The sequence below is a fragment of the Rhodnius prolixus genome, unplaced genomic scaffold, assembly GCF_049639745.1.
Source record: "Rhodnius prolixus isolate KJV_2025 unplaced genomic scaffold, Rpr scaffold_3, whole genome shotgun sequence".
In the NCBI taxonomy this organism is placed as follows: Eukaryota; Metazoa; Arthropoda; class Insecta; order Hemiptera; family Reduviidae; genus Rhodnius; species Rhodnius prolixus.
The window spans coordinates 17,693-139,588 of NW_027411603.1; the positions used below are offsets into that span (position 1 = coordinate 17,693).

Here is a 121,896-nt window from a genome sequence, read left to right on the forward strand (position 1 = left end):
TGTAACACCCCAGTACTAGTTACTGGTGATATTTTTGAAATGTTCGCTGGGTCTTCGGACTCGGCGAACCCCACTCACAAAGCTGTGGTGACACAGCACGCCTTCGAGTTAGGGGCTAGCCCACTTGTGTGGTTTTGCATCAGGGCTTCTGTCTGTTTTATACAGATATGTTGCTTGTTGCTGGTCAAGACAGACAAGTGGGAATAGCAGAGAGCAGTTCCCTGCTGGCCTGTAAGCACGTCTCCCGTTCCTTATGAACTGAGGCGTTGTGTTGTTTGGTGTGGCACAGTGTCTAGAGGCTGTGACAGACCAAATCAACTACAGGCAGTTTGGAACTTCGCCTCAGAGGTGGGGAGAACTCCCCGCTGGCCATTCGCACACTTGTCTTCGGGCCCAAGACTCGTGTGCTAAGTGGCGAGAAGTTCAGGCCAGCTACTAACATTAGCTGCCCAGCGCTTCCGCCTTGGCCACTTGGAGTTTATCACATCTGTGGTTATTTTTTGTCCCCGCGCGCAGCAGGATGCGCCTTTACAGGGCGCGTTGCGCAAATTTTTTTAAATACATAATACAAATATTCTTGGCCGGCGGCTTTGCCGCCGGCCAAGAAAAATTTTTTTGGTACTTTCTGATTGAAACAGTTTTCCCGCGCTTTTTCAAATTCAACCTTTTCCCACGCTTTTTCAAATTCAACCTTTTCCCGCGCTTTTTCAAATTCAAAGTTTTCCCGCGGTTTCTGTTTTTTAAAAGAACTAATAAAGTGCGACTCTGACTTGACAAATTTGGAGAAGTATTGCAAGTAGGAAATCCACAGTTGGCTAATTTGAAGAGAAGTCTTGTAAGTTCGTCTCTGACTTCACTTGCCAAGGATGATGATCCCCCAAACACTTGGCATCAAAGGTTCTTGGCCCTGAAAAGGACTCTTCGTTGTCCTAGCTGGTAGCACTGATCTAATCCGCTGGTGAACACGTAGCTGCTTGCTAGGATGACAATATCTCATCTTCAGCCGCTCAGCTTGCTTCTTCTTCTTCTTCTTGTTTGAGTCTGCTAGCTATCCTTTTTCTATCTGTTCCTGCTTTTCTTCCTTCTTCTTCCTCAGATGTTACTCCTTTGATTGTTCTCGAATGAATGAGCTGCTCCGCACAGTACACCGTCTTATATAGAGGGGATTCGCGCATGCGCACTGCGCAACCCCCACTCCATTCATCCCCACTCTCATCCCCTCCACCAACTCACACTTGTCTACCTTCCAACTCCTACCCACCCCACGCATAACACAACAGCCCAACCAATTAGTCATCGCGTTTGGAGTCGTTGGATTTGAATCAGTTCCAGGGTTCGAATCCATTCCAACAACTCGTTCACTAATTCCAGTCTGAGCTGAGCCTATGTTTTTTTAAAAGAACAACCCCAAAATCAAAGAACAATATTTTTAGCTGTTAATAAAGTGCGACACTGACTTGACAAATTTGGACAAGTATTTTTTTTTTTTTGTTTTTTTTTTTAAACTTTTATTTCTGCATGCTCCATACAATGTATAATACATGCTGGTATACAACATTTACCATCAATAATCAAATAATAATTTAGAGTAGAATATAATAGTTGATAATACTAACAAAATGATATTAAATTAAATGATATAAGAAGATAATACTTAATGATAATAAAATAAAGAATATTAAAATCATAATAATCAAAATAGAGAAAAGAAAGATAAATAATGAAATTAGAAAACGCCACTTAAAATAATCAAATGATAAAAGTAGCTAAATTAAATTGAAATAATGCAAAAATATATAGAAACTTCAAACAATTACAGAATCAACCGAAATAGAATTGAAATTAATATAATTAAATAAAATAATTAAATTAGTCAAATTAATTAAATAATAAAATGAAAATGTTAATTTACTTTTGGGTCGATTCACTTAATTTACAATTTATCAAAATTCATGTTATTTACAAATTTTACAAATAACGGTAGAATTTCGGTATGCAGCAGTGACAAGTGATTCAATTCAAAGTTATTTAACAGCATAGCCCCAACTAAAGGAAGGCGAAAATTTTCAACCAGCCTGCAATCAAAAATAATATGGCTGACCGTCTGACTCGATAAATCTCCACACTGGCAGCTGGCATCACTAATAATGCGCAAGCGATGAAGGTATTGTCGCAACTTGCCATCGCCACTCAGCACCAGCGGAAGCTGGCTCACTGAGGGAAGAAGAGTTTAGTGGTGCTTCCCTTCTCGCTCGCTTGCCACCATTCATTCCACTCACTAATACTTTCACATCTTAAATTCCAGATTATAGTTGAGCGCGGAATTTTTATACATGTACAATCCAAATCCATGTTCCTGGAGGCAGCCTTCGCTAATTTGTCGGCCATCTCATCTCCAACTGTGCCTTTATCTGCAGCAACCCAGCAAAAGTGAATGGACAAGTATTGCAAGTACGAAATCCATCGTTGAATTTCGATTCGTTCAATGGATTGTTTGAGAAAATAATCAAGAGTTTAAAGAAGAATGTCTAAAAAAAGCTTTCCATTCAACCTTTCACTCTCTGTACAAACAACTTAAATTATGTTTGGATAAGCATTATAAATCTGATGACAATAATTTTTATCTAATGAGTAATATTTTTAAAGCAAGAGGGCAGCTTCTTAAATTAAATTACAACAAAACGCGTACAGAGGCACAGCATTACTCTTCCATGTGTAATTTGGGGGCTGTGCAGAATCTTTATCACTGTTGGATCCTCGCAAGGAGGTGCGGCCCCCTTGTGGCAAATTTAGGTTCATGCAGTGCAAGGTTGGCTGCATTGGAGGTCTGGACGGAGGAGACAGGGACTGCGTACGTGACCAAGTGCAGGTGGTTGTGCTTCACTTGACCAAGGAATTCCTTTTTCATGCTGTGGGCTTCAACAACGGAATATACTGTCGGCGTTCTTCCGGTTATGTGAAAAACCTCGTGTTTGTGATCCGCTCACTAAGATAGTTTTTTGTGTTCATTCCATGTTTAATTTCATATTTGGTCATGACCATAGTAATAAGCATGTAATGCCAGTTCATGTAAGTCCTCAACATTTATAATCTCCTTAACAAAAACTTACAGTTTAAAATGTTAAGTATAAGGGTTGATTAAACGCCAAAAGGTACACAAATCAGCTAGTACCCAACATTTCATTGATATTATTTTAAGTAATTTTACTACATTAATTTTCATTAATATTTTTTTGAATTTATTAGATGTTTCACAGACCCTTATGCTGGCCATTTTAATCTACAAAATATTTGTTCAAGTAGAACACCATTTAACTTAGATTGACTGTAATAAGATAAATAAGATATGCATATTTTTATGACAGCTAACATAATTATTCCAGTATTTTACTATAAGTAAAATTAGAGGGACTACATTAAATTACAATTGAGAAATGAATAATTATTGTTGAATAATTTACTTGATATTACCTACGCGTTATTTGTGCTCACAAATACTTCGGAAAGACGAATTCTAGACTGAAATATTGTTTTAAATCCGTGATTCAAATTTAAATAGTAGCCGACTCTGCCTTTGTCTTTTTTTACTTTAACGTGCATGTACATACATACGATATATGTGACTATTCAGAATAAAGAGCATAAATCAGAAGAATAATTTGGAATAAAGCTAAAATAAAGTACCTATTTAATTACGAAAATATAATATACATTTTATCATAATTATAACAAAAAAATAAAATATTATGAATGAACAAAGGGAAGGGATTAGCTATGCGGTTAGCATATTGGATTCTCACGTGGAGGTTCCGGGTTCGAATCCAGCTGCTGACCCTTAGATTTTCTCTTTCTAAGAGCTTCTTACAGCTCACTGTCCGGGTGATGGACAGAGTTGTCTGTAACGAGAGAACACTGTCCGGAGGCCGGCAGTGCACTGAAAAAAGCTCCGGGCGCCAATAACCTTGATGTTGACGCGACTTAAATCATAAAAGAAAATGAATGAACTGGCCAGCATAAGGGTCTGTGAAACATCTAATAAATTCAAAAAAATATTAATGAAAATTAATGTAGTAAAATTACTTAAAATAATATCAATGAAATGTTGGGTACTAGCTGATTTGTGTACCTTTTGGCGTTTAATCAACCCTTATACTTAACATTTTAAACTGTAAGTTTTTGTTAAGGAGATTTTTGTACCTTTTGGATAGATTTTCTTTTTTGTCTATCTTGCAAAGTTACATATCTGCTTTTCAGATTTTATTAAAATTGGGAATAATAAATTTAATTTTATCATTATAACCTGAAAAGGTGTTAAGTCGGAGTTACTACCACTGGACAGATCTTTTTAAAGAATGATTATAGTTGCGGTCCCCAAACCATCCTCAATAACAATTTTTTTGAGAAAGCGTTTTGAATAAAATAGGAAGGTAATTTGTACGTAAATAGCAAAATTAAACTGCGATTTCAGTACTTCCCTTTAAGAGGAGTAAGAAAAATAAACTGCGATTACAGTACTTCTCCCTAAAAGGCAAAGAGGCAAAGATTTTGAATCGAACTACAATTCATTGATGAAAATCGGTTCACTCATTGAAAATTTTAACGATTGCAATACTTCCTCTTAGTAGGTGTAAGAGCATGATGGCACTTCACAGCCACGTAGAGGAGCTTTAACCACTTCTTCTTACTAAATTTTATCAAAATCGGACTAAGCGTTATAGAAATATTGGTAATAATAGTTTTAGAAAGGGCCTTACTTGGGTGGGGCAAACTCCCCTCCTTTTGAGGCACAGCGTCGAGACTTTTAAAGTGCAAATCTGTACAAAATTTCGATTCGAATGACACTTTATTCATGAAAATCGGTTTACGTTTCGATAATTTGAAACGATTGCTATACTTCCCCTTAACAAGTGTAAGAGCAGATCGTCGCTTTAATGTTACGTAGGGGAGCCCTAACCCTGTCATCCTACCAAATTTTATCAAAATCGGGCTAAGATTTACAGAGTAATTAATGATAATAATTTTGGAGGGGGCCTCACATAAAAGGGGCTAACTCCTCTCCCATTCCATGTACAGCGTCGCGACCCCCAAAAGGCACATCTACATAAAATTCCGAATCGAATGACATCTCATTCATGAAAATCGGTTCACGCGTTTAGGCGCTACGTTGTTTACAAAAAAGGTAACAACAACAAGAAGAACAAGAAGAACAAGAACAAGAACATTTTTTGAAAATGCCGTTTTTGCTCATTTTGAGCATCTTTTTTCTCAATATCTATCAAATCTAGGTTGTTGCAAAAAAATTACAGTCATAAAGGAGGATTTGCCCTATATTTTAAAGAAAATTTGGGAATTTTATCTTTTATAGAAAAAGAGAAAAAAATTGTCAAAGTTGGGTGTTTTTAAACCTAACGCTTTTTCGTGCAGTTTTTGATGATCAACCCTTATACAACTGTCCTACCGGACAGTTTTAATACGTTAATTTCCCTTTTATTCTCTGTCTTCAAATTATAGTTTACTCCTTTTGCTCTCCCAAAGATCGTCAGGGTCTTGGAAGGACCAATTAGTCCTTCCGAATCTTCTCCAATCAATCACTTTATAGCGGTTTGCCCAATTATCAGGGAATTTAGAGTCAGGTGTTTTGGCAAAGTAGAATTAAGCATGGCACAACTAATACATCAATTAAATGGAAATGATTGATTGGCTATTGTTAAATAAATTTATTCCTTCAGCTAGTAATTATAGAAAAATGTTAATCCAACAATTCAATTACTAATTGGGTATGTGTATGTAAAAAAGAGTATTTTTATTTTAATTCTCTTTCTTCACTATTTTTCTTCAAACAGAATTTATAATTTCTATTAATTTTACATTTTATTTTTTATTATGTATTTTCTGAAAGTCAATAGATTGTATGACTTATAATTAGTGCAACTCTGCAGATGGACTATTTATGTCCATGCACTTTGTCTCTTTAAGGGTTATTTTTTTTCATTATGTAAATTTTATAATTTAAAGATTAATTGACATTATAATATTATATGGAATTTTCTATTATATTTATAAAAGTTATGTACTTATTCTTTATGTTTATAATTTATACAGTTTTAGTTTATTTCTTTTCTTGGGTCAAATTTCACTGTTATATACAATTGTATTTAAACAGTTATCAATAAATAAATAATTTAAAGATTAATAAACAATTTATTATTATTATTATTATTATTATTATTAATTCCAGTCTGTCAACACATCAAGTAGTTACCTAATTTACAATTCATCTCATAAATATCAAATTAACAACCTAACCAAATATTAACAAAAATAGGCCAGTCAAATATAAAAATTAAACAAACTCCAGTTTTGTCCTTATTGTAACTTGATTTGCAAATGGCTAGCAAATTATTCCCATAAAATAAAATTCAAACAAAATCATAATTACTCATAAACAAAGAAATTTTTATTTACTATCAACCTTTTAAAACATTTTATTACATTTTACATTTATCAGTCGTTACAATCGAATTCTGTTTACAAACAAAAACATAAAATAAAACTACACTTTTAACTTAAACATATAAAGAATAACTAAAAATCCTTCTTTAACAAATAAAATACTTAATATAAAAAACAAAAAAATAAAATAAAAGTAATACATTTTGCAATAACCATATTTATTTATTTATTTATTTTTTAAATTATATTTTTAATAACAAAAAAAACGCACAACTACTAATAATGAATACACTACTAAAATATAAAAAAATATAAGGTTAACAAATAGAAAATAATAATAGAAATTCTCTTAATTTTAGCCAAAAATTCATGTATTTCTACAACAGGAAAACGCTTTCTTTCTTCTCATTCCTAACTACTCTCCATCAAAAGCTTCCCTATAAAAATATCTGTGCCATCTTCCACCTCTTTCTTGCACAGCTTACAAACATTTTCACCACTAATTTTAAAACTTACTTACATTGTCTATAGTAAATTTTTAAAAATGTTCCCCATTTAATCTTAGCTCAGCAAATAGGCCTTTATATTTTACAGCAATATCCAACAGGAGATAAGGTTGCCACAATATTTCTTTACCAATTATTCCATGCAAATCTTTACTATAATTACAATTTCTTGCTCTCGCAACATCTTCATTAAATAAATAAGCCCTATATCTATCAACGATAGAGTCTAGATCAGATTTACTCAAATTATTTCGCCACACAAAGGATGCAATCAATTTATTAATTAAACTTCGCAATTCTGAGTAACAGTTCAATTTATCATTCATCCTTTCACTGTCAACCTTCACCAATGTTCAAAAACACATTTTCACAGTACATTGGTTAACATTTAACCTTCTTTTAATAAATCTACATTCTACAGCATCCAAATCATCCACACGGGAGCACCATCCATACAGCACAGCATTTCTAATTATTCAATTAAAAAGATACATTCTTCATTCCCAACATTTTCAATTATTTTTCGAAAAAATATTAAACAATCAGCCCATTGCAAAGTTCACTCTTCCTAACCGCTTCCTTCATCTTTAGCCTCTATAAAAAGTCAACATCTAGAAAATGTAATGCCCAAATAATTAAAATACCAAACCATCTCCAGCCTGGAACAACCAAAGTAAACATTTTCACAACTTTTAACTTTCCCTGTTTTAACCTGCAATTTCTTTAAGCTTCAATAGCACTCTAATACTTTTCATTTCTTTCTTAAATCGGAGGGGCTATCTCCAAAAACCCAATAGGATAATATCCTTTTTCTCATCAATTCCAATTCTCAAATAACCCTCCAAATCCGATACGAATAGCTTAAAAAAAATGGCACTCAAAATTTCTCCCTCAATTACTCCTTCCTTCAGCTTCACCTTTATACAATATCCATTATTATCTCTAATACTCACAAATCCAGTCAAATGCTCTTTGCAAGTCTACCAAAAGACAATCAAGATTTCTCTTTTTAATACCATAATTTATCTCAGCTATAGAGTTCACAAACTCTAGCGTTTTGAATAACATAGGAAGATATTTGTACGTAAATAACAAAATTAAACTGCGATTTCAGTACTTCCCTTTAAGAGGAGTAAGAAAAATAAACTGCGATTGCAGTACTTCTAGGCAAAGAGACAAAGATTTTTTAATCGAACGACAATTCATTGATTTAAATCGGTTCACTCATTGATAATTTAAACGATTGCAGTACTTCCTCTTAGTAGGTGCAAGAGCATGATAGCACTTCACAGCCACGCAGAGGAGCTTTAACCACTTATTCGAGCTGAATTTTATCAAAATCGGACTAAGCGTTATAGAAATATTGGTAATAATAGTTTTAGAAAGGGCCTTATTTGGGTGGGGCGAACTCCCCTCCTTATGAGGCACAGCGTCCAGGCTTTTAAAGTGTAAATCTGTACAAAATTTCGATTCGAATGACACATCATTCATGAAAATCGGTTCACGTGTGGATAATTTGAAACGATTGCTGTACTTCCCCTTACAAGGGTAAGAGCAGATCGTCGCTTTAATGTTACGTAGGGAAGCCCTCACCCTATCATCCTACCAAATTTTATCAAAATCGGGCTAAGATTTACAGAGTTATTAGTAATAATAATTTTGGAGGGGGTCTCACATACATGGGGCTAACTCCTCTCCCATTCGATGTACAGCGTCGAGACCCCCAAAAGGCACATCTACATAAAATTCCAAATCGAATGACACCTCATTCATGAAAATCGGTTCGCGCGTTTAGGCGCTACGTTGTTTACAAAAAAGGTAACAACAAGAACAACAAGAAGAACAAGAACAAGAACATTTTCTGAAAATGCCGTTTTTGCTCATTTTCAGCAACGTATTTCTCAAAACCTATTAGATATGAGTTGATGCAAAAAAATTACAGTCATAAAGGAGGATTTGCCCTTTAATTTAAAGAAAATATGGGAATTTTATCTTTTATAGAAAAAGAGAAAAAAATTGTCAAAGTTGGGTGTTTTTCAACGTTACGCTTTTTCGTGCAGTTTTTGATGGTCAACCCTTATACAACTGTCCTACCGGACAGTTTTAATAAGTGCAAATTCTACCTCTCATAAATATTGGCACACCATTATAATTCATAGTTTGTCCAAGCTTTTGCCCCAATATTTATACAATTTGGAAATATATATAGCAGCGTTATATATTAAAAGGATTCAAAAAGATCACCGACTTAGTGCTCCCAAACTTCAATGTGAAATTTTTCATTTCTTCACAGAGCAAAAAATGTTCGCAGAGTGCTAAGAAAACTCCACTATCATCGTAGGGTAGCCTGCAAGGATTCTTTTGTCAGTAAAATAAATCCTATTAAGAGAGTGAAATTTGCCGAAAAATATTTTAATGCAAATAGTCACTTTTGCAATCATATACTCTAGCGATGAATCAAAATTTTATCTTTTTCAGTCTCATGGTTTATAGTAATATATTAAAAATTAATTTGAAAAAAAGTGACAAAAAATTGGGTATTTTAGCCTAAAACCACCCCAAATGTTATGTTGGCTTGGGTGATACGTCACTGACCGTTATATAGTTGCCCAAAAGTTTTACAAACCTCTCCGCAGTCTCCACATCTTAATACCATTCAACATTTATGCCAATATTTAGCTAGTGCTTTAAGCAAACGAGTAATATCTAACAAAAATTCATTAAAACCATGTTTCCTGCAACAATGGCAAAAAACACCACCTCAATTAACCAAAAACTTCTTTCATCCATGCCTCATCCTTTCACGGCTGTTGTAAGTCAAAATAGTACGAGATTTTAAATATTCAACATTTAAACTCTACCACTTCTGGTGTCCCAATATTTTTCACAGCCTTATTTTACACTTTTTCAAAAAGTCCTACCCAACAGTTTGCAATTTCATCCATTTATACTTATATATAATTTCTACACATGTTGCTAATGTTATTTAAAAAAAAAAAATACAAACTTTTCTATGTAGTATTAATGGCAGTCACTGTACATTTTACTACAATCATATTTCCTTCATTTCCTCCTCTTCTTGTCTACATTCAATAATGCATTTTCTTTTCCAATCCATCTTACTTCCTTTCCATTTTTTACAACCAATTTTCATCCTCCAAAAGAAATTCTCTTTAAAAAAATAAAAACTATAAAATCTAAACAACAGGTAAATGCCATATACAATTATTCTAAACAGTCTCTTACAATTACAACTTTTCTTTTACTTTATCTTCATTTCTCTCCTCATAACTTTTTTTCTTATTTTCAACTTTATATTTTGTTTCCAACCATCTCTCTTTTACAAATCTTATTTCAACTTATAATTATTATTATTATTTCTTTTCATTTTATTTCATTTTTTTTTTTAAACTTTTATTACTCTTATTTTATTTTACTTTTGTATTTCTATTTTATTCTTATTTTTATATTTTCTCCTTAATATTATTATTATTACTTATCTACTTTTATGCGTCACTCACTTCCTCAAAAGCGTATGTAACCCTAATAGCAATAAATTAACCTCTACACATAAATTGTCTATATCAAATTCTATTCAATTCTATTTTTCATTCTTAACAATAAATCAAGTGATAATCCTCACTAGCGCCACCAGCAGGACAGTAGTTGCTCCAGTCACTGCCTTCATCTTATTTCCAAACAAAACATCTCTTTTCAAGTGTCCCTACCTACGTAGCTAGCTACCATTTCCGCTATTACTATTCCAATACTTACCTATCTCCTTCATACAAAAAACACTTCTTTTCCCAATTAAATAAATAATAATCATAAAATTCAACAAAATCAAACTCCAACAAAACTACCTTGAATACCTATGCTAGTATGCTGCTCTGTCTGCCTTATTCTCCATTTCTCTTCCTTTCTTTAAATCTATTATATTTTATTTCCATTTTCCCAAAATTTCATTACAAGTACCCTTTAATTTACACATAACCTTTACCTATGCATTTCTTCATTTTTTTAATCAAGCAATTTTCAAACTTATACTGCTCTTACATAAAAACCATTATTTCATTTATCTCAACCTTCAAGCACAATCCTCCTAGCCAATCACATAGCTAGTCTCCCTACCTCACTCTCCCTCTCACTCTACTGGCTGGCTGGTGTGCCTCGCTTTACAACTAGCTAGCTACATATACATATGCCTGCCCGCACCGGCTAACTGCCTGTTCTGCCTACTTCACTGCTCTCACTGCCTCGTACGCTTCTTCGCTGCTCCGCCAATACATCTCCCCACACATTCCCATATTTCTGTCCGTCACTACGCCTGCCTCCCTTCATTCATTGCCTTCCCTTCTACATACCTACATCAACTCACCCAACACTAATACCCATGTAAATCCTACAATCTTACAAGTAAATTAACCCTATTCCTTTCACTAAACAAAACTTTCAACATATAAAACTCTTATCTCTCTTAACTAACCCAAACAAAATTATAAAACATTATTTCCAAAACTAACTTCCAAAACCTTTCACTACTTCCTTCATTTCCCAACCACACACAGCCACACTTCCTCTTATTTCTTTCTACACCTAAACTTTCTTATAAACAATGTCATTATTTTTACACAATCAAAAAAATTAATATTTTCCTTTAATATATTCATTTAATTTTTCAAAAATTTACATAGTATCATCCACAAAAATATACATTTCTTTTTTTTTTATATCAATCAAATAACAAACATAGTATATTCTCAATATTCATAATCAATACAAACAACTAATCATAACAGTACTATTCTTTAAACACTAATATTAATCAAAATACCCAATTTCACTACATTCAAAAACATTAAACAACCAAAACACACTCACTCAAACCTTCCATCTGGTTACAATTTCACCAAACTCGCGCCATAATCACGCATCAAATAAACTACTCCAACCAACAAACAAACAAACAAACTTTCCTCAAATTATACACACATTAATCAACAACCAAATCCATTTTTTTCAAACAATATTTCAATCAAACTTCACACACTACACAACCACTTCTACTTCCCTCACAAAACATACCACTTTAATTCTTTCTTCATCATATTTCATCAATGTACAATCAATTTTATACATTCATACAAATTCTCAACTATATTTCTATATTCACAAATTTCTATAATATACATACAGTCTCTACATACCCCACAATATTTCACAAATTTTCAAAATAAACACTTATTACAGTCAAAATCTCAAACTATTCTTACTAAATATATGTATCTCCTCAACAAAAACTTACACTTTCAAAACTCAACTATAAGGGTTGATTAAACGCCAAAAGATACACAAAATTAAACTCCAATTACACTACTGCTCCCTAAAAGGCAATCATTTTCAATCCAACCACAATTCATTCATGTAAATCCCTTCACTCATTCACTACTTCCTCTTAGTACCTGTAACAGCATCATCGCACTTCACAGCCACCTACAGCACCTTTAATCACTACTTCCTGCTAAATTTTATCAAAATCCCACAAACCCTTTTACAAATATTCCTAATCATAGTTTTACAAACGGTCGGCCAAACTCCCCTCCTCCACACTTTAAAAGTGCAAATCTCCACAATATTTACATTCCAATTCATTCAAATCTCTTCACTTGTCCATAATTTAAAACCATTCCTATACTTCCCCTTAAAAACTGTATCAGCACAACGTCGCTCTCATCTTACGTAGGGGAGCCCTAACCCTACCAAATTTTATCATAATCGGCCCAACATTTACACACTAATTTCATCACTAAGTAATCATCATTTTCCATCGGGCCTTACATAAACGGGGCTAACTCCTCTACCATTCCATGTGTCACAACGCACATTAATACTTAAATTAAATAATCAACCATTTTCATATCCTAACATTCCAAACATTAATCAAACAAGCCACTTCACATATCCTTTCCCACCGAGATAAAACACAAATATGTAAACTTTTCTTACGCACTCTATCTACATATATCAAAATTCAATTCATTCATTTACTTTTTTCATAATAAAAACATTCATCAAACAATCCCATCGACTTTAACTAAATTATTAAACAAAAAAAAAATTATCACAAATTTATTTCTATTCAAAAATTACAATTAAATCTACGGTCCGCTTGTATTCTCCCTTACTAGTCAAATGCCTCTTCACCGGGCTGGGGTCGGGCTTTATACTCGCTCCTTCTTACTTCACCACCCTTCTTTCCTAAAACAATTCAACATTATTTATTTCTTCAAATACTCACTTAATCATTTATTCTCATATTCAAAAATCATACTTAAAACAAAATTCATAACAACTATTTCTCTTACAATAATAATAACAACATTTCCATTATATTCAATCTACATAAATACAATATCAACTTTCTTCTTTAACTACATCAACTCAATTATCTTTTATTCTCCAACAAAAATCATCACAATACAACAAAACACAAATTATGGTGAATATAAATAAATAAAAAATACATTCAAAAAACACATCAAATGCATGCAGAGTAAACTAAATCAGGCAATGTACCGAGTTAGATTTACTCGCTGGTGTTCCATCATTGTCCTTACGTCTCGGCTTAATTCACATAATATGTGCAAAATCTTTTCAATATATTAGTAACTTTGCCAAAATTATCTTTTTCATGAGGTGTCATTGGTAAAAAGGCTTGTCTGCAAATGTGGAAACAGTCAAAAATGGACAGAGTTATTCCTTCATTTTAAACACAATAATATTCCTTATCAAAATATTTTGAAAATTCTAGAATTCCTGCTCTCCCTTCCACCAACAAATGCAGCAAGAGAACATCTTTTTTTCTAGTATCAATAAAATATGGACAACTGAAAAAATGCAGTTCAACATTAAAACTTTTAAATCTATATTAAGTGTAAAATATAATTTCACCAATTCATGTCAAATATTTCAACACATTTTAATAAATGATCCCAATCTATTGCAAAGTATTCACTCCAATCAAAAATATCACCGTCAAAGAAAATCACAATTTTTTTTAAATCAAAAATTTTATTTCATTAAAAATCATCATGTTCAAATATTATTTTTTACAAATATTTTTATACGTAGTTACTGTTGGAACCCCAACTTTACTTTCCTATATAATTGAACAGCTACATAATTTTTTTAAATATAAGCAATGTATTTTTATATGTATATATGTTTTTTTTAATAAATAAAAATAAAATAGATAAAGAGGCAAATAGCCCATTTTAAAAGTCTTTCTCAACACTCTGGAATGGCAGTTTGCTTCTTTCGACGGTACATATATATTGAAGAAAGAAGAAAGTGCAGTAGAAAGAGCCGCATTAGTACACCAGCTACAGAGGCAAGCAGAATCACCAGCGCTACCACAGAGTGAGATACGAGCGAGGACCAGGCCAATTGGTACCGGGGTTTATCGGGGTGCTGGCCACACTGCCGGGGCTCCCAAAGCCGGTTCACTGGTATTACCTTACGGCCCTTTTCAGGGCCTCTCACTTCACTTCAGGGCCACTCAACTATGTGGTTTCCCCGCTGGGGAGCGCCATAAGCGATTCGTGGGCCGATATATTTTTGTAACTGGTCCTTGTCAGGACCACCAAGTTACGTGTACCTTCGAGCGGTGAAAAAAAATACCTTCTATACTGGACTACATCCCTCGGCCACATAAGTATACAACAGTTACCAACAATTAATAATAAATACATTTTTCTGCAGGTATACAATAAAATATATATAACTAAATTCTAATTCTCATTTGTCCCGCTTTGTCTCAATGAAAATATGCTCACTTCATTCTTCACCATAAATTATTCATTTCTCAATTCTAATTTCATCTACTCACTCCCTCTCTATAATTCACTCCTACTTCAACAAAACTACTTCCTTCCATAAAACTTATTACAAATGTATACTTTACTTTACTATACATCATATCCTTCTCCTTATTATTATTACATATTTTTAATGCTTCACTAACACATCCAACAACCAATTTAACTTCCAACTAACGAGAAAAACATCAAATTTCAATAAACAAACTCATTAACATTTCCTTTTTCCTACTTTTCACAATTTTCACCTTCCATCATCACTTTTTTGTAATGTGGTGAAACAAACAAGGAAATAACACACAGCTCGATAAAACACTATATTTTTGTAATAATAATACAAATAAACTTATATTGCTCACCCCAGCTAGGTTACTCTATAACCTTTTTTTGCACGTTGCTATGTTCATATCGACCCGTCATTACATATCGATCATTTGTCACTACAACTTCTTCTCTTCCACTTTCTTCTAAATTATTACATCCATTTCCTACATACTTTTTTCACTTCAACAAAATACATAAAATAACCATCTAATACAAATATAACAAATTATCAACAATTTACCATCCAACATTTCCCATCAATCGCTCAAATAAAACAACTCCTCTTTTTCCCAACCTTTCCACAAATATATTGTCCTCTTCAGTGCCTCCATATTACAAATACAAAACAATTTTCAGTCACTAACATAGAAAAAAAAAACAGTAATACAAAAATAAACAGTAAAATACAATAAATTCTTTATAATTATTCAAACTTACGTCGCTAGGCGGCTTGCTTGAGTTACACAAACTAACAGCCACAAATATTAGTGCTAATATGCCATTTTACAAACACATTACTCTCCAATTTGCTCTTGAATCTTATTGAAATCGTGGGCCAGTCATGTACACAAATTTACGCAATCTATCATTAAGTCCACACACAACTTTCAAAAAAGCTTCTTAAATATTCAAATTAAAATCTGCTATTGCAACCTTCAACAAATCAACAAACCGATTCACTTACACAAATCTCCTGCACATCAACTTATTCCAGCCAATATCATAAAACATTTTCAACCAACACAACTATCACCCCACAATCAAATTTTTAATCACAACAAAACAAATCTCATCAAAAAGTTAAGTCTGCTATAGCAAAAGAAACAATCTCTGCTAACAAAAGAAAATTCCTTAGTCAATTTAACTCACACAGCAATTCCTCAAAATCTTAGTCAATTTCTGTCCTAAATTTGCCATGGATCACAATGTCAAAAACGTTACAACTTTTCATTTCATTAGTAGCCTTCAATATACCTTATTATTTATTCATAATACACAGTGATAGGCATCTTATCCCATCGCAATCAATTAACGCCATTACTAACTGTGTACATGCACCACAAACAACAACATACACAAACACACCACTTACTTCACAAACTATCCAACCAAACACACACTTACTTAACCAATAACCCGGACATATTAATCCTACCCTCTCACAAAACTAATCAAACGGTAGCAATTAAAAAAACTTATTATCAAAGTAAAATCCTACAACTCATTTCCCACAAACATACATAATATGTACAAAACTCAAAAACCATCCTACCAATACAATCAATAAAATCACTATCCAACTTATTAACTGCATTTTCAATCACTGCTTTATTAACACATTAGAACCAAAATCCTTAATCAACAACTCCCCATTAGCTCCAATAATCTATCGCTTGCTTAAAACACATAAACATAACTTCCCTCTTAGGCCCATCATCTCTTTCATATGTTCACCCACCTATCAACTTACCAAATATTTACCCAACATTCTACAGCCCTTATCCAACAACCAGTATAATCTTCAAAATTCCTTACGACTTAAAGGCAAATTCATAATACCACACAAACATTTACTCATCTCCTTCCATCTTTCATCCCTCTGCAACCAACATAGATTAAAACTGTCCGGTAGGACAGTTGTATAAGGGTTGATCGTCAAAAACTGCACAAAAAAGCGTAACGTTGAAAAACACCCAACTTTGACAATTTTTTTCTCTTTTTCTATTAAAGATAAAATTCTCAAATTTCTTTTAAAATTTAGGGCAATTCCTCCTTTATAACTGTAATTTTTTTGGCAAAACCCAGATTTAATATATTACGAGAAAAAAGTTGCTGAAAATGAGCAAAAACGGCATTTTCAAAAATTGCTCTTGTTTCTTGTTGTTGATGTTGTTGTTACCTTTTTTCTAAACAACGTAGCGCCTAAACGCGCGAACCGATTTTCATGAATCAGGTCATTCGATTCGGAATTTTATGTACATTTGCCTTTTGGGGGTCTCGACGCTGTACATCGAATGGGAGAGGAGTTAGCCCCATTTATGTAAGGCCCCCTCCAAAATGATTATTACTAATTACTCTGTAAATCTTGGCCCGATTATGATAAAATTTGGTAGGATGATAGGGTTAGGGCTACCCTACGTAACATCAGAGCGACTTTCAGCTCTTACACTTTTTAAGGGGGAGTATAGCAATCGTTTAAAATTATCGACTTTCATGACCGATTTTCAACAATCAAGTGTCATTCCAATCGAAATATTCTACAGATTTGCACTTTTAAAGTCTCGACGCTATGCCTCATAAGGAGGGGAGTTTCCCCCTCACAAGTAAGGCCCTTTCTAAAACGATTATTACCAATATTTCTGAAACGCTTAGTCCGATTTTGATAAAATTTAGCACGAAGAAGTGGTTAAAGCTCCTCTACGTGGCTGTTAAGTGCCATCATGCTCTTACACCTACTAAGAGAAAGTATTGCAATCGTTAATATTATCAATGAGTGAACCGATTTTCATCAATAAATTGTCGTTCGATTCAAAATCTTTAATGAGTAATTAGTAATAATAATTTTGGAGGGGGCCTTACATAAAGAGGGCTAACTCCTCTCCCATTCGATGTACAGGGTCGAGACCCCCAAAAGGCACATCTACATAAATTCCGAATCGAATGACACCTCATTCATGAAAATCGGTTCACGCGATTAGGCGCTACGTTGTTTACAAAAAAGGTAACAACAACAACAACAACAAGAAGAACAACAACTATTTCTATAAATGTCATTTTTGCTCATTTTCGGCAACTTTTTTCTCGAAACCTATTAGATCTGGATTGTTGCAAAAAATTACAGTCATAAAGGAGGGTTTGCCCTTTATTTTAAAGAAAATTTGGGAATTTTATCTTTTATAGAAAAAGAGAAAAAAATTGTCAAATTTGGGTGTTTTTCAACGTTACGCTTTTTCGTGCAGTTTTTGACGATCGGACAGTTTTAATACAATTAACAAAAGTAAAATTGTAGAAATAAATGCATTCATAAATTATAATTTAATCTTAAATAAATGAAAGAAGTAATAGAAATATGTACATTATTGACCATAATTTAAAATAAAAATCTATTCATTGCTCCCATACACATCTCACAATTGCAGCAGTGCAGTACCACCAAAATCCGATAGAAAGCATGACCTGGCCCTATGCCCGTACATTTACAAGTGAAGTTATAATTGATCATTTTTACTTTTTCTTTCAATTATTAATACTTTTTTTAAAATAAAGAATAATAATGCAACAAATAATAAATAATAATAAGTTCCGTAAATCAAAATCAAGTAAAAAGTGAAATAGTTGAATAATTTTTACCATTGAAAACAACACTTACATTCATTATCAATGAGTGGTATTAAGTTAAAGAGAATGAATAGACCCAAAAATGAACAATTAAAAACTATAAAATTCATAAAATACAATAATGAAATACGTTTGATTCTCGTATGGTCCGGTGTAAGAATGGCTTACTTAACCATGACAGCTATGTGGGCAGGGGGTGGGGTTTCCCTTAGCTGTTAATGTAAACTTCTTCATACTAACAGCAAAAATGAAATAAATAGAAAATTTCAAAAATGAGATGTACAAGTTTAAGAAAATACATTTCATAAAAATGTTCTACTGAAGCAAAATGATACAAATTATAACAATTACTATTAAATTCTCTTATTTTAGAAAACTTGAATAATAATCCAAAAATGCATCATAACGAGTCTTTGATGAAGGCAGCAAGCTAGTAAAAAATGAATAACTTATTTATTTTATATTACGTATGTACAACATTGTGGGAAGAAAACCTAGATTGAAAATGTAATTGAAGAAAACTATATTATTTATGATAAAGTCAGATTAATTATTATCTATAATTATCAACGTTTGACTACTACATAAAGTAACAATTAGTTTAATCGAAGAATGAACTTAAACCTACGATTTTTATTTAAAAATAAAAATAAAAATAAATAAATAAAATAAACAAAATCATTGATGTATATTGGTGTAAGCATTTTTTGAATAAAGTTTTTGAATTTTTTAGCCTAATAATTTTTTTTATTTTTTATCACGTTTTTCTTTTTAACCTGTTATTATTAGTTTGATTATTATAGATAAATAGATATTACAATCAATCTACAGTGCTACTTGGAACAAATATTTTGTAGATGAAAATGGCCAGCATAAGCGTCTGTGACATCTAATAAATTCTAAAAAATAATGAAAATTAATGCAGTAAAATTACTTAAATAATATCAATGAAGTGTTAATGAAATGTTGGGTACTTGCTGATTTGTGTACCTTTTGGCGTTCAATCAACCCTTATGCTTAACATTTTAAACAGTAAGTTTTTGTTAAAGAGTACACAATTAGTACTCAACATAATTCCCAAAAAATGCAACACCATAAAACAATACACACAACTTTCTACAACTTTTCTACAAACAAAATTTCCGCGTAGCCATCGCAACTTGTCTCAGCCCAATATTAACGGACATCATAATCACACAATACTTCACACTTGCCTTAAACAACTTTCCTTTCAAATACCATTTATGTACAAATATGTCCATCATCTCTTAACTGCAGTCCCTAACGAAAACATTAACCAAATAATCACTGTTGGAACCCCAACTTTACTTTGCTATATAATTGATCAGCTACATAATTTTTGTAAATATAAGCAATGTATTTTTATATGTATATATGTTTTTTTTAATAAATAAAAATAAAATAGAAAAAGAGGCAAATAGCCCATTTTAAAAGTCTTTCGCAACACTCTGGAATGGCAGTTTGGTTCTTTGGACGGTTCAGAGATAGCGACACAGTCGCGTCGCCAGCGCACGGCACGGTCGGCTTTGCTATATAAAGGGCAGAATCGGCCGTGTCTGCATCAGTCAAAGAAAATTTTTCAACATGGAAACATCAACAATAGCTACACTAGCTGGAAGGTTGCTGACTGGGCCTTACTTTAAAAACCACCTGGATCTCTGTACCGGACCAGAAAAAAAAATATCCATCACTTATTGCATATATATTGAAGAAAGAAGAAAGTGCAGTATTCAGAGGCAAGCAGAATCACCAGCGCTACCACAGAGTGAGATACGAGCGAGGACCAGGCCAATTGGTACCGGGGTTTATCGGGGTGCTGGCCACACTGCCGGGGCTCCCAAAGCCGGTTGACTGGTATTAGCTTACGGCCCTTTTCAGGGCCTCTCACTTCACTTATTCTGTGGGCTCGCGCTGTCTTCAAGCTATTCTCGGAGCGGCCTTACCCAACAGCGAGATCGCCCTTTTTCAGGGCCACTCAACTGTGTGGTTTCCCCGCTGGGGAGCGCCATAAGCGATTCGTGGGCCGATATATTTTTGTAACTGGTCCTTGTCAGGACCACCAAGTTACGTGTTCTGTTGGATCCTCGGAAGGAGTTGCGGCCCCCCTTGACCAGAATTTTCTTTGAGCGTCAATTGTCCGTTGGCAGCATTGGTAGTATGGACATAGTGGGGATGGTGGCCAGTGCAAGGAAGTTCAGTTGCCCTTGGGCACCTCAACAGAGATGGAACTGCAGACTGACTTTGAGTTGATGGCGTCCTTCCGCCGGAGGAACATGTGCCAGTGCTAATGAGGAGAGATTGTCTGTTAAGAATTGGACTTTAATGGCCATATTGTTATCATTTATTGTACCTTCTGTATCTGATATGTATGTAAGTCTTGTACATTCATTATTAAGAGAAAATTACTTGCCACCCCTGTATGGGGATCTGATGATTCCAATAATAATTTATGCCAGGATACCTGTATGGTATTTGTAACTAGAGAATTCCCTGTGCACAGCCCTGTACATTTAATACATTGTCAAAACTATCCTTTCCAATACCGTGCCTGGTATTAGCGCTAAAAGAGAGTCAGAACTCTCGTTATATTAATTGTTCCTTGAATAATTATCTCCAATACCGTGTCTAGTAATTAAGAAAGAATTAAATATAGAATTTAATCATTTTGTTAAGTGCATTGTAAGTTGTCATTTATTCTTTAATTGTAATATAGACTTTATTCCTTTTGTTAAGTGCATTGTAAACGTTGTCATTTATACCTTAATTGTTAAATAAACATAAATTATATTTTTTCTAAGGGTATTTCAAGTGTTGGTGGTGTCCCCCACCCCTGATCCTTCTTCAACTAAATTAAAATTGGAATGGTCGAACACTTTGTTTTATATTAATTGACCCCCCCCCCATTACACTCCTTTTCACCATCCCTCCCACACTTCATCTATTTCACAAACATTCATCGATTGGAAATATTTTTTACTTAAATATTCCTTTCATTTCAATACAAAAAACATTATAACGCTTTCTTAACATCATTTTAATTTTTCAAATTTCTTTCTTTTTCTCCATTACTCTTATAAAATACCAACAATTTCAAATAAAATATAAACGCAGAATGATCTGTGTTCATTGCAGGAGGAGTCAGTCCTCGTTACCTCGTTATTTTATGAACAGTTACAATTTCTATGCAATAATTTCCAACCCATTTCCCTTTCTCTATCTTCAATCCACTTCAATTCAAGCAAGTTAACTCCAGTCAAGCTAGATAATCACAAAACTGCATTGCTTTAATTTATATTTCAGTAGCCTATTTTTCTCTTACCTTCTTCATTTTATATTTATCACAGCAATTGCAAATTAGGGATAATAATTAATGTGTCTTCAACAAATATACTTTTCTTATTAAATGGCAAACCTAACTTTTAATCATATATTTTACTAAATTCCGTCACATTTTGATTAATCGACGTAGAGGGAGGAAGGACAATTAGACATAATATTTTAAATTAACAGTTAAATAGGGGATGGAACTAGGTGGGGGACACCACCACTCAAAATACCTTTTATAAAGAAACAAATATTTATTAATTTTGACAATCGGGAAATCTTAAAGCTAGAATTCAAAATAATAAAAACCTTTCTTGACAAACGGGAAATCTTAAAGCTAGAATTCAAAATAATAAAAACATTTCTTGACAAACGGGAAATCTTAAAGCTAGAATTCAAAATAATAAAAACATTTCTTGACGAAATAGGAACACATTAGTCTATGGCGTATTATAAAGTTTGAGACTTACATGAGTAGGCATTACATTATTTTCTAGAATGGTCATGACCAATTATAAAAACTAAAACATCCAATGGATCCAATAGATTACTATAGTGATCTGATCACGGCACAAAAATTCACACCTAACCAGAAGAAGCCCGAAAATCTTTTCTGATGCTAAGCACAGAGACACCGGCAAAACACACATTGAAAAACGACCCAACAACTTTTTTTATGAAGTCCAAGGACAACTGCCTGAGCCAGGTCACGTACGCAGTTCCTTTCTCCCTACAGACCTCCAATGCAGCCAACCCTCCACTGCATCATTCTAAATTTCCCACAAGGGGGGCCGCATATCCTTGCGAGGATCCAACATCCTCCCCCGCAGTGGACTCGCCAGAGTTCCACTTACTGATTTGGGAGAGGGCACAGCTTCCTGACAGGGCGGCTGATAACTCCGGACGCCGTCTTCACCTCGGCCACCCTGGCCACGTCATCTCGGCCATAATGCAATTTGGTGATCCGGCCTAAGGACCATTGCAGTGGAGGGAGGTTGTCGTCCATAATCGTGACTATTTGTCCTTCTGCCGCTGGGAAAGAGGGCGAATGCCATTTGATCATTGCCTGCTGATCAAGGAGGTACTCCCGATGCCATCGTTTCCAAAACTGGCTAACAGTGAATTGGGCCATTGCCCACTTAGACTTGAGGGCGGTGCGTTGGTTCAGGGAGTCACTAGTCGGAAGAGCAGTCATTGGACGCATAATTAGGAAATGTCCTGGCGTTAAGACTTGTAGATCGTCTGGCGACGACGAAAGGGCTGTCAGAGGTCGTGAATTTAAAATAGCCTCGACCTGGCAGATAATGGTGAGAAGACACTCCATTGTGGGCTCTTGCAGGCCCAAGGTAACTTTCAGCAAACGTTTCGTGGACTTGACCGCTGCCTCCCATAGACCACCGAAGTGGGGTGCTCTTGGTGGGATGAAGTGCCACTCGACTCCTCTTCTTCCGGACTCTCGTAGGATCGACTCTTGACATTGGGAATCATTCAACAAGGCAGATACTTCCTTAAGTCTCCTGGTAGCGCCGACAAAATTAGTACCATTGTCAGACCATATGTGACTAGGCATGCCTCGCCTGGCTATGAATCGGTTTAAGGCGGCTAGAAAGGCCTGAGTCGTGAGGTCAGTGACCAATTCTAAGTGAATGGCCTTTGTCGAAAAGCAGATGAAGATAGCGAGGTAGCATTGGAGGACCTTGGCGGACCGAAGTGACGCAATTTTTACGTTGAAGGGGCCTGCGTAGTCAATACCAGTAGTCGTGAAGGGTGGTGAGGCGCTGGCTCTTCCCTCTGGCAGTTGACCCATAATGGGGTTGAAAGGGGATGGTTTAATGCTGAAACATTTATTACATGATGACAATTGACGTCGAACTACATTTTTTCCATTAGTGATCCAATATCTGTTTCGGAGAAAGGCATGAGTGGCGGTAGGGCCTACATGGAGATTGGATACGTGAGCGTCTTGAATTACCAGGGCCGTAAGGGGATGTTGCTGAGGCAACAGGGCCGGGTGTTTATTGGACTCAGGGATATTGGCTTGTCTTAATCTTCCTCCAACTCGCAATACTCCGTCGGTATGTATGAATAAGCCTAAAATTCTGACCAGGCGTAATTTAGGTCTGGAGGACTGGGCATCTTCAATTTCTTCTAAAAATGAATGTCGCTGAGCTCGAACAATCAGGGCACGCAGGGCTTCACCGCGTTCTTTGACCTTTAATGGGCCTGAGATGTGGTGGGCTGAATTTCTGGCATTGTGGGCGAATCTTAGACACCAGGCAACCACGTTGATAAGCGTATGCAAATTGGAGAACTTGGATTCCAAATCCTCAGGGGAGGAGACTGCGATCGATACATTAAGAGCCTGGGAGCGAATTTCTGCCCCCACCATTGGGTCCGACAAATCTGCATTTACTTGTCTTAGGGGCCATGACTCAGGGTTCAATTTTAGCCAAGGAGGGCCTTCCCACCACAAGGGGTGGTTTACCAACTCCTGTGGCTTTAGCCCACGTGAGGCACAGTCCGCAGGGTTCTGCGATGAAGGGACATGAAACCATTGGGAAGCGGGTACCTTTTCTAAAATGGCAGCCACTCTATTGCCTACAAACACCTTCCAATGTGGAGGTGGGGTAGCGGTTATCCAGGCAAGAGCTATGGTAGAATCGGAAAAGGCGAAAATGTTTGGAGAGGGTATCTGAGGGAAGAGAAGACTGACTTTATGGAGTGTGAGAGCCAGGAGATGAGCGGCACAAAGCTCGAGGCGTGGGAGCGTAACAGGTTTCATTGGAGCCATTCTGGCTTTAGACATGATCAGGCTGATGACTGTTTCCTCAGAAAGTGACACAAGGTACACTACGGCTGCATATGCCCGTTCCGATGCATCAGCAAAACCGGTTAAATAAAATTTAGGAGTAGACAAGGACAAGAATCTAGGGATACGAATATTTGAGAGTTCCGGAAGGGTGACAGCAAACTGAGACCATTCTTGGATAATGGATGAAGGTAAAGGATCGTCCCAGCTAAAGGAGGCTTGACAAACGACTCGAAATATTGCACGAGCAAAAACTGTTATTGGGATTAACCATCCCAATGGATCAAAAACTTTTGCGATCTGACTGGCTAATTGTCTTTTAGTTTGAATATTGGGGACTGAACGAATCAAAAAATGGAAATAGTCTTGTGAGGGGTTCCAACAGAGGCCAAGGATTTTTAATTGTGACTCCTCGTCATTCTCTAGACATACGGAAGACATTGCTGGGAGAAGGTGGTCGAGAGGAATTTTTTCTAACAGTCGAGGGTGATTGGCTGCCCATTTTCTGAGCTCGATTTGAGCTTGACTTAGTAACCTTATGAGTTGGTCTCTCGATTCCAGGGCCGCTTCAAAAGTAGGGCCGCCTCCGGAGACGTCATCGACATAAGTACGATCCCTAAGGATCTCTGCTGCTTGGGGAAAGGAATTCTGCGAAGTGAGGGCTAACTCTTGTAACACGCGACATGCTAAGTAGGGCGCTGACGTGGTTCCATACGTGACAGTACACAGTCTGTACTCCTGAACCGGTTGACTGGTATCAAAGCGCCAAAGGATACGTAATAGGTCTCTGTCTTCAGGGGGGTGCAATATTTGACGAAACATTTGACGAATATCGGCTGTAAATACCCACCTGTCAACTCTGAATCTGGTAACAACCTTCCAGATGTCAAGCTGTAATCTAGGGCCAGGGAGTAAGAGCTCATTGAGGGAAACGCCTGATGAGGACTTCTGAGAGGCATTGAAGACAACTCTGATCTTCTCCGGGGGGTCATCTGGGCGATGTACCGCGTGATGGGGTATGTAATAGGTAACTTGACCCGACTTTAGGGGAGGAGCTAGCTCCATGTGTTTCGACTCTAGGTAGTCTCGCATGAATTCGACATAGGGAGGGCGAAGATGTGGAGACTTCGCATGGCGAGACTCAGTCTGAAGAAGGCGCTTTAGAGCAACCTTTCTAGACTCGCCGAGACAACAAGGACTGGTTTTGAGCGGCAGTGCTACTGAAAAGCGACCATCAGGGAGTCGAGAGTGAGACTTAGAGAAGCACTCTTCGGCCTTCAACTCCTCTGGCGTAAGGGGAGAGACTTCAGATACTTCCTCCAGGGCAAACATTTTTTCCATGAGGCGGGACAGGACCTGATCGGGGGGATGCTGACTTGGTTGGGAGGATTTTACTGAGCTGAAGCGGAGTACAGTAGGTTGGATAGAGACAACCGACACAGGATTGCATAAGGAAGACTTAACAGGCAAGGAAGAATTTTCAGAAGAAGAAGCTTCCGCTGAAATTGTGGTAGGAGGAAAAGACTCAGAATCCGGGCTGGTAAGAATTTGTAGCGGACGCCGCGTTCTATTTAAACGTTGTGGTTTTGGAGGAGGGAGCGGAATGTCTAAGGTTGGGCGAGCACAAGGCTGAGGAGTGACTTCCTCTTCGAGGGTTGACAAAATTTGAGCAGAGGACGAAGACCGGCTAGGAGTAACTGACTGTTCTGGTTCCATGATAAGTTCAGGGTTATTACGATGAGCAACTGGCTCAGACTCATACTCACCAGGAGGGGTGCTGGTTGGAGTCTTGTCTTCAGGATTAGACTCATTATTAGGTACCTTAGAGGGGATTAAATGACCATACTTATGTTTAAATAATATTTTATAATAGGTCCGATAAAGTTTGGAGTTAGACATGTGGTTTTGGACAGAAGGGTGAAAACGAACCCTTTTAACAGGTAGCCTTTTCAGGGGACCAGACATGACCCAGCCAAGGGTTGTCAATCGTGCGTTAGGGGAGCCATTTTGTGAGCGAATCATCTGACTGAGATCGAGGGCATCAAAGACCGAAGCTGAAAATACCACGTCTACTGGGCTTGGTTCATTGAAAGTCGGGTCGGCTAAATATTTATTTGCTAGGTGTACCCAATCACCGACAGGAAAATACGAGGATGGAGCATCCGGAACTGTCTTAGTGACTACGCGAAAGGGAACTTTAAGTTGGGAAAATGGCGGGCATTGTTTTAAATTAGTTGACACAAAACCCACGACCTGGGTGGCAATATTTCCTCCTATTCCTCGGATAGCACCTGACATGGGAGAATAACTCAGTTTACATTCTTTGGCGAAGGTTGCTGACATTAGATTAATCTCACTGCCTGAATCCAGCAGGGCACGAGCACGATACCACTGGCTATCTCCTCCAAGGAGATACACCATGGCAGTGGGGGAAACTGACATGTCGGATGGGAAAGACTTGAATATTGATTTTCGGGAGGCTTTCGTAGCATGACATAAACGACAATGTCTACGACGACAGAAGACGACACTGGATAAGGGAGGGGTATCGTGCCTGCCAAGAACCTATAAATCTGACTGGGGGGTTGGTGCTGGATGTCGGCCAAAATAGGTTATGGGAAGGACAGGGGATATGCTGCCCGAGGATGATGACGTAGGTCTGGAATCAGAGTCCCTGACTGACAGTAGAGGCTCAAAGGAACTGGGGGGAAGGAGTGGGCGTTTGGGAAAAGGAGGTGAAGATCTGGATTGAGAGGGTGAAGAGGCTTGTTTGGAAGAGGACTTAGATTCTGGAGGCGGACATGTCCTCAAGGACATTAAGGACGGCAGGTGGGAGGCACTTCGTGCTTCTTGGCATACGCTGGAAGACTGAGGAGGGGGGTGCAAGGTGGTGTGGTGCTCGCCATGACATTTGCCACACCCCACCTGGCAGGGACAGCGGGATACTTGATGATATTTAGACAGGCAATTAACACACAGGCGTTCCTCCGCGACAAAACTCCACCTATCCTTGCCAGACAATTGCAAATATCTGTCGCAGCGGGACAACCGATGTGGTCCCCCACAAAAGTAGCATCGGATTGAAGAGACTGAGGAGGCGGGGGCGCAGGACGTAGAAGGCGTGGAGCGCCGAACTGGAGCCGGGGAAGGGGTAGGTGAAGGCCTCCTCGGTGTGCGGGGGACAAAACTGACTGACTTGGGGCGATACGGTCTAAACTGGTTTGGCGAAGGGACCTCCACCACCTGTGGTTCGTCGACCGGAGGGGCAGGACCGGATGAAGGAGTAAAGGGGGCGGAAGCCTGGCTAGGACCAGACTGAGCAGATGAATGCGACATTTTCTGTAAGGGGACCAGTTTAGGGGAAAACCTGTCTTCCTGCTGCTTTAGAAAGTCCAATACTTGACCACTGCGGGGCAATTCGTCAAAGGAACCAAGGCATTTCTTCCGGAACTCCTCCTGAAGGCCAGGGGACAGGACAGACAGGGAGACATGACACAACAAGAAGTCCAGGGGTTCAGGGATGTCGCAGTGGTCGAGGAGAATCTGTCGCCCAGACAGCCAAGCGATGATATCTTCCATGCTGGAGCCAGCGGCCGGGAATTGAAGGAAGGCTTCCAGCATGGCACTAGCAATTCTTAGCCTCCCCTCATACCGGCCGTCTAATGTCTCCCAAGCGTAGAGGTACCCGGCCTCCGTCAGGGTGGCATTCTGAATGATCGACAAGGGTGGACCCCTCAGGCAAGACCGCAACGCCTGAAGTCGCTTGGCAGGTGAGAGAGCCAATTTATGGACCTCCGACTGGAAGGTCCGTTTGAACTCTCTATATGATAATACTTCCCCTCCAAACACGGGAATTCTAGGGATGACCAGTTCCTGAAGCTGTCTCCGCGCCAACTCTGACACAGAATCATCGGGAACGGGACTGGGCGGTGAGGAAGTCGGCACATTTTCCATCATGAGGGGTGTAGCCAAGGCAGGGAGGACGATAGACAAATGGGCGAGCTCTGCCTGAGCATGACTGGCAGACAGTGCCAGGGCTAAGGGACCACTATCCTCTGGCGCCAACAGTCGAAGCCACTCCCAGGCTTCCCTGTCCACAGTCTGGGACAAGGATTGAAAGAGAGCGGAGAACTGTTGGCACCTTGCAACTCTGTCTGGGGAATCCAGGTCCAACAACTGAACACTCCGAGCCCACTGGTCCAACCTGGCAACGAGGTGCCGACATCTGATAGCATTGAGACTCTCGCTGGCCTCAGGTTGGGTGGAAGCTCGGGGAGTTTCCTCCAACGAGGGGGAAACCGACGGGACTGGCGAAACAGGGGGGGTGACTTTCTCCAGGGACTCCTCCATGATCCTAAAATTGGACACAACTAATAACTCTTGTCGACAAAAAAAATACAAAATACAAAATATAAATACACAATACAAAAGATAGTATAAATTTGTAAAACAGTATAAATTTAAAATAGTATAAATTTAACAAAAAACAAATTAGTATAATTATAAAACAAGTTGAACAAGAACTTGACAGAACAACACGGACAAAAAAAATTATATATATAAATAATTGTTGAATAGTAAATACAGAATACGAGAATAAACAAGGTTTATAGTGCAAACGAAATATTTAATTTGACATTATAATTAACACAAAAAATACGGAGCCACAAGGCAAAGGCAAGACGTAACCTATGAGTGACTAAAACAATACATTTGTAAATTCCAAGAATAACTTGACTTCAGGCTAGATCACAATGAAAAAATATGAACAATATAAAATATGAACGATGTTCCAAAAAATAATTTTAAAGCGAAATTAAAATATGACTGTGTATATCTAAGCTACAAGTATATTCATATATATATATAAACAAATGAAAATTACTATAAGTCTAAACAGAACACAAAAAATTATGTAATTATTTATTTATTTACTTATTTATTTAATAGGTATCTTGAGTGTTCCCGGGTTTCGGCACCATGATTAATCGACGTAGAGGGAGGAAGGACAATTAGACATAATATTTTAAATTAACAGTTAAATAGGGGATGGAACTAGGTGGGGGACACCACCACTCAAAATACCTTTTATAAAGAAACAAATATTTATTAATTTTGACAATCGGGAAATCTTAAAGCTAGAATTCAAAATAATAAAAACCTTTCTTGACAAACGGGAAATCTTAAAGCTAGAATTCAAAATAATAAAAACATTTCTTGACAAACGGGAAATCTTAAAGCTAGAATTCAAAATAATAAAAACATTTCTTGACGAAATAGGAACACATTAGTCTATGGCGTATTATAAAGTTTGAGACTTACATGAGTAGGCATTACATTATTTTCTAGAATGGTCATGACCAATTATAAAAACTAAAACATCCAATGGATCCAATAGATTACTATAGTGATCTGATCACGGCACAAAAATTCACACCTAACCAGAAGAAGCCCGAAAATCTTTTCTGATGCTAAGCACAGAGACACCGGCAAAACACACATTGAAAAACGACCCAACAACTTTTTTTATGAAGTCCAAGGACAACTGCCTGAGCCAGGTCACGTACGCAGTTCCTTTCTCCCTACAGACCTCCAATGCAGCCAACCCTCCACTGCATCATTCTAAATTTCCCACAAGGGGGGCCGCATATCCTTGCGAGGATCCAACACATTTCTTCTTATGTTTAATCCTTCCTGCCTCATTTTCATTTTAATTTACCTCAATTTTTTGCAGCGGGGCGGAATCACTTTTTTTTTAAATAGGCATTTGAATCAACTCGTACCACTGCAACGAGTCCGCTCAAATAGCCCATCACTACTGGCCAACACCCAAACTGCTCTCAAATCATTTCATTAATATTAATACTCTTCCCAATTCTTTCAAATAATCCTTTGATTTATCTAATACAAACTCTAAATCAAAACTTATTTCTATCTCCTCTTCCCTTTAATCTATTTACTTCCGATATGATACAATTTTACAAGTCTAAACACGCTACCTCTCTTCAATATACCGCAACAATCAGATCATCTTAATACCTTACGCACATCACATACTTCTTTTTCCAAATTCTCTTATTCACTTGCTCATACTCCAACAGTACTCGTAAAAAGAAATTCCCTAATATTACCTTTTCACCAAAGCCTATTCAAATTCTTCATCTCTTTCATTACCTAGGTGTGCCTATTACTTCTAATGGTAAATATTTACACGCCTCAAAGTACTCGTACTTCGCCAACGCAGAGAAACTGCCATTCAATAAAGTAAAGTCTATTTTGTTCAATTCTGCGGCAACACTTCACCAAACTAGAAAGAAACTACATACTCAATTCTATCCTCAAACCAACAATGCTCTATTGTAAAGTGACCACATTTTCATTCAGAAAAAGCCGCACAAATAGAATGAAATGACAATTACAATTTAGTTATATATATTTTATTCTATACATTCATATATTTTAACAAAAATCTATTTATTATTAATTATTGGTAACTATAAAAATATTTGTAAAAAATCATAATTTCAACATCATGATTTTTAATCAAATTAAATTTTTTATTTAAAAAAAATTACCATTTTCTTTCACCGTCATATTTTTCATCCGTGTCAATATTTTCCAATAGATTCGCATCATTTATTAAAATGTCTTCAAATATTTCACATGAATTGGTCAAATTATATTTTACACTTAATATACATTTTAAAGTTTTAATGTTCAACTGCGTTTTTTCACTTGTCCATATTTTATTGATACTAGAAAAAACACCTTCTCTTACTGCATTTGTTCCTGGAAGGGAGAGCGCGAATTCCTCAATTTTCAAAATATTTTCATAAGCAATATTATTCTGTTTAAAATCAAGGAATAACTCCGTCCATTTTTTCTCTCTTTCCACATTTGCAGACAGCAACATTTCATTTTTTCATCTGTAGCATATCTTTTTACCAATCACACCTCACCATAAACATCATTTTCACAAATATTATTTTTCGCAAAATGGTTACTAATATATTCAAAACATTTTTACACATATTCCCATAAAATCTCCTTTTTTAATGTCACCCAATTAGACGATCACAATGTACGAGACGTAACGACAATCATCGAACACCACCGAGTAAATCTAACTCGGTACATTGCCTAATTTAGTTTACTCTGTATGCATTTTATGTGCTTTTTTTTATGTATTTTTTATTTCTTTATATTCACCATAATACTTAATAAATTTCTACACTACATTTAAAATAAGAAATCCAAATATTTTCTAAAAAGCGGGACATGTTTAAAAATCGGCGGGACGCGGGACAGTCCACCAAAAAGCGGGACTGTCCCGCCAAAATCAGGACGTTTGCTCACTTTACTCTATTACTCACAAATCTGGGCTCACAGTTATCTCCACTTGCTTCAAACTGTACAATTCCAATCTCTAAACAGACTCTACTACCTTCCAAAAACTACTCCCAATTCCTTTCTTCCATTACAATTTCCATTTTCGCCCATTATAATTTCCCTTTAAAAGTCAATTTATAATTTCTTCATTAAAATACTCACAATGAATAGTACACGTCTGCCTTATGTTTCTTATAATATTTTATATTCAATAAATCCTCACAAAATAAATAATAATAAAACTTGCATATCTTTCATTCAGAGCACAATGTCGTCTATTGGCGCATTCCATCTTTTACTTACCCACCATCCTTTCATTTTACCAAAAGAAAAGAAAAACATCATCAGCAAACTCATAAATAACTTCCTATCAGAGGTTTTCAATAGCAGATATAATCTATTTTACACACATGTCTCTAATTTAGCTATCAATCAAATGTATTTCCATTTAGGTTGCAATCTTATAAAACTCACCTTCATTACTCAAATACGTCTTTGCACAATAAAATGCACAAAACTTTATTTTAACCGATCCACATATACATTTGACTGTAATGATATTTCCTTAATTTCCACCTCTTCTTGTCAACATTCAATCATGTTTTTTCTTTTCCAATCTAAAACTCTCCATCACCTTAGATCTTACTTCCTTTCCAATTTTTTACAAACAAATTTTCATCCTCCAAAAGAAATTCTCTTTGAAAAATTAAAAACTGTAAAATCTAAACATCAGGTAAATGCCATATACAATTATTGTAAACAGTCTCTTAGAATTACAACTTTTCTTTTGGGAGAATACTTTCTTTTAGTTTATCTTCATTTCTCTCCTCATAACTTTTTATCTTATTTTCAACTTTATATTTTATTTCCAACAATGTCTCTTTTACTTATCCTATTTCAACTTATAATAATAATAATTATTATTATTTTTTATTTTTTTAACAACTTTTATTACTCTTATTTTATTTTACTTATGTACTTTTATGCTTCACTCACTTCCTCAAAAGCGTATGTAACTTTAATAGCAATAAATAAATCAATCAAAAGTCATTTCAACTTTCATTTACATTTCTTTTCCTCCTCTATCAAATAAACTTAACACAAAAATTGTGTACGTATATCAAATTCTATTAAATTGTATGTATTTTCATTCTTAACAATAAATCAAGTGATAATCCACACTAGCGCTCTTCATGTTATTTCCAAAGAAAACATCTCTTTTCAAGTGACGCTACCTACGTAGCTAGCTACCATTTCCGCTAGGCCAAAATCACTACTATTCCAATACTTACCTATCTCCTTAATACAAAAAACACTTCTTTTCCCCAATTAAATAAATAATAATCATAAAATTCAACAAAATCAAACTCTAACAAAACTACCTTGAATACCTATGCTAGTATGCTGCTCTGTCTGCCTTATTCTCCATTTCTCTTCCTTTCTTTAAATCTATTATATTTTATTTTATTTCCATTTTCCCAAAATTTCATTACAAGTACCCTTTAATTTACACATAACCTTTACCTATGCAATTCTTCATTTTTTTAATCAATCAATTTTCAAACTTATACTGCTCTTACATAAAAACCATTATTTCATTTATCTCAAACTTCCAGGCAATCCTCCTAGCCAACCACACAGCTAGTCTCCCTACCTCACTCTCAATGTACTGGCTGGCTGGTGTGCCTCGCTTTACAACTAGCTAGCTACATATATGCCTGCCCGCGCCGGCTAACTGCCTGTTCTGCCTACTTCACTGCTCTCACTGCCTCACACGCTTCTTCGCTGCTCCGCCAATACATCTCCCCACACATTCCCATATTTCAGTCTATCACTACGCCTGCCTGCCTTCATTCATTGCCTTCCCTTCTACATACCTACACCAACTCACCCAACACTAATACCCATGTAAATGCTACAATCTTCTAAATAAATTAACCCTATTCCTTCCACTAAACAAAACTTTCAACATATAAAACTCTTATCTCTCTTAACTAACCCAAACAAAATTATAAAACATTATTTCCCACCTACCGTACCGACATTCCAAAACCTTTTATTACTTCCTTCATTTCCCAACCACACACTGCCAGACTTCCTCTTATTTCTTTCTACACCTAAACTTTCTTATAAACAATGTCATTATTTTTACACAATCAAAAAATAACTATTTTCCTTCACTATATTCATTTAATTCTTCAAAAATTTACATACTATCATCCATAAAACTATACATTTTTTTTATATCAATCAAATAACAAACATATACATACATATGTATGTACACTGGGCCAAAAAAGTCTGTGAACACTAACCTAAATTTTATTACTTTTATTATTATCTTATTAGAAACTTCTTTTATTTTCAAATGAAATATACTATTCGATAGAGAGAAACCAGAGTTTTTCATTTTATATTCAATCTTTTATTTTTGTTCAGCAGGAATATCACAATTAAATGTTTAACAAAACAACACCCCAAACGAATGCAAAAAAAGTCTGTGAACAGCTGTATAAATATGTAAAAACATTAAGGTAACAAACAGAAAAACGATTGAATAAAGTTTGAAAGTTCTCTATTGTATTGTAGAAACCACTACAGTCAGTTTTGTGAATAAATAATCTAATTAGTACATATTTAACCACTAATATGGAAGTTCCCAGACCAATTCGAGAACTTATTGTGACGTTGCGAAATGAAAGAAAAAGTATTCGAGAAATAGGGAAGATAGTTCAAAAAAACCCTTCAACGGTGCATAATATAATTAAAAAGTACGGAAATGTGATTAGTAGGCCACGCAGTGGACGGCCACCAAAACTTAATTCCTTTCATAAACTGCAAATTCTGAAGTCTGTTCGAGAAGAACCCAGGACAAGCGCTCAAAAATCAGTCAAGAATTATCAAGTGGTTATGTGTAAGCGTAACACCACAGACAATTAGAAATAAATTACATGAATACGATTATTGCGGTCGAGTCCCGAGGAAAAAACCTTTAATCAATAAAATAAATCGTAACCGCCGATTGGATTTCGCGAAAGAATATGTTTCTAAGCCTTCTAGTTTCTGGGAAACCGTAATCTTTTCAGATGAGTCGAAATTCAATGTATGTGGGTCTGATTGACGACAAAAAGTGTGGCGAAAAAGAAATGAAGCTATGAAAATGAAAAATATGAAGCCTACTTTTAAGCGTGGGGGAGGCAACATTCTGGTGTGGGGTGCATGAGTGCTAAAGGAGTGGGCAAGTTAGATCTAATTAATGGTATGATGGACCAATATGTGTATGTGGATATATTAAGACGCAATTTAAAAGAAAATTCAAAAAAATTAGGGTTGGAGGGAACGTTTGTCTTCCAACAAGACAATGACCCGAAACATACCGCACTAAAAACTCGAGAATGGCTTTTAAATATTACACTCTGGCGCCTAAACACCCCTCCACAATTGCCAGACCTTAACCCAATAGAACATTTGTGGGATGAAATCAGCCGCCAAATAAATAAACGAGGAATAAGAAACCGTGAACAACTAAAAAACGCTATTTTAGAAGAGTGGGATAAAATTCCAACATTGACGACCACAAAATTATTAGGATCGATGAAAGCTCGCTTGTTGGAAGTGATTAGGAACATAGGAGGTCCTACAAGTTTTTAAAATTTATAATTCACGTACAATGTGTAAGAATGATTTATTTCTGCAAAGTGTTCACAGACTTTTTTTGCATTCGTTTGGGGTGTTGTTTTGTTAAACATTTAATTGTGATATTCCTGCTGAACAAAAATAAAAGATTGAATATAAAATGAAAAATTCTGGTTTCTCTCTATCGAATAGTATATTTCATTCGAAAATAAAAGAAGTTTCTAATAAGATAATAATAAAAGTAATAAAATTTAGGTTAGTGTTCACAGACTTTTTTGGCCCAGTGTATATACATTAAAATTATTATTATTATTATTATTAAGAAAACATATAATCTTCAACAAAGTACTTTACAAGTATCAATCCTTTCTCAATATTCATAATCAATACAAACAACTAATCATAACAGTATTTACCATTCTATTCTTTAAACACTAATAATAAAAATAAAAATACCCACTTTCACTACATAAAAAACATTAAACAACCAAAACAGACTCACTCAAACCTTCCATCTGGTTACAATTTCACCAAACGCGCGCTATAATAACGCATCAAATAAACTACTCCAACCAACCAACAAACTTCCTTTCCTCAGATTATACACACATTAATCAACAACCAAATTCATTTTTTTTAAACAATATTTCAATCAAACTTCACACACTACACAACCACTTCTACTTCCCTCACAAAACATACCACTCACTACACACTTATTACCTACAAATACATTCTACTTTAATTCTTTCTTTCTTTATCATATTTCATCAATGTACAATCAATTTTATACATTCATACAAATTCTCAACTATAAATCACCAATTTCTATAATATACATACATTGTACAACTAAAGTCTACATACCCCACAATATTTCCCGAATTTTCAAAATAAACAGTTATTACAGTCAAAACATTTCTAACTATTCTTACTAAATATATCTCCTTAACAAAAACTTACAGTTTAAAAACTTAAGTATAAGGGTTGATTAAACGCCAAAAGGTACACAAAATTAAACTGCCATTTCACTACTTCCTTTTAAAAGGAGTAAGAAAAATAAACTCCAATTACAGTACTGCTCCCTAAAAGGCAAAGATTTTGAATCGAACGACAATTCATTGATGTAAATCGGTTCACTCATTCATAAATTTAACGATTCCAGTACTTCCTCTTAGTAGCTGTAACAGCATGATGGCACTTCACAGCCACCTACAGGAGCTTTAATCACTTCTTCCTGCTAAATTTTATCAAAATCGGACAAACCCTTTTACAAATATTGGTAATCATAGTTTTAGAAAGGGCCTTACTTGGGTGGGGCAAACTCCCCTCCTTATCAGGCATAGCGGCCACACTAAAGTGCAAATCTCCACAATATTTCCATTCCAATCACACTTCATTCATTAAAATCTGTTCACTTGTCCATAATTTAAAACCATTCCTATACTTCCCCTTAAAAAGTGTAAGAGCAGAACGTCGCTCTCATCTTACGTAGGGGAGCCCTAACCCTATCATCCTACCAAATTTTATCATAATCGGCCCAACATTTACACAGTAATTATAATTAGTAATAATAATTTTCGATGGGGCCTTACACAAAGGGGGTAACTCCTCTACCATTAATAGTTAAATTAAATAATCAACCATTTTCATATCGTAACATTGCAAACATTAATCAAAGAAGCCACGCGAGATATCCTTTCCCACCGAGATAAAAGACAAATTTTCACCGTATATGCAAACTTTTCTTCCGCACTGTATCTACATATATCAAAATTCAATTCATTCAACACATCTTCTTCTTCTTCATTTATTTACTTTTTTCCAAATAAAAACCTTCATCAAACAATCCCATCAACTTCAACTAAATTATTAAACACAAAAAAAAATTATCACAAATTTATTTCTATTCAAAAATTACAATTAAATGTACATTGCTTCCCGTACGGTCCGCTTGTATTCTCCCTTACTAGTCAAATGCCTCTTCACCGGGCTGGGGTCGGGCTTTGTACTCGCTCCTTCTCACTTCACCACCCTTCTTCTTTCCTAAAACAATTCAACATGTTCATCATTATTTATTTCTTCAAATACTAAATCATTCTCATAAACTTTCTTCAAAAATCATACATGCATCTCGTACTTAAAACAAAATTCATAACAACTATTTCTTTTACAATAATAACAACATTTCCATTATATTCAATCTACATAAATAGAATATCTACTTTCTTTCTCCTCTTCTTCTTTAACTACATCAACTCATTTAACTTTTATTCTCCCAAAAAATCATCACAAACATACCAACATAACCAATTCTTAACAAAATTAAAACTGTCCGGTAGGACAGTTGTATAAGGGTTGATCGTCAAAAAATGCACGAAAAAGCGTAACGTTGAAAAACACCCAACTTTGACAATTTTTTTCTCTTTTTCTATAAAAGATAAAATTCCCAAATTTTCTTTCTAATATAGGGCAAATCCTCCTTTATGACTGTAATTTTTTGCAACAACATAGATCTAATAGATTTCGAGAAAAAAGTTGCTGAAAATGAGGAAAAACGGCATTTTCAAAAATTGGTCTTGTTCTTGTTCTTGTTGTTGTTCTTCTTCTTGTTACCTGTTTTGTAAACAACGTAGCGCCTAAACGCGTGAACCGATTTTCATGAATGAGGTGTCATTCGATTCGGACTTTTATGAAGATGTGCCTTTTGGGGCTCTCGATGCTGTACATCGAATGGGAGAGGAGTTAGCCCCCTTTATGTAAGGCCCCCTCCAAAATGATTATTACTAATTACTCTGTAAATCTTGGCCCGATTTTGATAAAAGGTAGAATGATAGGGTTATGGCTCCCCTACGTAACAATAAAGCATGAATGAAGGGTCATTCGAATCGAAATTTTGTACAGATTTGCACTTTAAAAGTCTCAACGCCGTGCCTCATAAGGAGGGGAGTTTGCCCCACCCAAATAAGGCCCTTTGTAAAAATATTATTACCAATATTTCTATAACGCTTAGTCCGATTTTGATAAAATTCAGCTCGAATAAGTGGTTAAAGCTCCTCTACGTTGCTGATGCTCTTGCACCTACTAAGAGGAAGTACTGCAATCATTTAAATTATCAATGAGTGAACCGATTTAAATCAATGAATTATCGATTAAAAAATCTTTGCCTCTTTGCCTTTTAGGGAGAAGTACTGCAATCGCAATTTATTTTTCTTACTCCTCTTAAAAGGAAGTACTGAAAACGCAGTTTAATTTTGCTATTTACGTACAAATACCTTCCTATATTATTCCAAACGCTTTTTCAAAAAAATTGTTATTGAGGATGGTTTGGGGGACCGCAACTATAATCAATCTTTAAAAAGATCTCTCCATTGGTAGTTATGGTTCCGACTTAACACCTTATCAGGTTATAATGATAGAATTGCTTATTCCAAATTTTAAAAAAATATGTAAAGCAGATATGTAACATTCCAAATAGACAAAAAGGAAAATCTATCCAAAAGGTACAAAAATCTCCTTAACAAAAACTTACAGTTTAAAATGTTAAGTATAAGGGTTGATTAAACGCCAAAAGGTACACAAATCAGCGAGTACCCAACATTTCATTAATCCTTCATTAATATTTAAGTAATTCTACTGCATTAATATTCATTAATATTTTTTAGAATTTATTAGATGTCACAGACCCTTATGCTGGCCATTTTCGTCTACAAAATATATGTTCAAGTAGCACTGTAGATTGACTGTAATATCTTGTTATTTATAATAATCAAACTAATAATTACAGGTTAAAAAGAAAAACGTTATAAAAAATAAAAAAAAATTATGAGGCTAAAAAATTCAAAACCTTTTTTTAAAAAAAAAACTTACACCAACATACACCAATGATTTTGTTTATTTTATTTATTTATTTTTAAATAAAAATCATCGGTTTAAGTTCATTCTTCGATTAAAGTAATTATTATTTTATGTAGTAGTCAAACGTTTTTAATAATAGGTAATAATTATCTGGCTTTATCGCAAATATTATAGTTTTCTTCAATTACATTCTCAATCTAGGTATTCATCCCACAATGTTGTATTTTGTATATATGAAATATAAAATAAATAAGATATGCATCTTTTTAGGACAGCTAATTATTCCAGTATTTTACTCTAAGTAAAATTAGGGGGACTAAATTAAAATTACAATTGAGAAGTGAGTAAATATTGTTGAATAATCTACTTGTTATAACTGTGTGTTATTTGTACTCACGAATATTTCGGTAAGACGAATTCAAGACAGTAGCCTACTCTATCTTTGTCTTTTTCTACTTTAACATGCATGTACGTATATGTGATTTATCATAATTATAACAAAAAAATATTATGAATGAAGTGGCCAGCATAAGGGTCTGTGACATCTAATAAATTCTAAAAAATAACTTATTAATGAAAATTAATGCAGTAGAATTACTTAAATATTAATGAAGGATTAATGAAATGTTGGGTACTCGCTGATTTGTGTACCTTTTGGCGTTTAATCAACCCTTATACTTAACATTTTAAACTGTAAGTTTTTGTTAAGGATAACACATACATACATATTACAACAACAATCTACTGATTTTGTGTACCTTTTGGCGTTTAATCAACCCTTATACTTAACATTTTAAACTGTAAGTTTTTGTTAAGGATAACACATACATACATATTACAACAACAATCTACTGATTTTGTGTACCTTTTGGCGTTTAATCAACCCTTATACTTAACATTTTAAACTGTAAGTTTTTGTTAAGGATAACATATACATATTACAACAACAATCTACTGATTCTACAATCATATCCTTCTTCTTTTTATTATTACATATTTTTAATGCTTCACTAACACATAAAAGAGTCAACCAATAACCAATTTAACCTCCAACTTTACTTAACGAGAAAAACATAAAATTTCAATAAACAAACTCATTAACATTTCTTTTTTCCTACTTTTCCCAATTTTCACCTTCCATCATCACTTCTTCTCTTCCACTTTCTTCTAAATTATTACATTCATTCATACATACTTTTTTCACTTCAAAAAAATACCTAAAATAACCATTTAACGAATTATCAACAATATTCATTTACATACAAATTTTCATTCACTACAATCAAATTGTACACAACTCCCATTACACTACAAACTAAAACTAGTTCAAATTCAACTACATTTCAACACTAGCATACAACTTTTATTTCAATTACTATAAACAAACAAACAATTCTACCTGCCAAACTTTATCAACAACAATCGCCCAAAAATTATTTTAAACACATCAACAGGGGCCACCCTTACTAAACTCTCACCCAAACTCAACTCTTCCTCTCACTTAAAATCTACAAATTAATCGCCTACTTCTTTTCTAATTTCTATACTTAAGTACGTAAGCCGTCAACCAGCTCAGCTAGTTTTTTTTTTTTCGGCGCGTCGACATCTCGGTCGGTCATTAGCGCCTCAGCTAGTTATTATACACACACACACACACACACACCCGCTTCTCTACACTCATTCAAACTAAACATTCTGCAAATAATAAATATCCAAATAAACTATACTACCAGCACCAACTAACCTCTAATCCCTCACAGGATGTCACGTACATCCATCCACCTATCTAGCACGTCATCTTTCTTCCTCTCTACCCTAAACACACCAAACTTTACACTTTATATCACACTTTAAAAATTGCTTCTTCATTCTACAATATCTACTTCATTCTATTTTATTTCTTATTTACTATTTTTACTATTACATTACAAATATTACACGCCGCCCACCGCTCTTTATTTTCTTACCACTCTCTTATAAAACAACATTCATCTTTCATTAACCTTCATCATTCAATTCACTCAATCTAAAATTTAACTAATTTACTTCTTCTCATCTATTATTACTTATCTACCTCAGTCCGCCTCAATTTAACCATACTCATTCCCTCACTATTCCTTATCTAAACATTTTATCCTACCTATTAACCTACAGCTTAAAGGTCAAACGCTTCTTTCTTTCTCCCCCCCCCCACCATCAACAAACCTTTTTACAATCATACACTAACATACATTTCTTCCTTTATACACCAAATACCAACCATCATTAAAACTGTCCGCTAGCACACTTCTATAAGGCTTAATCGTCAAAAAGTCCACCGAAATAGTCTAACCTTCAAAAACACAACTTTCAACATTTTTTTCTCTCTTCTATAAAAAATTCAATTCTCAAATTTCCTTTCAAATATAGGCCAAGTCCTCCTTTATAACTCTATTTTTTTTGTCAAAACCCACATTTAACACACTACCGAGACAAAAGTTGCTGAAAATGAGCAAAAAAGGAATTTTCAGAAAATCTTCTTCTTCTTCTTCTTTTTGTTGTTGTTACCTTTTTTGTAAACAACGTAGCGCCTAAACGCGCGAACCGATTTTCATTAATGAGGTGTCATTCGATTCGGAATTTTATGTAGATGTGCCTGTTGGGGGTCTCGACGCTGTACATCGAATAGGAGAGGAGTTAGCCCCCTTTATGTAAGGCCCTCTCCAAAATTATTATTACTAATTACTCTGTAAATCTAGGCCCCATTTTGATAAAATTTGCTAGGATAATAGGGTTAGGGCTCCGCTACGTAACATTAAAGTGGCGATCAGCTCTCACACTTGTTAAGGGGAAGTATAGCAATCGTTTCAAATTATCGACACCTGAACCGATTTGTATGAATGAAGTGTCATTCCAATCAAAATATTCTACAAATTTGCACTTTAAAAGTCTCAACGCTGTAAAAGGAGGGGAGTTCGCCCCACCCAAATAAGGCCCTTTCTAAAACTTTTTTTTTTTTGCGCATCAACAGCTGAGGTTATTAGCGCCCGGAGCTTTTTTCAGTGCACTGCCGGCCTCTGGACAGTGTTCTCTCGTTACAGACAACACTGTCCATCACCGGACAGTGAGCTGTAAGAAGCTCCTAGGAAGAGAAAATCTAAGGGTCAGCTGCTGGATTCGAACCCGGGACCTCCGCGTGGGAGTCCAGTATGCTAACCTCATAGCTAATCCCTTCCCTTAAAACTATTATTACCAATATTTCTAAACCCGAAGTCCCATTTTGATAAAATTTGGCACGAAGAAACGGTTAAAGCTCCTCTACGTGGCTGTGAACTGCCAACATGCTCTTCCTCCTACTAACAGGAAGTACTGCAATCTTTAAATTTATCAATGAGTGAACCCATTTACATCAATCTATTGTGTCGTTCGATTCAAAATCTATGCCTCTTTGCCTTTCAAGGAGAAGTACTGCATTCGCAGTTTATTTTTCTTACTCCTCTTAAAAGGAAGTACTGAAATCGCAGTTTAATTTTTATATTTTCGTACAAATACCTTCCTATTTTATTCAAAACTCTTTCTCAAAAAAATTGAAAATGAGGACCGCCACTATAATCACTCTTTAAAAAGATCTTTCCAATAGTAGTTACGGTCATGACTTAACAACTTATTCTTAAATGATATAATTGCTTATTCCAAATTTAAAAAAAATCTGTAAAGCAGATATGTAACATTCCAAATAGACAAAAAGGAAAATCTATCCAAAAGGTACAAAAATCTCCTTAACAAAAACTTACAGTTTAAAATGTTAAGTATAAGGGTTGATTAAACTACCTTTTGGCGTTTTACGAAATTAGTCGAGTAGGAAACAAAATATTTATAGTTAAAATTTGGTTTCGTTTGAACAATTGAAATCTTTAACTTCAAATATCTGGAAAACTACTCGATAGTATTTGTTTATATTTTACTTGTATAAGGAGACTACTATTTTCTATAATCGTGTAAATTTTAGTAAAAATCTATCAAGCAGAAAACGAGATATTTAAAGTTAAAGTTTGTTTCCGTTCTATTAAGTGAAAACTTTAACTTCAAATATCTCGAAAACTACTCGATAGATTTTGTATATATTTTACTTGTATATGGAGACTACTATTGTCTATAATCGTGATAATTTTAGTAAAAATCTATCGAGCAGAAAACGAGATATTTAGTGTTAAAGTTTGTTTCCGTTCTATAAAGTGAAAACTTTAACTTCAAATATCTCGAAAAGTAGTCGATAGATTCTGTTTACATTTTACTTGTATTTGGAGACTACTATTGTCTATAATCGTGTTAATTTTAGTAAAAATCCATCGAGCAGAAAACGAGATATTCAGTATTAAAGTTTGTTTCCGTTCTATAAAGTGAAGAATTTAACTTCAAATATCTCGAAAAGTAGTCGATAGATTCTGTTTACATTTTACTTGTTTTTAGAGACTACTATTGTCTATAATCGTGTTAATTTTAGTAAAAATCCATCGAGCAGAAAACGAGATATTCAGTATTAAAGTTTGTTTCCGTTCTATAAAGTGATGAATTTAACTTCAAATATCTCGAAAACTACTCGATAGATTTTCTTTATATGTTACTTGTTTATGGAGACTACTATTGTCTATAATCGTGTTAATTGTAGTAAAAATCTATCGAGCAGAAAACGAGATATTTAGTGTTAAAATTTGTTTCCGTTCTATAAAGTGAAAACTTTAACTTCAAATATCTCTGTTGGAACCCCAACTTTACTTTGCTATATAATTGAACAGCTACATAATTTTTGTAAATAGAAAGAATATAATTTTTTATATTTATATATGATTGTTTACTGAATTAAAATAAAGAAGGAAAAGAGGCAATTAGCCAATTTTAAACGTCTTTCTCAAGTCTCTGGAATGGCAGTTTGGTTCTTTGGACGGTACAGAGATAGCGACGGTCGGCTTTGCCATAAAAAGGGAAGAATCGGCCGTGTCTGCATCAGTCTAAGAAAATTTTTCAACTTGAAGACATCCACACTAGCTCGAAGATTGCTGACTGCCTTACTCTTAAAACCACCTGGATCTCTGTACCAGCCAAAGGACCTTGCTGTCCGGAACAGAAAAAATATCGATCAGTTAACCCCTGTATTTTGAAGAAAGAAGAAAGTGCAGTACGCAGAGCCGCCTTAATTAGTACACAAGCTACAGAGGAAAGCAGAATCACCAGCGCTACCACAGTGTGAGATACGAGCGAGGGCCAGGCCAATTGGTACCGGGGTTTATCGGGGTGCTGGCCACACTGCCGGGGCTCTCAAAGCCGGTTGACTGGTATTAGCGAACGGTCCTTTTCAGGGCCTCTCACTACACTTTTTCTGTGGGATCGCGCTGTGTTCAAGCCATTCTCAGAGCGGCGCATTCACCTTCACCAACTTTGTGAACGGGCCTTTTAAGGGCCACCCAACTGTGTGGCTTCCCCACTGGGGAGCGCCATAGGCGATTCGTATGCCGACATATATTTTGTGAACGGTCCTTTTCAGGGCTATCCAGTCACGTGTACCTGCGAGCGGTGAGATAAAATAGCTTGTATACTGGACTACATCCCTTGGCCACATAAGTATACAACAATCTCAAAACTACCTGATAGATTTTGTTTATATTTTACTTGTTTATGGAGACTACTATTGTCAATAATCGAAATTTAGTGTTAAAATTTGTTTCCGTTCTATAAAGTAAAAACTACTTTATAGACTTTAAACAACTTAACTTTTTAAACTATGTTTTTGTTAAGGAGATTAGAAATTTCACTATTTAGCAGTTTAGTACTGCAGCTAGAGGAACGCAAGCTCTGTGACGAATCTACTAAAACATAGAAAGAAACCTTCCAATCTTCACTGACAAGGCAAATTAAAACTGTCCGGTAGGACAGTTGTATAATGGTTGATCGTCAAAAACTGCACGAAAAAGCGTAACGTTGAAAAACACCCAACTTTGGCATTTTTTTTCTCTTTTTCTATAAAAGATAAAATTCCCAAATTTTCTTTAAAGTATAGCGCAAATCCTCCTTTATAACTGTAATTTTTTCGTAATAACTCGTTTACTTTAAAAAAAAATCTATTTTTTTGTTGTTTAATGTGTGTTTATTTGAAAAACTTAGTTTATTTGTGTTATTAGTGTTTGAGAACAAATCTTTGAACAAATTAACATTTAATTAGTGCTTTAAGGCAAAATGCCACTTTGTGGCATTTCGTCCAGTAATACTACTTTACCTAATAATGCGGTTAAATCTAAACCTATGGCTGAATCGCAGGTTGATTCTAAAAAGCGTAGGAAAGAAGACAACAGTTTTGAAATTACAGTGAGTACTGATAATAGCTATGAACCTCTATCGGATTTGGAAAGCATGGATGAGGACTCTCCTCCTCCTCCTGTATCTAGAGCGTCTACTGTGAAAAAGCCTGAACGGATTCCTCCAATAGTGGTGTACAGTTACATCAAAGATCACAGTGTCTCTTTAAAAGCCCTGAGATCTGTATGTAAACAAGATTTTGATCTCAAATGTAGAGGTAACCGATTAATTTTTCTTGCTAAATGTAAAGATGACTACAAAAAAATTATACAAGAAGTTACTTCTGCCCAATTGGAGTATCACACGTACACACTAGCAGATGAACTAAAACATACACTAGTTCTTAGAAATATACCACCAAACGTCACGTGTGAAGAAATTAAACAAGACCTGGCTGATAAAAATGTTACGCCTGTTAAGATTACGCAGATGTCGAAAAAAGAAATGACTGGTCGAATTACTAAGTATCCACTGTTCATTGTCACCTTTGATAATTCAGTGAAGATTAATGAAATAATTAATAACAAAAAGGTATGCGGTTGTATCATCAACTGGGAACGATATAAAAACTTTTCTGGAGTCACTCAGTGTTCACATTGCCAAAAATTGCTATCGCAATCCCAAGTGTTTGACATGTGCCGGAACTCATCTTACGGTAAATTGTCCAACTCCTGATAGTCCTCCAGTTTGTGTGAACTGTAACGGCGGCCACGCTGCTAACCACCAGGGTTGCCCTGTACTACAGAAACATCTTAAAGCACGCCCTTCAATGACTGCTGAAAGGAAGTTATCTTCTAAGCCTCCATTTCTTTTAAATGCTTCTGACTTTCCTTCTCTACCAAAATCAAGTTTCTCTAATATTACTGCACCAACTAACTCAGCATGGGGTCCTTCTGGGAGGTCCAACAATTTCTCCCATACTTCTGCTACTGCTTGGAAAAGCCCAGCCACAGATAACAATGCTTCTGATTTTTCAATCATACAATTATTGCATGAAATTAAATCTTTCTTTTCTTCTTTCAATCTTCTAAATATCCTCTCAGGTCTTAAAAATTGTTTAGAAAGGCTAAAACAAGCACCCGATACCTTAAGTAAAGTCAGTATTCTAGCAGATTTTATATTTAATTTAATATGATGCCCTTAGTTAAAATAATGAGCTGGAACGCTAGATCCGTTAGTAACAAGTTCCTAGAATTATCTCATTATATTCAAAAGTACAATATCGACATTATTGCACTTTGTGAAACCCTATTAAAATGTAAGCATAAACTGAAATCTAATGGCTACTCAACTTATAGAAATGACACAGGTAGAGGAGTGGCTTTATTAATTAAAAAAAATATTAAACATTTTCCTATACTACTTCCTCCATTGAAATCATTAATAGCTGTTGGTGTCATGGTAGAGTTTGAAAATATAGAGCTCCTAATACTGTCGGCATATCTGTCACCATCTCTCAGACTTGAATGTAGAGATTTGCGTATGCTTTTTGATTTGCACAAGCATGTAATATTGGTGGGTGATTTAAATTGTAAACTTGCTGCTTGGAATTGCTTCACTAATAACCGAAGTGGTAAATGTCTGCTTGAATTCTCTTTTAAATTCGGTATTGGAATTTTAGCACCTGACAAGCCTACCTACTTTCCTGATCGATCAAATGCGCGTCCTAGTGTGCTTGATTTCGCCCTAATAAAAAACTGTAATTTTAGTATTACAACAACCTCTCACAGTGCTCTCTCTTCTGACCATAACCCTGTCATTTTTAATTTAACGAACAAAGTAAATGAACTTCAATCGGAGAAAGCTTTCAACTTTAAAGCTGCTGATTGGAAAAATTTTAGGTCCTTGGTGGACGAAAAATTAGATATTAATCCAATCGTAACTAACTATCACGATATTGACACATTAGCGACCAACCTCCAAACCATACTATTAACGGCTGCATTGGATTCAATTCCGCTTAAAAAATCAAGGAGTAAATTTGAAGAATTACCTCCTCTAATCCTGCTATGTATAAAAATTAAAAACATTGTCAAAAAGGCGTTTTCTAAGTACCGTCACTCCTGGATTAAGAGAACGCTAAATAAACATATATCCTTGATATCAAGACTTTTGCAACTGCACAGAAACGCTAGCTGGAACAACTTTCTTTCGCAGCTATCTACCCATGATAATAAACTTTACAGAATTGTTAAAGGAGTCCGCAAAGGAACGCCTAACATACCGCCACTCTCTTTAAATAATAATCCTCAGACCACCTCTCTAAACAGCTATGCCTTTAGTTCTCACCATAAAGCTTCGACGTTGGCCGACTTCTTTCAGAATGTTCACATCAGGAACGCAGATCTAGGCGTTCCTTCGTTCACCCGTAGTGTAATATCTACGAACAAAGAGTTTTTTATTCCAACTGTAAAACACGACACCTGCAAATTAACTTCTCCGAAAGAAATCAGAAATATTATTTCCAAATTAAAAGATAACAAGGCTCCTGGTGTAGATGGTATTCAGTCACGAATAATTAAAAATATATCTCGCAAGTGTTTAATTCACTTGACTAAGATAATTAACTACATATATTTTAATGTTTGGATATTTTCCAGAAATTTGGAAAAGTGATTGTCCTCCCCAAGCCTGGAAAAGATCACTCTCTACCCAGTAGTTATCGACCAATCTCTTTATTACCCTGCCTTAGTAAAGTCGTTGAACGTGTTGTACTAAAGAGACTAAATGCATTTATTGAAAGTAATAATTTACTATCTCAAGTGCAATACGGATTTAGATCTTTCACTCCACTACTGCACAGCTAGCAAGAGTCACGGACATCATTGCGGACGGATTTAATGTGAACAAGCACACAGGAATGGCATTGATCGATGTTGAGAAGGCTTTCGATTGTGTTTGGCATGATGGCCTAATCTATAAGATGATCCAGAATGACTTCCCTAAATACTTAATTTACTTTGTCAAAAGCTATTTGACTAGCAGGAAATTTTGCGTTGCAGTTGATGATGCTACTTCTAACCTCAGGCCAATTTTAGCCGGTGTGCCGCAAGGTTCGGTCCTTGGACCAACTCTCTTTAACATTTTTATTAATGATTTAACCAAAATTAAACTTAAAGCCAGTAGTGCGTTGTTTGCTGATGACACTTCCTTTTTCATATCCTCCTTCAGAATTGACACTATAGCCAATCATTTGTCAATAGCTCTTGCTAAAAGTTTTAAGTACTTTAAAAAGTGGAGAATCAAACCTAACCACACTAAAACGGAGCTAATTCTATTCTCTCGAAGAAGACCCACAATCAACCATACTGTTACAGTAAATGGAGTCTCTCTACCATGGCGAAAAGAAGTTAAATACTTAGGATTAACTTTAGACTCAAAACTAACGTACACAAAGCATGTGAATAATGTATGTAATAAGGCGCTAGGCGTTATATGCAGTCTGTTCTCCTTGCTTAATAGACACTCATCCTTGGACTTCCAAAATAAAAAATTAATATACTATCTCTACATTCGACCTATACTCCTCTATGCAGCCCCTGTCTGTTCTCAAACTTGCATAACCAATCATAATAAAATACAGAGAGTGCAAAACAAATGCCTGAGATTGATTGGTTCATTTCCCAGATGGACGCCCATAGACTACATGCACGCAGTAATTGACGTTCCTAGCATCTCCACTACTGTTTACTGTCTTTTAGAAAAATTCGTCTCCACTTGTTACAATAGTCCGTACCCACACATAGTAGCCATTGTTAATTACAATATAAACTCTCTCAGTTATAAAAAATATAAATATAAACGCTTAAAGCATCTTTTGTAACACCCACCTGTATATCAAGCTAAGGTTTTTTTAATTTTTTTTCCTTAATATGTAAATATGTTCCTTTAAACTGAACTAAATAATTTGATGGGTGTATATAGGCGCTAAGCTTGAAACCTCAATTTCATTTCAAATTTGTGTACATATTTAAAGTTTTGTAAATAAATATTATTATTATTATTCGTAATAACATAGATTTATTAGTTTTCGAGAAAAGCAATGTGAAAATTGCGAAAAAACAACATTTTCAAAAATTGTTGTTGTTGTTACCTTTTTTGTAAACTGCGTAGCGCCTAAACGCGCGAACCGATTTTCATGAATGAGGTGTCATTCAATTCGGAATTTTATGTAGATGTGCCTTTTGGGGGTCTCGACGCTGTACATCGAATGGGAGAGGAGTTAGCCCCCTTTATGTAAGGCCCCTTCCAAAATTATTATTTCTAATTTCTCTGTAAATCTTGGCCCAATTTTGATAAAATTTGGTAGGATGTTAGGGTTAAGGCTCCCCTTTGTAACAATAAAGCGACGGTCTGCTCTTACACTTGTTAAGGGGAAGTATAGCAATCGTTTCAAATTATCAACGCGTGAACCGATTTTCATGAATGAAGTGTCATATTATTCAAAATTTTATGTAGATTTGCATTTTAGAGGTCTCGATGCTGTGCACATTTGGTAGGGGAGTTCGCCCAATGTATGTAAGACCCCCTCCAATATTATTATTACTGATAACTGTAAATCTTAGCTCGAATTGATAAAATTTGGGAGGATGAAAGGGTTAGGGCTCCCCTGCATAACAGTAAAGCGATGGTCTGCTCTTACTTTATTATATTATATATGCGTTGTAGTTTTATTTTTTATATGTTACTAAACTAACTGACGGACCAAGTCCGCCAAGCCGGTCCCAAGCCCAGGTGAGAAAGGATGAGGGGTCCGTCGGAGTTACTTATGTTTCAGGATCTAAAGGCTAACTATACGCAGAGCCAGGAGAGGGAGGATATATTCATAAATGTTTATGCTGTGTAAATATGTTATTGTTTGCAACCCTCTATAAAACTATAAATAAATCTATCCAAAAGGTACAAAAATCTCCTTAACAAAAACTTACAGTTTAAAATGTTAAGTATAAGGGTTGATTAAACGCCAAAATGCACACAAATCAGCAGGTAACCAACATTTCATTCATACTTCATTGATATTATTTAAGTAATTTTACTGCATTAACTTTTTATTAAATTTTTTAGAATTTATTAGATGTCGCAGACCCTTATGCTGGCCATTTCATTTATTATAAGTTTTTTGATATAATAATAAAAGGTGAGTAATATCAACATAATTAGTTATAAAAATTTAAGTAATTTTACTGCATTAACTTTTCCTTCACATTTTTAGAATTTATTAGATGTCACAGACCCTCATGCTGGCCATTTTCGTCTACAAAATATATGTTCAAGTAGCACTGTAGATTGACTGTAATTAAAACTGTCCGGTAGGACAGTTGTATAAGGGTTTATCGTCAAAAACTGCACGAAAAAGCGTAACGTTGAAAAACACCCAACTTTGACAATTTTTTTCTCTTTTTCTATAAAAGATAAAATTCCCAAATTCGCTTTAATAAAATAAATAAGTTATGCATATTTTTAGGACAGCTAATTATTCCAGTATTTTACTACAAATAAAATTAGGGGGACTAAATTAAATTACAATTGAGAAATCAATAATTGTTGTTGAATAATCTACTTGTTATAACTGTGTGTTATTTGTGCTCACGAATATTTCGGTAAGACGAATTCAAGACAGTACCCTACTCTAACTTTGTCTTTTTCTACTTTAACATGCATGTACATATGTTATAAAAGTGATTTATCATAATTATAACAAAAAAATATTATAAATGAAGTGGCCAGCATAAGGGTCTGCGACATCTAATAAATTCTAAAAAATTTAATAAAAAGTTAATGCAGTAAAATTACTTAAATAATATCAATGAAGTATGAATGAAATGTTGGTTACCTGCTGATTTGTGTGCATTTTGGCGTTTAATCAACCCTTATACTTAACATTTTAAACTGTAAGTTTTTGTTAAGGAGATTCTGTATAGAGATTAATTGAACAGGAGGGGAGTGGACAGTAGGGTTATGCGGAGAGTATAGAAATGAAAACGTGTTTGTTTGGTTAAGTTTATATTTACAATAGCTATTTGGTAAATGTACTTGTAAAAACTGTCCTACCGGTATAAGGGTTTTTTATGTAAATATTTCAATCGGCGGAAAGATCACTTATTTAGTATAAGTGTTTAATTATGTATGCAGTTAAGATTCACCCACAACTTCAGGATCTATACTTTGGCAAGTTCTAGGATGGCTCCTTGCAGTTAACAAATATAGACTTCTTTATAAGTACTATAAATAAGCGTGAAATTGGATGGTATCAAAGTGAAATGAGGGTAAAACACAAATAATTACAGTATTATATTTAATATTGACAATCGGTTTCCTAAAAATGGCATAATAATAATTAAAAAAAAGTCACATTTAAACACACATTTAGCAACTTGTTTTCCAATTTTTAAGAAATATTTAAAAATCTAAAAGCACAATCTCTGATAGAAAATACCTGCAGTCACAATCCTGAGTCAAATTGAAATACTCATCAAATGATTACATAATTTCTTGCTAGATAGTGAGTTAATAATAAAAGATCTACTAAAAACTAAAATGAAAACTTACTTTGTATTAAAAGATGACAGATGATAAAAATGTGCAAATTTATTTTAATTCAATTTCTAATGGCTAATGTAGTAATTGTAAGTGAATTTCGTAAACAGTTAGTACAATAAGGTAATTTATGAAACCAAACAAGTCCAATGAACAATTTTTTAAACAAAAATACAATTGCATTACTTTTCTACATTTTGAAGGAATGCTTCTAATAATTATTAAACACAGTAATGATAGTTTATAAAACTGTACTAATAGTGAGACAAAAAATCCTCTTTCATCTTTTGTTGTTTATAATATCTAATTACTAATAATTGTAGTGCGAAGGCCATGAGCCGGAGTTGTAGCCTCTTCTGTCATCATCTACTGGTGGGTCTGCGCTCCACAATGAGTCAAAAAGTGAAGGTATGTTGTCAGCTCCTCTCGCCTCATCGTTCTGGCCTAAACATATTGAATTATACTTACCGTAAAATACAAAAAATTATTAGTAAAACCGTGCCATGTCGGGAAAAGGGAATATTTTAGCTCAAAATTATCTATTTTTAAAAGTCTCCATATTTAATGTTATTTCTTATGAAATTAATGGTTTTAAAACCCATAATGATACAAATGGTTCTCTTTTCGGTATCATTATCTTAAAGAAATTAATCTTCGGTATTGAGGAGTAGCTCTATTCGGTAATAGAGAAAAAACGATTAAAAAGTAAAAGTAAAGTAAAGTAATTGCTTATTTTTTCAGGCGGGCTTTACGTCCAACTACCAATTAGGTGTCGTGGACGGAGAGAGAGAGAAAAAACGATTATTGCCACTTAGTTGAACATTATAAAAAAAAGAAAAAAAAAGTGCTATTATAGATGGATTAATTGTAAGGAATGATAAGTATTTAACAAATTCTGTTACTAACTATATAAACCAACAAAATAAAATGAATAATGAACATTTTAAAAATGGAAAAATAAAAAATCAATAACAATATGAAGGCTTTAAATTTCAAAGCTGTTCTATTGCGTGTACATGAAATAGCATAAACTATAACTTAATAGTTTAAACTATACTATGTGACTGTGTCACAGATTTATGTATGTAATATTTACGTATCGGAAAATACAGAACTTGGTGAGGTTGAAACAATAAATTTAGAAAAACCAAAGGTAGATAGATGGTGATGCAAATCAAAAGGGAAGAACTAAATAGAATAGCAAATTGGCGTAATCATTGCAACTCACAACCAACGATCTTGTATAGATTGTGAAACCTTAAGAACAATGTTAACTTACGGCTTGAAGAATTTTGTAGTAGAAATTAATTGCTAAACTATCAGTCCTGACATCATTGGACTTTTGTTTTGTTTTTTTATGTAACGTATCGAGTATTTTATGTTTATTTCTGTTGGGTGTTGGTGATAATATAGAGAAATCTTAATCTATCTGGCTTAATATGGAAACTCAAGGAAACTCATCCAGGGCCATCCTTTCCCCACAGCAATGATCCCGTTACCAACCGGCCATGTACCTCCAAGTTACCTTAACATTCTGGGACCCTAGCTCTGGAAGTGTAGAATATATGTCAAATCAAACAAATTCAAGCATGTGGTCTTTAGCCTACACCAGAAAATCCTTCCCACTACTTATTTTATTGGTCATATTACCCTTACAACGAACAATCAATAAGCCCCATATCTGGGATTCCATCAATATAGACGATTTACATAGAATTCTCATAGTTGACTTTATCAAACATCACCATTACAGAATAAGCTATTTAGACTAACTATCCAAACGTACTTTGCATAACAGAACACAACTGTACACTTCACTACCAGCCTTCAAATGTTATACGAACTGGAATTATACAGGACTGGCAAATATATCGCATTCGATCTCTAGAATCCAAAATCCAACCCCACCGTAGCCAATATTTCTTTTTGCATGTCTAACCTCAACATATAAACGACCAGAAAGTTCCCATCGAATCCGACCTAGAAATTGCATTCTAAACTAAATTAAACATTTTAATCCGCTAATCGAATTCCGCTTAATTCCCTCCCACACTATTCCACCAAGTTCCAACCAAATGGATGCCGGTCTTCTGCTGTCCAGAGAAGTAATAACAATACCAAACTTCTAAATGGCATATTACGTCCGATCATCGCTTATCTATTTTACTTGTAGTTGCAAAATTCTTAAACAAAAACGGTAAAGTGTAAGACTTAATTTAACGACAAAATGTACATAAATCAGCAGGTAGTAAAGATTTCAATTAATTTTAGTCAAGCAGAAACGTTCGAAAAAGCTTATGTATTTTATTGCAATTTGTTTCCAATTTTTTCTCTCATCCCTCCGAACTGACATCTCTGTTGTTAAAGTTTTCTCAGTACTTTTGCCTTTGAACAATGTTTTCATGAATCATAGCTGAAAATAGTCACATAAACATACAGTATATAAAGACAGGACTCAAGACACACCAATCTTAAATTAAAATAAGTTACGTAAAAAAAATGTTATAATTATCAACAGTAGTAATAAAATAGTACTTTTCTTCTTATTCAATCAAAAACCCGTTATAATATTATCATTTTGAAATTACTTATCTTGTTTTCATTCATAACTTGTAAAATATCGCTCACAGAAAGAAACCGTTCTAATAAATTTTTCTTTAAAAAAATAAAGGAATCTATTTCTTAAATAACAACCACACCTCCCCATTTGAAAAAATGAAGTTGGTGCCTGTATCTCGCTTCTGGAAGCACCGAAAAAAATTTACAAATTAAATTTGGATTTCTAACAAAAAACTAAGGGAACACGTATTTTTTAGTTTTTTTGCTAGCTATCTTAGTTTCCGAGAAAAAGTCGTTATCCATATAGCTTGGGACACCCTGTAAATATATTTTTTTTGCTAAGTAAGAGGAAAGTCATTTGTGCCTAAATAGATCATTATTTCTATGGCGAAGAAACATTTAATAAAATGTGCAAGTTTACTGAAATCTTGTACTTAATGAAGTCTTTTGAGTTGCCGTATGAGATTTTTCGCCCAAGAAAAAGGTCGATTGAGGGTTACATTATTTTTTGGGGGAGCAAAATAAGTTATGTAAAAAGTGATAATAGTCTTTCGATGGAGATAAGTACTTTATTAACGACGAAATAGATTCTGTATGGAATAAATTAGCCCCCAAATTGGTAAGTGAGGCTCTTCTAAAATGAATATTAATAAAGATTTAAGGGGGAGGGGGTTAGCTAAGTGGTTGGCGAATAAAGGATTTCCAACGCGGAGATCACGGATTCGAACCCAGCAGCTGCTGGGTCTTATATTTTTCTCTTTTTAGGAGCTTCTTACAGCTTACTGTCCGGTGATGGACAGTGGTCTGAAACGAGAGAACACTGTACGGAGGCCGATCGTGCACTAAAAAAGCTCCGGACGCTCAGATGTTGACTTAAATACTAAAAAAAAAAAAATATATATACAAAAAATACTTAGTAATTTTTAGCTCAATTTCGATGAAATTTGACAGGATAAGGAGAATACCGTTTCCCTATTTAAGTTCAACGTATCATCCTGCTCTCGTCCTATTAAGAGGAAGTATTGCAATCGTGCCTAATTTTCAACGCGTGAACGGATTTTCAAGAATGAATTGTTACATAATTTGTAATTTTACTTAGATGATCCTTTAGGAAGTCACGAAGATCTATAACTTGACGATCTGACTGGAATGAGGAATTTGGCACCCACATGTGAGGCCTTTCTAGAATTATTGTAGATTGTATTAGAAGGAACGCAGTAAATCCAAAATGCCCATTGTTCCCTGCCCACCCATCATCTCATGAGAGATGCCGGGGCTTTAAAATAACAAATCCGGCTAAAGGTTGCCAGATGCCGGAGAAAAAAAAAATATCTATTTCGTCGTTAATAAAGTACTCATCTCCATCGAAAGACTATTATCACTTTTTACATAACTTATTTTGCTCCCCCAAAAAATAATGTAACCCTCAATCGACCTTTTTCTTGGGCGAAAAATAGCAACAGGACATTAGGGAGCATGGCGACTCAATCGCCCAGTGCACTGAATTGACCTAGAAAGTTCGTTAAGATTACCAGATGCCACAATCTCCGGTAGGGGAACATTTAACCTTCCGAAGACGAGAAATCTAGTTTTAGAATAAACTGGACACTCCTCAACAAAGTGCCGCACAGTTTCAATGGACTCACCACAGCCAGCGCAAATTGGCGACTGGATAAGGCCGCTCTAAAATTATTAATTATAACTCTACATTTTTGCCCGATTATGTTTAAATTTGGCATTATACAAAGATACAGTTTCCCTGTTTATGTTTAACCTACCACCTTGCTCTTTGGTGATAATAAATTAACAATTTCAAAAGAGATACGAGTACATCTACTGTTCCTTATCACTGCTGATTTTTGCTACAGGTCCGTAGTGAGATCTCGCTAGCTCTAAATTATTGAGCTTTCTGAGTTGTTTTTTTTTGGTTCTGCGACAAAATTTCTCTCACACATATATATATACAGACATCTGGAATTAAATTCAGCAAAGCTCCAAACGATAATATTAAAAATTTGACACGATTGAAATTCTTCCTCTCCCTCTTGAATAGTAGGAGAAATAAAAATACAATCATTCATAAACAACTCACTAGATGAAACTCAGACTTTTGTAATCGCGAAGATGGAACTGGAGCACACTTTAAATCGCAATCCCATGTTACATGAATCAATCAATTTCATCACTATTGATTAGAAGCTAGCTTTAAGCACTGTACACTTAGCTAAAAATAACTATATTAAAATTACCTCCACCTCTACTATTTCTCATATTAGAGCGTTTCCTCTTGTAATTCTGAGAGTCTCTGGCAGAAGCCCGACTGCCGCCGCTACCTCCCGCACCTCTCTGCCCATAACCTCCGCCATTGTTGCCGTAACGTGAATCTCCACTCCGAGATTGCCTCCGCATGCTATTAGGAATATCAAATTAAATTCTTTTCAATTTTTCTTATTTTTTTTTATTGGAGTAAAAGACAATAAAAAAATTTGAAAAAGAAAAAGAAATCATACTCAGAACTATCGCCCCAATTATTAGAACTTCGCTGATCATTTCCTTTATTTGGAAACATTTGCTGAATGCCTTGTTTCATCATTTCATTAAAGATCAGCTGATTTTGCATGAATCCAGTCATTTGTGAGATGGCAGTTGACCACTGGTCGCCTTGAGACTGAGGCGGCACAGCAGGAGGCCCATTATCCCACGGTCGGCGAACTGAGGATGGACCATCCATCAACGGTTGCAATGACCTTCTTTTTGCTCCAAGACCAAGTGGACCATCTGAATGCCTTCTTTTTCCCGCTCCTGCCACTTCTTCTACAAGAGCCACCTAAAAATATAAAATAATAGCTTATTTAATCGGTCGTACTTACTGCTTGTTTCTCACTAATTTCGGAGTTTCATCTATCATGAACCTATTACAATTATACTAAAGCGGATACAAGCAAATATTTCAGCTAATCAAGAAGGCGTAGAGGGACGACAAACTAGTAGATGTGCTGTGAATAAAATATTAATTCCACAGTGATGAGTGGAAATGATTGTATAGATAACAGAGATTACATTATCTAAGCTTTTAACTACTTAAATAAAATATTAAAAATGGAAGGGATTAGCTATGCGGTTAGCGTACTGGACTCCCATGCGGAGGTCCCGGGTTCGAATCCAGCTGCTGACCCTTAGATTTTCTCTTCCTAGGAGCTTCTTACAGCTCACTGTCCGGAGGCCGGCAGTGCACTGGAAAAAGCTCCGGGCGCTAATAACCTTAGATGTTGACGCGCCTTAAATTAAAGAAAAAAAAAAGTTAAAAAGTTGAAAAATGAAACTGCCAGACTAAGAGCGGCCTTGGAATTAATTTGACGTTAATTCTAACAAGCGGACCTTTATTTATACTGAGATAATTTTAAAATAATCGGCAACTTTTCCTAAACAAAAGTGCTTCAAGAAACCATTAAGTTGACAAAGTAAGGAAGGTTCTCCGGGAGAAGGTAAAATCGCGCAAATGAAAAGCAACTTCATACATTGTTTCATGTCATTTATTGCAAGTTAATTTTCATTACTGTATTTACCCATTAATGGGTAAAACGTCATTATAATTAATTTCTACCGTATGGCTGAAAAATCCTTTGTCTAACAAGTTTGAAAGGGGCAAGAAGGTCGACAAAAAATTCCGTTATCATTATTTATGAAATTTTAAAGATTGAGTATGAATTTAATCAAAATTTTATTGATCTTTAGTTTATCTATTTCAGAGGAAAGAAAGCACGTTCTTTCAAGATCATCAAGAAGAGCAGAAAAATATCAAAGAATCATTGTATTTCATCACTGAGCATGCATTACTGACTCTTGTTTAACACGAAGATAATTCAGCGGCACAAGTTTATACGATTTCAGAAGATACATAAGCCTTAGTAGGTTTACGATAAAACACTAAGAGGATTGAATGAGAGTTAGGGTTTTGTATTTAGTAGATAATATCCTGATATTGACTGCCACCTAAGTATACACTGCCTCTTCCTTTTCTATCCGTTATCTACCAGTTCATAAATATAATTCTATTTTTTAGAGTTGTTAAGTGTATACAAATTGTTTAAAGAGCGTAGTGTAGTACGTTTTAATGGCTAGTACATTCAGAACCACACGCTCACGAACACAAACGTTTTAATCATGTATACAAATTATCCACTGATAAAAGATTTGTATATATGTATGTTTACATATGGCATATATTCAATTTTTTCTATAGTATATATTACGTAACTAAATTTAATGAAAAATAATCATTTCAAGGTAAAAATGGTAGTTTGGTCTATTCAAAACGTTGACCAGATTATATGACTACTCTTATATAACTGACTACCTCTAAATCGGGAGTACTATCTATCCAAAATCAACAAAACTATCAAAAAATTAAAAAAAAAACTACTCCGAAAGAAATTGGCCATTAAGTTTTCGTTAGACTAGAGAAACGATACGTATCCTGCAGCACGCCAAAGATTGTTTTTTGGTATGATAAATTTAAAATCTTCTTCCTACCAGCAAACCTTCCATATCTAGTAATTTGATTCAAAACAAAATTACCAAGGTGTAAGTATGTCCATGGGGGTGAGTATCGACACCAAATATCTTCGAAGCAGCCATGTGACTTCCAACAAATTCAAGATGTTTAGCCATATCATGGAATTTGGTTCTGTGGGTGGTAGTGACAAGAATGATTTGGCGGCATCCCACATCATAAAATTTTTTCATTACAGAAGGCTCTGGACAAAATAAAGGAATTAGTAAACTCAAAGTATCGAATGAAATTAAACTAAAAAGAACTTACTGGTTCCAGTCCATACAACCGCAACTTTTGGAACATTCCTAGAAAGGCTCGTTTTTTCTAGGAACTGTAAATTTCCTTGTTTACTGGACACAAACTCTATATTCCTAAATCCTCTCTTAATTGCCCATTTCGTATTAACGTTTGTCCTCTTGGCATTCCATGCGTGAACTGATACCACTGCCTTACACTTCTGTTGAATGAAATGTGCACATTTAAGATGATCACTGTAGACTACCGAAGATAAGTTATAATATATCTCATCATACCTTAGCGAAATAAACCTCAAGGAAACGCATTTCCGAGCAGATACCAACCACAGTGTTCGTATCGAACTGTGCAAGCCGTTCAATTAAGGAAAGAATCTGTAAATGGGCTGCAGTACGTGGACTCCATTGCCTATATGGACTCATATCAAACTGGACTCCATTCATACTCTCCTTCAACGTGACTTTGCCCACAATGTAGTTATAATATGGCGCTCTGTCGTACCATTCATTTGGTTTACTGCAAACAATTTTAATAAAAACGTTTTCTTTAAAAATTAGGGCTCTTTCTTTAATTATATTAGTGTTAAGTTATTCTGGTAGAAAAAATGCGTTCGAACAGATTTTTCACATTTTCACCGGAACTGGCCGTTTCGAAATATTCTGAGTACAAAAAAAAAAGAAAAATGTAACAAAAAATGGTTTTTATAAATTGTCAGTTTAGTTTAAACGTAGCCTGCATATATAAAAGTGGCAATTTAACATTTAGATTAGGTTTCAATTGGAGACACTAAGTTTATAATCCCTCTGCTAATCGGAAGTGTGAGTTAACTAAAATTTTTTTTTAAAAAATACACCACTGTCAATAATTCTAACGATTTTCTTTAAATATCGAATGAATTTCTTTAAATAGGGCTATCTTCCTTTTAAGAATCATTTATGTATGATGTGCTACATAATATTCTAACAAATAATTTGAGTTTAATCAAGGTTTAAAGGGCCCTATTTTATTTAAAAGATAAAAGCACACTATCAGCAAGTTCCCTGAATTTCACTTACATTTCAGTCAATAGTAAAAACCTTAAGTATTTTATTATAATCAATGTTTTTTTTTGTCCTAATCCTTCAACTGTTTTCTCTTACTAAAAATGGTGCTTTCTTAGTATTTTGACATTTTCTTTTGAACAAATTTTCATAAATCCTTATAAAAGATATTAAAAACATAAATATCCATTGTACTTTTAGAAATTTCATATTGGCTGATATTTATTTTATTTAAATTTACCCATTAAATAATAATTTTCGTATGGTGTGAGAATTTCACAAGTTTCCGTCGCGCAGCACACTTTATAACTGTGAGAGGTAACTTATATGGTGGGTATCTTTGTTATTTAAAATGTTGATGAACCAATAATTTTTATTTTTTTAAAGATAGAAACCTGTTGTGAATTAAAGGGTTCTGCACGTTTAGGGCACAGGTATATTTTAGTGTTAACGGAAGGAGCGTGTACTTGCTGATTTGTGTACCTTTTGTCGCTTAATTACTCACTGTAGATCTATAAAAACAGGAAAGCTTGAAAGAAGTACGCGTTAGAGCCGTTTTCGATATAATCTCAAAAATAAAAAATCTATTCGGTAAAAGGTAATTTCGGTTAGCAAATTTTTTTACAGTTGTGTCCGTTAGTAGAACCGCGTCAAAATCGGTGAATTTTTTATAATTTTCCATTGTCGAGTCAAGAAGGACGCAAACAATAATTTGTAAAAACCAATTTTTTAGATTCATTGACTCCGAGGAAATAAATAAATGAAGAATATACATAATCACATGTAAGTGAATAAATAAAAATGAACGTAATGTTCCATTTAACTAAAAAAAAAATTACTTTAATTATTAATCAAATTATTTACTCATTTAAGATTTTTGATAAAATTGGTAAATCTTTCGATACTAAATGTGATCAAATTACCTGTAGAATGTCCAGTTTGAATAGAATGCTACTATTCCAAAATCTTTTCCTCTCTCGTTAAAGTATTTTATTACACCAGCTTTTATTTCTTTCAGATCACTGTTCTTCGTCGTGACGTTAATTTCTTCGTCATCTTCTTCTTGTAGTAACCTTGCTTCAGCAACTTCATCTTCCAGTTCTTGAAGAGCTTTCGCATTACTTTCTTCCTTGTCGTCAGCAATTTCTGAACTCTTTCTCACATCTTCGTTATCCTTAAGATCATGATCTTCTGGCTTTTTAGTTTCTCCTTCTTCTTTTATATCCTCTTTAAAATGTTCTGTCTGTTGTTCACTTAATTCTGCATTTTTTTCCTCAGGGCTATTTTTACCATCAATATCCATTTGCGGTTCTTCCGTTTTTTTTTCATCATCCGATTCTTTTTTCACATCTTCCTCTTTTGTTTCTTCATTATTGAATTCCGTTTCTTTATCACTTTTACCATCTTCTCTGATTTTTTCTACTTCTTCGGCTTGTGGAGGAGTAACTTGAGTAAAATCTCTATATATGATTTTTTCTTTTGGGATAAGGATGGACATTATGATCTCGCATGCAGTGTTCATTTGGCAAAATATTCCCATTATGTTTCCCTCAAGTGTTTCTCGATTATAGGGTTTTAATCCATAATCTTCTAAATGATCAATAAAGTCCTGTTAAAAGCAAGTCATTTAGAATAAACATTCATCGATTAACAATAAAACAAAAAAATAATGAACAAAAAAAAATTTAAAAAAAGTGGTCAACATTAAAAGAATAAAATGATGAATTTAATGTTTATTTATATAATATAGAAATGTTATTTAAAACAAATATGCTAAAATAATTAAAGAAATATTGTAGGAAAATAGTTATTTTAAACAACTCAATTATCGTACATGACAATAAAAGAAAAACTGCTTTCATCTGGTCTGGTATACTGGCGTATTTGAGAACAAAATAAATTAATAAGAAAATCACTATAAAGTGAAAAACATAGGCGTGAAAATAATATAACGAGGGAACACTATTAGGAGTTTGGTAGTGCACTGAAAAAGAAACCGGACACCCATGATCACAGATTATGACGCTTCTTCATTAGAAAAATAACTCCAGTAGCTTAGAGGAGTACCAGAATTACTTACCAAATCTATCACATTTATTGAAACGATGACTTTAACTTTATTAGAAATTCTTATAACAAAATCATTTACTATAAACATTGGAATCTGGTTCACTGATTTGTGGAGACGTGCTAAGTCAACGTTTAAGAGAAAAAAATCAAATGGTATTGCAAATATAGGTGGTAGTTATTAAGAAATACTTTTGCTAACGAATTCATCGTCTCTTGAGCTATAATAAACAGGTTGAGATATTTGTGTGGAAAGCCAACCACTATTTATAAAAAAATCTGTCATATTCGGTCATAAACAAAAGCTACATATACCAAAAGTTTCTTCATACTCGTTAAAATAAACTGACTTTATTTACAACTAATACTCTTGAATAATCAGGTGAGATTGCTAGATAAACAACATACTTACCAGTCTAAGAATGTATTAGAACAAACAATAAAATTAATAAAATTGCAATGTAATGAAACAAAATGTCGATTTGCAAAATCCAAATTATATATGAGATGTTCTGCAACCGCAAAAGTTAATGCTGTGAGTCCCTCCATAAACATTAGGAGTAAACCCCTCATAAACAACATGCTGGACTAATGTACCCAAGGAATTAGTTTCACATACTCCACCAGATAGTCTAGGAGGAGGATATTTAGGTTTTGAAAAAATCCAAGATCTTCGGTTATTAAACCTTTGCAGTCACTACCTTTTTATACAAAAGGCGATATACTAAAACAGACATTTATTTCTTTTCCACTTGAATTTTAACCTCTTTTGGTCCAACAGCTTCTGCAGGCCCCAGAAACAAAATGAACAAAGGCGAGTTTACATTTAGTTTTCACGAACACAAAACGTTCAAGTTTTTGAATTTTGAGTTCTCTCTAACGACAAACCACCACACCTTTCCTTTTGAGAAGTGATTACTAATTGTGGTTTTTGAGAAATGTACTCATTATGTAACTGCCTACAAGGAGGCATCGTAGATAGAGCAATAAAAATTCAGAGTTCGAGAAAAGTGGTTACACTATTTTTAGAATGAAAAACATTTAATCGAGTATTACAAGAGGAAAAAGGATTATTGCCGACATCATGCATTATAATTTGTTTGTATTAATATTAATAGCAAGCCTTTCGAACTAAAGACTAGCTTCACTTAATAACCTTTAGGTTATTACAAGTAGTGTCAGAGGAAGCTTCACAAACGTGGGGCTAACTCCCCCCTTTAAGTATTGCAGTAAGGGCGGCGTTAGGTCACTAAAAGGCATTTTCCCTATTTTTGGCAATGTTTTTCTCGAAACCTATTACATCACCATTGTTGCAAAAAAAATACTCATACAAACGTGGACATGCTCTTTATTTAAGAAATGAACCTTTTACAGAGAAAGGCAAAAATTGTCTAAATTGAGTATTTTTCATCAGTATGTTTTTTCGCGGTTTTGATGGTCAATCTTAATACAACTGACCAACCACTAGTTTAAATCCATATGATACTTTTGTTTCTGACTGAATTTACTGACTTTTATACTTAAACAGGAATTGATATAAAATATTTAATGGACAGACTTTTTTAAAAATGTTTTAAGGTAATACACTACAACAGGGGGGAGTGTTGGTGAAGTGGTTATGAAGCCTGAACTCCTTAAGTAGAAGACGCCCCCCAATTTGATTCCCACAGTAGCACTCCTTTTTTTTTTTTGTTTGTTAGAAAACATGTTAATATCAAGTTAAATTTTCCGTCCTCTTTTCTCATGTCACCTAAATGGTAGCTAGACATTAAGTCCCGCCTGAAATATTGGCCATTACCATTCTTTACTTTTGCACTATAACAATAATTAATTTCATATTGTCTTCAGTATGCGGTAAATTTAACTTGGCTTAGCAATCTAAAAAAAAATTAAAGAACAAAATGTGGTCCTTTTAAGAGATTCAAAATAAATGATAAATGGGAAAATATGTCCACTTTTTTCAATAAAGGATTTTATACGATAAACCAAAGATTTGCTAAAACCAAACAGGTAACTAACTGCCGAAAGAACAAGAATTATTATGTTTAAAATTTCTTTCTAGATAAAATAAAATGTTGCCAATGGATTAAAGTAGTTGATATTATCAACATCAAGCAATGCTTTTTGATAGAGAAATCACTGATTGCTTGCAAACAAAAATGCCAAAATATTTACAATTTGCCTGTAGCATGTATCTTTTTTAAAGTTACAAGCTATTACAATAGATGTAGATGTTTAGATTAATGTTCAAAAATTTGATTTTATCACAGCTCTGCTTATTACAAATACACAGAGTCACAGATTTGCCCACAGACATAAGACACCAATACAAAATTAATTTACATTAATTTCCAGAAGAGAAATTGATCTTCCATTATCAATTTCATAACCTCGCAACCAATACTTCCAACTTCAGGTGGACATAATGTTATCTATATTACTTTAAGAGTGCAGAAAAAAAGTATTAATTTCATAATACAAAATTAGAATGTTCCCAGTCTCATCAAGTAGATTTTATCCAGAAGTTCTGTTCCACCACAAACAAATCAAGTATAAAATCATAATATTTTTCATAGTTTTTTAAAGTAAAAGTGGTATGAATTAAGTAACAACCAGAAAAGGATATTGCAAGAAGTGAATCTTTCCCCATTTCTAATGACCATTATTAGAAAAGGGTTGTCACAGGATATACAATTTTATAGAGTAATACTAAAATTAATTTACATTTCAAATGCAGATATCTTAAAATGCGTTCGGTCAGAGGTTAAAAATTTCATTTAGTGTAGACAGGAGACAGATAGGAACAAATTGCACTCTTAATATTATATTAGCACCTAAAAGTGTTCAGTTAAATTGCCTATATGTTTAGAAACATTTGCCCCTTATTATTATAAAATAGGTTATTATATATAGTTGCTATTAGTACCATACAGTCAAGAATTATCATCTGTAGAAACTACAGGGACACTTTAAAGAATTTTCAGACCAATAAAAGAATAGTTTGACTATTGCTGTCAGCAACCATATAGTTGATTTAAAAATGTAGACACAGAAGATCTGCAATGCTGGTCAATATTAAAGATTCTAACCGTAATTTTTTCTTTTATTCTAGCTGCTTTGGATTTCATGATTTTCAGAGAGTGCTCTTGCGAAATTCTCGTTCTGACTTTCGGAAATTGGTTGATTGCGCGCAATGTAAAAAAATTAATAGAAAAGTGTTTGTAGGAAAATCAATTAAATATGTTTATGAGGGGTTAATCTTTATGAAATAATCAACCTCTGAAGATGATAGAAATTTGCAACTGGTCAGAATGAAGAAAAACCATAATATTCATTAAAAAAAAAGTATGAGCCGTCTTACAAGGAAATTCTCTTTTAAGAACCAAAATCTTGCTCAAGTTTGATCAATTTTTTGACTAAAAATTATTTGCTTTTCAAATTACTGAAATATTTTAATAAGCGTAGGATTATGGGAGTACATAATAAATAATTTTCCTTAAGTCTCTTAATCAAAATAAGAGAGTCATTGTTATTGAAAGTAAGAGCACTTACTAAGAAACTTGCTTAAGATTAGTCAAGTTCCAATAATTGTAGACACCAATTGCTCTTACACTTATACAACTTCCGGGAAAGTACTATCCTATACTTTCTTTTATTTGATTTAAGTGATGCATGTATAAAAATATTAATTTAGTTTGTAATAATAAAGAGCATCCATGTATAAAAAGCAAACCTTAATCATTGTTTGCCAACAGATCATAACCTTTTATTCCATTTCTCCCAAAACCAATATAAATGCAAAAGCAATATGTTTTACAACCTTATAGGAAGCAAAATGCTTTAATTACATAAAGAAGAATTTTGTAATATTTATACGAACAACTAAATTTGATACAATCAATTTCGTTCAAATTGAGCAATTCTTCATACAATAATCGTTCGATATATTAATAATTTACCTTACAATAAAAAAAAAAAGTTGATAATGTTCAACTTTTCTCCAAACTGTTTTTGTCAGAACATTTTTTTACCCGAGATGAAATTCGCTTATGAGAGTTTAAATAAAATAGGACTCAGGCACTTCACGAACATTTCCGCAACTGACAATAATCATTATCATTTCAGTTTTACAATAAAAATTAAAACAGTTTGAACGATTAACAGATTAAAAGAAAGTTAGTTCACTATTTAAAGCTATATAATAATTTATTTTTGCCAAAACATTTAAAATCCAGAAAAATGATCAGAGTCCATTACCTGGGTACCGTTGAATTAGGGGATGGTATCTATGTCAATTCAAAATGCAGCCATCTTGTTCCTCCTTGTTGCATTATTATTAGAATAATGTAGATTCTGTAAAAACTAAACATATGTGGAGGATTTTTTCAATATTCAATTTCACATTCTTCAGATTTTATTATTAGATGAATTTAAGTATTACTCCTTTTGTCTTACTACACTGGTGTACACAAAATTGTAGCTGCTACTGAAGGTTCCTTTTTTTACCGATGTTCGGCCCAATTTAGCTAAGTTGGCCAATGAAGATTTAATACTCGAAGCGGAATCTGATACATGAAGAAGAAAATATCCATTGGGCCTTTGGACAGAGGTTCTAGCTGGCATATCAAGCTACCTCGCCACTATGAAGGCCTCGCAATAGCTAGAGTTGAAATCCGCTGAAATATTTCTCTTTACTGCAGTTCTTAATTCACTTAGTTATTTTTTAATGTTTGGATAGCTCATAACCATTTTATTGTAATGGCTAATGAATAATCTTGAAATTTGCAAATAAATAAGCGAAGAGCCTTTTTAAGAATATATTTTACGAAAGAGATATTTATTTCTCCTTCAAATCGCATGTCATAAGACATGACTGGGCATGTGGCGGTAGTAGTCGGGAGATGGAGTCGTTGAAATCACTTGAAGCATCATTCTCTTAGGCAACACTACGTCCTCATTGAGAATCCTTTACAATAAGTTGCGATTTGGACAAAAACTTCAATTTACTATTTTTCAGGATATGGATGACCATATTTCTTTCGAAGTAATGATAGCTGCAAATCGTGTTCATAGTAACATCTGCGATCAATGAAGGTCATTTTTCCTTCATTGTGCAAAAACCAGATCAAACAACAAAAGCTGAAGGGTGTGTCACTAACTTATTTTTGTTGTCTACGTTATTTCATAAACCCATAAAACCGGTAAAAAGTTAATAACACTCTTCACAAAAAATAAATAAATTAATTAAAAAATTAATAAAAATTAAAAAAAAAATAACCGTGCACCACATTTAGGTTGATATAATTTCACCTACACAAGATAATTCGTTTTTTCATGGAGGCTTCCTTAATTTTTTATAGTAAAAGGAAATGTTGACACTGAGAGGAGTTTTTCGGAAAAATATGTCCTTATTTTAAAGGAGAAGCAAGGTGATAAAATCACCGGCAATTCAGAATTATTATTTCAAACAGCCATACTTAAGTAATGGATTGTTAATAATTTAATTACATAAGACACAGTTATGTGAACACCATCTAGGACACAAAATTATAAGTGGATATATTATAACTACAGGGAAAACTTACAGTTATTTTACACTCTAGTAATATCTTTTTGAATAATTATATAAAAAAAATAAAATACAATAGTCCACAAATAACCCCTACCTCATTTACAAACTAATGTGGGGCCAAACGACTGTCCATACAAACCGCAGCCACGATGAAGACGATCGGTGCAAAAGTGTGAGATAATTCCTCAAACATATAGGTACCTTCGCTCAGCACTTTTGCTATGTGGCAGGCAATATTGCAGATCCATGTTTGCATCGAGGCAAGTCGATGGATTAGAGTCGCATTACACTCTAAACTTACCAATATATTTACGAAATAGGGATATGAATAATTATCACTTGGTTCCATTTTTACTAAAACTAAAATTGTTGTACAATATGTGAAAAAGATGGTGGGCAACAGTGGGAGGCAACAATAGGGGTAAAATTACAATTCAGATCAGGCACTTTAATAACGTTAAAATTCTATAATGCCACTGTCAGGTGTGAAGCCCTAGGTAAACCCTTATTCTGGAAGGGAAGAAGAAATAATAGCTATACTTTACCAACCGGCACTTGTACATATACTCTTCCTCTTGCATGCAAAATTTTTCTTTTTGGAACTCTTATACGATAAATTTAAGATAAATTGTAATAGGAGGTTAATTATTATTGAATTAAACAAAATATTTACCTGTACAGCTTCAATGACAGGCCTTGGTACCTGTCTGCATTTCTCTATAGGTACAACGTAAGGTAAACTTTTATCTGAGACCCGAATACCCACTTTGGCTTTTTTAGTCTCAAGATCTTGCTCTAAAAAAATGAAGAACATGCTAACTGGACTTCAAAATTTGATTTCATTTAGAATAAAAGGCTCAATCAAATTCTTGTATCAATCACACTCTCTTTCTAAAATACTCGTAAGTTTATAAATGACCAATTTTTCATGTTTCGATTTGCTTAAAACATTTTTATTGGTCTAATAGGATTAGAATTAGATCAACCTGCCCCAACCGTCTCCGCCCATCTATTACATTTCCAGTTTCCTAGTTTTTGCTCTTGACAAAAATTTCGGAATCTTCCTTTCTACGGTACTCATAAAAGTTTCTTAGATTCCTTTTTTTTCAACAATTTTCTTTTCATTTCTTCATATCACAATAATGGAGAAATACAAAAGGACTTACATTGCACAGCTACTTTTTATTCATTATTATTTTTTAATACGAGGCGTGTTTCTCAGTGACATTTTGAAATAAAAGAGAACAAGGATACCTTTCCTAACAATTTTATTTTTACATGAAAGCCTGTACCTTAATCTACTTTTCTAAATAATTGCCACTACTATTAAGGCACTTATCGTATCGTACAACCAGCTTTTGAACCCTTATAGAAGTCTGCCGCCTGAACTGACAACCACTGCAGAAAGGTCGTTTTGACCAAATCATCGTCGTCGTCATGGCGCTGACCACCCCAGGTGCATCTTCAAATGCAAAAAAAGATGATAGTCACTAGCGCTAGATCGGGTCTGTACGGAGGGTGGTTAAGTTGTTTCCCGCCAAATGATCCGATGAGATCTTGAGTTTGATTAGCCTTGTGTGAACGACCGTAAGTTATTGTCAAAGTTATCTATATATTTATTACTCAAAGTTACGACAAATGATAAACAATCCCTTTACTTAGCATGCCACGCCTTTTGTTTTGGATTGGAGAAATTTTAAAAACTCACAAACGTAAATACGATCGAATGATTCCGTAGTAGCTTCTGGTTTCTTCATGACAGGTGTAGGAACATAGCAGAGTTGGGCAAAAATTTAATCAATTAAAAAACAATTGAATTAAACCGAAATTTAATTTTAATCATGATTAAAATTAAAAAATTTAATCCGCCAAACTTAGTTGATTAAAATTAAATTCACTTTTAATTTAATCGGAATTTAATCAATTAAAATTTTTAATCATAACTAAAAATTAAGATTAAAATTAAAATTAAATAATCATAATTTTAATTGATTGAATTAAATTTCAAATTTAGTTTTAATCAATTTGGACGATTAAATTTTTTAATTTAATCAAAATATAAGAGATTAAATTTTTAAAACCAAACATTGCCAACGGTTAAACCAGAATCGGACCAATGCATCTTTATTCCGCCTAGCTGGTGCCTCTTCTCTATCAATATTATCACCTTTCCCAAACTTGGCACCTTCATTCTACCAGTCTGGTGTCTCATCTATACCATGTTGGTGACTCTCAAGACTTACACTCACATTTAACCATGTTTACCACTCACTAGACTTAGGACTACCTTACACTCACATTTAACCATGTTTACCACTCACTATACTTAGTTAGGACCACCTTACACTCACATTTAACCATGTTTACCACTCACTAGACTTAGATAGGACCACCTTACACTCACATTTAACCATGTTTACCAATCACTATACTTAGATAGGACTACCTTACACTCACATTTAACCTAGTTGGCGACTCAATAGACTTATGAACAGGGTGACCAGAGTTATGTGTTCCACCCACTTTTTTTTAAACAGCGGGAAATTTCAAAAAAATAGAAAACACGTATTTAATCAAATTTAGTTTTTTTCAGTAATTGACCCATTTTTTAAACCCCAATTTCCACAGATACAGTATCTAAGTTTTTTTTCAAATGGAACAAACCAGATCTAGACAGGCTAGAGCTATTCGATATTCCAGATCTTCGAGTGAAGCCAAGGGATTAAGGTTACTGTACACTTTATTTTTTAGATATCCCCTCTGAAAATAGTCTATTGGGGTTAAATCCGTAGTTCGAGGTCAAAATCGAGCTCTTCTTGAACCGGATGATAACTGGGGATGAAAAGTAGATTACCTACGAAAACATCGTAAGGAAAAGGACATATTGTGAACCCGGAAACCCTAGCCCTTCCACCTGTAAACCTAATTTCACTCTGAATAAGAGAATGTTGTGTATATAGTGGGACATTCGAGGACCTACACATTATGAGCTTTTAAAACCGAACGAAAAGCTAAATTCGGAAAGTATTGTTAGCAAATGCATAATTTAAAGACAGCAGTCCAAGAAAAAAAACCGGCGATGTTCAATAGGAAGAACAACATACTGCATCATGATAATGGCAGGCCAAATGCTGCTTTAAAGACTCGTCTAAAAATTGCAGAAAAACGCTGGAAAATTCTGATATCAAACAAGTACTGGTTCAATTTTTCGCATCAAAAAATAATACATTTTTCAAAAATGAAATACATAAATTGCGCTCACGCTGGCGAGATATCATTAATAATAATGGCAATTATATTATTTAATAAAGTTTAATGTATTTTGTTTTATTCCAAAAACGGACAGAACGTTCCGGTAGACCGTATATAAGTCTAGTGGGTGGTAAACATGGGTAAATGAGCTTGTAAGGTATCCCTATATAAGTCTAGTGAGTCGCCAACATGGTTAAATGTGAGTGTAAGGTGGTCCTATAAACGTCTAGAGCAATGCTTCTTAACCCGAGTTCCGCGGAACACTGGTGTTCCGCGAAATTTCAATATTAAATGTATTGAAATTTAGAAACTTAGGAAAGATACGAAAACAAATAATTGTTACTTTTTTAATTTGAATTTAATTTTAAGTTCTTGCTAAATACCGAATTTCAAATTAATTAATGTTAGTGTTCCGCGAGAAAAATATATACATATAATTGTGTTCCGCGTCTATGAAAAGGTTAAGAACCACTGATATAAAGAGATGAAAATTTTTTGGGTCATGAAATTCTGTAAAATTATGGCCGTTCTATATCTCCACTGTGAACTACGTATTGATATGGAATTTTGTTCTCTTGTAAACTTTGTTTTTCTCAATTATAAACTATAGTTATTTTGGGCACAGATCTAAAAAGGTAGAAGATATAAAGGGTTGAAAATTTTTTGGGTCATGAAATTCTGTAAAATTATGGCCGTTCTATATCTTCCACTGTGAACCACGTATTGATATGGAATTTTGTTCTCTTGTACACTTTGTTTTTCTCAATTATAAACTATAGTTATTTTGTGCACAGATCTAAAAAGGTAGAAGATATAAAGGGTTGAAAATTTGTTGGGTCATGAAACTGTGTAAAATTATGGCCGCTCTAAATCTCTCACTGTGAACCACGTATTGATATGGAATTTTGTTCTCTTATACAATTTGATTTTGTCAATTATAAACTATAGTTATTTTGTGCACAGATCTAAAAAGGTAGAAGATATAAAGGGTTGAAAATTTTTTGGGTCATGAAATTCTGTAAAATTGTGGCCGTACTATATCTCCCACTATGAATCACGTATTGATATGGAATTTTGTTCTCTTGTACACTTTGTTTTTCTCAATTATTAACTATAATTATTTTGTTCACCGATCTAAAAAGGTAGAAGATATAAAGAGTTGAAAATTTTTTGGGTCATGAAATTCTGTAAAATTATGGCTGTTCCATATCTTCCACTCTGAACCACGTATTGATATGGAATTTTGTTCTCTTGTACACTTTGTTTTTGTCAATTATAAACTTAGTTATTTTGTGAACAGATCTAAAAAGGTAGAAGATATGAAGGGTTGAAAATTTGTTGGGTCATGAAATTCTGTAAAATTATGGCCGTTCTATATCTCTCAATGTAAACACGTATTGATATGGAATTTTGTTCTCTTATACACTTTGTTTTTCTCAATTATAGACTATAGTTATTTTGTGCACAGATCTAAAAAGGTAGAAGATATAAAAGGTTGAAAATTTTTTGGGTCATGAAATTCTGTAAAATTGTGGCCGTACTATATCTCCCACTGTGAATCACGTATTGATATGGAAATTTGTTCTCTTATACACTTTGTTTTTCTCAATTATGAACTATAGTTATTTTATGCACAGATCTAAAAAGGTAGAAGATATGAAGGGTTGAAAATTTGTTGGGTCATGAAATTCTGTAAAATTATGGCCGTTTTATATCTTCCACTGTGAACCACGTATTGATATGGAATTTTGTTGTCTTGTACACTTTGTTTTTCTCAATTATAAACTTCGTTATTTTGTGCACAGATCTAAAAAGGTAGAAGAAATAAAGGGTTGAATATTTATTGGGTCATGAAATTCTGTAAAATTATGGCCGTTCTATATCTTCCACTGTGAACTACGTATTGATATGGAATTTTGTTCTCTTGTACACTTTGTTTTTCTCAATTATAATCTATAGTTATTTTGTGCACAGATCTAAAAAGGTAGATGATATAAAGGGTTGAAAATTTTTTGGGTCATGAAATTCTGTAAAATTGTGGTCGTTCTATATCTCTCACTGTGAACCACGTATTGAAATAGAATTTTGTTCTCTTATACACTTTGTTTTTCTCAATTATAAACTATATTTATTTTGTGCACAGATCTAAAAAGGTAGAAGATATAAATGGTTGAAAATTGTTTGGGTCATGAAATACTGTAAAATTGTGGTCGTTCTATATCTCTCACTGTGAACCACGTATTGAAATAGAATTTTGTTCTCTTATACACTTTGTTTTTCTCAATTATAAACTATATTTATTTTGTGCACAGATCTAAAAAGGTAGAAGATATGAAGAGTTGAAAATTTTTTGGGTCATGAAATTCTGTACTATTATGACCATTCTATATTTGCCACTGTGAACTACGTATTCGTATGAAATTTTGTTCTCTTGTACACTTTGTTTTTCTCAATAATAAACTATAGTTATTTTGGGCACAGATCTAAAAAGGTAGAAAATATAAAGGGTTGAAAATTTTTTGGGTCATGAAATTCTGTAAAATTATGACCGTTCTATTTTTCCCACTGTGAACCACGTATTGATATGGAATTTTGTTCTCTTGTACACTTTGTTTTTCTCAATTATAATCTATAGTTATTTTGTGCACAGATCTAAAAAGGTTGAAGATATAAAGGGTTGAAAATTTTTTGGGTCATGAAATTCTGTAAAATTATGGCCGTTCTATATCTTCCACTGTGAACCACGTATTGATATGGAATTTTGTTCTCTTGTACACTTTGTTTTTCTCAATTATAAACTATAGTTATTTTGTGCACAGATCTAAAAAGGTAGAAGATATAAAGGGTTGAAAATTTGTTGGGTCATGAAACTGTGTAAAATTATGGCCGCTCTAAATCTCTCACTGTGAACCACGTATTGATATGGAATTTTGTTCTCTTATACAATTTGATTTTGTCAATTATAAACTATAGTTATTTTGTGCACAGATCTAAAAAGGTAGAAGATATAAAGGGTTGAAAATTTTTTGGGTCATGAAATTCTGTAAAATTGTGGCCGTACTATATCTCCCACTATGAATCACGTATTGATATGGAATTTTATTCTCTTGTACACTTTGTTTTTCTCAATTATTAACTATAATTATTTTGTTCACCGATCTAAAAAGGTAGAAGATATAAAGAGTTGAAAATTTTTTGGGTCATGAAATTCTGTAAAATTATAGCTGTTCCATATCTTCCACTCTGAACCACGTATTGATATGGAATTTTGTTCTCTTGTACACTTTGTTTTTGTCAATTATAAACTTAGTTATTTTGTGAACAGATCTAAAAAGGTAGAAGATATGAAGGGTTGAAAATTTGTTGGGTCATGAAATTCTGTAAAATTATGGCCGTTCTATATCTCTCAATGTAAACACGTATTGATATGGAATTTTGTTCTCTTGTACACTTTGTTTTTCTCAATTATAATCTATAGTTATTTTGTGCACAGATCTAAAAAGGTAGATGATATAAAGGGTTGAAAATTTTTTGGGTCATGAAATTCTGTAAAATTGTGGTCGTTCTATATCTCCCACTGTGAATCACGTATTGAAATAGAATTTTGTTCTCTTATACACTTTGTTTTTCTCAATTATAAACTATATTTATTTTGTGCAGAGATCTAAAAAGGTAGAAGATATAAATGGTTGAAAATTGTTTGGGTCATGAAATACTGTAAAATTGTGGTCGTTCTATATCTCTCACTGTGAACCACGTATTGAAATAGAATTTTGTTCTCTTATACACTTTGTTTTTCTCAATTATAAACTATATTTATTTTGTGCACAGATCTAAAAAGGTAGAAGATATGAAGGGTTGAATATTTATTGGGTCATGAAATTCTGTAAAATTATGGCCGTTCTATATCTTCCACTGTGAACTACGTATTGATATGGAATTTTGTTCTCTTGTACACTTTGTTTTTCTCAATTATAATCTATAGTTATTTTGTGCACAGATCTAAAAAGGTAGATGATATAAAGGGTTGAAAATTTTTTGGGTCATGAAATTCTGTAAAATTGTAGTCGTTCTATATCTCTCAATGTGAACCACGTATTGAAATGGAATTTTGTTCTCTTATACACTTTGTTTTTCTCAATTATAAACTATATTTATTTTGTGCACAGATCTAAAAAGGTAGAAGATATAAATGGTTGAAAAGTTTTTGGGTCATGAAATACTGTAAAATTGTGGTCGTTCTATATCTCTCACTGTGAACCACGTATTGAAATAGAATTTTGTTCTCTTATACACTTTGTTTTTCTCAATTATAAACTATATTTATTTTGTGCACAGATCTAAAAAGGTAGAAGATATGAAGAGTTGAAAATTTTTTGGGTCATGAAATTCTGTACTATTATGACCATTCTATATTTGCCACTGTGAACTACGTATTCGTATGAAATTTTGTTCTCTTGTACACTTTGTTTTTCTCAATAATAAATTATAGTTATTTTGGGCACAGATCTAAAAAGGTAGAAGATATAAAGGGTTGAAAATTTTTTGGGTCATGAAATTCTGTAAAATTATGACCGTTCTATTTTTCCCACTGTGAACCACGTATTCGTATGAAATTTTGTTCTCTTGTACACTTTGTTTTTCTCAATTATTAACTATAGTTATTTTGGGCACAGATCTAAAAAGGTAGAAGATATAAAGGGTTGAAAATTTATTGGGTCATGAAATTCTGTAAAATTATGGCCGTTCTATATCTTTCACTGTGAACTACCGTATTGATATGGAATTTTGTTCTCTTGTACACTTTGTTTTTCTCAATTATAATCTATAGTTATTTTGTGCACAGATCTAAAAAGGTAGAAGATATAAAGGGTTGAAAATTTTTTGGGTCATGAAATTCTGTAAAATTGTGGCCGTTCTATATCTTCCACTGTGAACTACGTATTGAAATGGAATTTTGTTCTCTTGTACACTTTGTTTTTCTCAATTATAATCTATAGTTATTTTGTGCACAGATCTAAAAAGGAAGATGATATAAAGGGTTGAAAATTTTTTGGGTCATGAAATTCTGTAAAATTATGGTCGTTCTATATCTCTCACTGTGAACCACGTATTCAAATGGAATTTTGTTCTCTTATACACTTTGTTTTTCTCAATTATAAACTATATTTATTTTGTGCACAGATCTAAAAAGGAAGATGATATAAAGGGTTGAAAATTTTTTGGGTCATGAAATATTGTAAAATTGTGGTCGTTCTATATCTCTCACTGTGAACCACGTATTGAAATGGAATTTTGTTCTCTTATACACTTTGTTTTTCTCAATTATAAACTATATTTATTTTGTGCACAGATCTAAAAAGGTAGAAGATATAAATGGTTGAAAATTTTTTGGGTCATGAAATACTGTAAAATTGTGGTCGTTCTATATCTCTCACTGTGAACCACGTATTGAAATAGAATTTTGTTCTCTTATATACTTTGTTTTTCTCAATTATAAACTATATTTATTTTGTGCACAGATCTACAAAGGTAGAAGATATAAAGGGTTGAAAATTTTTTGGGTCATGAAATTCTGTAAAATTGTGGCCGTACTATATCTCTCACTGTGAACCACGTATTCGTATGAAATTTTGTTCTCTTGTACACTTTGTTTTTCTCAATTATTAACTATAGTTATTTTGGGCACAGATCTAAAAAGGTAGAAGATATAAAGGGTTGAAAATTTATTGGGTCATGAAATTCTGTAAAATTATGGCCGTTCTATATCTTTCACTGTGAACTACGTATTGATATGGAATTTTGTTCTCTTGTACACTTTGTTTTTCTCAATTATAATCTATAGTTATTTTGTGTACAGATCTAAAAAGGTAGAAGATATAAAGGGTTGAAAATTTTTTGGGTCATGAAATTCTGTAAAATTGTGGCCGTTCTATATCTCCCACTGTGAACCACGTATTGAAATGGAATTTTGTTCTCTTGTACACTTTGTTTTTCTCAATTATAAACTTAGTTATTTTGTGCACAGATCTCAAAAGGTAGAAGAAATAAAGGGTTGAATATTTATTGGGTCATGAAATTCTGTAAAATTATGGCCGTTCTATATCTTCCACTGTGAACTACGTATTGATATGGAATTTTGTTCTCTTGTACACTTTGTTTTTCTCAATTATAATCTATATTTATTTTGTGCACAGATCTAAAAAGGAAGATGATATAAAGGGTTGAAAATTTTTTGGGTCATGAAATTCTGTAAAATTGTGGCCGTTCTATATCTCCCACTGTGAACCACGTATTGAAATGGAATTTTGTTCTCTTGTACACTTTGTTTTTCTCAATTATAAACTTAGTTATTTTGTGCACAGATCTAAAAAGGTAGAAGAAATAAAGGGTTGAATATTTATTGGGTCATGAAATTCTGTAAAATTATGGCCGTTCTATATCTCTCACTGTGAACCACGTATTGAAATAGAATTTTGTTCTCTTATATACTTTGTTTTTCTCAATTATAAACTATATTTATTTTGTGCACAGATCTACAAAGGTAGAAGATATAAAGGGTTGAAAATTTTTTGGGTCATGAAATTCTGTAAAATTGTGGCCGTACTATATCTCCCACTGTGAACCACGTATTCGTATGAAATTTTGTTCTCTTGTACACTTTGTTTTTCTCAATTATTAACTATAGTTATTTTGGGCACAGATCTAAAAAGGTAGAAGATATAAAGGGTTGAAAATTTATTGGGTCATGAAATTCTGTAAAATTATGGCCGTTCTATATCTTTCACTGTGAACTACGTATTGATATGGAATTTTGTTCTCTTGTACACTTTGTTTTTCTCAATTATAATCTATAGTTATTTTGTGTACAGATCTAAAAAGGTAGAAGATATAAAGGGTTGAAAATTTTTTGGGTCATGAAATTCTGTAAAATTGTGGCCGTTCTATATCTCCCACTGTGAACCACGTATTGAAATGGAATTTTGTTCTCTTGTACACTTTGTTTTTCTCAATTATAAACTTAGTTATTTTGTGCACAGATCTAAAAAGGTAGAAGAAATAAAGGGTTGAATATTTATTGGGTCATGAAATTCTGTAAAATTATGGCCGTTCTATATCTTCCACTGTGAACTACGTATTGATAAGGAATTTTGTTCTCTTGTACACTTTGTTTTTCTCAATTATAATCTATATTTATTTTGTGCACAGATCTAAAAAGGAAGATGATATAAAGGGTTGAAAATTTTTTGGGTCATGAAATTCTGTAAAATTGTGGCCGTTCTATATCTCCCACTGTGAACCACGTATTGAAATGGAATTTTGTTCTCTTGTACACTTTGTTTTTCTCAATTATAAACTTAGTTATTTTGTGCACAGATCTAAAAAGGTAGAAGAAATAAAGGGTTGAATATTTATTGGGTCATGAAATTCTGTAAAATTATGGCCGTTCTATATCTTCCACTGTGAACTACGTATTGAAATGGAATTTTGTTCTCTTGTACACTTTGTTTTTCTCAATTATAAACTTAGTTATTTTGTGCACAGATCTAAAAAGGTAGAAGAAATAAAGGGTTGAATATTTATTGGGTCATGAAATTCTGTAAAATTATGGCCGTTCTATATCTTCCACTGTGAACTACGTATTGATATGGAATTTTGTTCTCTTGTACACTTTGTTTTTCTCAATTATAATCTATAGTTATTTTGTGCACAGATCTAAAAAGGTAGAAGATATAAAGGGTTGAAAATTTTTTGGGTCATGAAATTCTGTAAAATTGTGGCCGTTCTATATCTTCCACTGTGAACTACGTATTGAAATGGAATTTTGTTCTCTTGTACACTTTGTTTTTCTCAATTATAATCTATAGTTATTTTGTGCACAGATCTAAAAAGGAAGATGATATAAAGGGTTGAAAATTTTTTGGGTCATGAAATTCTGTAAAATTATGGTCGTTCTATATCTCTCACTGTGAACCACGTATTCAAATGGAATTTTGTTCTCTTATACACTTTGTTTTTCTCAATTATAAACTATATTTATTTTGTGCACAGATCTAAAAAGGTAGAAAATATAAAGGGTTGAAAATTTTTTGGGTCATAAAATACTGTAAAATTGTGGTCGTTCTATATCTCTCACTGTGAACCACGTATTGAAATGGAATTTTGTTCTCTTATACACTTTGTTTTTCTCAATTATAAACTATCATTTATTTTGTGCACAGATCTAAAAAGGTAGAAGATATAAATGGTTGAAAATTTTTTGGGTCATGAAATACTGTAAAATTGTGGTCGTTCTATATCTCTCACTGTGAACCACGTATTGAAATAGAATTTTGTTCTCTTATATACTTTGTTTTTCTCAATTATAAACTATATTTATTTTGTGCACAGATCTACAAAGGTAGAAGATATAAAGGGTTGAAAATTTTTTGGGTCATGAAATTCTGTAAAATTGTGGCCGTACTATATCTTCCACTGAGAATCACGTATTGATATGGAATTTTGTTCTCTTATATACTTTGTTTTTCTCAATTATAAACTATAGTTATTTTGTGCACAGATCTAAAAAGGTAGAAGATATAAATGGTTGAAAATTTTTTGGGTCATGAAATTCTGTAAAATTGTGGCCGTACTATATCTCCCACTGTGAACCACGTATTCGTATGAAATTTTGTTCTCTTGTACACTTTGTTTTTCTCAATTATTAACTATAGTTATTTTGGGCACAGATCTAAAACGGTAGAAGATATAAAGGGTTGAAAATTTATTGGGTCATGAAATTCTGTAAAATTATGGCCGTTCTATATCTTTCACTGTGAACTACGTATTGATATGGAATTTTGTTCTCTTGTACACTTTGTTTTTCTCAATTATAATCTATAGTTATTTTGTGCACAGATCTAAAAAGGTAGAAGATATAAAGGGTTGAAAATTTTTTGGGTCATGAAATTCTGTAAAATTGTGGCCGTTCTATATCTCCCACTGTGAACCACGTATTGAAATGGAATTTTGTTCTCTTGTACACTTTGTTTTTCTCAATTATAAACTTAGTTATTTTGTGCACAGATCTAAAAAGGTAGAAGAAATAAAGGGTTGAATATTTATTGGGTCATGAAATTCTGTAAAATTATGGCCGTTCTATATCTTCCACTGTGAACTACGTATTGATATGGAATTTTGTTCTCTTGTACACTTTGTTTTTCTCAATTATAATCTATATTTATTTTGTGCACAGATCTAAAAAGGAAGATGATATAAAGGGTTGAAAATTTTTTGGGTCATGAAATACTGTAAAATTGTGGTCGTTCTATATCTCTCACTGTGAACCACGTATGGAAATGGAATTTTGTTCTCTTATACACTTTGTTTTTCTCAATTATAAACTATATTTATTTTGTGCACAGATCTAAAAAGGAAGATGATATAAATGGTTGAAAATTTTTTGGGTCATGAAATACTGTACTATTATGACCATTCTATATTTGCCACTGTGAACTACGTATTGAAATGGAATTTTGTTCTCTTGTACACTTTGTTTTTCTCAATTATAATCTATAGTTATTTTGTGCACAGATCTAAAAAGGAAGATGATATAAAGGGTTGAAAATTTTTTGGGTCATGAAATTCTGTAAAATTGTGGTCGTTCTATATCTCTCACTGTGAACCAAGTATTCAAATGGAATTTTGTTCTATTATACACTTTGTTTTTCTCAATTATAAACTATATTTATTTTGTGCACAGATCTAAAAAGGAAGATGATATAAAGGGTTGAAAATTTTTTGGGTCATGAAATACTGTAAAATTGTGGTCGTTCTATATCTCTCACTGTGAACCACGTATTGAAATAGAATTTTGTTCTCTTATATACTTTGTTTTTCTCAATTATAAACTATATTTATTTTGTGCACAGATCTACAATGGTAGAAGATATAAAGGGTTGAAAATTTTTTGGGTCATGAAATTCTGTAAAATTGTGGCCGTACTATATCTTCCACTGAGAATTACGTATTGATATGGAATTTTGTTCTCTTATATACTTTGTTTTTCTCAATTATAAACTATAGTTATTTTGTGCACAGATCTAAAAAGGTAGAAGATATAAATGGTTGAAAATTTTTTGGGTCATGAAATTCTGTAAAATTGTGGCCGTACTATATCTCCCACTGTGAACCACGTATTCGTATGAAATTTTGTTCTCTTGTACACTTTGTTTTTCTCAATTATTAACTATAGTTATTTTGGGCACAGATCTAAAAAGGTAGAAGATATAAAGGGTTGAAAATTTATTGGGTCATGAAATTCTGTAAAATTATGGCCGTTCTATATCTTTCACTGTGAACTACGTATTGATATGGAATTTTGTTCTCTTGTACACTTTGTTTTTCTCAATTATAATCTATAGTTATTTTGTGCACAGATCTAAAAAGGTAGAAGATATAAAGGGTTGAAAATTTTTTGGGTCATGAAATTCTGTAAAATTATGGCCGTTCTATATCTTCCACTGTGAACTACGTATTGATATGGAATTTTGTTCTCTTGTACACTTTGTTTTTCTCAATTATAATCTATAGTTATTTTGTGCACAGATCTAAAAAGGTAGAAGATATAAAGGGTTGAAAATTTTTTGGGTCATGAAATTCTGTAAAATTGTGGCCGTTCTATATCTTCCACTGTGAACTACGTATTGAAATGGAATTTTGTTCTCTTGTACACTTTGTTTTTCTCAATTATAATCTATAGTTATTTTGTGCACAGATCTAAAAAGGAAGATGATATAAAGGGTTGAAAATTTTTTGGGTCATGAAATTCTGTAAAATTATGGTCGTTCTATATCTCTCACTGTGAACCACGTATTCAAATGGAATTTTGTTCTCTTATACACTTTGTTTTTCTCAATTATAAACTATATTTATTTTGTGCACAGATCTAAAAAGGTAGAAAATATAAAGGGTTGAAAATTTTTTGGGTCATAAAATACTGTAAAATTGTGGTCGTTCTATATCTTTCACTGTGAACCACGTATTGAAATGGAATTTTGTTCTCTTATACACTTTGTTTTTCTCAATTATAAACTATCATTTATTTTGTGCACAGATCTAAAAAGGTAGAAGATATAAATGGTTGAAAATTTTTTGGGTCATGAAATACTGTAAAATTGTGGTCGTTCTATATCTCTCACTGTGAACCACGTATTGAAATAGAATTTTGTTCTCTTATATACTTTGTTTTTCTCAATTATAAACTATATTTATTTTGTGCACAGATCTACAAAGGTAGAAGATATAAAGGGTTGAAAATTTTTTGGGTCATGAAATTCTGTAAAATTGTGGCCGTACTATATCTTCCACTGAGAATCACGTATTGATATGGAATTTTGTTCTCTTATATACTTTGTTTTTCTCAATTATAAACTATAGTTATTTTGTGCACAGATCTAAAAAGGTAGAAGATATAAATGGTTGAAAATTTTTTGGGTCATGAAATTCTGTAAAATTGTGGCCGTACTATATCTCCCACTGTGAACCACGTATTCGTATGAAATTTTGTTCTCTTGTACACTTTGTTTTTCTCAATTATTAACTATAGTTATTTTGGGCACAGATCTAAAACGGTAGAAGATATAAAGGGTTGAAAATTTATTGGGTCATGAAATTCTGTAAAATTATGGCCGTTCTATATCTTTCACTGTGAACTACGTATTGATATGGAATTTTGTTCTCTTGTACACTTTGTTTTTCTCAATTATAATCTATAGTTATTTTGTGCACAGATCTAAAAAGGTAGAAGATATAAAGGGTTGAAAATTTTTTGGGTCATGAAATTCTGTAAAATTGTGGCCGTTCTATATCTCCCACTGTGAACCACGTATTGAAATGGAATTTTGTTCTCTTGTACACTTTGTTTTTCTCAATTATAAACTTAGTTATTTTGTGCACAGATCTAAAAAGGTAGAAGAAATAAAGGGTTGAATATTTATTGGGTCATGAAATTCTGTAAAATTATGGCCGTTCTATATCTTCCACTGTGAACTACGTATTGATATGGAATTTTGTTCTCTTGTACACTTTGTTTTTCTCAATTATAATCTATATTTATTTTGTGCACAGATCTAAAAAGGAAGATGATATAAAGGGTTGAAAATTTTTTGGGTCATGAAATACTGTAAAATTGTGGTCGTTCTATATCTCTCACTGTGAACCACGTATGGAAATGGAATTTTGTTCTCTTATACACTTTGTTTTTCTCAATTATAAACTATATTTATTTTGTGCACAGATCTAAAAAGGAAGATGATATAAATGGTTGAAAATTTTTTGGGTCATGAAATACTGTACTATTATGACCATTCTATATTTGCCACTGTGAACTACGTATTGAAATGGAATTTTGTTCTCTTGTACACTTTGTTTTTCTCAATTATAATCTATAGTTATTTTGTGCACAGATCTAAAAAGGAAGATGATATAAAGGGTTGAAAATTTTTTGGGTCATGAAATTCTGTAAAATTGTGGTCGTTCTATATCTCTCACTGTGAACCAAGTATTCAAATGGAATTTTGTTCTATTATACACTTTGTTTTTCTCAATTATAAACTATATTTATTTTGTGCACAGATCTAAAAAGGAAGATGATATAAAGGGTTGAAAATTTTTTGGGTCATGAAATACTGTAAAATTGTGGTCGTTCTATATCTCTCACTGTGAACCACGTATTGAAATAGAATTTTGTTCTCTTATATACTTTGTTTTTCTCAATTATAAACTATATTTATTTTGTGCACAGATCTACAATGGTAGAAGATATAAAGGGTTGAAAATTTTTTGGGTCATGAAATTCTGTAAAATTGTGGCCGTACTATATCTTCCACTGAGAATTACGTATTGATATGGAATTTTGTTCTCTTATATACTTTGTTTTTCTCAATTATAAACTATAGTTATTTTGTGCACAGATCTAAAAAGGTAGAAGATATAAATGGTTGAAAATTTTTTGGGTCATGAAATTCTGTAAAATTGTGGCCGTACTATATCTCCCACTGTGAACCACGTATTCGTATGAAATTTTGTTCTCTTGTACACTTTGTTTTTCTCAATTATTAACTATAGTTATTTTGGGCACAGATCTAAAAAGGTAGAAGATATAAAGGGTTGAAAATTTATTGGGTCATGAAATTCTGTAAAATTATGGCCGTTCTATATCTTCCACTGTGAACTACGTATTGATATGGAATTTTGTTCTCTTGTACACTTTGTTTTTCTCAATTATAATCTATAGTTATTTTGTGCACAGATCTAAAAAGGTAGATGATATAAAGGGTTGAAAATTTTTTGGGTCATGAAATTCTGTAAAATTGTGGTCGTTCTATATCTCTCACTGTGAACCACGTATGGAAATGGAATTTTGTTCTCTTATACACTTTGTTTTTCTCAATTATAAACTATATTTATTTTGTGCACAGATCTAAAAAGGAAGATGATATAAAGGGTTGAAAATTTTTTGGGTCATGAAATACTGTAAAATTGTGGTCGTTCTATATCTCTCACTGTGAACCACGTATTGAAATGGAATTTTGTTCTCTTATACACTTTGTTTTTCTCAATTATAAACTATATTTATTTTGTGCACAGATCTAAAAAGGTAGAAGATATGAAGAGTTGAAAATTTTTTGGGTCATGAAATTCTGTACTATTATGACCATTCTATATTTGCCACTGTGAACTACGTATTGAAATGGAATTTTGTTCTCTTGTACACTTTGTTTTTCTCAATTATAATCTATAGTTATTTTGTGCACAGATCTAAAAAGGAAGATGATATAAAGGGTTGAAAATTTTTTGGGTCATGAAATTCTGTAAAATTGTGGTCGTTCTATATCTCTCACTGTGAACCAAGTATTCAAATGGAATTTTGTTCACTTATACACTTTGTTTTTCTCAATTATAAACTATATTTATTTTGTGCACAGATCTAAAAAGGAAGATGATATAAAGGGTTGAAAATTTTTTGGGTCATGAAATACTGTAAAATTGTGGTCGTTCTATATCTCTCACTGTGAACCACGTATTGAAATGGAATTTTGTTCTCTTATACACTTTGTTTTTCTCAATTATAAACTATATTTATTTTGTGCACAGATCTAAAAAGGTAGAAGATATAAATGGTTGAAAATTTTTTGGGTCATGAAATACTGTAAAATTGTGGTCGTTCTATATCTCTCACTGTGAACCACGTATTGAAATAGAATTTTGTTCTCTTATATACTTTGTTTTTCTCAATTACAAACTATATTTATTTTGTGCACAGATCTACAAAGGTAGAAGATATAAAGGGTTGAAAATTTTTTGGGTCATGAAATTCTGTAAAATTGTGGCCGTACTATATCTTCCACTGAGAATCACGTATTGATATGGAATTTTGTTCTCTTATACACTTTGTTTTTCTCAATTATAAACTATAGTTATTTTGTGCACAGATCTAAAAAGGTAGAAGATATAAATGGTTGAAAATTTTTTGGGTCATGAAATTCTGTAAAATTGTGGCCGTACTATATCTCCCACTGTGAACCACGTATTGATATGGAATTTTGTTCTCTTGTACACTTTGTTTTTCTCAATTATAAACTTAGTTATTTTGTGCACAGATCTAAAAAGGTAGAAGATATAAAGGGTTGAATATTTATTGGGTCATGAAATTCTGTAAAATTATGGCCGTTCTATATCTTCCACTGTGAACTACGTATTGATATGGAATTTTGTTCTCTTGTACACTTTGTTTTTCTCAATTATAATCTATAGTTATTTTGTGCACAGATCTAAAAAGGTAAAAGATATAAAGGGTTGAAAATTTTTTGGGTCATGAAATTCTGTAAAATTGTTGCCGTTCTATATTTGCCACTGTGAACTACGTATTCGTATGAAATTTTGTTCTCTTGTACACTTTGTTTTTCTCAATTATAAACTATAGTTATTTTGGGCACAGATCTAAAAAGGTAGAAGATATAAAGGGTTGAAAATTTTTTGGGTCATGAAATTCTGTAAAATTATGACCGTTCTATTTTTCCCACTGTGAACCACGTATTCTTATGAAATTTTGTTCTCTTGTACACTTTGTTTTTCTCAATTATTAACTATAGTTATTTTGGGCACAGATCTAAAAAGGTAGAAGATATAAAGGGTTGAAAATTTATTGGGTCATGAAATTCTGTAAAATTATGGCCGTTCTATATCTCTCACTGTGAACCACGTATTGATATGGAATTTTGTTCTCTTATACACTATGTTTTTCTCAATTATAAACTATAGTTATTTTGTGCACAGATCTAAAAAGGTAGAAGATATAAAGGGTTGAAAATTTTTTGGGTCATGAAATTCTGTAAAATTGTGGCCGTTCTATATCTCTCACTGTGAACCACGTATTGATATGGAATTTTGTTCTCTTGTACACTTTGTTTTTCTCAATTATAAACTATAGTTATTTTGTGCACAGATCTAAAAAGGTAGAAGATATAAAGCAGTGGTTCTTAACCGGTGTTCCGCGAATATGGTGCAAGTGTTCCGCAAAATTTCAATTTTAAATGTATTGAAATTTAGAAACTTAGGAAAGATACGAAAACAAAACATTGTTCCTTTTTTTTTTAATTTGAATTTGATTTTAAGTTCTTGCTAAATACCGATTTTCAAATTATTTAATGTTAGTGTTCCGCGAGAAAAATATATACATATAATTGTGTTCCTCGTCTATGAAAAGGTTAAGAACCACTGGTCTAGAGACTCGTGAAGAAGTTCAAGTCTTAAAGATTAACCGAAAAGTATTTATTGAAGACGCTTAGAAAAAGGGCCTCGCCAAAACGTGGTTCGAACCATTGGTTGAAAAGCCATAAAAGTGGATGATTAAATTAGTTTGATTAACGATTAAATCTGAAATTTAATTGATTAAATAATTGTCATATGATTAAAATTAAGATTAAATTCGCCGATTAAATTCTGATTAAAATTAAAAATAAATTTAATCAATTAAAAAATTTAATCAATTAAATTTAGAATTAAATTTGTTTTTTAATCAGTGCCCAACTCTGGAACATAGCACGCATGCGCCAAATGCCGACCGCAGTGGCCGAATTTCAATTCAGTGCTTACTTAAAAAACACGCCTCTTGTACAACAAAATTAAAATAAAATAAATAGAAGTTTCCTAAACTTTGAAATTGTTAAATTAATGGGTAAAGCGTAATAAGTTTACACAAAAAGTATGTATTCCCTTCTCAAATGGTTTAATCAGTAAAAATTACTCGAAGCCTATTGCAGTATTAAAGGGGCACTCCACATGAGATCTCATTCTAAGTGAACCCATTTACAAACATTCTATCTTCTTCATTGGTTTAGAGAATATCTTAAGGAATTAAAAGTATTCTACTTACCAACAGTAAATGTACAATCATTAGCGTAGCCATCAATTGGAAGCATAGGAATCATTTCACTTAATTTCGGAAATCTGTCCAGACTTTTGCTAAACTTCGTATTAGTTGCCTTCAGTGAAGTAACAATTCCTTGTATCATTTCATCAGCTTCTTCAGCTTTCTTCTTTAACTAAACCACAAAGTTAATGAAATCTACTCCAAAAGCAATTAACATTAAAGAGTGAAATCCAGTAATTTACCTGCTGGGGATAAGTCATTTTTCTATATCTTAATAAGACATCGAGAGCTGCTTCCTCATCCAAAACCCTTTTTTCTTCTACTTCAGTTTTGGAATTGTCTCTTAACCAGATAGGCTATTACATGAAAACATGATTCCATCTCTACATAAATTAAATATGTAAAACACTCAAATGTCTCTCAGACATCATTGTATGACCTAACTAATAAAAGAAAAATTTCCACCGTATCGGCTTGTTATAAGCTTTTAGTATGTAGAGAAGCAGGCGAATAAGGCGTCTGTTATCCTTTTCCGCCACGTTGTTAGGTGTAGTCAGGTTAAAAATAATCAGAAAGGAAAATAAAAATGTTTGAAGAATAAGTTAAGGACCCTGAAGAAGTGGTGTAATTATACAACTAATAAAACAACTTTAAATTTCATTTCTAAATTTATATTCATTTGTTGGTATGGCCTCTCATTTTAATGCACAGGTGGATCGTAAGTGCTCAATGGCTAAGCAAAAAGAGTAACATTGGAGTCTACTACTGGCATTTTCATCTCAACTGGCAGAAAAACAATTTTTAATCAGAAATTTTCGTAATTCTAAGTTTTGCACAAAACCACAAAGGATAGTAGAATAGATATGTATTTCTTCTGGAAGTCAATGAGAATTAAGAGCGTAAGTTTAATGTAAGTTTTAGTAGTAGCTTTTTAAGCAGGTCAAACATTAAAACAGAGAGCCACGCGGATTTAGGATCCTTGGCCGACTACTTGTGTTGGCTTCAAGGTAATCTAATTGGAAAGGGAGGATCCATCTAGTGATCCTAATCCGAGCCCAATCTCAAAAACTATCTGGGAAGCCTTTAAGTAGTGACTCGAAAGGAAGCCTTTACCTTGAAAAATTGTTGCGAGGCACTGGCAGTTCAATGTAATTCTACATACCGTGTTATATTTAAAAAAACCTCCAACATTTTTCTAAATAATCTATTTTACATCAATTTTGAATAACTAACTTGAGATTGACAAATAAGTAGCAAAGTATTGACGAATATTGACACTATTGAATTATATTGAAGATGGCCAAGAACCCAAACATTTTTATATGGCATAAAAGGAAAAATAGGTCGTTATGAAAATACAGTTTTTACCAAAAATCAACTGACTCTTATTCATCTTGTAGTATTATTTTGACAAAAAAATTTCGAGTCAAATAATATAAGGATAAACTCATCCGATTCTCTTCTCGAAATAACTTCCACTGTTCATCAGTTATATTTCATTAGTAAATATATTAGACAGCATTTAAATTAATATCATTTATTTAATTAAAGAAATATAGCTTTTTACGCAAAAATTATCTGAAAACTAACTGAAAGCAAGTATTTTGGCAATTGGGTAAAAACTTTTTAATTTGGGTAAATTTGAAGATTTGGGGCGGGTATTGGTCTAATGGTCAAGAGCGTGGTTTTTTAAGTGGGAGATCTCCGTGTTTGACTACTTTTTATTTTTTTAGAAAAAATTGTATACATATAGTGAAGTATGAGCTTCCGCCCCTGTCCACAACACCTATTGGTAGTTGGACGTTAAGCCCCGCCTGAAAAAAATAGGTGATTACTTTTATTATAAGATTTTTCCTATGTAACTCTAATTTAAAGGAGAATCTGCACCGCTTTGTGTTAGTCTGTCCGGTTTTCACTCCATTTAAAGCTCGTTTTCTCGTTATTACAAACCCTAACTCCTCTGCATTGCCTTGATCGTCTTAAACCCATCGTCAATAAAAGAATTTAAAAATATTTATTTTTCATCTCAGTGTTAAAGTTAAGATCTTTCATTTTGTCTGAATAGGGTAATAGCAATAATAATAAAATTTGAAAGAATAATGGAGAAAAGAGGGAAGGGATTAGCTATGAGGTTAGCATACTGGACTCCCACGCGGAGGTCCCGGGTTCGAATCCAGCAGCTGACCCTTAGATTTTCTCTTCCTAGGAGCTTCTTACAGCTCACTGTCCGGTGATGGACAGTGTTGTCTGTAACGAGAGAACACTGTCCGGAGGCCGGCAGTGCACTGGAAAAAGCTCCGGGCGCTAATGACCTCAGCTGTTGATGCGCAAAAAAAAAAAAAAATAATAATAATGGAGAAAAAATTGGATATGTGAATATGATAACGAAACAAGAGCAGCTCTACCCTATATTAACCTTTATTTTTTATTTGTTTTGCATTTTTTGTAACGATCACATTGTGTCTATAAATCAATCCTATTTCATAAATTTATAAACAATTACAATTTACCACACATTAGATAACAGATTGAACTTGGCGTTTATGAAGCATTCATGCTATATTTGTTGAGTAAGTTTGGGCAAACTATTGTTAATTTTATACCTCTGTTTTATTAATAACATGAAAAATAAGTGAATAAGAAAAAAATCACATAAAGAAAAGCATTTCTTGCTTACTTTAAGCTTATTATACGCTCGGCAATTTTCCTTTTAATGTTTAACCTTTAATATATTGATAATTATTCTAATGTTGACACTTTAATGTAAAATGTTTGTTTTTATCTTTCTCATTTGTTGTAAGACCAAACTCCTTTATACGGGGCTGGACTCCAATTGCATGTAAATAAATAACAATAAAAATTTAACATGCATTGATAAACTATCTACTTTATATGAGGCCATTTGCTCAAACAAAAAGCCCGTCCTGTAATCATGTGCTGACAGGTCTTGATTCAAGAGATTTACAAAAACAAAAATATAAACTTGGGCTAAAAAAATAAGGTAACAACAGCGTTAAAGCTTCTCTTACCTTAACTGTTAATTCTCTTCCTTCAAATGTGTATTTTTCACCAATTGTATCCAATACTTTTTTTTTATCTTCTTGAGTATGAACATCCAAATAAATCCATTTGTCTCTTGATCGTGGCAGCCTATAACTAGGAGGGTTAATTTTTAGTTCTTCCACAAACAATTTATAAAGAAAGTTGTTGTATTTGGCCGCGCTCTGAAATTATAGAATCATTGTAATTTAGTTGAAACTTTAAAATAATGGTATTTGACATTTTAACAATCGTTACTGGCGGTCGTCAGTTTAGTAACAAGTACTTACATCACACTTTGGAATGCCTTTCAGTTTTATAAGTGTATTTAATTGCGAATCCTTTGATTTGTCTCCATCTTCATCTTCATCATGCTTTTCGTCATCTTCATCATTCATGTAATCTTCTACTGCTTTCTCCCTATCTCCATCAGTTCCATTATCTAATTCTTTCTCTTTTTCACTTCTGCTTTCAACTTAAAAACAAAACTCATTAATAACTAAAAATAAAGCATTTACCTTTTATAAGCTTAAAAATTCTTAATGAAAATTAATTTCGCATATTTTATTCGCGATATTACTTACTTATTGCTTCTGCCATGATTGGAAAATGAGAACTTTTAAGGTTAACAAAAAATGTGTTCTAATCCGAAGATATTTCACTTTTTTTCAACTAAAACCAAAACAAAAAACTTTATTATTTAGAAGAAACATAAGAAAAATTAAATTTTAAAGTGATATAAAAAAAATGGTACATTGTAAGAAACGCAGTGACCCAAGAGAAGCCCAACCGGCGTCACTCCACTGTACCCGTAGCATCAGTGTCCGACCACCACCATATTTCAATCAATGTTGCTGCAAGCCACAGGAAGTGACTCCTTCTAAGGCTAGGTACCACAATATAAATTTATCATGATACATATATTTGAAAAATAAATAGAAAGAAGTTATATCGGAAACTTTTTTTTTTTTGATGCAATTAAAGAGTAAGACCTACTAAAATACTGTTTTATAAATTAATCAGTCTCATAATAGTTAGGAATTTGGAAAAAGCATTACGTATAAGAAGTGTACGAATATTATTAAAAAAATAGTTAACTTTTTAAAGTAAGTTTTATTTGTAGAAGCTGTACTTAGCCCCAACCCAATTAAAAGTGAAGATTGTATATAACTTTTACTGTGAACTGTAAAGGTTATCTACGACCAGCATCAGCACAGAGGTACCTAGAAAATAACTACTTGTTCCTCACGTATCCCCAATACCAATACAAGAAAATAATGAAGGTTGTAAGAATGTTTTTAGAAAGGTTTTATTTTACCATGGCAAAAAATGGTATTGGTGAAAGATGTTTGTCCTTAACTAGCATTGTAGATTTGAAGTACAACTTGGATTTGGTTAATAATTCAAATTTTCTTTTCTTCTACTTTTTTTTTTCTTTATACGTTTATCTTTGCACAATCCTCACCACGAAACAATTTTGTTATCCTTTCATCTTTTCTCTGAACATTCAAAAGTACAAAACATTGCCGAGGAAAACTTAAAATTTGCAACCCTTATTTACAATTATTTGTTATTTTAAGACTGTTTTTAAAATATATTAATTTTAAAGACGGCCATAAAGAATAAAACTCAAATTCCATGTACCAACCCATCATTCAGAAAACATACATGTTTCACATTTTCTAATGAAAGACACTACTAATTTCATGAATTGCGTTTGTTTCATCAGGTTGATGTGATCGATCAGTTGCCATGCGCGGTCCATGGTGTTTGAATTTTGATTCTGTTGGAATGCTTAAATTATATTTTTCATGCCAAAGAAATTTTAAAGAAATTAATTAGTTCAGGAGATAATTAAAGCGGCCAATTTCTTAAAGTAAGATGGTTTGGTTTTCTGGCTGCTGAATACCCCGTTTGTTCACTAATTAGTTTGATTTGAAGTTTGTTTTTGGGTTCTGATAGAAACTACGCATGCTGAGGACAATCACAATCTGTTCAGAGGTTCTGATGGTATGCTTGCTGGAATCACAAAAACTAATAACAGCTAATCGAATGTTTTGATTTTTTCAAGATGAATTAAAAAAAATTCAATCCCTCTTTCTACTTACTCGAAATACCCCAAATTATCTACTCCGAACTGTATTGAGTATAAGAGAATTAAAAATTAAAATAATCTCCGCAATAATTAATTGGTTACATTAGGTACATAAAATGTCACCAGATCGTCTTCCCACAATTTGCTATGAATAATTGCTGGAATTAAATTGTTTGTTCCTCATAATTCCTTAGAATTAAATTGGGCCACCCAGGTTAATCAGCTTTTTATAGTGATTGGAGAACAGAATACTTGGAATAACCAAGATAACTATTACTTCAAGAAAATGAAAACTGATTTGATTTCTAAATTAACCAACCACTCATTCTCATAGGATATTGTCCGGATATTAAATTCTAACTATAACCCATTTCACTGAAAAAATCTTCTCTGGACTTTGTTGAGCCCTATAGCAACTTTATATACTCTTATTATCAAAACACGAATTGTGTATATGTCAATTGCGAATTTGCTGTATTAAATTAATAAGATTATTTTATAGTTTTGGTATGGATAGCTCTAAAAAGTTTTCTGATATGTACTTCCGGAGAAAGTGACGGCTTAAATCCTTCCAGTGACTTTAGGTAAAAATTAGCCCTTCCCCCCAAAAAATACTAATAATTTTTTTGTATAGTCTCACTGCTTTATAACCGCTAACCACTGTGTGTTTTTTCTACTTCTGTGAATAAAAAAGTATAGTTACTACAAGAAAATTTAATAGTGGCAAAATAAATCAAAGGTTTTCTTAACATTAAATTTTAAAAAAATTTGCCTTTTTACGAGGTTTTCTCACTATTTAGTAATTTTGACTTTTTCGTGCAAGTTACATTATTTTGCTGGCTAGCTTGTAAGGAAAGGTTGCTTGTAACAGGTTAGCAGATTAGATGCTGAGTATTGTGTACATTCTATGGTTTGTATTTGGACGTTCAACTTAGGTTGAAGTAATTCCATTTAGCTAATATTAAAACTTGTACAAATTATCTAAAAATGCTTAATTAGCGTTAACCAAGAATTATTTTCTAAAAGAAGTATGGAGGTGTAAGTTCTGTAAAATGTATCATTTTCTGGCAGTGCATGGTTAAAAGTAGTTGCAATTAAAATAATTGTTTTTTTGTTGTTTTTTTTAATGTCTCAGGAAGCAAGCAGATGCTGGATCATTGTGTAATTGTGAGGTAGGTTCTAAATGATTTTTTACATTTATGCTTAAAAGTACGAAGGCAAAACTATACAGAGTATTTATGAGTATTGTAAATTTCTGATTATATTATGATTAATTGCAGGAAATTATTTTTCTTGTTGGGAATAAAAAGCAGTATCGTTTTTCTTAATCGTTCTTTGTATCTACTTTAAATTGGGGCTGTTTACAAATTGGTGTAAGCCTAGTATGGCCTTCCCTCTGTGTAGTTATAGAAAAAAAAGCTCTATTGAGATGTATATTCTTTATACGATTAATGTCTTATTAAAACTTTTTTGTGAATCCTGACTTGTAAAGAGGAATTTTAAAGAGGAACTTAAAAAAAGTTAGACAAAGTTTCAATGTTGGTAATATTTATTCCACTATTTTGCGGGTGGAGTTTACCGCTCTAAGTATATTGTCTTCCTTTAAATCACCAACTCGAAATTTCTTTGACGATGCCTTTCTGAGGCAATACTGCCAAACGATGTCGCGATGTCCATCATACACAACGAAGCACCTACTATTACTATTGAAATTCACAGAATGGTTCGCAAATATTGAACATCCTGACCGTTCTTTAACGTGGTGTGATTAGACGATTAGAAGAATAAATGGATTTTAATGGCATAGAGAAATCAGTCTACACCATAAACATTTGCTCACATTGACGCAGAAACACTGGCTCACCTTTCTCCAAGTCCATTCTTTGCAATTGTATTTGCAAGTAATCGTGGCCTATTAACGAGCGGAAAGTTGCTTTGCGAGGTAAAGAAATTGGAAGTTACGTGTTACTGAAGAATCTTGAAAGATAGCTGGTGTAACTTAATTATTCTATATAGTTTATAGTTTTTAATTAATGTTAATAATTATTATTTGTAACATTTTTTGTTTTGTTTCTAGGTATTCTGTTTATTAAACGATTGTAAGGAAACTATAGTGATTCGTTCCAAAACTGGCAACCAGTTTGCAACCATATTGTATGAGGTGATAAAATAAGTTTAATGTATTATTTAAAAACATTTTGAAAGTCTAATTGATTGGATAGCAGAAGAAGGGCAAAACAAGTTGGAATGCACTAAGTTTTTTACTACTTCGTTGCTACATTTTTCATTGAAAACTTAAGACTCCAAAATCTGGAAATATTTGTAGAATAAGTTTTTGATTATAAATAATTGAATCACTAACTTCAATTATTCCCGCTTAACTTTTGCTGTACGTAAGAATTAATCCCTGTCTGCGTGACTAACAAAAATCCCGATTGTTGTTCATTATTTTTGGTGACTGATTCATAGTTTCAATAAGATGAAAAAATAATTGCCATTTCAGTCCATGAACAGACAAGACAGAAGACACACCAACCCTGAAATGTAAAATATTACTTTGTAAACTAGCCCTGAAGATGACCTAGTCCCTAGGTCGAAAGCTCGACAGAATAAATGTATCACGACTGAAATGGCAATTATTTTTTCATCCTATTAAAAATCCCGATATTAAAATACCCGAGAGGGGTCATCAGGTCTGGGTTTAAGTCGATCACAAGAATGTATGTCATAGACCCACTAAAGTTTCATCTGGACGAGCTGGGAGTCCTCTACTTTTAGCCGACTCATTCTTGCTTGCATCCGCTTAAACCTGTTGCACGTGAGATCGTATGTCTCAGACTTCAGAATTATTTTTTCTGAATGAAGTAACCTTCTTTTGTTGTACTGTAAAACAGTCAATTTTTTGAAACCGTAACTGTTTTCAAGGTGATGGTCACCTGCTTCTCCCCCCTATCTTTTACAAGTTACCTGCTCAAATCAGATGCTCAGAGGTAAATTATCAGGTCTTTATGCCGTATATACTTGATCTTTTGTCTAAAACATTGTAGTGCTTTTCCCGACCAAAAGATTAATCATATCTCTCTCTGCCTGGGGACATTATTTGAACATTCGTGCATTTCTAGTCCATGAGTACTGAAGATTTTGGTTGTGGCTTACTTTTTCATACTCTTCGTGTAGAGTTTCGATTTTGAGTTTTCATTATTTATTTAGGTACCCTCTATGGAATTGTGGTTTGTGACAATACCCTGTGACTTCAGTAACGCAAAAACGAAAAATCGCAGTTTATTTTGTTTTAAAGTTCTGTTTCAGTACGTATTGTTGTTTCACCCGTATGATTTAAGCTATATTAACGTCGTAATATTCAGACTCGAGAGAATGCTAGTCCACCAGAAGTATGAGTTCTAGTTTAAGTTTTCATAAATTGTCTAGGCGCTTGTCTATATTTGAACTTGGATAGTGTGTTAGGGATCACCTTGATTTTATTTTAATTCAAAAAGATTATGGTTTGTAATTTTGAAATTGAGGATTTGTTTTCTTTAAAAGTACATCTTTAGTGTAGTATAGAGCTTGGTATTATTGAAGCCAACTATGTTTAAATAGATTTTTTATTTTTGTGTTATTTTAATTATTCATACTTTGGTCTTTTACTGTTATTTTACTGTGTTATTAAAACTGTCCGGTAGGACAGTTGTATAAGGGTTGACCATCAAAAACTGCACGAAAAAGCGTAACGTTGAAAAACACCCAACTTTGACAATTTTTTTCTCTTTTTCTATAAAAGATAAAATTCCCAAATTTTCTTTAAATCTTACTCCAAACCCTCCTTCATAACTGTAATTTTTTTGCAACCACCCAGATCTAATAGGTTTCGAGAAAAAAGTTGCCGAAAATGAGCAAAAACCGCTTTTTCAAAAAATGTTCTTGTTCTTGTTCTTCTTCTTGTTCTTGTTCTTGTTCTTGTTCTTGTTGTTACCTTTTTTGTAAACAACGTAGCGCCTAAACGCGTGAACCGATTTTCATGAATGAGGTGTCATTCGATTCGGAATTTTATGTAGATGTGCCTTTTGGGGGTCTCGACCCTGTACATCGTATGGGAGAGGAGTTAGCCCCCTTTATGTAAGGCCCCCTCCAAAATTATTATTACTAATTACTCTGTAAATCTTGGCCCGATTTTGATAAAATTTGGTAGGATGATAGGGTTAGGGCTCCCCTACGTAACATTAAAGCGGCGATCAGCTCTTACACTTGTTAAGGGGATGTATAGGAATCGTTTCAAATTATCGACACGTGAACCGATTTTCATGAATGAAATGTCATTCGAATCGAAATTTTGTACAGATTTGCACTTTAAAAGTCTCGACGCCGTGCCTCATAAGGAGGGGAGTTTGCCCCACCCAAATAAGGCCCTTTCTAAAACTATTATTACCAATATTTCTATAACGCTTAGTTTGATTTTGATAAAATTCAGCTCGAATAAGTGGTTAAAGCTCCTCTACATTGCTGATGCTCTTGCACCTACTAAGAGGAAGTACTGCAATCGTTTAAATTATCAATGAGTGAACAGATTTAAATCAATGAATTGTCGTTCGATTAAAAAATCTTTGCCTCTTTGCCTAGAAGTTCTGCAATCGCAGTTTATTTTTCTTACTCCTCTTAAAAGGAAGTAATGAAATCGCAGTTTAATTTTGCTATTCACGCACAAATACCTTCCTATGTTATTCAAAACGCTTTTTCAAGAAAAGTTGTTACTGAGGATGGTTTGGGGGACCTTAACGATAATCATTCTTTAAAAAGATCTCTCTAGTGGTAGTTACGGTTCCGACTTACCATCTTATCAGGTTATAATGATAGAATTGCTTATTCCAAATTTAAAAAAATCTGTAAAGCAGATATGTAACTTTGTAAAATAGACAAAAAGGAAAATCTATCCAAAAGGTACAAAAATCTCTTTAACAAAAACTTACAGTTTAAAATGTTAAGTATAAGGGTTGATTAAACGCCAAAAGGTACACAAATCAGCAAGCACCCAAAATTTCATTAATTCTTCATTAATATTTAAGTAATTTTACTGCATTAATATTCATTAATATTTTTTAGAATTTATTAGATGTCACAGACCCTTATGCTGGCCATTTTCGTCTACAAAATATTTGTTCAAGTAGCACTGTAGATTGACTGTAATATCTAGTTATTTATAATAATCAAACTGTTAATTACAGGTTAAAAAGGAAAACGTTATAAAAAATAAAAAAAAATTATGAGGCTAAAAAATTCAAAACTTTTTTTTATAAAAAAAAATGTAATATGTAAAATAAAGTAAATAAGATATGTTATTTTTAGGACAGCTAATTATTCCAGTATTTTACTATAAGTAAAATTAAATTAAAATAGAGAAATCAATAATTGTTGTTGAATAATCTACTTGTTATAACTGTGTGTTATTTGTGCTCTCGAATATTTCGGTAAGACGAATTCAAGACAGTAGCCTACTCTAACTTTGTCTTTTTCTACTTTAACATGCATGTACATATGTGTGATTTATCATAATTATAACAAAAAAATATTATAAATGAAGTGGCCAGCATAAGGGTCTGTGACATCTAATAAATTCTAAAAAATATTAATGAATATTAATGCAGTAAAATTACTTAAATATTAATGAAGAATTAATGAAATTTTGGGTGCTTGCTGATTTGTGTACCTTTTGGCGTTTAATCAACCCTTATACTTAACATTTTAAACTGTAAGTTTTTGTTAAAGAGTTTTACTGTTATGTTTTAGATACTTAGGTTTTTATTGCAGTGATCTGTAATGCAATTTCAGTGTAATGTACGCGTGACTGTAATGAATTATCAAAGTTATTGGTAAAAGATTTTTGTAGTTACCAAACCAATAAATGAATTATTAATGCAATTTAATTACCGTTTTGTTCGGTTTAATGAATATTTTCTAACTAATTTGTTTTGGAAATTCCAGGCCTCCCAGTATTTGCAGAACAACTTGGCAGGACAAACAGAACAAGATGTGAAGAACATGATGACAGCTTTACTACATTTTCCAGTACCCTTAACTCATGATGAAAAATTAATGATAGTAAATACACTACCTAGAACTCCCTTGGAACTTTCAGTGGTAATTTTATTGATTGTCTCCCAACTTGAATTTTTTGTATTCCTTACTAGGGAAGTGATTATTTTAAAACTACATTTATGATAGATATTCCTCTTCTTACGTCTTTTTTGGAATGATACATGAAGTGCTGAATACATGAAGGCATGAACATGTGGGCGCATATTCTCTCGCATCTCGCATGCTTTTTGTACTAGGAAGCCTCAAATAGAATTACTACGGTTTTTTTCTTCTCCTGGCTGTCCAAAAAAAAAGTCCGAATTGAAGTGCGGAAAAATTCTTTAGTGTTGGATATAAAATTATTTAAAAAAGCAAGGAGTCTCAATTAAATTAGGATCGGCATTAACAGTGGGATCGGTAAAAAACCTTTGAACAAATTCGATAGCAGAATCTTTAATGGTAACTGCTTCTCTAATGCTAGAGATAGTGATAAAAAAAAAATGTTTAAGTATGGAAGGAGCCAGTAAGATACGCTTTGCTGTAAGATTACGGTTCTTTGCTATTCACTCTTAGATGAAAAGAAGCCTTGATTTGCTCCTTCTGAAAGTCGTCACAAATAGTTACCAAGTTTAAAAAAAAAATGGTACTTGCCTTTTCGAAGGCTTGGGGAAATCCTTTACCGTTACCCAGATTGCTTCCAATTATTGCGCTTTTTTGACAAGTCACGATTTGATCGGCAGTTTTTCAGTGAAGTACAAATCTTCAAACGTGACAATTTTTGTCGATCGTTCATTAAGGTGGCACTAACTCTTCTTGTTTGTGAACTTTTAAAGGCGCTTTAATCATCTATAGCATTGTGGCATACAATTCCATGATCTCTCGATTTATTCGAAAAGTAGTTTACATTTTGAGCAAGATATGAAGTAATATAACTTCAATACCGAATATCTGCTAGTATATTTTAATAGTTGATATTTTTTTACACGTATAAAGAGAATGGAATACCAAATATACAAAATTTCACAATATTCTGATAATTACGAGCGATTTGTTGTTTTTTTCAATTATGAGCGCGATGCAAAGCACGATAAGTTAAACGTTCATCATCTTCCAAAATAATGCATTTCGACGGCTGATATGTGTATGTATGAAGAGGATGCAATGGTCTATTCAAGAAATGTCACATTGTTCTGATTATCAAAGCGAGATATTGAGGTTTAAATTTTGAGCAAGATATGTATGAAGCCTGCAAATTTCAACGTTCATCATCTATCGAACTGATGCTTTTTAATTACATATTGCATTTATAAAAGAAGACGTTATATTTTGATTTTTTATCAAGATATGAAAAATAACTTCCATCTGATTATCTGCTTAATTAGAACATTTAGCTTATGTGTATGTTTATGTATTTGAAGAGAGTGGTATTCCGCTTAATTAATCTAAATTCCAGAAAGTACCTACAATTTCATCGTGAGGTGATAACTCGTCCATTCTTATTACGTAGAATTTATTAGATGTCACAGACCCTTTTACTAGCCAATTTCATGAAAAACATCTCACACGCACATAAAAAGAGAAGTTTGAGTCTCGTAGTGTTGTGCAAGACGGAAACAAAAGTGAAGTCGAAATCTCTAAACCAAACTGATTAATCTACCTGTGATGATGTTGAAATTTGAAACCGGTCTGAGATACAATACGCATGCGTGCTACGGTGGAGATAAGTCTTTCTATAAATATTGTAACTTTAGAAATACTGAATAAAGCCGTTTTCCAGAAATTTCTCATACTTGTACATCTGGATTGCACTCTAGTACACAGTACACAATTAAGCTTATGTTCAAATTACTTTCATCAAAACAAGAAGTTTTCAACAATTGTCCATCAGAATTTAGCAACGTAAATTAGGATTGCTAATGGAAGTGCGCTTTACCAACCTGTGCTTGAGTGTGTCAGATACAATATTACGACCTCGGTGCTCACGTAAAAATCGCAACACATTCGGCCTGACAATCTGCTGTATGATAAAGAACGGAGGGCATTAATGATGTGGAAATTGCTGTTTCGAACACTAGTAAACTCCTTCAAGTGTCAGGAAAGAAAGAAACAAAAGTAAGGGAACTAACAGGTTCAAAATAAAAAGGCTGTGGAAATTAGAGATTATCCAGGTAGTGCCTACAGCAATTTTGGCAGCTTGCACGATTCCACTACTAAAAAATACATACTAATATAGCAGCCTAGGAAATAGACCGAAATATTTACACCTAAAAACAAATAACCGTAACATCTTATACACACGCCTTATCGTGTGCATATCTCTAACATTTTTGCGTGGCTGGTAACCCGTCTGTTCTTATTACATGCCAGATACCTGATTTTGCAACAGAGATAATAACCATGATTAAAACTCTCCGTTAGGTGCATAAAAAAGCGTAACGTTGAAGGATAAGCAAGTTAAAAATATTTTTCTCATTTTCTATAAAAGATAAAATTTTCAATTTTTTGTGTGTTAAATACAGAGATATCCTCGTCTATAAGTTTATAATTTTCGTTTAAAATTTTTCGCAACAACCAAGAGCTAATAGACTTCGAAAAAAAAGTTACCGAAAATGAGCAAAACAGCATTTTTAAAAATCTAAAAATGGTTATTGATGTTATATTTTTTTTGTAAACAACATAGCTCTTAAACGCTTGAACCTATTTTCATGAATTTCATTCGATTCGGAATTTCATATAGATGTGCCTTTTGGGGTTCTCGACGGTGTTCATTTTATGGGAGAGGAGTTAGCCCCATGTATGTAAGGCACTCTCTAAAACTATTATTATTAATCTCTTTAACAAAAATGTACATTTTATAAAGTTAATATAAGGCATGATTAAACGCCAAAAGGCATGCAAATCAGCAAGTATCCAACATTTCATTAATACTTCATTGATATCATTTGAGTAATTTTACTGTATTAAATTTTCCTTAACCCATTACCTGCCCAATTTTTTTTTTTTTTTGATAAATTTTACTATTTTTTCAAAAAATAGAGTTTTTTAATAACTCCAGTATTAAATAAATAGTATTTAAACATTTCATTTTATTAAAAAAATAATTTATTTGAAAAGTCCCATTTGGGGTTTATGGCAACTACAGGTACAAAAAATCATTTTTGTAAAAACTAAATATATACATCAACAGAGATCATTTTATTATTAAAAGTAAAGACCTAAGTGTTTAAAATATTAAGTTTTAAAAAAATTAATGAGAATTATCAAATTTTTGAAAATAGGAGTGCCATTCCCATACATTCTACATGTATCCCTACATTGCATTTCCTAAGTTTTTCACATCTTCATCCTCATACCAATATATCTGTTCTTGCGGAAGAGAGAGGTATTCAGTTAGCAGGAGGAATAGAATTAACTTTCGAAGGCAATCTATAGAAAACTGGATTTCTGGAAAACTGGACTTTTTATTATTTTGGCAGCGTAAGATACACTCTTTTTTACGATATACAGCATTATGTCTTCTGATAACAGGATTTCGAACATCCGTACAGGTGATTTTCCTTGAAGAACTTTTTCTTTTTTCCTCTCTTTTTAAAATTACCTTATTATCCTCAAAGAGTTTGAAGAAATCACTTCATTTTCTTCCAAGATGACTCCACAGCCTTTTTTTTGTGTGACATTTTTTAGCTTTTTTTGACGGGTGAGGTACCGCAACTATAATCAATCTTTAAAAAGATCTCTCCATTGGTAGTTATGGTTCCGACTTAACACCTTATCAGGTTATAATGATAGAATTGCTTATTCCAAATTTTAAAAAAATATGTAAAGCAGATATGTAACATTCCAAATAGACAAAAAGGAAAATCTATCCAAAAGGTACAAAAATCTCCTTAACAAAAACTTACAGTTTAAAATGTTAAGTATAAGGGTTGATTAAACGCCAAAAGGTACACAAATCAGCGAGTACCCAACATTTCATTAATCCTTCATTAATATTTAAGTAATTCTACTGCATTAATATTCATTAATATTTTTTAGAATTTATTAGATGTCTCAGACCCTTATGCTGGCCATTTTCGTCTACAAAATATATGTTCAAGTAGCACTGTAGATTGACTGTAATATCTAGTTATTTACAAATATAATAATCAAACTGTTAATTACAGGTTAAAAAGAAAAACGTATAAATATTTAATAATAATAAAATAAATAATTTAAACAAAAATAAAAAAAATTATGTGGCTAAAAAATTCTATACCTTTTTTTAAAAAATGCATACATCAATGATTTTGTTTATTTTATTTATTTATTTTTATTTTTAAATAAAAATCGTCGGTTTAAGTTCTTTCTTCGATTAAAATAATTGTTATTTTATGTAGTAGTCAAACGTTTATAATAGAAGGTAATAATTATCTGGCTTTATCGCAAATAATATAGTTTTCTTCAATTACATTCTCAATCTAGGTATTCATCCCACAATGTTGTATAAATGTAATATAAAATAAATGAGATATGCATATTTTTAGGACAGCTAATTATTCCAGTATTTTACTATCAGAAAAATTAGGGGGACTAAATTAAATTACAATTGAGAAATCAATAATTTTTGTTGAATAATCTACTTGATATAACTGTTTGTTATTTGTGCTCACGAATATTTCGGTAAGACGAATTCAAGACAGTAGCCTACTCTAACTTTGTCTTTTTCTACTTTAACATGCATGTACATATATGTGATTTATCATAATTACTCCTTAACAAAAACTTACAGTTTAAAAAGTTAAGTATAAGGGTTGATTAAACGCCAAAAGGTACACAAATCAGCAAGTACCCAACATTTCATTAATACTTCATTGATATTATTTAAGTAATTTTACCGCATTAATTTTCATTAATATTTTTTAAGAATTTATTAGATATCACATACCCTTATGCTGGCCATTTTCATCTACAAAATATTTGTTCAAGTAGCACACCATTTAACTTAAATTGATTGACTGTAATATCTATTTATCTATAATAATCAAACTATTGATTACAGGTGAAAAAGAAAACGTTATAAAAAATAAAAAAATATGAGGCTAAAAAAATTCATAAACTTTTTTAAAAATTGCTTCCACCAACTTACATCAATGACTTTATTTATTTATTTTTATTTTTAAATAAAAATCGTCGGTTTAAGTTCATTCTTCGATTAAAGCAATTGTTATTTTATGTAGTAGTCAATCTGGCTTTATCGCAAATAATATAGTTTTCTTCAATTACATTCTCAATCTAGGTATTCTTCCCACAATGTTGTGTATATGTAATATAAAATAAATAAGATATGCATATTTTTAGGACAGCTAATTATTCCAGTATTTTACCATAAGTAAAATTAGGGGAACTAAATTAAATTACAATTGAGAAATGAATAAATAATGTTGAATAATCTACTTGTTATTAACTGTGTGTTATTTGTCCTCACGAATATTTCGGTAAGACGAATTCAAGACTGAAATATTGTTTTAAATCCTCCGTGATTCAAATTTAAACAGTAGCCGACTCTAAATTTGTCTTTTTCTAATTTAATATGCATGTATATGTGACAACTTCAGAATAAAGGGCACATTAAAGAGAAATCAGAAGAATAATTTGGAATAGAGTTAAAATAAAGTACCTATTTATCGAAGATATAATATACATTTTATCACAATTATAACTATTATGAATGAACTGGCCAGCATAAGGGTATGTGATATCTAATAAATTCTTAAAAAATATTAATGAAAATTAATGCGGTAAAATTACTTAAATAATATCTATGAAGTATTAATGAAATGTTGGGTACTTGCTGATTTGTGTAACTTTTGGCGTTTAATCAACCCTTATACTTAACTTTTTAAACTGTAAGTTTTTGTTAAGGAGATTTTTGTACCTTTTGGATAGATTTTCCTTTTTGTCTATTAGCAAAGTTACGTCTGCTTTACAGATTTTTTTATAATTTGGAATAAGCTATTCTATCATTATAACCTGATAAGGTGTTAAATCGGAACCGTTGCCCCTGTGGTTCCGGGGTTGTAGAATAGGACCACAGAGTCTTCCGCTTGACGTAAGAGGCGTCTAAAGGGGCAACTGTCCGTTGACCCGATACCTGTTATCCTCTCTTTTTCCCCATTCTTTGCCCATCCTCTAAACCATTACCTATCCTTTTTAATTTCCTTTCTTTTTCCTTGCTCCTTTTTCGGCCTGTTCTCTCTTGGGGGGATGCTCCCCGTGCTCGTGGCTCCTCCTGCGTGGTGGGCCCTATGGTGGAGGGTACAGCTTAAAAACTGGGTTCAACTCTTGCGCTCCCAGGCCGCCGGACAGTACATTGGCCCGGGTCGGAGTAGCCTTCACGACCTGGCTGCCTTATCATTCGGCGCATAATTTCGTCGGCTGTAGTAGTTCCGGATGGCGACCGGATTAGGGACCTGCTGCGGTCGGCGGGGGGCTCTGTCGAGGCCACCACCTGTGGGCGCGCTGCGCTTGGGGGGCCGCGGTTTCGGGGGTATGGCTCCTCTTCGGGGGGAGGGTCGAACACATCATAATCCTTATTGAGTTCGAGTGTTTAGGAGGTGTAAAACAAAAAAAAACAATGAATAAAAGTAATCCCAAGAAAATAGTTTCAAAGGTGCAAGAGACAAGAAGTGAGGGTTCCCTAACCCTAAAAAGATTCACGAGTGCCCCGGACGATGGAGTCTCAATTCCGCCTGTCGGGAGTGATTCCAGTCCCTTTCAGCGGAGCTCAAGATTAAAGAGAACGCCGCCTTCCACTCCACCTATGGTTGGGAGTGTGGTGGAGATGGCGAATATGCCGAAGCCAGAAGTAATATCAAATACACTGCCTGGGAAGACGTCAAGCAGTGTGACTGAAGAGAGGCGTGAATCCCCGGCAATCTCGCGGGTACTTGCAGGTGGTTTGATTGGTTCTCCCGAAGAGAAAGATATAGAGGATGCCTTGGCAAAAGTGGACAAGGAGATAAGTAGAATGAAAGGTGTCCTTAAAAAGATGAAACTTGCCACTAGTCGGCAACGTAACATTAGTATGGATATCAAGGATGGCCTTTGCGAAGTAGAAGAGTCGGTAGAGGTGGTGGAATCCCTAAGAGGTTTCTGGGGGGTAGCACTGCAACGCCTGATTAGGCTGCAAGGTAGGGCCACGATATCACAAGGAGTGACACAAGTATCACCAGTATCTAGGCCAGTTGAGAGGGAAATTACTGCGGTTGTGGCGAATACGGTAGCAGTAAATAGCAAGAACCCACCCCTTAATGAGTGGACCGAGGTACGTTCAAGGAAAGGACGGGAGGTACAGAAGGATAGTGACCTGCAATTATCCAGGGAGGTGCAGCCTGCTCGTGCAAAGAGTAAGAAGAAGACAAAGAAGAATAAGAATAAGAAGACGACTCAGAAAAGGCCTCTTTCAGATGCTTTGTTAATTAAGCCGGCTGAAGGAAAATCATACGCGGAAGTTCTGGGCGAAATTCGAGGGAAGGTCAAGCCTGAGGACACAGAGACTGAAGTTAAGTGTATCCGGCAAACAAGAACTGGCGATATTCTTGTTGAATTAGGACGGAATACAAAAGACAAAACTGCGTTTGAGATGGCAATCGTTAAGGCTTTACAGGAGAAAGCAACGGTTTCTCAACTCGAGCCTAAAGACTCGGTGGAGATCCGAGACCTCGATAGCCTATCATCAGAGGAGGAGGTTGTGGATGCAATCAAAGCTCAGTTGGGAGAGGATGTAGGGGATGTAAAAGTCCATCTTACTAAACCTAACAATAGAGGGTTGAAAGTCGCAGTAGTGCAACTCAATGTGAGGGGCGCGAGCGAGCTTGCGAAGGGTGGTTTCATAAAAATTGGCTGGGTACGCTGCAGAGTCAGGAGAAGAGCTGTCGTTAAAAGGTGTTTTAAATGTCTTGGGTTTGGACATATTGCGGGAGTTTGTAAGGGCCCAGATCGTAGTAGCCTCTGCTACAAATGCGGAGGAATGGGTCACGTAGCAAAAGAATGCAATGGGAAAGAAAGTTGTATGCTCTGTACAGAGAGAAACCTTACCCAAGAAGCATGCCAGCACCCACCTGGATCGGGAAGGTGTGTGGTGTTCCGGGAGGCTTTGGAACAGGCAAAGAGATTGATTGCAGGATGAAGTTCCTCCAGGGAAATTTACATAGGAGTAAAACAGCCGACTCACTTCTTGGCCAACTAATCATTGAAAAAGGAGTGGATCTGGTGTTCGTTAGTGAACAGTATCGAGACCGACACCCGCGCTCGTGGTTTAGTGATCTGCTTGGGACGGCGGCAATCTGGATCACTGAGCTGGGGAACATCCAGGTCGAAGACTATGGCAGGAGAAATGGTTACGTTTGGATAAGAAGTAAGGGGGAAACGTATATTAGCTGTTATTTTACCCCGAATGAGAGTGTGCACGATTTTAAGCAAAAGTTAATTTCCCTGGAAGACGAAGTTATAAATATGGCAGGTAGGGTATTGGTGGTAGGCGACTTTAACGCGAAGGCAGTGGAGTGGGGGATGCCAGTAACGGATATGAGGGGTAGGCATATCTTGGAGATGGCTGCTAGAACGGGACTTGTTGTACTTAATGTTGGCTCAACGTCAACGTTTAGACGTCCTGGCCATACTGAAACAATCCCCGATATCTCCCTGGCCAGTGAGCGACTAGCGAGGCGAATCGAGAATTGGATGGTCATTGAGGATTTCACGGGGAGCGACCATCAATATATCACCTTTGAAATCAGTGAGAGGATAGGTGATAAGAGGTCAAGGCCCCAAGAATTCTTCCCGAGATGGAATATTGATAAGATTAAGGTGGACTTATTCTCCGAAGTCCTGAGCTGTGGAGAAGCCAAGATAAAAAGTATGTGTTCCGAGGGGAAGGTTGGAGCTGAGGCCATGGTAGCCTCAACTATGGGATTAATTGCCAAGGCGTGCCGACAGTCGATGCCGCGGAAGGGTTCCTGGTATGGAAGACCTCCTGTGTACTGGTGGTCGCCACATATTGCCAACCTGCGAAAAGAATGTGTCAAACGAAGGAGAAGAGCACAACGTGCCGGACGCCGGCCGGATGCATCCACTCGCCGGATGGAATATAAGGCAGCTAAGCGAGAGCTGAGACGTGCAATTTTTAGGAGTAAGGCACGATGCTGGGAAAAGCTGAGAGATGAGGTTGACTTGGATCCATGGGGTCTTGGATACAAGATAGTGACCCAGAAATTAGGAGCTTTTAAAAACCAAACGGTGATGGATGCGTCGGTTATGGAGGGCATTGTAAAGGCGCTTTTCCCCTCTCATCCGGATCGAAGAGAGCGAGACTTTGGAGATGTAGGGGAGTTCCCTCTTTTTACTAGAGAAGAACTCGACATGGGGGTGCGCTCTTTAAAAGCTAAGAAAGCACCGGGACCTGATGGTATTTCAAATGAAGTGCTTAAGATTGTAGCGCAGCAGAAAGCAGGACTGTTACTTGACATGTATAACGCCTGCCTGAAATCTGGAATGTTTAGTTCAAGATGGAAAGTGGCGCGGCTGGTCTTAATCAATAAGGGCAAGGGGGATTCGCTGCCAACATCCTTTCGACCACTGTGCATGCTCGATACGGCGGGCAAATTATACGAGAGGCTTCTGAGGGAACGGTTGAAAACCGCGATACAAGCCGCGGGAGACCTATCCCCGAGGCAATACGGTTTCCGGACAGGGCGATCCACCGTGGATGCGGTCAAGGAGGTCATTGAAGTAGTGAGAGGGGCAGAAGACCACAATCACCACTCCCGTCGAGTGGTTTTGTTGGTCACACTGGACGTGCGGAACGCATTCAATTCCCTTCGGTGGATTGACGTGTTGCACGCTCTAGAAAACAATTTTCGTGTCCCGAAATACCTTCTGCGTGTCTTGAGTGATTATCTGTGCAATCGGATAATCATTTATCAGACTGCTAACGGGCCAAGATCCTCGGCGGTAACAGCGGGCGCGGCGCAGGGCTCAATATTGGGCCCTGATTTATGGAACGTGGCCTACGACAGTCTACTCAGACAAGATATGCCTGAGGAGACTGTGTTAGTGGGCTACGCAGATGATGTCGCGGCGCTAATTGCTGCTCGTGACACGGATAAAGCTCAGCTGAAGCTGAATCGAGTGATGCGGGTGGTAAATAGGTGGATGGCCGAACATGGTCTTTCTCTGGCGTTGGCCAAAACGGAGGTTGTTGTTCTAACGAAGAAAAGGATCCCGACCGACATCTCATGGTTTGTTGGTGAGGAGGAGGTGATCTCTGGGAACTCCGTGAAATACCTGGGATTGACGGTAGACAAGAGGTTGAGCTTTGGTTTGCACGTCCAACAGGCTGCGAACAAGGCTGCGAAAAATGTTGCACTGCTGGGGAGGCTGATGGCCAACGTAGGTGGCCCGCGGGCAAGCACCCGGCGAGTACTGATGAGCGTCATCCACTCCACACTCCTTTATGGGGCGGAGGTGTGGGCGGACGCTCTAAATAAAGCGGCGTATAGAAAAAGGCTAGCCAGGGTGCAGAGGCTCGGTGCACTGCGAATAGCCTCGGCATACCGCACTGTATCCGAGCCTGCAATTATGGTAATTGCTGGGGTCATCCCTATTGCCCTCTTAGCTGGAGAGCGTAAGAGGCTATATGAAAGGAGGAAGGAAATGAATAGAGAAGCCATGTCCAGGGAGGAGCGTTCCCGTACCGTGCTGGAATGGCAGGCTGCTTGGGATGAGGAGCCGCGTGGCCGGTGGACCGCCAGGCTTATCAGAGATATTAGTGTCTGGATAAGCCGGTCTAGCGGAGAAGTGGACTTCTACCTTACCCAACTCTTGAGTGGGCATGGCCTTTTCAGAGCATACCTCAAGAGGATGGGTAAGGAGGCAGAAGAAGATTGTTTATATTGTCCTGAAACGAGAGACGACGCCTGCCATACCTTTTTTGTATGTGAAAGGTGGGGTCGCCCAAGAAGAGATTTGGAGCATATAATCGGGCGGTTGACTCCAGAGACGTTGGTGGAGGCGATGCTCTCTTGCAGAACTAATTGGTCGCTAGTGGCTGGTTTTGCAAGAGAAGTACTCGTCTCCAAAAAAAGGGAAATGGAACACCATTTGAGCAGGGTCCCCTGAGTAGGGGCAGGACTGAGGCCTAGCCTGATGTAATGCTGACATCACAGCGAATCCAGGCTAGGCCTGGCAGTAGGGGGGGGGGTGTTTTAGCCGGTAGGCCGCGAGGGAGTCCGGCACAATGTGCGTAAATTGCATTTCACCCCCTCTTTAAAAAAAAAAAAAAAAAAAAAAATCGGAACCGTAACTACCACTGGAGAGATCTTTTTAAAGAATGGTTATAGTTGCGGTCCCCAAACCATCCTCAATAACCATTTTTCTGAGAAAGCGTTTTGAATAAAATAGGAAGGTATTTGTACGTAAATAGCAAAATTAAACTTCGATTTCAGTACTTCCTTTTAAGAGGAGCAAGAAAAATAAACTGCGATTACAGTACTTCTCCCTAAAAGGCTAAGATTTTGAATCGAACGACAATTCATTGATGTAAATCGGTTCACTCATTGATAATTTTAACGATTGCCGTACTTCCTCTTAGTAGGTGTAAGAGCATGATGGCACTTCACAGCCACGTAGAGGAGCTTTAATCACTTCTTCGTGCTAAATTTTATCAAAATCGGACTAAGCTTTGTAGAAATATTGGTAATAATAGTTTTAGAAAGGGCCTTATTTGGGTGGGGCGAACTCCCCTCCTTATGAGGCATAGCGTCGAGACTTTTAAAGTACAAATCTGTACAAAATTTCGATTCGAATGACACTTCATTCATGAAAATCGGTTCACGTGTCGATAATTTGAAACGATTGCTATACTTCCCCTTAACAAGTGTAAGAGCAGATCGTCGCTTTATTGTTAGGTAGGGGAGCCCTAACCCTATCATCCTACCAAATTTTATCAAAATCGGGCCAAGATTTACAGAGTAATTAGTAATAATAATTTTGGAGGGAGCCTTACATAAAGGGGGCTAACTCCTCTCCCATTCGATGTACAGGGCCGAGACCCCCAAAAGGCACATCTACATAAAATTCCGAATCGAATGACACCTCATTCATGAAAATCGGTTCGCGCGTTTAGGCGCTACGTTGTTTACAAAAAAGGTAACAAGAACAACAACAACAACAACAACAAGAACAAGAACATTTTTTGAAAAAGCCGTTTTTGCTCATTTTCGGCAACTTTTTTCTCGAAACCTATTAGATCTGGGTGGTTGCAAAAAAATTACAGTTATAAAGGATGGTTTGGAGTAAGATTTAAAGAAAATTTGGGAATTTTATCTTTTATAGAAAAATAGAAAAAAAAATTGTCAAAGTTGGGTGTTTTTCAACGTTACACTTTTTCGTGCAGTTTTTGATGGTCAACCCTTATACAACTGTCCTACCGGACAGTTTTAATAACAAAAAAATTTTATAAATGAAGTGGCCAGCATAAGGGTCTGTGACATCTAATAAATTCTAAAAAATAACTTATTAATGAAAATTAATGCAATAGAATTACTTAAATAATAATGAAGTATTAATGAAATGTTGGGTACTTGCTGATTTGTGTACCTTTTGGCGTTTAATCAACCCTTATACTTAACATTTTAAACTGTAAGTTTTTGTTAGGAGATTTTTGTACCTTTTGGATAGATTTTCCTTTTTGTCTATTTTGCAAAGTTACATATCTGCTTTACAGATTTTTTAAAATTTGGAATAAGCAATTCTATTATTATAACCTGATAAGGTGTTAAGTCGGAACCGTAACTACCACTGGAGAGATCTTTTTAAAGAATGATTATAGTTGCGGTCCCCAAACCATCCTCAATAACCATTTTTCTGAGAAAGCGTTTTGAATAACATAGGAAGGTATTTGTACGCAAATAGCAAAATTAAACTGCGATTTCAGTACTTCCTTTTAAGAGGAGTAAGAAAAATAAACTACGACTGCAGTACTTCTCCCTAAAAGCCAAAGAGGCAACGATTTTTTAATCGAACGACAATTCATTGATTTAAATTGGTTCACTCATTGATAATTTAAACTATTGCAGTACTTCCTCTTAGTAGGAGCAAGAGAATCGGCAAGGTAGAGGAGCTTTAACCACTTATTCGAGCTGAATTTTATCAAAATCGGACTAAGCGTTATAGAAATATTGGTAATAATTAAGGAACGGATTTTTATGTATTTAAAAATGCCAAATATTTAATTAAAATATGCATTTATTTTCGTCAATTATGTGGAAAATATGTGATTTTCTTAAAATATTTTCTGGAATATTTAAGTAAAATGGACATCTTTTTTTATGAAAATGAATTTTTTTTTTTTGCAAGTTATAATTATTTATACAAGAAAAGAACATTTTTACAATTTATAATAATTTATTAGGAACAAAATAATTTGTTTTTACAAGTTATAATGATTTATACAACAAAAAATATTTTTACTATTTATAAAAAGATGTGTTAAATTTTCAATTTTGAAAACTTCACTCTTCGAAATTGTTTGCAACCACATGAAATTTCAAATGTTGGAACTTAAAGTGACGACGATCTGGGCGTAAGATGGACTTGTAACGACTAAAAGATCGTTCAACATCTACAGATGTTATAGGTGCCTTGCTGAAAGAAGTTATCTCGTTGGTTGTAAAGGGTACACGATGTTCTGAGGTGACTTCTGTTCCGCTGATAATATCAGAAATCTGGCAGATGGTCTCCCACTCTTTGTTCTTGCTCAGTACTTCTGCCAGTTTTGATCTGATCAGATCTCCCTTGCTCCCAGGTATTCCTTCCACCTTTTCGATGACTTTTTTTAACGTTGGACACGTTTTCTGTCAGTCGAACATTTTGGGACTCAAGTTGGGTAATGGCTTGTGCAAGAAATACGCAATTGTCAGAAATGAATGCAAGGTCGTTCCTTAAATTAGGTTTCTCGAATAAAGACTTGGCTGTATTTATCGCTACTGCTTCGTCTTCGAGATGTGAAAGGACATTCTTGATTTTATTGTAGTTTTCATAGTAATACTGAGCTGCTTCCAGTCAAGTACCCCATCTTGTCAATATTGGTTCTGGTGGAAGGCACAAGTCTGGATAGAGATCTTTTAGCATTTTAATGCGACTTGGTGCTTTTAAGAACACTTTTTTAACCGAGGAGATTAAGGAATCTACGTCACTGAACAAAGATCGGACAGTTTCTGCTACTCGATGCAAGGCATGAGCAATACACGTCACATGAATTATCTTAGGATAAAATACCTGAATAGATTGCTTAGCCTTGACCATGTTGGGGGCAGCATCAGAGAGAAACAAATTAGCAGCATTCTGTGTAAATTACAATAACCATTGTACCCACTGTGATTCACAGCCCTACAGTCTGTGGTTCACAGTTCCTGTCAACCACCTCCCAATTATGAAAATATGCCCAAAATGAAAAATATGAAAAAATATGTACATATTTTGATTAAATATGTAGAAATATTTATTTATTTTAATCAAATATGTATAAATATGCGATAACGTCCAAATATGTGGAAATATGTGAAATAAAAGTAGACTCAAACGGCTTAAAAAGTGTCAGTATGAATACTTCTAGTTGAAAAACGTCTGTAAATTGCCTAGAAAAAAATATGTAAATACATACGAATCCGTTCCCTAGTAATAATAGTTTTAGAAAGGGCCTTATTTGGGTGGGGCGAACTCCCCTCCTTATGAGGCACGTCGTCGAGGCTTTTAAAGTGCAAATCTGTACAAAATTTCGATTCGAATGACACTTCATTCATGAAAATCGGTTCACGTGTCGATAATTTGAAACGATTGCTATACTTCCCCTTAACAAGTGTAAGAGCTGATCGCCGCTCTAATGTTACGTAGGGGAGCCCTAACCCTATCATCCTACCAAATTTTATCAAAATCGGGCCAAGATTTACAGAGTATTTAGTAATAATAATTTTGGAGGGGGCCTTACATAAAGCGGGCTAACTCCTCTCCCATTCGATGTACAGGATCGAAACTCCCAAAAGGCACATTTACATAAAATTCCGAATCGAATGACACCTCATTCAAGAAAATCGGTTCGCGCGTTTAGGCGCTACGTTCGTTGTTTACAAAAAAGGTAACAAGAAGAAGAAGAAGAAGAAGAAGAAGAAGAAGAAGAAGAAGAAGAAGAAGAAGAAGAAGAAGAAGAAGAAGAAGAACAACAACAACAACAACAACAACAACAACAACAAGAACAAGAACATGAACATTTTTTGAAAAAGCGGTTTTTGCTCATTTTCGGCAACTTTTTTCTCGAAACCTATTAGATCTGGGTTGTTGCAAAAAAATTACAGCTATAAAGTAGGGTTTGCCCTTTATTTTAAAGAAAATTTGGGAATTTTATCTTTTGTAGAAAAAGAGAAAAAAATTGTCAAAGTTGGGTGCTTTTCATCGCTACGCTTTTTCGTGCAGTTTTTGACGATCAACCCTTATACAACTGTCCTACCGGACAGTTTTAATCTGGTGGTAACTCCACGATGTCGATAATATCACTGCCCTCAATTCCATCATCAAATTATTCTAGAAAATAGGGATCATTTTCTATTGACTCTAAGTTCAACCAAAGTGAATTGTTTTGAACTCAGCTGGAAAAACAAAAAAACTAATTTCACAAAAATGTACCTCTATCAGCCATAATCCCCAAATGGGGATCACTAAATATGTTATAAGGTGAAAACTCGAAACAAAAGGCTTCAGATATAGGGCACATATTAAAGGAAGAATAAGTTTTTAACTCCAATTCGTTGATATTTTTTTTAAATTGTGAACTCGGTCATAATTATTTTTACCGCTCACCTTGCGTATTGACAACTTCAAAATGTTATTTTTAGTTATTCCAAACTCATTTAAAATGTATACATACTGTTTTATTTACGTTATAGAAGGGTACAGTATCGAAACTACCAATTCTGCCGACAGAAAAACCTAAAAAAAGCTATGATCCCCAAATGGGGCCTATGGCAGGTAATGGGTTGATTAGAATTTATTAGATGACACAGACTGTTATGCTGGCCATTTCAATAAACTGTAAGTTTTTGTTAAAGAGATTTTTGTACCTTTTGGAAAGATTTGTCTATTCTACTTTACAGATTTTTTTAACATTGGGAATAAGCATTACGTCCGTTGTAACCTGACTAAGAGAACCGTAACTACCACTGGAGAGATATTTTAAAAGAATGCTTAGAGTTGCGGTCCTCAAAGAATCCACAAAAACAATTTTCTTGGGAAAACGTTTCGAATAAAATAGGAAGGTAATTTGGACGTGAATAGCAAAATTAAATTGCGATTTCAGTATTTCTTAATTAAAGGGCAAAGAGAAATTAAACATCAAATACGCACGATTGCAAAACACTTCCTGCCAAATTTAATCAAAGTCGGGCGAAGATTATTGGTAATAGTTTAAAAAGGAATTTCCTTTAGTTTCAATCTCAATTTCTAATGTTGTAGACATCAAGATCCACAAAAGCTATATCCACATAGAATTTCGAATCAAATGTCAATTCATACTTGTAAATCGGTTCACGTGTCAATAATTTGAACAATTGCAGTACTTCCCTTAGTAGGTGTAAGAATAGGGTAACACTTTTATGTCACGTAGAAAAGCGCTATCTTCCTGCAAAACTTCATCAAAATAAGGCTAAGATTTACAGAGTTATTAGTATTAATAGTTTTAGAGGGTCTTACATAGGGCAACGTTTCTCTTTAACTGTGTTCAGCGCCAATACATAACAGCAATATATTTTTTCTTAAATTTAACCTTCTATATCTCTACCTATTATATCTAGAATATTATCTATCCTCCTTTTTCTCACTAACTATTATCATTAAAACAATTCAATTTACCTATACCAGTTATAGAGCTATTTTTTTCTCGACAATTCAGTAAAGATTTCATTGAATTCTAAACAATATGAAGAGAGATATATAGGTTTGAAATTTGAAGGAATTTTAAAATTTCCAAAATTTAACTTCCTATATCTCATTCACTTTTATCACTAAAACATTGCAATTTATCGAAGTTATAGAGCAAACTTTTCTCTACAATTTGGTATAGAATTCATTAAAATCTGGACAATACGAAGAGAGATTTAGAGGATTTTGAAGGAATTTGAAAACCTCCAAAATTTAACCTCCTATATCTCATTCACTATTATCACTAAAACATGGCAATTTATACCAATTATAGAGCAACATAGATCGGGCTTTTTGTGGTCTAGAGGTATAACTTAAGAGGGGTGTGTTCCCTATGTAAATAAAGCCCTCTTGGAAACTGTTATTAATAATTGGGTAAATCTTAGCCCGACTTTGATCCAATTTGGCAAGAAGAATATAATGTGTGACATTTAAGTGCCATCCTGCTCTTGCACCTACTAAGAGGAATTATTGCAATCATGCCGTACTCGCAGTTTAATTTTTTTTTTGCCCTTTTAGATGATCTGTAATTGCAAATAATTTTTCTTTTCCCTCTTTAGAAGAAATTCTTGTGATCACAACTTAATTTCTTTTATATCCCTTAAGAGGAAGTAATGTTTTCACAATTTGTCTTACCGCTCTTACTGGAAGGTACTGTAATCGCAGTTTTTTTTCTAATATCCCTTTCAATGGGATGGAATTATTCATCACTTTATCTTACAACATTTCTCCGGGTTCCGTCTTCTTCTCGCCAACTTGTTACCACTCCCCCATAACGTTTTCGCATTCCGAATCTTCTTTCCACAATTTAGTACCACTCCCTCCCAATCTTTTCTTTCGGTCTTCATCTCCTTCCTATTAACTTGATAGTTTTACTTTCTATATCTACCTCCCACTAACATGGTACCAAGTATGAAAGTATTGCTTATCCGAAATGTTAAGTAAAAATGTAAAACAGGTGAGAAATTTTACAGAATAGGCTTTTAATTAAAGATTTGGAATATCTTGGAAAATGGCATTATCGATTATTTTTAAGTTATAGCGATAATTAAAGAAATATAATATATGTATTACTTTGATTGTCTATTAAACTGAAGTCAAATATATGTAAGACAAGACTACATCCACGAGTCATTAATAAAAACTTTCTAACCTTCAGAGATTTTTATTTAATAATTAGGCTAATTTACGCCGGATATATTTCTGGCGTAAATTAGCCTAATTATTCCCGATATCCGACTATTTAAAAAAATTACTAGATGTACCAATTTTTTATGTCAAGGAACAAAAAGAAAAATCTGTCCAAAAGGTACCAAAAACAAACAAAAACTTGCAGTGTAAAAAGTTAAGTATAAAGGATGGTTAAACGATACTAGCTAAACAATCAACAAGTACCCATCATTTCATTAATACTTAATTGATATCATTTAAGTAATTTTACTGCATTAACTTTTCATTAATATTTTTTAGAATTTATTATATGTTTTTTTAAACCAGTGCATGAACAGTTTAATACCTCCTATTATAATCAATCTAAGAAAAATGAGTGCTACACTTTACTGAACAAATATTTTGTAGATGAAAATGACCAGCATAAGAGGCTGTGACATCTAATAAATTCTTAAAAATGTTAATGAAAAGTTAAAGAATTAAAATTTCTTAAACGATATCGATGAAGTTCTAATGAAATGATGGGTAGTTGCTGATTTGTGTACCTTTTGTCGTTCAACCAACCTATATACTTAAATTTTCAAGCTGTTAAGGAGATAATAAATTCATCCATTTATAAACCAAATATTTTCAACTCAATCACTAAGTTCTGGGCACATTTTCGCGGAGATTGAAGGCTTCCTGTTTACAATTTAGTAAGGAAGCGCTGACGGATAGATGTCGGTTGTGCTTTGTGCCAAGTGAGACCCTTTAACTTATTATGGTGGATGAGGTGCTCTTGCAGGAGTATTTGAGGAGGCGCTAAAATATGACCAAACTGTATCTCAAGGCTTAACAATCAAGCTTGGTGCTCTAAAGCATGCGTGCCTTACTAAAATACGAACATTGTGAGCTATTACGTTTTGGTCCTGTTAAAACGTTTTGGAACTAGGTTTTGTCATAGATTGTACTGGCGTGCTCAATAGCCTGATATATTGATTGAGAAAGGTTAAGAAAATGGCGAAGATAGGTCCCGAATGAAGAGAATTCAAAATCCTCTGAAGGCCAAAAAAATTACAAATATTGGAGCTGTTGTACGGTTTTTAATAAATTAAGTTAAAAAGAGGTCAAGGCTTTTTAGATTACTGTCACATTTGTTGCTAAAAAATGGTTGAAGTTTGATTTTTATTCATAAATGCGTGCTGAAAGTTGACATTCACATAAACTGATTATCTCCCATGTTGTTTCAACAATGTCTTAATCTTTTGAAGGGCGCGGATACTATGTTAATTCATAACACCTGCCACTCTGCATGCGGATCGTGTATCTTCTAAATGTTATTAGATAAAGAAAGTTTCATTTTGTCATCTTTATTCATTTTTTCGGACCATGCCGGCCGGAACCTTTTTTGGTTCATTGCTGGCTTCCGTACAATAAACTGTATTTAGCTCATAGAAAGTGAAAATGTGAATGCAGGCAGCTAGATTCGAAGCCAAATTTTCCGGGATCTCAGCGTGAGAGTCTAATACACTAACCATTGAACTATCTGTTTCCTCATCTTTAATATTTAATTTTTATTTTTTTAGATAGTACACAATTATGACGAGAGGCTAACTGGGGATCAAGTTGAAAAATTACTTACTACAATTGCCTCAAATTGTTCTTGATTCTTTTGTAATGGATGGTTAATAAATTGATTTTGTCTCATCTTTTTTCTTTAAAAACCTTTCTTTTTGTTTTGTTTAGTAAATAGAGCGTATAGGGTCAGCTGATTTATTATTGATGATTAAGGAATACGCACTTGGTAGGAATGTTTTAAGCTTGTGGAGAAGACCTAAGTACTATACCTTATGAAAGGCCTGGGCGATATCCAAGAAAACACCCGAACAGTACTTTTTGTTATCTCAAGCTAAGGAAATATCATCATCTGAAGCATTGCTTGCTTGTTGAGTGGTTGGCACGGAATCCGAATTCGTGAAAGGAAATAATATTGGAATCAACTTGGGTAGAATTCTTTTGAATATTAGCTTTTCCAAAGATTTCATTGAGTGTGAGAAGTAAGCTTACAATTCTGTAGGACTTATGGTTATTGGGAGACTTTTTGGGTTATATAACGATTGCATATTAAGTAGTTGGGCATAATTTATTCAGATACAAGCTGCCCATCCTCCTCTCTTATAAGTGCCCATAATCGAATTTTTCTGGAAAAAAGATTTTTCATTGATGTAGATATCTAAGGCAGCAAAAAGAGTTATTTGTTCAGTGAAAATCTAAAATAAAATTGTTAAATTTTCTTCTAGTAAAGTTATTTTTGTCGCTATGTTACAGGGAAGCCTATTTCCGGTTAAAATTCAATATTAAAATTTGGGCTGTGGTTGCAGTCCTTTGTTTACCAAGTATTTAGAGAGGGTAAAACTTATAATTGTGAGAGTGGAATGGAGGTAGTGCTGTCTTGTTGCAACCTATTATTTGTTTTTGATTTGAGACTGTTAGAATTCAGCTGGCTTTAATTCATGCTGAGACATTGAAGTAAGCATCTAAAAACGATTCATAAAATAGTCAAGTGATTAGTTTTGGATAAATAATAAATTTATTGAGCAAGTAACGAATCTTAACTGAAATGTTGACATTCAGTTTTTATTTTTAATAGCAGGCTTTATTAATACATTAAAATGTCCAACCAGAATCTAACATTTTGAGCGCAGAATGAGAAACCAGGATAGCGAACAGCGGCTTGATCAGGTGTCGTAAAAAGAAGCGGAGATGAATAAAATAAGCGGTGTTGTGGGGGCGGGTTTTGTTTAGTGCCGGTCGGGCCTTTTTATTGGCTGTTACTGCTTATGCCGCAGTCGCCAGGGGAAATATACCGGTAGGCTGTGTGACATCAGGGTCAGGATCTATCATGCATCACTCTAGCCGGACGGTAAATAATAGATCACTCAGTTGCTATTCCAGCAGCCAGTCGCGCTACTTCCCTTTATTTATATTTATCCAAAGCCAAGCTTGCGAGCAGATTGTGCCGTGAAATCAACTAGCACCTACATTCCTGTAGTTTACTATTGTCTTAAAGCTACCTCACACTTTGTGTGCAGTATAATTTGGTCGAGCGTTTTAAATCGCTGTTCACTTCCACCAGACCCCGAATTTCTTTGTGATATCATTCAGATTTTCTCTTCATTTGTTTGCTTCTTAGATTTATTTTTGCAATGATTTTATCCGAACCTGTACCGCTCAAACAAAACAACAGAGAATCTGCAAGTAATCTATAACAATCTATAGCAAGTAATCTCAGTTGACTCAACCGTAATTTCTGTTCAATGTACGATTTAAACTCGTAAGTTTTAAGAAATTACAAGTTAAAACCTTGGGACGTATAGTAAAAGAATTTCGTGTGAGAAATCAGATCAGATTCCCTCAAGAGGAAAATAAGAATTGTGTTGGTGATTTGCACGTTTCACGCGTACGCGAGGGAAAGAAGAAAACTCGAACGAAAGAGCTATGTACTAACTAATGTTAGTACCAAGAAATGTTTCTAGAGTTCAAAATTTCCTTGGAGATTCAACTGTAGTATTAAAAATTATTAACTCAGCCGCGCAATAATTTCAGTTCTATGTTAGTGCAGAGTGGTGGTAAGCCTGTCAAAATAAAGGAAGAGATAAAGATGGGTAATAAATGTTGGTGATTAAAGAGTTATCAGGGAATATTAGATGGTATGGTTCAAAGCAGCTTGCGTAATCGGAGAAACAATGGCCATTTTGCAGTATAGAAAGACTTCAGACATTTAATAGGCCAAGACTTCTAAACGCCAGTCGTTGAATACATCCTGACATGTGCAGCTTGAGCGTTTATTAAATTAATAGTGGAGTGAAATTTTATTTTATATCATCTACAAATATTGAGTTATTTTCTGTTTACTTAAAAGATAGAGGTCAATTGGACTTTGCCAAGCTGATGTGAAGAGTGGAACTAGGTCGAAAGCAGGGAAGTGCTGGTTTTCCTTCATTGATCTGCAGGATTTTCTTGTCAGAGACCTGTTGCCTGCCTATGTATGCATGCTTACTTGTTTTTTCATCCGCCCTGTAATAAAAATTGTAGTTTAGTAGTAACTTTTACTTTAATAGAATAACTGTATCTGATAGTTTTACTCTATGTGTGAATGTACGTATGAATGAATTTACTTTCTAATATTGGTCTGCTATCAACGGTTCTGAGTTATTAATTGAAAAAGAGAAAAGTCGCCAATACTAGGCTGGCCTACAATCCAATAGTTGATTTCCAAATAAAACTAAATGTTTTATTATTTAATTAATTATACTACAGTTACCTGAAGTTGATACCAGTCGGTAAATTCAGTAACTTGTAGGCTGGTAAAAAAACTGTTAAAAACAGTGAGAAATTAATTACAGTGTGTATGAGAAAA

At 34.0% G+C, this 121,896-nt stretch overlaps 3 protein-coding genes and 1 long non-coding RNA gene across 9 annotated transcripts; 1 reads left to right on the forward strand and 3 right to left on the reverse strand.

The window, feature by feature from the left end:
• Positions 1-11,599: 11,599 nt before the first annotated feature.
• On the reverse strand, positions 11,600-15,189 carry LOC141453009 (uncharacterized). Its single transcript, XR_012457733.1, has 2 exons — positions 13,536-15,189; positions 11,600-13,217 (listed from the first exon to the last, which is right to left on the reverse strand). It is a non-coding gene; the product is annotated as an uncharacterized lncRNA (long non-coding RNA).
• A 7,505-nt stretch (positions 15,190-22,694) lies between these two features.
• On the reverse strand, positions 22,695-27,095 carry LOC141452192 (uncharacterized). The gene has a single exon (XM_074124112.1). The coding sequence runs from the start codon at positions 27,093-27,095 to the stop codon at positions 22,695-22,697; it is 4,401 nt and encodes a 1,466-aa protein (XP_073980213.1).
• A 25,049-nt stretch (positions 27,096-52,144) lies between these two features.
• Positions 52,145-92,060, reverse strand: LOC141453010 (uncharacterized). Of its 4 annotated transcripts, none has more exons than XM_074125686.1 (14): positions 91,911-92,060; positions 91,741-91,828; positions 91,447-91,631; positions 91,147-91,341; positions 88,360-88,473; positions 88,121-88,289; positions 69,125-69,246; positions 61,736-62,421; positions 60,051-60,288; positions 59,785-59,974; positions 59,541-59,719; positions 57,473-57,789; positions 57,212-57,372; positions 52,145-52,847 (listed from the first exon to the last, which is right to left on the reverse strand). In XM_074125686.1, exons 2-14 carry the CDS (start codon positions 91,754-91,756, stop codon positions 52,714-52,716), a joined length of 2,706 nt encoding a protein of 901 aa, XP_073981787.1. In that variant the 5' UTR covers positions 91,757-91,828; positions 91,911-92,060; the 3' UTR covers positions 52,145-52,713. The 4 variants fall into 4 exon arrangements, with proteins under 4 accessions (XP_073981787.1, XP_073981789.1, XP_073981791.1 ...); XM_074125688.1 differs by having other exon boundaries at positions 57,218-57,372; positions 91,911-92,048; XM_074125690.1 differs by having other exon boundaries at positions 52,145-52,866; positions 57,218-57,372; positions 91,911-92,048.
• A 1,894-nt stretch (positions 92,061-93,954) lies between these two features.
• Positions 93,955-119,183, forward strand: Polr3I (RNA polymerase III subunit I). Of its 3 annotated transcripts, none has more exons than XM_074125693.1 (5): positions 93,955-94,161; positions 94,387-94,423; positions 95,329-95,412; positions 99,228-99,383; positions 115,505-117,483. In XM_074125693.1, the coding sequence occupies exons 1-5, from the start codon at positions 94,136-94,138 to the stop codon at positions 115,547-115,549; spliced, it is 348 nt and encodes a 115-aa protein (XP_073981794.1). In that variant the 5' UTR covers positions 93,955-94,135; the 3' UTR covers positions 115,550-117,483. The 3 variants fall into 3 exon arrangements, with proteins under 3 accessions (XP_073981794.1, XP_073981792.1, XP_073981793.1); XM_074125691.1 differs by lacking the exon at positions 115,505-117,483 and adding an exon at positions 119,063-119,183 and having other exon boundaries at positions 94,021-94,161; XM_074125692.1 differs by lacking the exon at positions 115,505-117,483 and adding an exon at positions 119,063-119,183 and having other exon boundaries at positions 94,087-94,289.
• The last annotated feature ends 2,713 nt before the right edge of the window (positions 119,184-121,896 follow it).

Excerpts from the sequence above, each read along its gene's own strand:
- Polr3I (XM_074125691.1), top strand. The coding sequence starts at position 94,136 with ATGCTGAGTATTGTGTACATTCTATG. Across the intron at positions 94,162-94,386 it reads AGTATTGTGTACATTCTATG|GAAGCAAGCAGATGCTGGAT; the intron begins GTTTGTATTTGG and ends TTAATGTCTCAG. Across the intron at positions 95,413-99,227 it reads TTGCAACCATATTGTATGAG|GCCTCCCAGTATTTGCAGAA; the intron begins GTGATAAAATAA and ends TGGAAATTCCAG.
- LOC141452192 (XM_074124112.1), bottom strand. The coding sequence starts at position 27,095 with ATGTCAGTTTCCCCCACTGCCATGGTGTATCTCCTTGGAGGAGATAGC.
- LOC141453010 (XM_074125686.1), bottom strand. Across the intron at positions 88,290-88,359 it reads AAATGACTTATCCCCAGCAG|TTAAAGAAGAAAGCTGAAGA; the intron begins GTAAATTACTGG and ends TTTGTGGTTTAG. Across the intron at positions 62,422-69,124 it reads CTGTCATTGAAGCTGTACAG|GACTTTATTGATCATTTAGA; the intron begins GTAAATATTTTG and ends TGCTTTTAACAG.